Genomic DNA, 144,179 nt, shown 5'->3' with positions numbered 1-144,179 from the left:
CCATTTATTTTTCACGAACTCTTACACCAAATTCTCTATTCTCTAAAGTAAGACCCAATCACTTTTTTTTTTTAAATTTTTTTTTATTTTTTTTATGAATTCAGATATCTAAAAAAAATTTAAACTGTAAATACAACTAATTCAGAACCAACATTAACAATATTACAATAGATAAACTACAATTTATTTTTAATAACTATTTTTAAATTGATCTTTCCAAATATATCCTCTAAAATGATATCACAAAAAATACCCTTAAACTACAAATAATAATAATAATAATAATAATAATAATAATAATAATAATAATAATGATAATCAAGTGGCAAGTTGTTGATTACTTAGGCTTCTTTTGGGAGTTCACAAGGGAATGAAATAGAATGAAATGATCATAAGGGAATGTAAAGGTATTGAATGGAATGAAATATATTTAAGCAAGGGAATGGAATGAAATAAAGTAACCTTGATTGGATATTTTTAAATAAAAGAATGAAAATAAATGAAATGTAAGTAATCTTGTTTGGGATTAATAGAGAGGGAATGAAATGGAATCATTTTATGAAAATATTACTATTAGACCCTTATTTTAAGATAAAAATGTTAAATATATAGGGGTATTTTGGAAGTTTTAGTAAAAAATTCATTAAATCTAATTTCATTCCCTCCTATTCTTATCAATTTCGAGGGGAATGAAAATTTAAGGTTTTAAGGAAATAGAAAAGAATGGTTTTTCCCTCATACCCATTCTATTCATTCCCACTAAAACTCCCAGACAAGAGAAGGAAAAAATATTCTAAAATTATTCTTTTCTTTTCATTCTTTTTCATTTCATTCCATTTTCTCCTTCCAAATGAGGGCTTAATGATAAAAACAATTGTTGACTTTTAACCAATTTTTTTTGGTTGACTAACAAAACTCATAACGGAAACCAGCGTCGTTTCTATGACTTGTGAGAATTAATTTTTTATTCTTTTATTGATCTCTATCCCCCACATAAACTTTGTTTTAATTTTTTATTTAAAAAAAAAATCATTTTTTTATACATTTTTTTTCCTATATCAAGCACCTGAAACAACGTAACAAGCTCAACAATCTCCACCTTCAATCCTTCATGGTTTGTCTGTTTTTATTTTTTATTTTATTATTTTTTAATTATCATTTTAATTTATATTGATAAAAATATTATTTTCATCCCTACATTTTTGGCCAATTTCTATTTTGGTTCCTAAGTTGTCTTTTTTCCATTTTTAGTACCAAAAAAAAAAATTGTTCTCATTTTAATCCTTACCATTATCTTAATAACATAAATTGCATACGTGGCCAACGAAGTGAACTGCTAGCATGCATGAAGCTAATGTGTCCATTAGAATGATGTTTTAAAAATGCCATTTCATCATTTTAAATTTAAGAAAACCATGTCAAAAACTCTAATAAAAAAATTTTCATTCTAATTAAAATGAAATAAATTTTTTTTTTGGTTTGCTTTTTATTTTTATTTTTTCAAAAGGAACAGTCATGTTTTTCCCCAAATCAAGACATATCCTATTGGCTAGCCCACTCATGATCAAACTCAGCAAATTCTAACTCAACCAACACGGAAAGCTCCAGCAAATCAAACTTATAAACCCAGCAACCAACTAATCTCTAGCAAACCCATAAACCCAAAAATTTTCTTGGGAAACAATCATACAAAATTAAAACCTAGAAAATTCAACTTAAAAAAATTCATAAATCCCAAAGCTCCAAAGTACCAAATCAATAAAAACAACAACTAACCCAAACAAAAAATCTCAACAACAGTCAAACAATTCAGCTCATAACAACAACAACAACCAAACCCAGATCCCAAAACCACTACCACTATCGACCTCAGCCTCTCTCACGCTCTCTATCCCAGTGCTCAAAACCAAGTCAACCCTCACCCATCAAAACCATATCCCAAAATCACAACCTGAGCTTAGAGAAAGCAGAAAGAGAGAGAGAGAGTATTTAATATTATCAGTGGGTTGGAGTTTCAAATGTTTTTTATGTAGTGTTTAAAAATTGGTAAAGTTGTGTTTGGTTGCCAAAAAAAAATTAAAGAAAAGTTGAGAAAGTTACTATAAACTTTTTTTTTCTTAATCTCTAAAACTAAAAATGTTTTTTTTTTGTGGTTTTTTTTTCAATTTAAATTGATATTGAGAATTTTTTTATATTAAAAATATGATGTGACATTTTTTAAACTCCAGATAATTTTTTAACATTGTTATAATGGTCACACCACGTATGCAATTTTCATTAGTGAGATAATGGTAGGGACTAAAATGAGAATGATTTTTTAATTTTGGAGGATAAAAACAAAAAAGAAAAAAACATAGGGATCAAAAAGAAAATTGGCCGAAAATATAAGGAACAAAATGTTATTTCTGCCTCTTATGTTTTAGATCATATGTTCTGATCTTGTTCTAATTTGTAACAGTTTTTTTTTTTTTTTAAATGAAGCCGAAACTGTCCCCTCACTACAAAAACTGGACCTATAGTGGCTATAGCAGCATTTACTATAGTGGCGTTTACAAACGCCACTATTGTACTGCCACTATAGACCATTTTTTTAAAAAAGGCTATAGCAGCGTTTTAGAACGCCACGATAGGGCAAACCTATAGTGGTGTTTTACTCATCCAATAGTATACAAACGCCACTATAGCCAAAAACCACCAACAAAAAACACTTTTGATTACCAAAAATTAAGTTTTTTATTTTTTAAAATTGAATTACAATTTTAATTAAATTATGTTTACAATTTTAGTTAAATTAAAAGATAAAAAAACAAAATAAAAAACAAACTATAGTTAGCCCAACAAATTCAAAATGAAACACAAACCCACCCAAAAAAATTCAAAATCAAACACAACATGCTCACATGCAGAAATCTCAAACAAGGAATAAACCAAAATAATTATAAATTAAAAAAAAAATGCTTACCTGCAACTATACGGCCAATGGATTCAAACACAATAGCACTCCTTCAATCACAAATCCTAGAACGGTAGCACCATCTACAAATTTGAACAAAATCAACTAGCTGCAACACCATTTGCAAATCCAAAACTCACAAACATTAACACCACCACAAATAAAACAGGGGAAATAAAATCAAAATGGAGAGGAAGAGAAAAGAACAAATCCAGCTGTGAAGTGAAAGAAGAGTGAAAGAAAGAAAAAAAGAAAGAGAAAAGAAGAAACATGGAGAGGTGGAGAAAAGGGAGAAAAAGAAAGAAAAAAAAGAGAAGAAGAGAGAAATGAAGTCTGAAGGAGGCGTAGAGATAAGTGGAGATAAGGGAGTGTGGGGGTAGGTCCCTTATTTTAATTATTTGTTTAGTTCTGATTCTTTTTTAACGTTTTTTTTTAAATTATTTTTGCTGGACCTATAGTGGCGTTTGTCAAACGCCACTATAGGTCTTTTTTCCTCCTCTAGCCCTTATTAAAAAAAAAAAGTGCCTATAGTGGCATTTGACAAACGCCACTATAGGTGGGCCACACTATAGGAAGGGCCTATAGTGGCATTTGACAAATGCCACTATAGGTCTTTTTTCCTCCTCTAGTCCTTATTAAAAAAAAAAAAACAACCTAAAAAAAATTGAAATAAAAAGCGCCTATAGTGGCATTTGTCAAACACCACTATAGATTTTTTTTAAAGACCTATAGTACCGTTTATAAGACCAAGACAAATGCCATTATAGACCCTATAAGACTAGGACCTATAAAAGCATTTTAAAAATGCTGCTATAGGTCCTTGGAAGCGCTACTATAGACCCATTGTTTTAAAATGCCACTATAAGACTCCTTGAATGCCTCTATAGGCATGCCTATAGCAGCGTATATAGAAAACACCACTATAAGCCCAGTCTTTTGTAGTGCTCGTAGGAGTTCATCTCTCTCTCTAGTAGGGGTCTTTTCTCTCCGTGTGATGTTAGTTCTTCCTCCCTTATGCCCAAAAGCTTAAGGGTTTCACCTTTCTCTCTTCAAACTCATACATCTCACTCGCCCAACAAAAAACCTCTCACTATATATCTGTACCCATATCCGGTATGGAACAAGCCATAGTTGACAGTCTAAATAAACTTCAGCTTACAAAAGAAGAAGAGGAAGATATTTTCATATCAACCAATTGCACACCAGATCTGATTGAGGAATGTTCGCTTAGCTTATTTGGGAGGCTATTAGTAGATCGGCAGCAAAATCTGAGGGCACTTAAGAGTACTTTGAAAGCTGCCTGGAAGATGGGGTCTGATCTTAGAATTGTAGAGGTTGGTAATAACATACTTCAGTTTAAGTTTAGTTCGATGTGCCAGCTAGAGTGGGTTAAGAAGAGTGGCCCATGGAATTTCGACAATAACTTGCTCCTTCTATGCCAATGGAGGCGTAGGTTATCAACACCCAATATAACATTTTCTCACTCTCCGTATTGGGTGCAAAGTTGGGGTCTGCCCTTTGAGCATATGATAGAGGAGGCAGGGAAAGATAATGGAAGTTAGCTAGGGAGAGTTATTGAAGTGGATAAGAGGTCACTACAAGTAGACCAAGCAAAGTTCCTAAGAGTAAGGGTAGACCTACCCATTGAGAAGCCCCTTAGGAGGGGGGAATATATATACAAATACGGAAGGTGACAGAGTTTGGGTTGCATTTAAATATGAGCGTCTGCCCACTTTTTGCTATGATTGTGGTTAGCTTGGACATGATGGAAAGCATTGTTCTACGGGTTGTGAAAGCCAATCGCAAGACCGTCAATATGGAGAGTGGCTGAGGGCTGGGAGTGTATCTAAAGGTACAAGCGAAGAGGTCAAAGGCGGTGGACGCCGAAGCAAAGAAACATTGAGCGGTGGAAGGAGAACTATTCAGAACTGATAAGGAAGGAGTCACAAATGTGGGCCAAACTAAAAAGCCCAACAATGAAGAGTTAGAAGTAACAAGCCCATTAAAGACCAAAATAACAGAGGATAGTAAAGAGAATGGAGAACGGGAACTCAGGCATAGTAAAGGAAAGATTGGGCCTAGCAAGGGTAAGTTGAAAAATATTTCAAGGGAAATAGGGAAAGCCCATGAGATCAGTATGAAAGTAGAAGAGCTTAGTGTGGGGCGGAAGAGAACAGAGAATACGGATTCATTGGTAGAAAGTGAAGTCAAGAGCCGGTATATGGTGTACCCGGCATATATGCCGGGTCACTCACACAGTGGCGGGTCCCACACACTGTGGGGCCCGCCCCTATGTGAGACACCCGGCATATATGCCGGGTACAGCATATCATTTTCGGAAGTCAGGGTCCATAAGAGAGTCCGCGAAGGAGAAAGGAGGTACAAAGAAAAAAATGCTGAAAAAACGGCAGTGGATGTGAGGCAGCATTGCCGAGAACAATGATTGCCTTAGAGCGGAACTGTCGGGGGCTTGGGAACCTCCGGACAATTCGTGTGTTAGGTGAGTTAGTCCAACGATGGAATCCCAAAATTGTTTTTTTGATGGAAACAAAAGTAAAGAAGACGGCGATGGAGAAGGTTATGCAGAAAATTAAGTTTGTGAATGGGCTTGTTGTGCCTAGTGAAGGTAGGAGTGGAGGCTTAGCAATGTTAAATTAGATGATAGTATTTACACAATACTCTTTAAAACAAAAATTCCACTACTCTTTTTTTTTTTTTTTTTTTTTACTTTTTTAACTTTTGGAATTGTACTCTTAGCTTTTTTATTTTAAAGAAAAAGAGTTAGATCCCACTTTAATGTAGTAGTAGGTGTTAAGAATTTGGTATGTCAAGAGCCTTGTAACTCAATTGATTGACATTTTCTAAAGTTTTCAATAAATTTTCCCACAACTAATTATCAATGTATATTTATAACAAAAGAAATTGGTGCAAATTTTCAATGTGGGAGCAATTTCCAAAGTTAATAGCCTTTTATGTGAGAACCAATTCTAATTTAATACTCCTTACAAATATTAGGAAAAATAATATGCAAAATTTATTTTCTAAGTTTCACCTTGATTCATTTCAGTATTTTAACTTTATTTTCATTCAATTGAGTCTTTTAAGTTTCGAATTTGTTCAATTAAGACTTCCATCCATTTCGTGCATGTTGTTAAAGCAACTTATATATATATATATATATATATATATATATATATATATATATATATATATATATATATATAAACTGATATTCCAAAAAAATAAATAAAAGCAAGTAAAATACATTCATTGTCATATTTGTTAAATATACAGACTTTATTATTCACAATTTTCAATTCTAAAATATGATATATATAGATTTTTTTTTTATAAAAAAAATTCAATTTTTTAGGGTTTTTTTTTTAAATTTTTTTTAATGACTTATGCAAAAACTTGAGGGCCAAACTATAAATTGTTATGGTTTAAATCCTAAAACTTGTAACACGCATCACCTTAGTCATGACACATATCCGACGGGGTAGTGGAACACTATATATGGAATGACCGAATCACCCACTTATCCACTGTGTTGGCAAACAAGGATTTCTTTGCAATCAGTAATATTAACAGTGTTCCTGATCAAGAACACTATATATACGAACCCACATTATATATAACTATTTGCACAACCATATATACACAAACCCAGATTTTCCTTCTTCTCTTTTGTTTATTGCAGGGGTTGTCTTTTTGGAAAGACAGCTAGAACAATGGTGATCACGAGGGATTCTGTAAAGTTCTTGCATTGTGGGCTCAATGTTCACAACTCTAGCGGTATTGCCACTGGCAATTGTGTCAGGCTTTTTGGTGTGTGTTTACGAAACAAGGGGGGTGATCATGATGCTATGAAAAACAGCATTAGCATGGAAAATCCGTGCTACGAAAAGGTTGAGAACAATGATAGCAAAGATGATGATGATGCTAAGGATCTCGCTATTGACATTAATCAACGTAAGGATGCCTAATTCGTTGTTGTTTTATATTATTTGTTCTTCTGGGTTACCGCTTGTAAGTTTCTTTGTGTGTGTATTTGTCTATTTGGATGAGATTTGATTTAAAAAGACTTGTGCTTTGTGCATGTGTGATTTGTTTATTTTGATTTATTTTAAATTTTATTTTTAAAAGATAATGGTTTAGCAATCTATATATTTGCTTGTTCTTTACAAATTAATACTTTTAATTCCTCCTTTCAGTTTTGGTTTCTGATAGATGAAATTGGTCGAGTGGTCTTAGTTGAAGATGTGAGATTGCACGTGTTTATGGATTGAACGAGATTCAAGCTGTGTGTGAAAATGGTTGAATTTGCCAGCAGTGTGAAAGGAATAGTGTCTTGAGAATAAGAATGTATGTAGTATTACCATTCCCCCGGGCGAAAGTAGTTCTTCTCCTCGGGCTCTACTTTTCTATTTTTGACTAATGTAGCCGGAAGAGTTTGCCAGGATGGCTTGGTAAGCAAGCAAGCAGGCGCAAACTCCCAGTTTTTTCTCTTCTTTCTTTTTTTTATTTCATATTATATATATGATAAAAATTTCCTTCCTAAAGTCAGGAATGGCGAGACGGGGAACTAAAGAGATACCTTTAAGCCATATTAATTAGTCCAACTCTACTATCTCAATAGGACTAAAGCATACTTCCTTTATAGTTGGGTTTGATTTGTTAGGTTAAGATATTAGTAAAATTTATCTATTGATATATATGATTTATGATAATATATGGGAGGATTTTTAGTTTTTTTTTTGTGTTTAACTGTTTATTGTGCTAATTTTTTTCAAGAAAAATTTAGACTGAAAAGCTGATTTCTGAGACTATATATCTAGAGTGACATGAAAAATTAGCCACGACAATAGCACACGTATATATTATGGTAGATTCCCTTTATATTTCGGTGTTCTATATTATAGTTACTACTTAGTACTGTTATTATTATTAATACCGTAACTTTTTTGTGTGTCTTGATTTATAGCATACTGTGTTTTGTTTGTGTGAACATGGGATTTGTTTATTTTATTTTATTTTATCTTATACTTTTTTTTTTGTTAAAGATTAGAGTTTGGTAATCTATATATTTTCTTGTTCATTAAAATTTTTTACAACTTTAATTCATCCAAAAAAAACTACTTTAAGTTTTAGTTTCGGATGGAATTCATCACTGATTTTCCTTTATATTTGGTTTTGTTGTTGGAAGTTATCTTCCGTAAAATCTATATATTTAAATAAGATATTATAATTTTAGTTGGGGTATTTTTCTCCTTTTGTGTATATTTATGTATTTTGTTCAATATATTTTTTAATGAAATCTGATTTCCGAGAATTTATGAATCCTGACCGGCTATAATTATACGAGGATATATATATATGCCAAAAACAAGAAATCTCGTATTTTCATTTTTTAAGAAAGTCATAAAACATCGTGTCAATTTGGTGTTTGCTAAAAACTAGTTATGGTTGGACATAATTGTTATTAGTACTTTGTAAAATACTTTGCTATTTGTTTGTTTAGGGAGGCGATGAACTGAAGAAGAGCGCAAACTATTTCCTATTGGCTTGGAGAAGCTTGGAAGAGGTGATTGGAAAGGAATTTCACGCGATTTTGTGACTACTAGGTACCCAGCCCAGGTTGCTAGTAATGCTATAAAACATTATATGCGACAAGTTGCAATTGATAAGAATATAAATAGATCGAGTGTGTTCGACCTATCTCTGAATGAAGCTGTAAACTCTCTCTCTCTCACACACACATTTCATAGACGTGACTATAATCATGCACTTACAGGAACTAGCTCCAAAGGATTCCCCAGTTTCCCATACAGAGAAAAGTGGTAATGAAAAGGCATTAAAGGTAAGTACATCCATCCCAAATTATTCATATATAGTGTAAATTATTCATATATAGCGTAAAATAGTATGTTAAAATAAAATGTGGTTGTTAACATTGTTATGACTTCTACTCATATAGGCTAGTAATTCCCAAGCTTTGGCATTGGTGAATAATAATGCGAATCCACTAGAGGTAAGGTCCATATATCAACAACCATTCTTGTATCTAAATGCGGTTGAAATTTGTTAGTCTTTAATGGCTTCCTTCAATGATATAGGCTACTACAGCATATCAACATAATGGGAATCGATCCTCATATGGTACCATGCAAGGTTGTCAAAATCGAGATCCTACATAGGATCGTTAAAGGTAGGTAGGATCATAAATCGTAGAATCAGATCATGAATCGTAAGATCTTACATATTTTCAGATTTAAAGCAAAAAACACATTGATAATGACTTTGTATGTTGAATAATCATGTAAACTATAATTCATTCATAAAAAAACTAAAATTTGTATCATATGATGTAATTTGCATGTCATACATTGCTAAGTCTTTATACTAACAAAACAAATATATTTAAGTTTTGACCCTGTGTGTTTAAAAAATTCAATAAATATTTAATTAACAATTAAGTACCAAAATATTTATCAAAACATATGGAAAATATTTTCTAAGTTCTAAGTTCCAAGTTCGAAATCTAAAATAAGTTAGCAAATGAAAACTAGCTAACTACAATATGAAATTCAAAAGTAAGATGAATATTAAGGTGAAGTGAATATTTAATTATTTTCATTCTAAGGTTCTTATAACCACTGTCCTAAATTCCTAATCATCATCATCTATGTAGATATTATATATTTGTATACTAGAGTTGCAAAAGATATCAAGATACAATTTCACACTCAACTATTCAAGTTATACCACTTAGCAACAATTAAAGAGCATGCTCAAAAAATCAATCAATCAATTTACAAATACAAGCATAACTGATAAAATTATATATAAAAAAATATTTAATAATATTAGAACACAAATTAGTATATTGATCAAACAAATTTAACAACATTATAGTTTAAAAGGCAGCAAAACCAACATCAAATTCTTCATTTAGAAATGATGAAGCGTTTCTTCATTTTGATTACAAGTGAACTAGAAACTAAAAAACATTTGCTTAGGTTAACATAATTTTATAAAAATAAAATAAAAAGTCATACCATCATAACATGAAAAAATAAAAACCCTTAAAGCTTCATCAACACAAAAAAATTATCCCATAAAAAAAAACCAAAAATTTATGTTTTTGGTAGGATCGGTAAGATCCCATACGATTCTACGTATAATCTTACCATTTTTACGATCCGAGTGCGATCCTAAACGTTTTGGTGAGGTGGGATTGTAAAATCGTGCAACCCTACGATCCAGATCGCGATTTTGATAACCATGGTGCCATGTATATGTAGAGAGGGAAAATTCTCAACCTATCACAAGCTGACACATCATACTACCAAGTCCACAAAATACAACCAATTACAAAGCGCCACGTACTGCTGTTAGGTTTTGCCATCACTATTCAGAAACCAATAGAAATTCGCCAAGTGTCATTGAAATAAAGGCATGAAACTGCATCAGCACGTGTAAGCGATGACACTAACAGCCATGCACGTGTAAGCGATGACACAAGCAATCCAGCACGTGTAAGCGACGACATAAGTGGACCAATCAAGCTGTGACATGTGTCACCAATCAGACTCTGCCACGTGTCGCTCATCCACCCCTAAACTCCTATAAATAGAAGCCTTCCTAAGACATTTGGGAGGACAGAAGGAAGAAGATATCTTGAGTTCAGAAATCCAGAAGCTCTGCCGGAATCAAACCCCAAAGCGTCCAAGAATTTCAAGAACTTCAACCTCAAATACAGACAACATTCGAAGCAAAATCATCCAAACTACTCGTCCAGGTCTCAAAGGTCACTAGAATCAAGCTCAAAAGCCTCCAGAAACCTCAACAAACCACAAATCAGTGAAGTTCTAAGGATTCTAGCCTCTAAAGCCTTGAAGAACTCCACCACAAACCTTCAAAAAAGAAGAACGCACGAAGAACATGAAGAACACACGAAGAACAACAAAGAACGTGAAGAACAAAGAATTTCTAACAAGCTCATAGCCAGAGATTCATTGTAATTTTGTTTCAAAGATCTTCGATCCATTCCTCAACCAAATTGAAGGATATCTTGTGTTCGAATTAAAATCACATCACCGCAATTCCAATCAACAAATCTTTCAAGGAGATCAAATCAGAGGATCACTCTTTTGTAATTACAGAGAATTGTACCACATATTCAGCAATACAAATTCGCATTTGTGAAACTATTTTACTTGTTTGATTTATTTCGAACTTAGAAATTTAGTCGTCTACAGTATATTCTACCAATTTCTCAAATGCCGCCCCCGGTATTTGGTGCTCCAAATTATTGTAGGACTCCTTCCATGGTAAGATAAAATTTGATTTTTGCCACATTTTTTTTGTTGAATTGAAATTGATATTTTGTATGGTAGTAAAATAAAATTTTGATTTAAACTGAGTCTATTTTCACAGCATAGTTGGTGTTTTATCTATACTATTGGAGAATTGGATAATAACTACCTAAACCATAAAGCTAAAAACCTAGTTAACGACCTTCAGATGCAACTTGTCGTTACATTGTACCTTGTGAGGAATTAGACCATTGTTTGCACTTTGCTTATAACAACCGAAATTTTAAGGCCCTTGAAGTGCTTTTTTTGTTATTATTATTATTATTTTTATATAAATTATGAGGTTTTGGGGGAGGGATTAATATGAAGAATTCACAATGAAATAATGTTACTTAAAAATGGGGCTGGTGGAATCTACGTTCTTGACTAATCACCGTTCTCTAATTTTCCACAAACACAGCATGTTGAATTTTATTGTGAATAGGACAGTTATTCCTGACCTCTATCATGATTAATTTCAAACTCGGATGATTCTAATAGCCACAACATATGGCTTGTTACCAATTACATCTATTTAAGCATGGAATTTAATTTGTAACTTCTCATTCACCACTAAATGTGAATATATATAGCAACATCTCTTAGTATAAATGTAGTATGAATTTCCATATGTTTCCTAGATTTATCAAATACTGTTTTCATTTGAATATTTCTCCTTGCCAAATTGTTAAACCAACAGCTGCATGATGATCTTGCTGGTTTAACAGGTGAATTCTGCCAATCAAAATTATTTATTCTGGTTGCCTGGAACCTTGCAGAATTCGGTATTCCATCACCACAGGCATTCCTCGCACATGGTCATTCTTGATTAGGTCTTACTAGGCTTTCAATGATTGAAAAAAGCATACAATTGGACTACCTAAACCTACAACAAAGTTATCCTCTCAGACATCTGCAGCCATTAGAGTGACATGAAAATTTTGATGCGTTGAAACTTTTTTTTTTTGCATTTTAATTTATCAGTTTATGGCTATAATTCTTCTCTTTTATTTTTTTTCAAATTTTTTTCGGAGATATATGATAGAAATCTTATTTAAGAAATCAAATAAGCATAGCTGTATTGACCACATCTCTAAATACTTATTTTTTATCTATTGCTAATTATATAAGTCTACAAGGTAATATAACATACACCACCATCTTTAAGTAGTTGTCAATCTTAGTGATTGTATTCTCTAGTTCATCTCATAAACTCAATTCATATTATATTTTTATATTCTTGATGTTGAAAAATAAAATAAGTGACATCGATGGCTTTGAAGTCCTTTTCGCAAAAAATGTTCATCTAATTTTTTATTCGATGCAAGTTGGGGAACAAAAATAAATCCTATATAGTATTGCACCTGCCATTTTGACCTCAAACCAGTCAAACATTCCATACTCAAAAGAACAAATACCACTATTTTGTCTTTGTCCCATAGGTTCATTTGTCTTTTAGAACAAAACAATGTTTGTGGGTCCCACTTAAAAACCAAATTCCTTTTTTTCCTGCTGCATGTTCTTAATTTCTAAAGCTGACTGCAATTATTTTTTTCCCTATGGTGCCTTTGTCACACAATTATTTCCTTTGAATTAGGGTATCCACATAATCATAATAATAAAAAATAATATTTAAGATCCTTTATATCACACTAAAACCCTAGCCTCCTTATTGTTTTCTCTTCTATCTCAACTTTTTCACAATTTCAAACACTTTATTTTTGCCATAGACCAAAATTTTAACTTTTTAGTTCTTACCACTTAAAAGAATAGAGAAAGAAATGTTGAATTCTACATAACTTTTTAAGAGTATTCAAGGCCATGAAAGTACAACTTTGCAAGTATATTTCTATATTCTTAACACTTTTACATTGATTTATTTTAAGGAATCAAACCACATGTTTGAATTCTATGTCTTTAAATTAATCTCTTAATTCGATTGTTATTAACTATGAAGCGATTTTATTTATTTTAATTATATAACATGTGTACTTGTAAGCAATTAAGATTATGACAAAGCCTAATCACAATAATGATTTTCAAATCAAATTCTAAACAAACTTGTATTGAGGTATATTTTGCAAATCTTCCAATTGAGTAAATTAAGATAGGTATGCAAATATAAATTGAAGCTTATATTATATTTGATCTTGTATGACAATTACATTAGTATATAATTTTTATTTATTTTGTTATTTATATTGATTAGTAATATTTAGATTAATTTTACTTTCAATCTAGTCTTCAATTTTTCCCCCCCGAACTAAAATCCTGGCTCTGCCACTGGGTTGAGATATGTTAGCATGGAATGATTGCCTATAGTATATAGATGGTATCTGGGAGTAATTGAAGTGATTGTGTTTGTAGCTGAGGTCAAGTCCTCGAAAGAGAACAAAGTGGGAAAGGCTACTGCTAGAGTTGATGGAACAGTGGCAGCTCTAGGAATTTTGTTCTAGGTATACCTTAGGAAGTATAAATTACTTAATCTTATTTTTTTTTAGCCTTTAGGTAATTAGGTTTGATTCAATGTTATTAATTTTGTACGTTTTTAGACCCCTTAGCCAAGTGATTACTTAGGTAAATTATGCAGATCTAGGTTAACACAAATATATCATATTATTGTAAAGTGCTGAAAATAAAGAACACAACAATATGATAACTCAGGAAAACCAAACCGGTAAAAAACCTGGGGAGGATTTAACCTAGCTATCCTCAAGGTAAAACTGAATCCACTATGAAAGAATTGAAGTTTACACAATAGCAACTTAGACCACTAACATCCTATTGCTACCTCAAGTAGGAAACTTACTACCACGACCACGTGATAGCTTCGAGTCCACGAACTACTTCTTTCTTGAATTCCCAACAAGCACAAGCACTCCCGCTTGTATATTTTTAAGCTCTTGAATCTGCAACTGAATTGATCACCAAGCTCTTGACATTAATCTAGATCTTGATAACCCTAAGTATATGTGAAGGCAAACACCTCTAGATCTCGCAAACACCTCTAGATCTCACAAAAAAGATTCACACACACAGCACAAAGAGTATCACTAAAACGTGGCTAGGGTTTTCCCTTTTATACTTAAGGCAAAACATAAAACCCTACACGTCATATGGGCTTGGGTTGAGTTGGAAAATTCTGCAGAAAAACAATCTGCACGACTTTTGATCGGTCGAGTTTAATTCTCAATCGATCAAGCCAGGCAAATTCACACAGTAAATCCTGCAGCAACTCGATTCTAACTTTACATAAAAGACACGTACTTTGAGCACGTCTAAACAAGACTAAAATTTTTTGATCATGGTTTGCCAACATTAAAAATTAGAGTTTTAATACATTTAAACCTAAAGTCTTAGAACCCAACAAACTCCCCCTTTGGCAATCCGTGACAAAACACAAACATAACAAATTCAACCTAACTACTATCCATCAGTTGCAAGAGTAGATAGCAGCACGACTGAATCAACCTGTATATTTCTGTAACACTTAACAAACATATAAACGCATTTGTGGAAAATACAAGTAACACAAAATATAACTTCTTGATTTCACATAACACAAAATAAAGACATATATCATGAATAACCTCATAAATATAAACCAATAAACACAGTGAAACAAGAAACATATAAACAAAGTATCTCCCCCTATCATGTATAACCCAAACACAATATATCATGAGCCAAAAATGTAAATACAGAATGAAGCACCTAGATACAATCTAAAAACTCCATAGCTCCAAACAACAAAATCTCCCCCTAACAACAAAATCTCCTCTCTCTACAACCATACGTATTCCCCCTTTTTGTGACGAATTGCCAAAGGGCACTCACTCATCATCAAAAAGAGGTGGCGGTCTAATACTCTCCAAATCCGCTCGCAAAGCACGAAGCTCATCAAGTATGTCCACCAAAAGCTAACCATGAGCCGCTTAAACTGTCATGATAGTCTCCAACATACAACGAATGTCTGAATCATCCGAAGTAGAAGGCGGAGGAACATCAGCAATAGTAGCAGGATCGACAGACGCCTCAACAAAAGTATCACCTGTAGAGGAGGGAGGAGGAGGAGGTGCGACACTAGAAGACTCAACTCTAGGGCATTTAGATCTTTCTCTCATTTGAGCAGCTCTCTGCCTAAGAAAGGTGGCACCTATAGGAGCGATAATATGAATAGGCTCAGACGCAGGAAACTCCTCTAAACCAAGATGCAAAAGAATCCGGTGAATAAAAACGGGGAAGAAAAGAGCATGAGCAGTAGAACTACTCCTATAAACCTCATTCAAAGAATGAAGAAACAAATGAGGAAAACTAATAGGAGCATCAGTAACAAGGGCATACAGAACCACACATTGCTCAATAGGGATGGTGTGCAGATGAGAGATAGGCCACAAAGAATGACAAGCAATCCTAAAGAAAAGATAGTAAATCTCAGCGAGTTCAACAGTAGTGATCCGAGGATCAGAACCCCACTGGATAGAAGACCCAGTGATGTAAGACATGATGTCGTCTAGGGGAGGAGACTCATCATAAGGGTAGACAGGATGCTGGATCACAGGTACCCCAAGAGCATCAGCCACTACCAAAGGAGTAATGGTATACTCTTCACCTTGTATCCAACTCTTAACTAAAGTGTTGGAATCATAGACGTGGATAGAGAGGTTCGAGTAGAACTCTTTAATTAGGGTAGCCGGAGGTGGATGAGAAATATCCAACAATGGAAACCAACCCCTACGCTCAAAGTTACGTCTAATCTCACCATCTAGCCCGTCTAACAAAACTTTCCTCTCAGCCCAAATGTTCCTCTTAAGGTTAAGCTTCTCATAGGTCTCTTAGTGTTTCTCACTCAAGAATCTCTCACTCTCAAAGGATGAAGCAGAAGAGGAGGAGGAGGATTTCCTGTTGGCTCTAGTCTTCTTAGTCATGGTGCTAAGGTAAAGACAAGACACAAAAAAAAAAAAAACCAAAAAAAAACAAAAGAAAAAAAAACCAAGGGCAGATTGCAAGTTAGCACAAAAAATATAGAAATAACAATTCTATATGATGCATGAACAATATCAACACATGATGCATGCTCTAAAGCAGAGAGAATAAGTTCAATTTAACTTTAAAATCACAAAATTGGCTTGAGCATAGAGTTTATATCAAAAACCCCAAAATTTTTGAAAAACCACTTGTACATTTTTCAAGAAATTGACCAATTGATCATTGAACAAGATAAATAACACAATATAATGATCATATGAATCAATCCAACAAGCCAATTTCATCAAATTAAACCTAATTGAATAAAATCCCCAATTCGGGTAGTTTCAAGCCCTAGAATTTCCAATTTTTCACAAACCACCAAATTGATCAAATTAATTCATAAGAATCATGTTTATAGCATCCCACAACAAAAACCCAATGATCAATTTTAAAAGAAAAGGCTTGATTCAACAAAAAATCCAAAATTCCTTAGGTTCGAAATTTCCAAAACAATGCATGATATAATGCATGAAAAGTGAAAATAAATGAAAAAGGAAGGGCAATATGGTCTTACCGGCCTTGGGAGAGAAAAACCTTTCAAAAATATCGGAGGAAAACGGAAAAAATATTGATTGGAAACCTTGACCGATCGGATAGAGAGAGAAAAAGATTTAAGAAGTTTGAAAAGTGTTTGAACACGTGAGAAACACAGGTTTTTTAAAAATTCTCTATACGACTTTATATTGATCGAAAATCAGGTTCGATCGATCGAAAATGCTTCGATTGATCCAGCACTAATTTTGCACCGATCGTAACAGACAGAGGCTGATCAAAATTTTAATTGCAATTTCGATCGGTCAAGAAACAGGTTCGATCGATCGAAATTCTGGAAAAAACAAAATTTTGAAAATCAAAACAATTTTATGTAGAAACTCCTCAAAGCATTGAATATTATGAGTAAAATGCATGAGTATGAGATGAAATGCTTTTCAAAAACACTTGTTTTGAATCTAGTTTTCCAAAATTTAGAGTTTTCATCAATTATCCTTAAAAATCTCAAATAGCAAACATGTTTTGCATAAAACTCAAGGAATTTTCAAACTTGGTTGGCCAAACCAAGATCACACACAATAACATGTACAAAGTTTAGCAAAGGGTAACTTGTGTAGTGTGTGCAACTAGGAAAAGTTTAAGATACATGTGAGGTGATATGTAAATAGTAATTAAGCAGAATTTCTACAAAATTCATCACATAAATTAGAAAGAGACTATCACCTAAAGAGTTACATCATATAACTCTTACATCTCCTAGAATAAAAGCTTGTAATCATGTAAGTTTCTTGATTTGCCTCATAATATACACACCAATTTTATTTGATTAGAAACTTATTAAAATAGCCAAGATAATGTACACACCAATTTTAATTGATTGAGATTATTATAGTCGAATAATGTACACACCAATTTTATCATTTAAGCCGAAGCTACACCTTATGTTCTTTTTATGCATGTGCTACACTTTCTCGGGCACAAAATCTTACGATATGCACTAAGGTATTCATGATTGGCTAGTAAACAGTAGTGAGATGGTTATTTATGCCTTTCTCAATAAGTTCAAGTCCGACAATCAAAGGTATGTGACTTCAAGATCAAGATCATGTGATAAAAAACTATAAACATCTTCCCACACAACATGCACTACAAAGCTCAGACTAGTAAAGTGCAATAAATAAGCTCATCCAAGCTAAACAAGGTACATAAACATGTTATGTAAAGATAAATTGGCCAACCTTGATTTCAAATCCAAGAATAAAAATGCAAAACACATTTTGCTTCCCTTTCCTTTTTTTATTTTTTTTATAATTTTTAAAAAAAAGGAATAACAAAAAAAAAAAAAAAAACCTAGAATGAAATACATGAATGTTATGCAATGCAAATCCTAGAAAAGCAAAGAAAAAAAAAAAAAACCAAGAAAAATGGTCACAAAGAGTAGAGCCATAAAGCACAAGGACCATGTTAGAAAGACTCACTTAGATTGAGTCTTTTGCATCCAAAGCTTTTTAGATGCACCTTGAGCATTGGAGTTCTTATTCACATTAAAATGATTTCCAACTCCAGGATTGGAATAAAGGTTTAAAGCCTTTACCAACTCACCAATAAGTACCATAGGATCTTGTGCTTGAGACACATGCACTTTTGGTTTATTTGCTCGCTTAGCAACTTGAAACTTGAAACAGTTTGGATGAATGTACCCAGACTTTCCACAAAAATGACAAACCCATGCAGGTCTATCATGCAACTTGCCCTTAGAAGGATTAGATGTCTTAGGTTTAGACTCTTGAAGATCAACCCTAATTTTCCTAGGAGGTATAACTTCTACAAGTTTGACAATCTCACTCACAGGGGGCTCAGAAGAAGGAACAAAGTTTGTGGAATGTATTTCAGGAGTAGTGATGCTTTCTACAAAACCTAAGCCAGTTTTGTCTAAAGGAGACTTTTGAACAATCAGCATATGATCAAGTTTGGAACTAGTAGACCTATTAGTTTGTTCTCTAGCAACAGATAATTCATGTTCCAAATTCTTAACTTTATCAAGGAAAAGCATGTTCTCAATCTTCACATTATTCAACAGTTCATTAGCATTAAACAATTTTACAAGCAAATTTTTCTTATCAATTTCAAGAGATGCAATTTTCTTTAAGCCTAGATCAATACTCATAGCATCTTTTGCAGCAACTTTGCAAAATTTATTGTAGGCTTCTTGTAAATTTGCATCCTCAGAGAGTTTCCCATCAGAAGAGTTCTTTTCAACAACAACACTTTCATCAACTACAACAGTAGCAGTGAAGGCAATGAAGTTTCCATCCTCGTCATACCTAGAATCATCATCAAAAACTTCATCATCACTAAGGGTTACAGCCATAGCCTCACCCTTAGACTTCAAGTATGTAGGACATTCAAATTTCATATGAGCATACCCTTGACACCTAAAACATTGTTGCCCCATAGAATTATTAGAAGGTTGACCTACTTTTTCTTTAGGTTTTTCAGTGTTATTAACCTTTGTGGGATCATTCCTCCTAAAACTTCTAGGTTCAGCAGTATTCTTACCTCTTGCCCTTCTGTTGTTGTTCCTAAGAAAGTTTCTAAAATTCTTGGGAAGATAGGCAATCTCTGTAGCAGAGAGCTCATCATCAAATCCACTTACATCAACATCATCAACAGATTTAAGAGCCATTGATTTAAATTTGCAAGTCTTAGGTAGGTCCAACTCATAGGACTGAAGAGATCTTACAAGTTCATCAACAGGGATGGAGTCCACATCCTTACTTTCAGTGATGGCAGTCACTTTAGGTCTAAAATCCTCAGTCAAAGATCTAAGAATCTTCCTAACAATTTTAGGTTGATCATAGATTTCACCTAGATTATATGCAGAATTAACAATACCATTAAGCTTAGCATAAAATTCATCAAAAGATTCATCATCAAACATCCTAATGCTTTCAAATCTAGTAGTTAACTGCTGCAACTTATTAATTTTAAATGCCTTTGTGCATTCATGCACAATCTGGAGGATATTCCAAGCAGTATGAGTAACCTCAACATTAAAGATTTTCTTAAATTCCTCCATATAAACAGCATTAAAGATAGCATTCATAGCTTTACTATTAAAAGCGGCTGCTTCTTTCTGAGAAGTTTGCCACTCACTCACAGGAGTAGTGGGCTTCCCCCATCCATATTCAACGCAGTTCCAGACTCTCTCATCTATAGATTTCAGGAATACTTTCATCCTGACTTTCCAATAAGCATAATTATTACCATCAAAGTGAGAAGGAATAACAAGAGAGTGTCTGTGTTCCATGACAACCGGGGTCAAGGATCAGTTTAGAGATCAAAAGATCTACTACAAAAGAGCAACCTACTTTGATACTGCTTGTACGTTTTTAGACCCTTTAAACATAACCAGATTAACCTAGTTATTTAGCCAAGTGATTACTTAGGTAAATTATGCAGATCTAGGTTAACACAAATATATTATATCATTGTAAAGTGAGAAAAATAAAGAACACAACAATATGATAACCCAAGAAAACCAAACCGGTAAAAAACCTAAGGAGGATCTAACCTAACTATCCTTAAGGTAAAACTGAATCGACTATGAAAAAATTGAAGTTTACACAATAGTGACTTAGACCACTAACTTCCTATTGCTACCTCGAGTAAGAAACTTACTACCACAACCACGTGACAGCTCCAAGTCCACAGACTAATTCTTTCTTGAATTCTCAGCAAGTACAAGCACTCTCGCTTGTATATCTTTGAATTCTTGAATCTGCAACTAAATTGATCACCAAACTCTTGACATAAATCTAGATTTTGATAACACTAAGTGTATGTGAAGGCAAACACCTCTAGATCTTACAAAAGATTCACACACACAGCACAAAGAGCATCACTAAAACATGGCTAGGGTTTTTCCTTTTATACCTAAGGCAAAACATAAAACCCTACATGTCATATGGGCTTGGGTTGAGTTGAAAAATTCTGCAGAATAATAATCTGCACAACTTTCGATTCGTCGAGTCTAATTCTCGATCGATCGAACCAGGCAGATTTACACAGTAAATCCTGCAGCAACTCGATTCCAACTTTACATAAAAGACACATACTTTGAGTACGTCTAAACAAGACTAAAACTTTTTGATCATGGTTTTCCAACATTACAAATTAGAGTTCTAATACATTTAAACCTAAAGTCTTAGAACCCAACAAATTTCATTCCGTTCCGGCCGTAACGGCTGAAAAATGTCGTGCTAGTAAACAAACCAAAACAGTAACCTACCCTATTCCACTTTGGAAAAAATTTCGGGTCATTTTAGTCTATTTCGAGTGTTTCGGGGTGTTTCGGTAAATACCGGTTGAAATTCAAGATTCGGCCGACACGAAGTTTGTGCTTAAAAAAAAAATTTTTTTTTAAACCAAAACAAATTTACATTTTGTAAACCAAAAAACCTCAAAAGGAAAAAAAAAAGAAAAAAAAAAGAAATGAATAAAGGTACCTGTATAGCTAAAAAAAAAATCGTATTGAGAAATTTGAGACTCAAAACTTGAGAAGTGGTACTACTGCATTGGTACTGATAGAAGACATAGAAGTTACGAACAAGGAGGAAGGCAAAACGTAGATGTAAAAGTGTAGATGAAGATGTGATAAAATTTGAAAGTATGAAGTGTAAAAATCGAGGAGACAAAAGACATATGTGGTTAAGAATAAACAAGAAAAAATAATTAAAAATGAGAAGTAAGTAATATATGTCTGGTGAGGAAAAATAATATTGTAATAAAAAAAATAAAAGATTGAAAATTGTGTTGTATTGGGCAGTATGCTTAGTCGAAGGAATTAAGTCACTGCCTAGCCTGTAGTAATTTTATTATAATTTTTTTTTCTCAGATTTTATTTCAATTTATTTTTTTGAGTTGTCCTTTTTGCTTGAAAGACCCCAATATATTGTTAGGTTTCTCAAATTATGGACCAAAATTTAATTTTATTGGCATAAAAAAATTTAGGATCGTCCCAAAATTTTTTTAAAATGTAAATAAATATAAAATTTTAAATTATTATATATAATTTTTTTTTCAGGTTAGGGTGATCTTAGGACTAGCCATAAGGTGGGGCCACCACTGTGATGGAACCACATGCACAGAGACAACTCTTGCTAATCTCAAGGCCAATAGATCCTATGAGCAACAACTGAGCTATTTTTGCCTTCAAGCGTCTAAGATGCAATCTTAGGATAATCATCACGACCTCCACAGGTGGAGCTAAGGAAAAATGGATGAATAAAAGGTAGACCTCTCGTCATTGTGACAAAATGGACGAATAGAAGACAAGGGTTCAGTGAGATGAAAAAGCGAGAATAGGAAAAGTGAGCTCAAAAACATGAAGTAAGATGATCCTAGCCTCATAGTGTCTTTTATGGGCCAAAATTGGAAATTAATTCAGTTTGCCAAACAATATAATTAGTAGGTACTGTTACAAAACTATATTTTTTACTAACATCTCGACTTTAAAAGACTCGATTTAGGGCCTATAAATCGAGTCTCAAAGACTTGATTTTCATGGTTGGATCATGTCTGATGTGACATTTTTTTCCATGTAGTGACCACTTGAAAATCGAGTCTCTAAGACTCGATTTATAAGCAAATAAACCACCTAAGGGTCTAAACATAACAACTTTAAATACAGTTTTCATAGCATTATTTTTCCTTCTTTCTCTTTCTTTTCCCCTTTGTCTCTTTCACCTGAGTTTACCAAGCTAACAAACAAAGAAGAAGAAGCCACAGTCGTCACACCATCAGTTCGAGCCTCCCTTCAGATCTGCTAGTTTTTCTCCATCCTTTCGCGAAACCAATGTTGCAAATCTCTTCTTTGGCCTCCGATTTGCAAAACCCAAGAGTTCGATCTCCATTTCGGAGACACGCGCTGCCATGCGTGGTGGCCATCGACCCATGAGCCGTCACAGATTTCCCGTCTACTGGTGGTTCATGAAACCAATGCCACGGATCTCTTCTTCGGCCTTTGATGTGTAAAACCTAAGAAGCAGGCATCCATCTTTAGCCTGACACGCCTCCATGTGCGGCCTGAAGTTTTGCCGTTGACCCACACTCAATCGAAGATCGCTATTGGCTGTGTTGCTCCAATTCCAAAGAACCCATGCCTTCTTCCTACACTTTCAGAACCCAAGAACTGTGGTGGTAGTGGTTCTTGTGGGTTCTAGGGTTTTCATCACTTTGTATTTTGGGAATTAGAGACAGTCCCATATACGAAGCGAACCCATTTTGTGCTTTTGTCAAAAAGCATGGAGAGGAGGCTAGGAGAGACTTGGGAAGAAGAAAAACAAGAACTCAGCTGGGTTTCACTGGGAGAGACTTGGGAAGAAGAAGAACAAGAAGGGTTTTTTTTTTTTTTTTTTTTTTTTTTTTTTTTTTTTTTTTTTTCGTATAAGTCTATTGGTGGCTTGTAGGATAAATTGAGTTTATAATTGTCGAGATATAAATCGAGTCTCTAACCCTCGATTTCCAAGAAGACTCCACGTGAAAAAAAATGCCAACTCAGACTTGATCAGAACATAAAAATTGACCCTCAAAGACTCGATTTTCAGGCCCAAAATCGACTCTTTTAAAGTCGAGATGTTAGTAAAAAATATAGTTTTGTAACAGTGCCTACTACTTATATTTTTTGGCAAACTGAGTTAATTTCCAATTTTGGCCATCTTTTATGTTTAAAACTCTTCGAAATGATTGAGCCAAGGTTTTATAGACGGTCGGGCAGATCTTCTTGCGCGATGTTATGCAAAAATGTCTTTAGGCATCAATTAGCAAGGTTGGCAATTGGGTGAGTTGGGTCAATTTTGGGTTTAGTCATAAATGGGTTAGACACATTTACCCATTAACCCATTTATTATTCATTTAAATATAAATTAAATACTCATTTACCCCCACCAAACCCATTTAATCTAATGGGTATCCAATCTACCCATTTAACCAATTATTAAACACATATGTATACTTACAAAGAGTAAAAACATGTAAAATTACCCAAATGCCCTGCAACTTTAAATGACCAAATTACCCTTGGTCCCTCTAAAAATTTTGCTCAAATCTGAAGCATCGGATTTTTCAAATCTAAAGGATTTGATTATTTTAATATGAATTTGTGTTCTTTTTATAAGAGATAACTTACATGGCAAAGAGGAACTGGTGGTGATTTTTTGGGAGGTAGAGGGATGTGTTGAAGAGTAATTAGGGGTTTCGACGAGCGTTTGCCAATGTCAATGGTGGTGGAAATGGTCTGGTGATCGAATCAGTCAATACCTTGCTTCTCCATCCCAATCGGCTTACTCTCTTCCTAGCACTAAGGATCTCTCTCTCTCTCTCTCTCTCTCTCTCTCTCTCTCTTTGTGTGTGTGTGTGTGTTTGGCTTCTAAGAAAATGTTGGAAAACATAAGTTTTGGTTTTACTTTTTTTTTTTTTTTAATTTCTTTAAAGTTCTGATTTTAAATTTTAGATTTTAGATGGGTACAGTAGTTAACCAGTAGGTTTCCCCATTAACACTCATTTAACTTGACTATCCAATGAGTATTTACTCATTTAATCCAAATAATTAATTAGGTTGGGTCAAGACTTATCGAAATTAAGTGGGTCATGGATGGGTTAATGAGTTTGGGTAAAAATTGCCATCCTTAATTATGAGCTTGTCTTACTTTAGTTCACGCCATCTATGTAAATTAGGGGTCTACGTGGCAAACTGCCCTGTTTCATTAGTAGAATTTTTTGTCCTTTTTATCTTTCAAGTCTCTCACAGGTTGGAGTTTAAAGGGACTTAAAGGCTCCTTTCCCTTCTCAACAACTGGGCATGTTCTGGGTGGTAATCCAGTTGTTAAATTCGTCAACACCTATTTCATGATTTGTAGACTTCCTCCTTATCTTAATAGGATTAAAATGGTACTCATACCTAAGTCAATAACCTTGAAATTATTTCGCAATTTCTGACCTACCATCCTTTGCAATGCATTATACAAAGTTCTTTCGAAATTACCAGGGAACCGGTTTAAATATATTTTGGATGATATTATTCACCCTTGTCAATCATGATTTGTACCTGAAGGCAGGGCTACAGATTTGTTGGTTAGGAAATGATCCATTTGGTAAAGAATAAGTAAGGGCGATACAGGAATTTTTTCCTGTAAAAATGGACTTGATAAAGCTTAAGATAGACTTGAATGGTCCTTTTGTGAGAATTGAGACCTGAGGGGCCGCTAATTTCTCTCTCAATTTTGTATGGATGAGCTTGTTTTTACTTGATCAAGAGGAGATCAGGAGCAGGGCCGGCCCTAGACATTTTGGGGCTTAAGGCAAGAACTAAAATGGGGCATTTTTTATACTTATGTATTAATTAAATTAATATTTATTTAATATTTTTATGTTATAATATATTTCATTTAAAATCTATTTTCCTTGCCTTTTGAGATGCAAATTGACTAATTAAATTTTTGTATTCAAGCTCTTCTAACATCTCTTTTTCAATCGATAATATAGATAATCCACTTATTCTTTCTTGGGACATTGTCTGTAATACCGGGAAAAAAAAAGATTAAAAGGAAGGTTATTTAAGTAAATTTGTTTATGGGGTCAATTTTATAACTAAATATTTCTAAGGGGTTTTTTAAGAAAATAAGGTTGAAACCCTAACTATATATAGTCTAATTTAAGTCAGGGTATAGTGACAGATGTTTTGAGAGAGGAAACTACCCAAAATACTCAAATAGAGAAGGTTTGACTGCACAATTGAGGTAAGAGCCTAAGAATCTCTTTCTTGTCAAATCTAAGCTTTATTTGAAATTAGAGTATTTTTTTATGTGGGTATTTTTGACCAGTAGTGAAACTATTTAATTATTCAAAAGTTTTAATGATGCAAACGAAGAAAAGTTTGAATTTATTTTCGGTAAACTAGAAGTTGTTACTGCAGATTTTTTATGTTCAGCAACTTAATCTCATCTATGCCTTTGTTGCGTTGAGCGGAGATGGAATATGCAGAATTTTAGGCTTGGTGGGACAAGTTTCTGCACAGTCGAAATAGTACCGATTTGATAAGTTGAGGTCTGACAAGTTTAATATATAGACCGTATAGAAGAAGATGAGTCTAGGATGGATCTTCAGGATATTCTGCAATAGTGCTTGTCTTAAACTTTGCAAATTTCCATCCTATGATTGAACTTAGTTGGGTTGTTGATGCAAAAGTAAAGAATAAATATATGGTGAATATGTGGATTTTTGCGTTGAAATAATAGTGAAAAATTATGGGATATTTTTAATAGTCTCTCTTTTGGCCGAGTATCGTTATAAGTTTTTCTTGAATTATTTGATTATTGAGTATAGTGCTTGAAAATTGTTTAGGTAATATCTAAGGATTTTAGAGAAAGTGTTTGGGAGAAATTCTTTGTGGTGAGTTAGCTGAGTTAACTAACTTTATCCTAATTGGATTTTATTTTGCTTATATTAATGTATTTTTAACTACTGAAAATGGTTTATAATTGTTAGAATTTTTATTTCTATTGTAAAACTGATTTCAAGTAAAGGATTATTATAAATATATTTTAATACTGAGTATATGATTTTTATATACATGCTTGAATAAGATATATTTTTGTTAAAAACTATGTTTCATATATATGATTATGGACAATCTGATTATGAATTGATTCTGATATCCAACCAATGGGGGTTATTCATTGGTACTCTGATACCTAAACCAATGGAGGTTATCCATTGGTACTCTGATACCTAGCTAATGGGGGTTATTCATTGGTATTCTGATACCCAAACCAAGGGGGGTTATTTATTGGAACTCTGATACGCAGCTAATGGGGCTATTCATTGGTACCCTGATGCCTAGTCACGGGGATATAACGTGACCATAGTCATAAGATTGTTAAGAATATGAATTATGTTTGAATATTTAAACTATTTTGAGTCCTTAAAACTACATATTTGATTTTGGAAATGCTTGAATATTTGAATTATTTTGAGTCCTTAGAACTACATATTTGATTTTGGAAATGTTTGAGTATTTGAATTATTTTGAGTTATTAAAAACGCTTATGTATTTTTGCAACCTATTGTAAGTTATACTTTTTGATACATGGAAAATTGACTACTTTCTAAACCATATATGATATATTTGTAAGATTAAAGTATGTGATCTATTTGCAACTTATTATTTTAAGATTATGAAACTGCTTTAGTTATTTTTGAAAAATAATAGTATATCATAACTTTTGAAGACTCATATTACATCTTATTACTTTACAGATCTATTGCTTGATAGAACTTATTAGGATTTTGGTTACTTATTGAGTTGTTAGCTCACCCCTTTTTCCCCTCCAGTTTCAGATTGTGAAGAATAGCAAGTTTTGGGAACTTTGATGTTATGGTGTGAGCAGGAAAAGAAGCTTAGTGATTTTGGGATTAGATGGTCTTCTAATAGTTTTATATTTATTGGCCAATTGGCATTATGCACATGAGGTTTGAATTTTGTTCCTATTAAATTATTGGAGATCTATTCATAAAGAAATAATTTTGAGGTATTTTGGATTTATTTGATTTAATTTTTGAGAATAAATTTTAGTTGCTAAGAAAATCTTGCACACTTGTAGGGTGCTTACTTTATAAGCTTGCGGCAGTTGTCATGTGTCTATCTTTATAGTTGGGTTCGGGGCGTGACATTGTCAATCTTAGATATGATTTTATTAGTTTTAATTTTGAAAAACTTCTTTTTGCAGAAGCTACTGTAACAGGTCTTGTTAGTAAAATCCTATAAGCAATGCATCTATTTGGAAATGAATCTAATCTTTTTATATAATTTAGTATGTCAATTGAAGTATAATCTTTTATTTGTAAAATTTCTTTTAAGACCTTTAACTCTGAAAATAAATCTAAACCATCAATATCATAATAAACATCATGTTTGAGAAAAGATTCAAGTTTAAGACAGTATTTTTGTAAACTATCATCATCTAGTGATTTCAATTTTGTGAAGTTAAATAGAAAACCAAAAATATCTTCATATATGTGAAATTGTTCAAATCTGTTCTCAATTGAACTAATTGTTTTATCTACTATATAAGAAATAATCAATTCTAAAATATTTTTCAGCAGAACGTGTTGTCTCATAATGAATATTTTCATCAAATTGTTTCTTTCTATGAATTATACGTTTCTCACGAAATACAGGTTCTATTTCCATTTCCAATGCAATTTTTTTAGATGAATTAATTGCAGATGTAAATCCATTTTCTCTATATCCTTTAAAACAAGAAATGAGACTTTTTAATTGATCTATCGCAACATCAACATGCATGTCTTTTGATTGTAAGTTTTTACTAGCAGAGTTGATTGCAAATAATATGTCATACCAAATAGTCATACCCAATAAGAACTCAAAGCTTTCAATTTCATATGTTGCTAAACAATCAACTTCACTTTTTATTTTAGGATCTTCACTTGTTTGTGCTAATTAGCACAAACAAGTGAAGATCCTAAAATAAAAAGTGAATCTGATTGTAACAAAGCATCTCTTATTTGTGGAGCTTGGAATTTTATTGCTTTTACACTTTCAATGCGATTTTCCCAACGTGTTTGTAATAATAACTTAAGTGTTAAACCTGACACATTATCTTGTAAAATTTTCCATCATTTGTAGAAGAAGAAAACAATGTATATATGTGTTGTATAACTCCAAAAAATGATATAGCTTTTGGACAAGAATTGGTCATATCATATAGTACAAGGTTAAGACTATGACATCCACATGGGGTGCAAAGTGCTCCAGGATTTATATCAAGAAGTCTTTTTTGTACCCCTTGATGTTTGCCTTTCATATTAGACCCATTATTATATCCTTGTCCACATATATCATTAATATCAAGCTCAAGAATATTTATTGCATTTATAATTTCATCAAAAAGACATTTTCCGATAGTGTCATCAACTTTTACAAATTCAACAAAATGTTTTACTATTTTTATTGGACTTGTTGAAATATCAACACATCGTAATATGAGAGACTTTTGTTCTTGATGACTTGCATCTGGTGTACAATCAAGTATAATTGAAAAATATTTTGCTTCTTTGATTTTTTTATAATTTTACATTTAATGTCATTTGCTAACAGTTGTATAAATTCATTTTGTATTTTATGTCCAAGATAATGATTATGGATTCCACCATTTTGAATACGTCTAATATGTTCTTGAATAACTGGATCAAATTCTGCAATCATTTCAATTAGACTTAAAAAATTTCCATTATTTTCTTATTAAATCTTTTAATTTTTTCCTCAAAATGCCAAATTATTTTTACCAAGATTCTTTACTACAGCAATAATTCTTAATAAAACCTTTTTCCAATGATCTTTCTCTTTGTTAATTTGTTCTTGGATATTTGTATGTATTGTTTTATTTTTTCACAATCTCATTTTCAAATCTATCCAGGTGTTCATGTTAGTAATATGCTCTCTAGTTGTTTCATGGTTTCTAATTTTAGAACTAATATTTTTCCAATCTCAAGTTCCTTCATTACATAGTTGGCCAATATGTTTAGACTCAAAAAACTTGCAACAAAAACAAAATTCTTGGTCTGTATCTTTTGAACACACTAGCTATTTTCTATCATGCTTCTCCCCATTTGATAATATTCGAGTGTAATGAATAGTAGAAAAATGTCTGGTGTCATCACCTTTAGGAAAAATTATATCATTGTCTCTAATTCGACCTCTTTCTACTAATAAATCTCTTAATTTTGTGTCAATATTTTTCCAATTACCTGGATCATAAATATTTGAAGGAATATAATTCAACATGTCATTATTATTTTCATTTTCTTCTAATTGAACATCATTATGGTGAACTTGTTCATTTGTGACATTTTCATCATTATTTTCATTTTCTTCTAAATTCTTTTGAAGTTTATTATCAAGATTTGTTGTATTACGAAATTGAACATCATTCTTATCTTGCAATTGTATCATTTTATTATCTTCTAAATCTTTATGGTGAATTTCTTGCTCATTTGTGATATTTTCATCTAAATTTTGTGTTATATTTTGTTTATTACTAATAACAGATTTATCCATTGATTCTTTTTGAGACTCAATTAATTTTTCTTCTTTTTTTAAGTTTTTCATACCCAGATGCATATTTTCTAGTAGATATTTCTAATCAAACAATATATTTATAAAGACTAAAATAAAAAATAAATTTCAAATGTAGAGCAAATGAGAAATAGAACATGATTTATATAAAAAGTATTATTATAGTTTCACCAAATAATAACAAGTTTTTAGCAATCTCAACCTGCATAAATAAAGATTTATTCATTATATTACCAATAACTAATATATATATAAATACAAGATTAAAATTTTTTTAAAAAAATTAAGCACAGCCATAACAAAAGTACAAGCCTAGCCCAGCCAAGAAGATGCCTGCCAAGATGGCCACACAAGTCTTATTAATAAGACCCACCCACAAAAAACATAAAACAAATCCTATTGCACCTATAACACAAAAAAAAAAAAAAAAAGATAAAAAAAGAAGAAGAAAACCTTGAAGGCCCAAATGTGAAACGTCCAGCTATAACTTAATATATACAGCCCAGCCCCAGTCTTAACAAATCTAAACTAGAAAAAGCCAAGCCTCATAGGTTATACCTCAAAAGTCAAAACCCATTCTGCAGAATCAAAATGTAGCAGCGAAAAAAAAAGGCAATCGGCTCGATAGTCCTCACTCCTTAGAGTTTTTTGATCAGATGCGATCGGATAATTTAGATGAGATCGGAGGAAGCTTGAGCCAGGCAGCCACCAACAACAGTGGAGAGAAAGAATGAGAGAGGTGGAGAGCAAGAGTTGAGAGAAAAAAGCAGAACAAGAATAAGAAAGAGAAACGGTAAAAATTTTAGGGATATGAGGTTTTTTATTTGTTTTGATTATTGATTATTTTGTGGTTAATTTCTTAGATCGAATTTGTAGTTTATCTTTTTGAATTTTGGTTTGTCTAGAGGATAATGATGTTATTTTTGGGACAATTGATTTTATTTAGATCAAAAAAAAATTTTGTACTACCAATGTTTAACCGGGTATAACAAAAATTTTGTTTTTTGGGCAAAAGGATGTGCTGGATTTGTTTAGATTCATCTGAAACCATTTTTTTTCCTTACTACCCCTTCTTTTCTAAAATTTTGGGGCCCTCCTTTCACTTAGGGGCCTTAGGCAATTGCCTAATTGGCCTAGTGAGAGGACCGGCCTTGATCAGGATATAAGGTGAATATATAACTTTTTAATGTATCACATTTTTTAAAATGAAGTATGAGTATACTTCTATATGATAAACTAAATATGCTAAATAAGCATATGAAAATAAATTTGATCCAAATGCACATTTATAATAACAGGGTAGCTACGATTCAGCGGAAAGTGCTTAATTATATGGTTTAGTAATGAATATAAATGGAAAAGGAAGAGATAAAAAAGAAAAAGAAAAAAGTGTGCAAACAAAAATCAAGAAACCAAATAGCAAATAATAAGTTTTTCAGGAGTCACCGACCTTTTGCATCCAAACAACTAGTGCATGTGTAGAACATGATTAAGCATCATGAACTAAAACAAGAACGAATAATTAATGAAAATAATCGAGTTTGTTAACGGTAAATGCAAATTATAAAAGCAGCTACTGAATACAAATTACATATATTCTCAATAATCTACGTGCATGCACGAGAAAAAATTTCAAGGATTTTGAGAATACCATTAGATACTTTAGCTAGCTTTAATATTTGATCAAATTCTTCGGTTCTGCATGCAAGCATGATGGGGCCTTGTATCTTTGGTTCAAGCTCATCTGCTTGTGACTGCACAATCAATTCTTGAAATGCTGGTAATGATAGATACTTCACTGGAATTTCGTATCTCTTCGTCTCTTCTCCCACGTACAGACCTATGTAACCTTTTGGAGCTTTACGGGTCTTGGAGCTTTTAGTAGAGTCAATTCGATTGTACGAGTTCTTGGAATGAGTTGAGCCTTTTTTTTTTTTTTTTTTTTCATGAACATGCTGATTTTCGTACGAACAATACATAATTGTTCCTCGGAAAGAGAGAGACTAGCTATTGTTTATTCAATTTCAAAGTAGATCCTTAAAAAAAAAAAAAAATCAAAGTAGATAGAAAAGCAGATGCTAATTAAAGGAGGTAGTGAATGCTAAAGGAGATTGTGGATATTAAAAGAAATTTTCGTGAAAGAGATAGTTGACTAAGGAGGAATCTTGTAGTAGTAATATTAAAGGAGTTCCACTGTATATATATATATTACACACACTCCTAACTTTCGAGAAAAATTCATTCTCTCTCACAAACTCACCTCACTGGAACACACTACAACACAAAAAATACACGGTCTGGGTGAAAAATTTGGAGTCAACTGACTTTGTCATATTAAAAATCATAAATATATATTGATTTGTAAAACAAGTTCGCCCTCCACGGTTAATTTGACCATAACAGTTATGTCAAAATGCTTGAGATTTGAGAATTCCTTGTGGCATCAGCGCCATGGAAAAAAAAAACCAGTAGCCTAACTTATTCAAATGGGTTATTACTTATTCCTGAAAAATATGTTACAAGACTTTTTTCCCTTAATTATTTTTCTATTCTATTTTTTGGTGCGGACAAAAAATACAAACCCCCAATTATACACATGTATGAGAGGAAGAGCAAAAAGAAGATAGCCCAACCTGTGGCCTTATGGATGGAGCCTGTTAGTTATTGGGTTTGAGATTAAGCAAGCCCGAACATTTAATAATTAGGGTTTCTTTATGTATTTTGTTGTTAGCTATTTAAGTACTTTTTCTGATTATTGTAAGACAGCTTTTGACAATTATTAAAAAAAACGTGTGTTTTCTTTTACGCTGGTGCCAACTCCAATTTGCTTGGTGCTGACTCCTAGGGTTTATCTTATTGTTTTTCTGTTCTATTGGAATACTATGGTTGTCCTACGTCAGTTTTGGTATCAGAGTAGACTTCTGATCCATACAACACAACCGTAGACAACCACTTCCAAGCAAAACCATCAAAAGAGCAAGCCAACCATGATAGTACATTTCAAGTTTTTGCCCCATGAGATCTTGAACAAGCCCAAGCCAGCCCCTGCAATCCGTATCTACCCCCAAGCCCCACATGATTTTCTCACAACCAAACCAATAGAGAAGCCAGCGACGCCTCCCAAGCCGGTGACCACCATCCATGCCCGCCTCTGATCACAGAACCCACAGCCCACCAAAAAGACAAAAAAAAAGGGAACGAAGAGACCCACGCAAGACCCAGCATTCACCAGCCGCCAAAACCCATAGAACCAACACCCACCACTGCGAAACCCAACAGCCACTAGCCATCAACCGCCGCAAAACCCAACACTTCACCTTTGACCACCGCCGTTGAGGACATTGACCACCGCTGATGCCAAGGCCGAGACGAGCAAGCTCCGATCTGCACCATCGAGCACCGCTGATTGTGACGACGGTGATCCCAGGCCGCATATCCGCCATTGACTCCAGCGTCGTTTCGTGCTTGCTCTGCCGCTCCTTTTCGTTTTAGTTTTGCTGTCTTTCCTTTTTTAAGTCTGTGGTTTGGTTTCCTTTATTTGAGTTTGTCGTATGAATCTCTTTTAAAGTCTGTAATGCCTTAAACGCACAGTGTACTTTTTATTTTGCAAAAAAAAAAAAGAAAGAAAGAAAGAAAGAAAGAGTATCATTATTGTGACAGCCTATTGCTTGTTGGGCTTAAATTGTTATCCACAGGTCCAGTCAGTCCAAGTCAGATCCACTCACTTGAGGAGCCAGACCCGTGACTATCTAGTGCAATAAGTTGGCCACTGACTAGGGTACAATTCTTACTCTATTTTTTTTTTTTTTGGTGGATTCAATTTTGTCTCATTAAAAAATATTATCTTTATATTTTTTATGTGCATATCTCACCATACTCCATTGGCCTACCCATTTTGTGCTCAAGTTAGTTGTTTTATTATTTGTGTTTTCTTTCAGTACCCACTCTAAAATTCAAAAAAAATAATAATAAAAAAAGCATAACCCAATTTCTTTGAAATATCTGATTCTTATTATTAATTGCGGAGCTTATTGAAATTTGACTTTTATTTGGGTTATCTCTCAATATTGTGAACACTGTCACTATTTGACTGCAATTTATTCCTTTGATTCATTGATCTAGTCTCTACATGCACTCTTGCTTGACCTTTAATTTTACATTGAGAATTGATTACTTGAATTTTTGGTAATCTCAACTGCATTCATAAATATAGTGTTGCATGCATCTACATAGTGGTCGCATCATGTCAAACCCTGAATATCAATCCACTTCCGAGTCTAGTCCCTCTTTAGAGCAAACCATAGGAGACCTAGTAAAGTTTCCATGATTTACTGGTTAGGGTAGAGCGAATTGAAGCATCTCAAAGAGAGACCATTAACCATGAAGGAGATAACATGCTTAGGCAAAATAACCATGGTTACTTTAATAGGGCTCTAAACTTTGAATATGATCACTATAATCACAATGGCCCTAGGGATTATGATGATAGGATGTCTAAGGAAAAGATAGAAGCACCCACCTTTGATGGCTGCCTAGACCTATGGGTTTTCACTGATTGGTTACGTTAAATGGAGAAATTCTTTGACTATTACCATTGGGCTGAGAATAAGAAAGTGAGGTATGCCAGGATGAAGTTAATTGGGAGAGCCGACCTTTTCTGGGAGGACCTTGAGGAAACCCTTAGGCGTCGACGTGAGCCCCCCATTACTGATTGGATTGAGATGAAGGATGCAATCTCGAGGAATTATCTTCCTCCAACTTATAGGAGCTCCCTCCTTGAGGAATGGGATCGCCTAAAATAAGACACTACTCTTGTGGCCGAATATATAGAGAAATTCAAAGAATTCAAGAGGTGAATTTGAATAGTTGAGGAAGAGGTTGTCACACTCAATAGGTTCAAGAAAGGTTTAAATGCTAACCTACTAGGCAAGATTATCACCTGAGGAGTCACTACCTTAAGAGAAGCATATGACATTGCTAGGAATTGTGAATTAGCACCCAAATCTATCTTTTGGCGACGTTTGGAGCTCCGAAGTGTTCCTACCAACCCTCAACCTTTTGGTAGCAAATCAAGACTTGCCTTACCCCCTAAGGTCAACCCTAATAGCATCCCAATAGAAAAAGAGGACAAGGGAAAAGGTGTGATCAATGAGCCCTCAAAATTAGGCTCTCGCCTCCAATGCTTCAAATACAATGGGGTTGGACATGTTGCAGCTAGATGTCCTTCTAGGACCCTTGTCATTCAAGAGGATGATGAAAAGGTAGAAAATGTTGAGGACCTAGTGTATGATCCAAATGTTGAAGAAATCCAAGATGTTGAGGCCGGATGGGAAGGTGATCCTAGCTACCTCGCGTGCATTAGAGCCATCTTTTTCTAGGTTGATGATTCCAAGGGGTTCTTTGATGTCCCTAGAGTGAATGTTGTAAGGTGTACTTTGATAGAACAAAGAGACACTAATGATTGGCAAATGAGTGCCATCTTCCAAACTTACACTAAGTGTGGAGAAAAAACTTGCAAGGTTATTATTGATAGTGGGAGTTGCATTTATGCGGTGTCCTCTAATGTTGTTTCCCGCCTAGGCTTGAAATTGATCCCACACCCTAACCCATATAAAGTTTCTTGGGTGGATACTTCCTCCATATCCATAAAAGAAAGATGTGTTGTCCCACTTCAATTCCTCACCTACAAGGCTGAAATATGGTGTGACATAATTCCCATGGATGTAGGGCATATTAGCTTAGGTAGACCTTGGCTTTATGATTTGGATGTCACCCTTTATAGGCGATCCAATTCTTGCTCATTTATGTTTGAAGGCAAGAAGATTGTGCTCAATCCTTTAAAACCCAAGCCAATTGACATGAGCAAGAAGCCAGAAGCACCAAAGGCGAAAGGTCTGAACATCATAAGCCCAAAGGCATTTGAGATGGTAGCAGTTCAAGAATCCATTGTGCTTGTCTTAGTTGCTAGGGAACTTCATGGAGAGACCCGTGAGGAGCAATGTGAAGAAGTGAGGTCCGTGCTCTAGGAATTTAAGAATGTTTTCCCTAAGGAACTCCTCAATCATTTACTGCCCATGCGTGACATACAACACACCATAGATATTGTGCCCGGAGCGACCCTACCTAACTTGCCTCACTATAGGATGAGCCCTGTAGAACATGTTGAGTTGCAAAGGCAAGTAGAAGAACTTCTTAGGAAGGGTTTTGTTCGTGAAACCATGAGTCCTTGTGCAGTCCCTACACTCTTAACTCCTAAGAAGGATGGAAATTGGAGGATGTGTGTTGATAGTCGTGCCATCAACAAGATCATTGTGAAATATCGTTTCCCTATTTCTCGGTTGGATGACATGTTGGATATGATGGCTGGGGCAACGATCTTCTCCAAGATAGACTTGAAGAGTGGCTATCATCAAATTAGGGTTTGTCTTGGTGATGAGTGGAAAACTGCCTTTAAGATGAAAGATGGTTTATATGAGTGGATGGTCATGCCTTTTGGATTGTCCAATGCTCCTAGTACCTTTATAAGAGTGATGACTTAAGTGCTCAACCCTTTTATGGGGAAATTTCTAGTTGTGTACTTTGATGACATCCTCATCTATAGTAAGTCTAAGGAGCAACACTTAGATCACCTAACTCAAGATTGTACAACCCTTAGGAAGGAGAGTTTATATGGTAACCTCAAGAAGTGCTCTTTCTTTACCGGTAAAGTTGTCTTCCTAGGTTTCATAGTATCCTCTAAAGGAGTTTCTGCCAACCCCTAAAAGGTTCAAGCGATTGTGGATTGGCCCGAGCCTAAAAATATCCATGAAATTCGAAGCTTTCATGGGCTCGCTTCCTTTTTTCGCCGATTCATCAAATGGTTTAGTACCATTATGTCCCCCATCATTGACTGCATAAAACAAGGAGAGTTTATTTAGACAAAAGCTGCTACTAAGGCTTTCAATGAAGTGAAACAAAAGATGACTGAGGCACCTGTCATGCGTCTCCCTGATTTTAATAAGCCTTTTGAAGTGGAATGTGATGCCTCAGGTATTGGTATAGGGGGAGTACTTAGTCAAGAGTGCCACCCAATTGCTTATTTTAGTGAGAGGTTGAATGATGCTAAGCAAAAGTACTCCACATATGACAAAGAATTTTATGCCATTGTTCGAGCTCTTTGGCATTGGCGCCATTACCTATTGTATCGAGAGTTTATTATCTGATCTGATCATGAAGCTTTGCACTATCTCCATTCCCAAAAGAAGCTAAATTTTAGGCATGGTAGTTGGGTTGAATTTCTGCAACGCTATTACTTTGTGGTGAAACATAGGGCGGGAGTTGAGAATAAGGCTGTTGATGCACTAAGTCGAAGGGTGTCTTTGCTATCAGTCATGAGTGTTAAGGTTACTGGTTTTGAACGACTCAAGGATGACTATGAGTTATGCCCAAATTTTGGGGAGCTCTACACTAGCCTAAGTAATGCCTCACGGCCAATCCTAGATGATTATACCCTTCAAGATGGTTACTTGTTCAAGGCCAACAAGTTATGTATCCTTCGGTCTTCAGTGAGAGATTTCCTAGTTTGGAAGATACATACAGGAGGCCTTGCAGGTCATTTTGGCTGAGATAAAACAATTGAGGAAGTGGAACATTAATTCTATTGGCCTAGTCTTAAGAGGGGCGTTGCCAAGATAGTTGGTCAGTGTCGTCCATGTCAACTAGCTAAACATTGCAAACAAAACACTGGCCTGTACACGCCTCTACCTGTGCCAGATCGCCTGTGGCAGGATGTGAGTATGGACTTTGTGTTAGGTTTGCCCCGTATCTTTAGGAAACATGATTCTATTCTAGTTGTTGTTGATCGCTTCTCTAAGATGACTCATTTCCTACCATGTTTTAAGACCTCTGATGCTTCTAAGATTGCAAAGCTTTACTTTGATGAGATTGTCAAACTTTATGGTCTTCCCAAAACCATAGTATCTGATAGGGATGTTCGCTTCATGAGTTATTTTTGGAAGACCTTGTGGCATTTAGTAGGCACCAAATTGAAATTTTCCATGGCATTTCATCCTCAAATTGATGGTCAAACTGAGGTGGTTAATCGTAGTCTAGGCAATCTCCTTCGATGTCTAGTGGGTGAAGCCAATCGGAATTGGGATTCAATTATTCCTATAGCCCAACTTGCATATAATAGCTCTATCAATAGGTCTATAGGCGCTAGTCCTTTTGAGGTTGTGCATGGATATACACCTAGGAAGCCCTTAGATCTTTTGCCCATGTCCCCACATGATAGAATTTCTGAATCTGCTGAGACATTTGCACGACATGTTCATGATTTGCATAATGAGATTCGCAAAAAAATTTAGGTAAGTAATTCTCAATATAAAATTCATGCTGACACTCATCGGCGTCATGCAAAGTTTCAAGTAGGGGATTATGTCATGATTCGGATCCGACCTGAACAGTTTCCCTCTGGGACCGTTAAGAAATTGTAGGCTCATAGTGCCGGTCCATTCAAGGTATTGAAACGAATGGGCCCAAATGCATATGTCATTGACCTTCCTTATGATTATGGTATTAGCTCCTCCTTTAATATTGAGGATCTAGTTGCTTATAAAAGCCCTACAGCTATTCCTGATACTCCTTTTGATGAGTCTTTGCTTGATCCTATTGATGCCCCTATTCCTACCCTTTTACCCTTAAATCTGCCCTATGCACATAAAGAATCTATTGATGCTATTTTAGATAAGCAGATTGTTTCTACCAGGGATGGAGGAGTTCTCCATTTCCTAGTTTGGTGGCGAGGGCGACTAGATTCTGATTGCACATGGATTACTAGAGATGAGCTACAACGACTGGATCATGATTTGCTGGAGTACTATCAGAGCTCCTCAGATTTCCACTCGACGGGGTCAAGTTCTTCTCACCCAGGGGGAGTTGGTGTGGACAAAAGATACAAACCCCCAATTATACGCATGTATGGGAGGAAGAGCAAAAAGAAGACAGCCCAACCTGTGGCCTAATGGATGGAGCCTGTTAGTTATTGGGCTTAAGATTAAGCAAGCCCGGGCATTTAATAATTAGAGTTTCTTTATGCATTTTATTGTTAGCTATTTAAACACTTTTTCTGATTATTGTAAGATAGCTTTTGAGAATTATTAAAAAAAAAAAACGTCTGTTTTCTTTTACACTGGTGCCGACTCCAGTTTGCTTGGTGCTGACTCCAAGCAACCCTTAGGTGCTGACTCCTAGGGTTAATCTTATTGTTTTTCTGTTCTATTGGAATACTGTGGTTGTCCTACGTCAATATTGTTGCCTTAGGCCACACTCATCTACTTATCTCTACGGTCTACACAGCAGCAGAAGATATAAATGATAAGATCTAGAAATGCATCCTAATCAACATTCACTTGGTCGGTTGTTAAATTCTAATTTGTAATTATTATTCAAGAAGTTTTCAATGGTTTAGTCATTATGGAAGTTCAGAAATGTTGGCTTTGGCTTGAAAATTTAAATCATGATTTAAAGAGTAATACTTTGAATATAACACAAAAAATGGTTTATGATTAGTGCAAAATTTCTTTCATATCAACCCCTCTTTAATTAATACTACTTTTATTAATTTTTTTGTGTCATTAAAGTTATCGTAACCTTTTTTTTTTTTTATATACAAGATAGAAAAAAAAAGTATATATATGTGTGAAATTCCTTCTTGAAGACTTAAACTCCAACCATTCCTTACTTGATAGTAACTCTATCAACTATCCTATTATAATTTTATTATTATTATTATTATCGAATTTTAACCTATGATTCTGCTCCATGATCGATAATTGCTTTTTATTATCAGGCCAAGACACCAATCAATTTTTAATGTAGAATCTTATATCTTTTGTTCGATGACCAATGACTTTACAAGTTGAGTTAACTAGAGCCTACATTTTTAATTTAGTAGCCTTGCTACTTTTACTAAGCAATTGGACACCCTTATTTATAATTCGTTAGCCTCGCTTCCAATTTAAATGTTTCACATTCAAAGCTATCATGTAATTTATTTAACGAATACAAATCTTTTGTCTCATTTTTTGTATTCCATTAATCATGATATGTTATGTATTTGATTTTTTGCCATTTTAAACCTTGAATAAGCTTTTTTTTTTTTCTACTTTAAACTTTGTTTATTTTATAAGAAAACTTAAATAAATATATAGTAAGTTATGATTGATGGAGTATAAAGTAGAATATAAAATTAAATGGAACAAGTTATTTATATTTTGATTTATCCAATCGAAATCCTTTGTTGTCTGTCCTCAGCACATTTAATTTGTAAGGACTCTTTTGAGTGTTGTAGGGCTACTAATAATGGTATCTGATGGAAATATGGATGTGCGCAGCGGAAAACAAATGGATTTACTTCATTCATAAAAGTTAACATGTACTATAAAAGTTTCAGAATTTGAGAACAAGAGAGTGTACCTTGAAGCGGTGAATTTCAAAATCGAAGATCAGAAGTGCTTGAGAACACTTTCAATCTTCACTCCAATTTCACTAACGCCCAAGATGTGTGGTCTCTCAATCAGTTCCAAAGGAAGAATGTCAAGGAGTGTCTAACACTACTTACACCACTTCACAATAGTGTTCTTACAAAAATCTCTACAGAAAATCATGTATGTTTCTCCCTTTGTGTCTAACCGATTATTCAAATTGGGCTGGCCTTTTGGGCCTTTCCAATTGGGCTTAAGTGTGTGGCTTGGAGTGGGTCCAAAAGGGACCAATAAAACACTAGCTCCAATGGGTTTTGGGTTTTTCTATCAACTCTTGACAAGTCCAAAGTTACCATTAACTATATTTAATACCACTAAATAAATATAGTTGCACTCTAGGCCTTATCAATAAATTATATCCCAAGACTTTATTGTACATGCAACCCCTTCATAAAATATTCGTAGTAACACAAAGTCATGAATGTAGATTGCCACTTTGTAAATTACTACATCTTATCCTTGAGTACCCGGTTTAATCCTTTAAGTTATTCATCATATATTTATGAAATTCAATTTCATAAATATATACTCTAGTAACTATTTACTAAAGTAGTTAGGCCTAACATTCTAAATAACAAACCCATTAAACTTATCTCAAGGGAATATTTTATATCTCCATTAAAAAACTATGAATTCCATCTTGAGAATATATGTTCCATCAACATTAAATATGGTTGCCCAACATATTGAGATTTTGACCGTAACTTCTAAGTCTCACTCCTGATATATCAAAGTAAACTACACCTTATGATCAAGTCCATTATTCTCTCAGGATTAAAAGTTCATGCAAATATAAGTCGTGGGTTTATTATTCATTTGACAGTCGTTAGGAGAATAATAAATCTCACACCGGTTCAGTTCAATATGTTTTAACTCTTAAAACATATCAACTAGAAATCTCTATTTCCATGATCAAGTAAAACAATCTTAGTTGATATATTATAGTCTTAGTTGATATGTTATAGTCTTCGCAGATGAAATACCCAATTTTCATCACCGACTACGAACTATATTTTGAGTTTACAAGGAACTTGTGATTTACATCTTCTGTGACTAAATCACATAAATCACATACAATGCATCTCATGGACTTATATGATAATGTCTCAATATTCATGTTACCATTATTTTTAGATAATAACAAAACAATTTTATTAAACACAACATTAAGTCATACATAATAAAATACATAGTATTATACAATAGGATTTAAGGGCACACATCCTAACAATCTCCCACTTGCCCTAAAGACTATTATGCATTAATCTAACTCCCATCTCCTCCAAATGTGACTCGAAAGTCCTTTGGGGCAAGGTTTTGGTAAAGGGATCCGCTAGATTCTTTGCACCATCAATCTTTGCTACTACCACAGCTCCACGAGCAACAATGTCTCGAATGATGTGATACTTTCTTCTATGTGCTTTCATTTCTTGTGATTCCTTGGATCTTTGGATTGTGCAACAGCTCCACTATTGTCGCAGAACATTGTAATAGGAACTTGCTCAATTCTCACAACACCAAGATCAGAAAGAAATTTCTTGAGCCAAATAGCTTCCTTTGCTGCCTCACAAGCAGCAACATATTCGGCTTCCATGGTGGAGTCAGCAATACAAGATTGCTTAACACTCCTCCAACTTATGGCTCCACCTCTCAAGGTGTATAGCCAATGGGAATCAAATCCTCACAACAGTAAACAAGCATATAATCTCTCGTTCTCCGTAGATACTTGAGAATATACTTTACAGCTTGCCAATGTTTTGGTCCTAGATTTGATTGAGATCGGCTGACCATGCCAACTAAATAACAAATATCCGGTCTAGTACAAAGCATGACATACATGAGACTTCTTGCAGCAGAAGCATAGGGAACATGTCTCATCATATTTTCCTCCTCTTGAGTCTTAGGCCTTTGGTCATCAAATAGAGGAACTCCATGTCTAAAATGAAGTAATCCTTTCTTGGAGTTTTGCATGCTAAACCGTTCTAGAACCTTATCAATATATCCAGCTTGAGACAAGCCTAACATCCTATTCTTTTGATCTCGCCAAAGCTTGATCCCTAGAATATGGTTAGCTTCACCTAAGTCATTTATATCAAATTGGCTTGACAACCAAACTTTAACCGATGACATTACTCCTACATCATTTCCAATAAATAGAATGTCATCAACATAAAGCACTAGAAACACTACTACTTTGTCTTGATGTCTTTTGTACACACATGGTTCATTAAGATTTTGTTCAAAACCAAATGATTTGATTACCTGATCAAATCTGATGTTCCATGACTTAAATGCTTGCTTAAGTCCATAAATGGACCTTTTCAACTGGCATACCATATGCTCTTGGTTCTTTGCTATGAAACCTTCCGGTTGCAACATGTAGATTTCTTCTTCAAGATTGCCATTAAGAAATGCAGTCTTGACATCCATTTACAAAATATCATAATCATAATGAGCAGCAATGGATAAGAGAATTCTAATAGATTTAAGCATGGCTACTAGCGAAAAAGTTTCATCATAGTCAATGTCTTCTTTTTGTGTATACCCTTTCACCACTAGTCTTAGTTTAAAGGTTTCAATCTTTCCATCTATCCCTCTCTTTCTCTTGTAAACCCATTTGCAACCAACAAGTTTAATGCCGTTAGGTGCCTCTACAAGATCCCAAACTTGATTGGAATACATCGAATCTAATTCAGATTTCATAGCTTGGACCCAATGATGTGTATCTATATCATTCATTGCTTCATCATAAGTGTAAGGATCCGATTCAGCCTCTTCTGAGATAGCTTCATAAGTTTCTCCCAAACCTATGAATCTCACAGGAGGCCGAACAATTCTCCCACTACGACGAGGCACCTTGTACTAGACATCTCATAAGTAGTAGCTTGTTGTGTATCTAATACAACCACATCATCCCTAGTTTCATCCATTGGTTGTTCAACTGCAGTTTCATCTATTTTAGCCAAAACAACTTTACTCCTAAGATTAAAATTATTCACATAATCATCTTTCAAAAATTTGGCATGAGTGCTAACAAACACTTTGTTATCCTTATGATTATAGAATAAATAACTCTTAGTTTCCTTTGAATACCCTAAAAACATGCACACTTCCGTTTTAGATTCCAACTTATCAGACTTCCCTTTCAACACATGTGCTGGACATCCCCAAATGTGGAGATATTTCATACTAGGCTTGCGCCCACTCCACAATTCTTTAGGTGTGTTAGGAACAGATTTTGATGGAACCAAATTCAAAATATGCATAGCAATTTTTAGTGCATATCCCCAAAAAGAAATCGGTAAAGTTGAATAACTCATCATGGACCTAACCATTTCTAAAAGAGTCATATTCCTTCTCTTTGCTACACCATTTTGTTGAGGAGTTCCAGGTGCAGTCAATTGGGATACAATCCCATTTTGAATTAGGTAATCCTTGAAATCCCCAAGAAGGTATTCGCCACCTCGATCAGATCAAATGGCCTTTATACGTTTGCCTAATTGATTCTCAACTTCAACCCTAAACTCTTTGAACTTTTCAAAGGCTTCGGACTTCCGTCTCATTAGGTACACATAACCATATCTTGAGTAATCATCCGTGAAAATGATGAAATACTCATAACCTCCTTTTTACTTGGGTTGACATAGGACCACATACATTTGTATGAACTAATTCAAGCAACTCTTGAGCTCTTCTACCTTTTGCATTAAAAGATCATTTGGTCATTTTACCTTCCAAACAAGATTCACAAACTGGAAATTCATCAAAGTCCATGGGCTGTAAAAGTCCATCTTTGATTAGTCATTGAATCCTATTTGAATTAATATGACCCAAACATAAATGCCAAAGATATGCATCATTAGAAAGAAACTTTCTCTTTAATGATTTTACATGAGAGTTATTATCTAATTCAGAATTGTATAATTCATGCTTATCAGGAGTTAAAATATAAAGACCATCTACAATATTGCCAGAACAGATAAACATTTTATCCTTCTTTATTACAACATTGTCTTTCAGGATAATACAATACCTATGTTTACCTAAATAAGTTGCCAAAATCAAATTCCTACGAACATTAGGTACAAACAGACAGTCTTGCAACATTAAAAATCTAGAATTAAAACATAAATTAACAACACCAACAGCTACAATTGGAACTCTACTCCCATCCGCTAAGGTAAGAAACAATTCTCCTTTATTCAGCCTTCTGGTCTCCTGGAACCTCTGCAAAAAATTGCAGATATGATTAGTACAACTTGAATCCACACACCAGGAATCCATGGGATTCTGTACCAAACATATTTCAAGAAGAAAGGAAGTTTTCATACCCTTGCTCTTGACAGCCTTAAACTTTGGACAATTTCTCTTCCAATGTCCTTTCTCACCACAATGGAAACACTTTCATTTGAGCTTCTTTCCTTTGTCGGCAACTCCCAAGGCAATTTGTTTACCCTCTTGCTTAGTGAAGTCCTTCTTCTTCTTCTTCTTCTTCTTCTTCTTCTTACCCTTGCTTTTCGACTTAGGTTGAGAAGTAGAAGCTTCACCAACATTAGCTTCAACACTAGAAGTACCAAGGATGCCTTCCGCCGCCACTAACTCATTCATTAATTCAAACAATGAATAAACCTTTTTGTTCATATTATAATTCAGTCTGAATTCCTTGAATGATTCTAGTAGTGACTGGAGTATCATATCCACTTGGGATTCTCCATCAATGTCGGCACCTAAAACTTCTAATGTATTCAAATTAGAGATCATTGTAAGACAATGCTCTCTCACTGAAGTACCTTCAGCCATTTTGGTATTATAAATTTGCCTCATGGTTTCTTGCCTTGCTGAACGGCCTTGCTCACCAAACATCTCCTTCAGACTATGCATAATGTCCGAAGCTAGTTCTACATCCTGCATTTAATGCTTTAGAACATTTGAGATAGATGCTAGGATATAGCATTTGGCCATTTCATTAGATTTCTGCCAACGATCATATCGTTATTTTTCCTCAATATTAGCATCTAATGAAGGAAAGCTAGGACATAGCTGAGTAAGCACATATTTGTGCTCTTCAGCTGTTAAAACTATGTCCAAATTTCTTTTCCAGTTAACATAGTTAGATCCAGTCAATTTGTTTTGATTAAGAATAGAAACAAGGGGTTAAATGATGCCATGTTCAAATCTGAGAACAATAAACATGAATATGATAAGTAAATTGGACATTATCAATTTAGCATATAAACATATAATATGAAATCTTAATAAAACCATAAAATAATATATGCAACGACAACCCAATCCATGTCTATAATTCCTTGGTAGCAAGTTTACTATAAACATATTAATTGGTTGAGAGCTATTCTCATTATCAGTTCTATCATGATAACTCTTATCAAACACTAATAATATGTCGTATTAACTTTAGCCTCTAAGTGATAATGACATAGCTCCTTTGGGAGGTTAACATTACACTTAGTCTAGTGTACACCATTATCTAGAGTCATGTGTAGCCACATTTCACATCCTTTTATAATGTTTAAACTTGTAGTACCATGAAAACAAAACACCCTCCTTTGGGATCACGAGGCATATACGCTAAGACGAGGTGCTTGTCCACACTACTTTAAACGGGTAAATTCAATCTCGTAGTACTATGAAATAAATACCCTCCTTTGGGATCGCGAGGCATATACGCCAAGACGAGGTGTTTATCCCACATTGCTATGAACGGATAATGGAGGCCGTGAGATCCAACCCTTGTATCTCTCTCCCACTAGATGTTTTGATATAAAGGTTTTTAAATTTAAAACATGCATAAACTAATTACACATTGCCTTGCCCTTTATATATGTAAAAACACTTTGGCAAATTTCTGAAACCACAATCCTCGATCGATCGAGGATGTACCTCTATCGATCAAGAATAGTTCTGGTTGCCCAATCGATCCTCGACAGATTCTCAATTGATCGAGAAAAAGTTCTACGAAGCTCGATCGAATCTCAACAAATCCTCGATTAGTTGAGAAATCTTCTGTCAGCTTGATCCCTCCTCGACAGATTCTCGATTGATCGAGAATCAATTGCACGAAGCTCGATCGATGCTCGACAGATGCTCGATCGATCGAGCGTCGCGAATTTTGAATTTTCCAGAATTTCCAAAAAAAACAGTTTTTCAACGTTTTCATGAACAAAACAACCATAATATGATCATAATGAACATAAATTGATATCAATACTGAATTTCATTGATGTTATAGCCTTAAAGTTCAGTTTAACATACTTAAACTAAAAAATTAAATAACATCATAACATCAAAAACAATTTTTATCAAACAATAATTTCAACGACCATGCAGAAAACTATATTCTAACAAGATGAAACTATTGCCAATAATTCCAAAACTCTAAACATGTTAAACAGATATGAAATGAAGACCGCTCTGATACCATTTGATGGAAATATGGATGTGCGCAGCAGAAAATAAACGGATCTACTTCATTTATAAAAGTTAACATGTACTATAAAAGTTTCAGAATTTGAGAACAAGAGAATGTACTTTGAAGCGGTGAATTTCAAAACCGAAGATCAGAAGTGCTTGAGAACACTTTCAATCTTCACTCCAATTTCACTAATGCCCAAGATGTGTGGTCTCTCAATCAGTTCCAAAGGGAGAATGTCAAGGAGTGTCTAACACTACTTACACAACTTCACAATAGTATTCTTACAAAAATCTCTACAGAAAATCATGTATGTTTCTCCCTTTGTGTCTAACCGATTATTCTAATTGGGCTGGCCTTTTGAGCCTTTCCAATTGGGTTTAAGTGTGTAGCTTGGAGTGGGACCAAAAGGGACCAATAAGACACTAGCTCTAATGGGCCTTGGGCTTTTCTGTCAACTCTTGACAAGTCCAAAGTTACCATTAACTATATTTAATACCACTATATAAATATAGTTGCACTCTAGGCCTTATCAATAAATTATATCCCAAGACTTTATTGTACATGCAACCCCTTCATAAAATATTCGTAGTAACACATCTTATCTTTCAGTACCCGGTTTAATCCTTTAAGTTATTCATCATATATTAATGAAATCCAATTTGATAAATATATACTCTAGTAACTATTTACTAAAGTAGTTAGGCCTAACATTCTAAATAACAAACTCATTAAACTTATCTCAAAGGAATATTTTGTATCTCCGTTAAGAGACTATGAATTCCATCTTGAAAATATATGTTCCATCAACATTAAATGTGGTTGCCCAACATACTGAAGTTTTGACCGTAACTCTAGATCTCACTCCTGATATATCAAAGCAACCTACACATCATGATCAAGTCCATTATTCTCTCAGGATTAAGAGTTCATGCAAATATAAGTCGTGAGTTTATTATTCATTTGATAGTCGTTAGAAGAATAATAAATCTCACACCGGTCCAGTTCAATATGTTTTAACTCTTAAAACATATCAACTAGAAATCTCCATTTTCATGATCAAGACAAATTATCTTAGTTGATATGTTATAGTCTTCGCAAATGAAATACCCAATTTTCATCACCGACTACGAACTATATTTTGAGTTTACAAGGAACTTGTAATTTATATCTTCTGTGACTAAATCACATAAATCACATACAATGCATCTCATGGACTTATATGATAATGTCTCAATATTCATATTACCATTATTTTTAGATAATAACAAAACAATTTTATTAAACACAATATTAAGTCATACATAATAAAATATATAGCATCATACAATAGAATTTAAGGGCACACATCCTAATAGTATCATATTGAATCTTAAAAGAAAATTTTATTATATCGATCTTATAAATTAATCTATTATTTTTAAACACATGTGAGAAAAAAAAATTATAAATTATTTAATATGTGATTGATGTGATACCAATTATAATTACTATCACATTATTTTGTAAGAATTTTATAATAAAATTGAGAATGTGAAACTTCTGTTTCTCTCTTTGACTCTCTCTCTCTTAACCCAAATTGACAGCCCGGATTTGAGTGACAGAAAACCTCGGCAAAAATTAATCAAGTTGCATTCGTATGAACATGAAAAAGTCCATATAAATATTTTTAATGAAAGTCAAATTTGATGAAGGAATTGAATTAGATTGTGTTAGTATTCCAAAATTCGTGTGAGTGACGAAATTTTTTTGATGAACACATGAGTGACGAAATATGATGCTGCAATGGAATAATATCATATCATAATCTTTGTCTACTGCTTATATTGCGACTCAATAGTAAAACATATATTGCACATGTCACTTCCAAGACGCGTTGGCAAGTAGTATCCAGAGACTTTGGACAAAATCAAACTATTTGGTGATCCAAGACTTACGGTGACCCGACATTTTCCTTTTGCAAGATGTGGGAGTCGAATCAATGATTCGCCGGAGTAGAGTGGTGCCACAACCAAAACTTTCACTCCCAACTGTTGCATCTATCAATATTATTTGACATAGGATACAATCTACAAAACTATTTTTGTAATTTATTAATTTTGATTTTTTTTATTTAATTTAAGTAATTTTAGGTTTATGATATTTATTTTGTTGATTTTAGGTATTTTTAATGTTTTTTTTAAAACCAAATTAGGTTCCTTTTATGATTAAGTATTAATTAGGATTTCTTTTAAAATATAGTTTTTTTGTTTGTCAAATTTTACGAAACCTTTTAAATAGGCCTCCAAGAGTCCAAGTTAGTAACAATTAAGATTCAGTTTACTAAAATTATAGAGTTTTTTTTTTTTTTTTTTTTTTTTTTTTTCTATAGTGGATTTCGTACTCCTTTCTCCTTGTGGATTTGAGAAACTCTTGTAGATTCAAGGTTATTTTCTTGAAACAAAATCTTTTTTTGTTTCTTATCGCTTCCGCACTGCATTTTCACAATTGAATCTTGGGAATATGAATTCATTAAGTACCTAGGCAAAACAGCTACAAATGTAAATAAGTATACTTAGATTACAATAAGCTCAAAATAAGAGTTACAGATGAGGTGGGAGAAGATCCTATGAGTTTGCTAGCTTTGAACTAATCTAACCAGGAAGAATTTGCAGTGAGATAAATAGCAGTGAATATTGTCTTACTCTGGTTCAATGATTGACCAAGCTTCAAGAGATTAAATTCTTACCAAGCTAACACAAAGGCACTGCTAGAGCATCGATTGTCAGGACATCCTATGTAGTAGGCATTAGAGAATGCATTAAGCAGAGGAGGGAATGAGAGTGTAATTAACACTCAACAAGCCATATCATGTATTTATTAAATCAGTTAAATAAGTCATATAGACTTTTAAGTAAGTTATGTGACTAAAAATATATGTGGATAGTTGGAGGAACTTTACTCCAAATTAATTTGAAAGAAAACTTTGTTATTTTTTTTTTCAAGATAACTATATACCCACCCCATGACTCTCTATGTTATGTTATGGTAGGTGATAGATTAACCTGTGATTGTGAGTAAGATTACAGGAATTGTTAGGAACATCTTAAGAAACGCATGCATTCTATGTGGTTTTTTTTGGCCAAGTCAAACAACCCAACACGAGTTTGTGTGTCATGAATTTTTTGTAGGAATTATAGAAATTACTACTACAATATAATAGTCGTTAAATACATAATGAACCTATAAGGGTCTTTTTTTTTTTTTCTTTTTTTGTTTTGTATGTTGTCATATTTGAGTCAAAAGACACTTTACATATATTTAAGTCTTAGTTACAAGTGTGTTCAAGAATAACAACTTGTGCTTAAAAATTGGTATTACTCTTGCATTTGTATTTTCTTTTTATCTTATCTTATCTTTTTTTTATTTTTTTATTTTGAACCTTAAATAAGATAAATACAAAAGATTTTTTTCCCCAATAAAGTTTGAAGTAATACAAGTATAATTGTTCAATAGTCATGTTATAAAAGAAGTATACCAACCATAATATGCATAAGGAAATCTACAAATGAAAAAGAAAAAAAATCAATTATATAATTAATGTGGCTTAAATAAAATAATTATATAATTGAAATGAAAAAAGTCTTCTATACTTTACTGTAATTGTTCAACTTTTTTCATGGAAGAATTTGGTTTGAAATCCTTCATATCCACTTTGTTGTAAGAAAGAAAATATGATTGAAATATAGTTTAGTAATATCATACTCCCGCATGAACGAGACTAAAACTTTGTATTGATGAGCTTCTTTTGACTTGATCGTGGGAGAACGTATAAGTTTTTAAAGTATCATATTTCTTTTACGTCACTGTTATATGTATGATAAATAAAATATGTTAAAAAAGTTGATGAATATATATTTATCCAAACGCACAGTTATAACGTAGGGTCCCATGCTTAATTAGATGGTTTAATAATGAAAAAAAAAAAGAAAAAAAAAGAGGAAGAGAGAAAAAGAAAAAAAATGCAAACATAAATCAAGAAACAAAATAGAAAGTGTAAAGATTTAGACCTCTTAACACAGTATGATTAACTTAATATTAAGCCAAGTTGATTAACAAGTTTATTAATTAACACAAGGTCAAATCAATGTGTGTAAAACATATATAATACGGAAAATATAAAGAACACAAAGATCTGATGACCCAGGAAAACCAAACCGGTAAAAAACCTGAGAATGATTTAACCTAACTATCCTCAAGGTAAAACATATCCACTATGAAACAATTAAAGTTTATACAATAAAACTTAGACCATTAACATCCTATTGCTACCTCGAGTAGAAAACTTAATTACTACCATGACCACGTGACAGCTCTAAGTCCACGAACTACTTCTTTCTTTGATCCACTTCAACCACAAGTTCTCCTACTTGTGAATCTTGATCTTCTTGAATGTTCTTTGTGCAGCAACTGAAACGATCATCAAGCTCTTGACATCAATCACGATCTTGATAACCCTAAGTGTATATAAATGTAATCACCTCTAGATCTCATAAGAGATTCAAACACACAGCATATCAAAAGCCTTTAAAACGTAGTTAGGGTTTTTCAATTTATATGAGACATAAAACATAAAACCCTACACGTCAAACAGGCTTGGGCTGAGTTGGAAATTCTGCACAAAAAAAAAAAAAACAATCTGCATGATTCTCGATCATTCGAATCTAATTTTCGATCGATCGAGCCTTGTAAAATTTGACCAATAATTTCTACATTCACTTGATTCCAACTTTACAACAAAACATACTTTGAGCAAGCAGAATCTTAGACTCTATGTTTTGATCATGATTTGCCAACACAATACACATTGAAATTCTAATACATTAGTCCCTAAGGTATTAGAACCTAACAATCTCCCCCTTTGGCAATCTGTGACAAAACACATCATAAACATAAAATGCTCAAAGTTACAAAACAGCCCATCTAAAATTAAAATGCCCTAAACACAATTCAACCTAACTACTATCTATTAGTTGCCAATGTAGACAGCAACCACGACTGAATTAACCTGTATATTCCTGAAACACTTCAACAAACACATAAATGCATGTATGGAAAATACAAGTAAACCAAACTAAATTCTTGATTTCACAAAACATAAAATAAAAGGCATATACCATGAATAACCTCATAATATAAATCAATAACCAATGTAGCACATGTGAAACAAGAAACAATAAAAGAAATAAAGCATAAAACATAGTGTCTCCTCCTAACATATACAACTCAAATAAAAAAACATCATCACCAAAACAGATACATCATGAGCCAAAAATAAGATATACATCATGAAGCTCCTAGATACAATCTAAAAGAAAAAGCTCCTCCTATATCCAAGCTCTCCCTATCTCCATGCCATATGTACTCCCCCTTTTTGTGACGAATTGCCAAAGGGCAATCAAGACTCATCATCAAAAGGAGGTGGTGGAGAAGATCGTCGAGTACCAGCCAAAATCTGCATGCAAAGCGTGAAGCTCCATGAGCACATTCAAAAGAAGTTGACCATGCGTCACCTGAATGGTCATGACAATATCCAACATGCTCCGCAAGGATGAGTCACTCGAAGAAGAAGCAGGAGGATCAACAGTAGCTGTAGGATCTACAAACTCCTCAGTAGTAGGGTCACCAGATGGAGGTCTAGATGCACCTGTAGAAGACTCGACTCTAGGGCGCTTAGAGCTAGATTTCAACTGAGCTGCTTTTTGCCTAAGAAAGGTGGCACCTATAGGAGCTATGATATGCACAGGCTCAGATGCAAGAAAATCCTCTAAACTTAAATCTAAAAGAATCTTATGAATAAAAACAGGAAAAAAAAGACCATGAGATTTTGCACTACTCCTATGAACTTCAACAAGAGATCGAATAAAAAGAGTAGGACAACTCATAGGAGCATCGGTAACTAGGGCATACAAAAATGCACATCTCTCAATGGGAATGGTGTGAAGATGATAGATAGGCCAAATGGAATGACAAGAAATCCGGAAAAACAAATAATTGAGCTTAGTAAGCTCATGAGAAGTGACACGAGGATCGGTACCCCAACTAATGGTAGTACCGGTGATGAAAGACATGATGTCATCAAGAGGAGGGGTCTCAGTGTATGGGTTCATGGGCTGCTGTACTAAAGGTACACCAAAAGCAAAGGCCACTACTTGAAGTGTAATGACATACTCCTCACCCCTTATCCAACTTCTCACATATTGAGTGTTGAAATCATTGGAGTCGACAGAGAGGTTCGAGTAGAACTCTCTAATCAAAGCAGTCAGAGGAATATGCTCAACCTCTAAGAGTGGTAACCAGCCCCTACGCTCAAAGTTCCTACGTATCTCCAGATCTAACTCATCTAGTACGACCTTACGCTCAGCCCAGACCGACCTAAAAATGTTTAACTTCTCATAGGTTTCTTGGTTTTTCTTGGTTTTAAACCTATCACTATCAAAAATAAGGGTAGAGGGGGTGGTGGTTTTCTTTACTCTAGTCTTCCTAACCATGATGCTAAGGGAGGGACAAAAGGAAAACATAAACAAAGAAAGAGAACACAAGGGCCGACTGCATTAGAGAAGGTTAGAGCACAAAAATCTCAATAAATAACAATCCATATGATGCATGTGATGAATGCACATATGATGCATGCTCTAATGCAATAACATGGTTCAAATTTACTTCAGAAACCACCAATTGACTTGAACAAAGAATTTTATCTCAAAAACCCCAAATTTTGAAAAACCCAGTTTCAAAAATTAAATCCAATTGATCAATTAACCATTATACTAGTAAGGAAACATCATATGATGACATAATTAATCAATAACACAAGTCAATTTCATCAATTTTAGCCCAATTGAACAAAATCCCCAATTTCACCAAGTTTCAAGCCCTAGAAATTCCAATTGTTCTCAAATCATCAAAATAATCAAATTAAAGCATGGGAATCAAGTCTATAACATCTAAGAACAAAAACCCTTGAAACAAAAATGATTAAAAACAATCCTAAAATCAAAAATTCCAAAAATCCTATGTTCAAAAGTTTTAGAGAAAAATGCATGAAAAATGAGATTTTAATGAAAAAGAAAGGGTAAAAGAGACTTACAAGTACTTGAAGACAGAAACCCTTGAGAAATTTGTGGAGGAAAACAACAAAAATGGCTTAGATTGGATCGGTCGAAGAAAAGGTGTGAGGAAAAGTTTGAAAAGCTTTTGAAACAATGAAGAACACGTGAGAGAAAAAGCTTTTTAAAAAGTACCTTTTCAAATTTCGATCGGTCGAGATTTAGATTCGATCAATCGAAAAATAAATTAGATTGATCAAGTACCAATCGAGCACCAATCTAATCAAACAGATTCAACCCGAAATTTTAAACGCATTTTTGATCAATCGAAAATCTGGAAAAATCACATTTTTGAAAAACATTGCAGTTTTATGCAAAAACTCCTCAAAGCACAATATTTCATGAATGAAATGCATGAGTATGAGATAAAAAAAATTTCAAAAACATTTGAATTTAACCCAAATCATCCACAAACAAGATTTTCACACAATTTGTCCCCAAAACTCAAACATCAAACACATTTTGCATTCACATCAAGAAACATATAATCTTGGATGGCCAAAACACATTTGAAATATCTTAACCATTCAAGGAAATATCTTAAACCTATGTTGAATTTGAAAGTCTGTGTATCAATCATAGATTCATAGACTCTCAGCAATTACATAGATTTAATCTGTGTATAATCAATACACTTTGTTTCAATTCTTTCTTACATATATTCACCGGTCACAACTAGTAGCTAATCTGTGCAATGCATGAATAATTAACGGCAATTATATTATATATATTCACTTTTATTAAGTTATTGGTACAATCATTTGAAAACAAATCAAATTTAATAATTCACATAAAAGAGTTGTTGAAATATTATTTAAAGAAATCTTGGTTTTTTTTTCTTCTCTATAGGATTTTTATTTATTTATTTGTAGTTTGAGATTTTACAAGTCAGAAATTGTTTCAATTATCATATGATCATTGTATATGGTAAAAATAAACTTTGCATATAATATGCTTAGAAGTAGTAAATGAAATGAATAATATACTAACTTGTAGACATTTTGCAAGATAACATTGAATGTAAAAAAAAATTTGAACAAACATATAATAAAGAGATGGATTGTGGATTCAAGTTAGCTTTGCTGGTAAAATGCAGTAAAGTTTCTTAGTGTTAAATAATAAATTTAGGATTCGAACCACATTTACACCAAAACACAACTGGTGTCTTGACTTGATAATAAAGAACAATTATAAACTTTCTTGAAATCAAATGCCAAAAATTCATTTAAATTTCTACTGATAAATTAAATCTCAATTTTTTTACTCTAACTATTATTATTATGCTGTAGTATTGAGCTAGTGTTTAGTTAGGGTTGACTTTGTTTAATTTACATAGGGCTTAATCTAAGCTTAAGCCCAAACCAAACAATTGTCATAAGATTGGAGTTTTAGTGAGAATTCTAAAATTGTTATATGTTTAGTGTGTGCAGGAGTAGATTCTAAAGTCATAGGTATACGAGAGAATTTGGACCACCTAAAAGAAAGAGTCAAACAAAGACAAAGTGTAGTAGTGCATGGCTAATACGATAAAGAAAATAATGATTTTCATACATTGGCTAAATTTTGATGCTTAATTAATATGTGAATAGACAAGAAAATTATTAGTCTAAATTTTTATATAATTTTATTAGTTGGAGTTTTTATAAAGAACTCATTGATTAATATTTGGGCCTTTTTTTTTTTTTTTTGTAACATTCAAGATTTTTGAGTAATACTTAGGGGCCTCCTGCCACTTAGGGAGCGTTTGGTTTGTTGTAATGTGTCATTGATGTGATACACATTATAATGATGTGACATTAAAGTTTTTTATTTTTATTTTTTAACATTATCATAATCTAAAATTACAAAATATATCACATCATTTTAATCTTGTCAGTTTCCTAAACAAGGTAATGTTGTATTCTTATATTGAAATTACATTAATGTAAGATTACAATAATGTAATTCGCGATGAACCAAACGCTCCCTTAGAGGTCTTTGGAGTTGACCTAAGTTGCCAAGTGGGCTAAGTTGCCCTGTCCATGGGGGTGGAGGTGGAGTTAATGGGAAGCCTGAATGTTGCACTTTGAAGTGTTGCCAGCAACCAAGATCGACTTACAAACCTTAGTGGAAGTTTTTTCTCAATGCCAACGCGGAAAACAGCTTAAAATATTTTGCATTTACTATTGCAGCAGTTGGTTGATATGGGAAACAGTTTGGAAACAACTTATATAACTTTTAAAAGCTAAAAATTAAAATATATATATATATATAAGTTGATTTTTTTTTTTGTTAAAAGCAATTTATTAAAAATAAAATAAAGTGACTGAAAAAGAATTTTAATATTTGTGCGAAAACCATAGCTAGAGACCCATATATAAACAGTTAACTTAATGTCACTCTTTGACCAAGAAATTATTGTGGGATCTGCAAAATGTGCCTAGCTGGTTGAGCAATTATAACTTAAGCAATGAACGCTTCATCTTTGCGGGACCCACATATGACTGGCTAACAAAGAATAGGATAAAACGGCAAAAAAACTGGCTTTTGATTGAATCTCAAACGCACACTTAGCTTTGCCAACGGTTAAGAAGGTAAAGAAGCAAGGTCTTTCCTAACAGATATGGACTCTGCCATCTCCACATTTATACCAGTACCATCCAGAGGAAGGGTCAAGATTTTATCTGGGTTGCGGGTGCAGAATCTGCTGATTCAGGAACTATATATTGGCTTGTAGATTGAATAACAATGGCGCGGGGCAAAGTTATGAGGAAGCAATGAATGAATGTAACAATACACAGAGCTCTTGCTATAGTGAAGGGTGATTCCCAGTCCACCTTCTTGGGCTTTGAAGTCAAAGAAACAGAGCTCTCTTCAATGGGGGGCACCTACTAGCTACAGCATGTCCAGGAGTTTGGTGGTTTCTTATTAGTCTTTCCTTTTGTTCCTTCCAAAATCCAAATGTAACAAAAGCTGCTCAAATCCTGGTTGAGGCTTTGTTGGAAGAGACTTTATTACTTCAATTGTAAATATATGCTCTTCATATGGATGTAAACTCAGTTATAATCGATAATAATTAGTATTTTCATTTTTGTAGAGTGCAGGCCGCTGCGCTGAGGGTATTTCTCAACAAAAACGAATGGTCGAGCTTAACTTTGGTTTATGAGGGTCTTTCCCAACAAAACAAGAAAAGCCTAAGTAGTTATTTTTAAATTAACATTTCTTTTTTACCCAAAAATTTATAGTACTGAACACCTTCTAAGAATTCAAAGTATTTAGGTTCAACCCAGGGGGTTGGCTGAGTTGATTGGGTTTTCGGTCTCAAGGTGCTTGTACTGTGCTCAACTGGGTGTGCTCTTTAGTTCGAGTCCTACTACTTGCACTTTGAAAAGAATTTTTTGGGCCAGCACTTTACCCCTCTGTGGGCTTACCTAGCGCAAACAGTGATTAGTCTCTGGTTGCAAGTTTTGAGGAAACACCGTAGAAAACCAAAAAAAAAAAAGTATTTAGGTTCAATAAAAAAAACTTTTGGCCTCCAAACATAATTCTTAAACCTTTGAAAAAAAAAAAAAAAGATTTCAACAGGGTTGATATTATTTTTGGAAACTATTTTCACTTTATATTATCCAAGCATATTTTGATATTTTCATTTGTTCATCTTGCCCACGTCATATTAGATTTTGGGGCTGTATGTCATTTCTATTTTCAAACCTTCTTTAGTTTTTGCTTTTACCATGAAAGCTACATTCCTCCTCTATTTGTTTTTCCGTGATGATTAAATTTCAATTATGAAGAAATGCCCAAAACTACATATATATATATATATATATATATATATATATATATATATATATATATATATATATATATATATATGCAGAATTTGCATTGAATGGCAATGTGCTCAATTGTTTTCGTTAGATGAGATCACAATTCAAAATTGTAAGTGTACATACTTCCAATGGAAATTGAAAATTTTATCCCCATTTATCATGGGATTGATAGGTAAGATCAGGGTTCTTTGACAGAATATTCATTGCTGTATTTTTTGTTAATAGTTGATGCAAATTACAATATAGTAAGTTCGAGCCTGTGTTAAGACATAACAGTCCAATCAACAACAAAGAGATAACCACCACGTAGCATGTTATAAGCAACAGTTATAAGGGTGAGTTGAATTCAAATCCCACGCATAAAAGAAAAAAATGAAATTAATTGATGTCTTAATTTGATGATAAAAAAAAAAACAATCATTATAAATCAAATATCATAAGTTTTATATCCAATGGTATCTATTTAAAAAGAAAAAGAAAAAATAGTTTGGAGTGCTTCCATATACCCCATGTCCTCACCCCTCTAAAAAAATACATAATATAAATAAAATAAAATAATATCTATATATATATAGAAGTGCGACAAGCAAATACAAATTTGAACACATGTGGAAGATATTTTGACCACGGAATTTTATTTCCAACATCCCCATATCTTGTGTCTTTGCCATTTCTGCTTCCTTATTCCAAATAAGTTCACAAGCCAGTCAAGTTTCCTAGCGCTCATTTTGTGGCCAATAACCAGTCCAATTATAAAACCGCTTTCATATCCAATCACAACAAATGTCCAATCAATTTCAATTGAAGATCTAGAGTACTCTAGATTCTCTTTGAAGGTTAAAGGCAGTGATCCTTCACATTTTCTTGACAATGGGTTCCCACACAATCCTAAATTCTTTTCAAATGAACTATTTAGAAATGTATCAAATTGGTTTCCTCGTTGTATGGATCCTGTGAAATTGTTGTAAGATATGTCAAAAAATGCTAGTAAAGTGAGTTGCACTAGTTGTTGAGGAATCTCTCATGAGAGCTTGTTGTGAGAAAGGTCCAGTGATTTAAGTAGTGTCAAGTGTCCCAAGGGTGATAGTATATGACCAGTGAATATATTGTTGGATAAGTTCAATGCACGAAGCCCCTTAAGAGTTCTAATAGATTCTGGAATCAATTCTTCAAATCTATTGTGTGAGAAATCAATGATTGCCAAGCTTTCTATTATTTTATAATATTTTGTTGTCAAGTGCTTGTTTGTCATTATCATCGAATAGTCATAATGATCAGAAAAATGAACAAGTGATCCCATCTGAAAAACAAATATCTTTACTTGCGTGTAACCTAACTGGCCATCATCAACAATTTTCATGGCATTCCAACTTTGGAAGAATTTTGAAGGTAGACTACCAGTGATACTATTGCAAGAAATGTCAAAGATGCGCAATTTGGGGAACACGAGACTAAATTCAGGAGCCGCTATTGGACCATGAAAATAATTAGAGCGCAATATGAAAATCTTCAACTCAGGAAGGGTTGCCAACCAAAAGGGAAAACTATCATTGATCTGGTTGTTTCCAAGATCAAGATTCTCGAGCAACATACAATTGACTATTGGTTTTGGGACTTGCCCTCTCAACTTGTTGTCACCCACATCAATCATCCTTAATTTGTTCCCACTTGTCCACGTGTGTGGAATAGTGCCATGCAAGTTGTTTCCTCTTAAATTCAATATGGTGAGAGAATTGCTAAAGTTTCCCAAAACATTTTGGAATTTTTCCCTCAAGTTGACAAATCAAGAACTTCAAGAAATATTAAATTGCAAATCAATGGTGAGATCTCTCCTGTAAGTTCATTTTTTGAGATTGAATAGAAGAAGATGGGGATTGTGGAACTGGCAATGATCCTTGGAGCTTGTTCGAGCTTATGTCTAGAAATTATAAACTAGACCAAGGAAGAACAACAAGAGTTTGGCTAGAGCTGGTTAGAAAGTTGTGAGAGAGATCCAAAAAGATAAGATTTTGTGTACTTGTTTTCCAAAACTATTGGGGTATCTGGCCATGAATATTGTTGAAGGCTAAATCTAAGGAACCCAATCTATCTTGATTTTGTAAGTAGTTCAGGAACTCACTCAGATTGCATGAAGCCAACCCCAAAATCATGAACTTTTGAAGAGTAGCATTGGAATTTTTTGGGGGGGAGCAATGATAATTTGTTCAATGACACACAATGCTGTTAAATTTTTAAGCCTAAGTAGCATGTCTAGCTCCACCGTGCCACTTAAATTATTTGAAAAAAAGATGAAGATATTCAAGATTCTCAAGTTGAGAGATAGAGCTTGAAATGGTACCGCTCAACTTATTTAATGAAAAGTCCAGAGAAACTAATTTGGTTAGATTGAAAACCCAAAATGGTATGCGGCTAGTGAAATCATTAGAGCTTAAATCCAAAGCAGTGAGTTGGGTGAAATTGGCAAGAGATGGTGGAATCTCTCTTAAATTGTTTTTGGGAAGGCGCAAATGAATAATTTTGTTGAGCTGATTAAGCCATGACAAGCTCCCACTACTCATGTTATAAGAGGAAATTGATAGCTCAATTAGTTGGGAGAGATTTGAGAAGAAAGAAGGCGTCTGTTCTCTAATATGATCTCCTGAAAGGTATAGAATAGTGAGCTTAGAAAGATTACCTAGTGAAGGGGGAATCAACCCTAAGAACTTACAATCTCCAAGATCCAAAAGCTCCAAGGAATCAAGGTTTCCGATTGAGGCAGGTTTCTCACCAGGAAATCCCATATGCCCCATTGACAAATACTTAAGGAGACTGCTCAAATGCAAGTGAGGCATATAACCTTTGAGATCAAAGTTGTTCCCTAGCACAAGAAACTGTAGGTTTGGTAGCTGCAAAATCCTTATTGGAAATTGCCCAACCAACCTACAATTACGGAGGGCAAGAGCAGCCAGGGAGGATATATTTGCCAACTGATTTGGAACTGTAGAAGATAGGTCTACCACAGAGAGATCAAGTTTCTCTAGGTTGGTTAAGTTTTGTAGTAGGCTTTCTAGAGTGGGTCTTTTGAGTCCCAAACGTTGTAAAAATGAATAAGAATTATAAGACAAATCGAGGATAGACAATTTGTAGAGTAGTGAAATTTCTAATGGAATTTGACCGGGAAAGAAGAAATTAGAAAGGTTGAGATATGTCAGCATGGAAAGATTGCCTATAGTAGATGGTATCTGAGAGTAGTTGAAGAACTTGTAGCTGATCAGGTCAAGTTGCCGAAGGTGGATAAGGTGGAAAAGTCTACTACTAGAGTTGATGGAACCATAGAGGCAACTGCTGCTGAGGTTAAGGCCAATCACATGACCAGTGTCATCATCACAATCAACCCCATCCCACAAGCAACAACTGCTGTTTTCTCCTGCAAGCATCCATGACGCAACCTTAGGATAAGCAGAACGAATTAAACAGGTGGAGGAGTTGACAATAAAGCTTTCCTTGAATTGCAACAAGGCGGAGCTCTCATCAATGCGACACAATGGACGAATAGAAGATGAAGAGTAAGCGGGATGAAAAAGTGAGCTCAAGAACATGAAATATGAATGCTAGCCTCATAGTGGGCGCAAGATATTAATGCTAGCCTCATAGTGTTTGTATAAGTTATCTAGTAGTGTCTTTTATGTGTTTACAACTACTGGATTAGCAAGGAAATGAATGCGTAGATCATTTATAGACAAATGGAATGAAATATGAAATGGCATGCATACAAGATTGGGTGGACTCCACCAGCACCAGTAGCTGTACTTAGGAAGTCTCGGTGTTGGCCTCACTGTAGGTCAAGTTGTCACTCCCCGTCAATTATGGCATTTAAAGCAGCATGTATACGCACCCCTCTATGAAAAAAAAAATTACTAGTAATATACTACAACCCTGGCTTTGTTCCATGCTAGCCTCTAGCTTCATTTTTGTACAAGGAAATAAACTATTTGCTGAAAGGCAGATTTCTTTGGCTATGAAAAATCCAATAACACCAAACAGTATAAAGCTCGTGTATTTGTGAAAACTCTTTTTTTTTTTAACCTAACAAAGAATATATTTATTTTGGATCATGGGCTATGTTTATTACACATAAATTGTTTTATGCAATCTAAAAAAAAAAACAAATGAAATTGTGACTGTACTTAAAATCACTACACCCAAGTTGGAAATCTTAATTAAGTTATTTTTTGGGTAGTATAATGTTTATAAAACTATGTAAAACAGTTTGTTTACAACAAATATTACGGTCAACAAGCAACAACAAGAAACAAATACAACTCAGAAAAGACCAAGGTTCAAAAAAGAAAACAACAGTCAAGTGGGATTAGCAGTTGTTGGTTTTTAAGAGCATTCATATTTCAAAATTCTATCTCATCCTGTTTTACCATCCCAAAAAGTTACTTTATCAATTATACTAAACCATTTTACAATACTCTCAACATTCCAACTTTTATTTTACAACATAACACATTAAAATAATATTTCTACACAATAAAATAATATATCTCAAAACTCAAATAAAAACAAAAACCCAGTGAGAGAGAGAGGAATTGATAAAGTAAGTGAATAAAATATTAGTTTTTTTTTTTTTTTTTTAGAAGCCAAACTCATCGGCAATTTTATTAAATGCCTGGAAAATCAAAAGAAACAAAGCGATAAATGTCTAGAGGAAGATCCTCCATCCAGACTTAATACAGGAAAAGAAAGCCTTGCTCTCTGAGCTAAGGCATGGGCCATTGAATTACTTTGCCTCCTTACATAAGAGAAGGACTTGGTTTGTAACAAACCTGACATAAACCAAATGTCTTTTATAATGTCCAACACTAGCTAAAGAAAAAACTTCATTAACAATGACCTTGATAATAACCTCCGAATCACCTTCAAACTCAGACTGATTAAAGTCCAACTCAAGGATAAATTGGACTGCCCTCCGCGTTGCTAAGGCCTCTAGGATTTCAACTGAAGCAAGTTTTTTTATTTTTTCTGATAACACTTCCATGACCTATCCCGCTTGATTCCTAACCACCACCCCTATCCCGACCTGATCAGATTCTGAAAACATAGCCCCATCAAAATTTGTTTTCCACATCATAGCTGCTGTAGGTGGTTTCCACTTGACATCTCGTTGCCTTTCTATACTAATGCCATGACTGTAATGTTTCTGAAATTCACTCAAGAGTGAGGCAGCTGATTCCATAATCTTCCCAAGCAGCAAACATTGTTCATTGCACCTCAATTTGTTCCTCCGGCACCAAATAAACCATGCGATAGTAGCAAAGATTTCCAATGGCTTTTTCTGCCTTCCAAATAATGCAACCAGGTCTAAGAATGATGCCAACGTTGGGTAATCCTTCCTCAACCACCCAAACCTCGACTCCCAAACCATATGGATATTTCAGCAAGACCATAGAGCATGCATCATATTCTCATGCCCACTTCCACAATGTTGACAGGTTGGGTCGTCCAATACCTTTCGCCTGAGTAGATTGGACCTTGTTGGCAATGCTTCAAAACACGCACACCAGAGGAAAATTTTTATTTTGTTGGGTACATCCATCTTCCAAAGCCTCTTCCAGAAAAGCTTTTTGTTTGCCGTGTCCTAAACCAAAGCTTTGTCCATCGTCTCCCTTTCACACAGCAGCTGATAACCAGTTTTTACAGAATATGCACCATCCCTGCTTCTTGGCCAAATCAAACAATCTGGTTGGTCCGTGACACAAAGTGGTATTGCTTTTATTTTCTCTGCTTCAAAAGGTAGGAATAGGTGATCTATCCTTGCATAGTCCCATGCCTTCTTGTCCAGGTCAATCAAAGAAGAGACGCAATTCTTGAAAATCTTATCATAGTTCATCCTTACACTTATCAAGATGACAGCTCTAATTTCATTTGTCAGGAACCTAGTGATCAACGTGTGGTTGCCTCTAAGTTGAACTAGAGAGGAGGTCTAGGGAGAGAATAATGCAATAACTAAGATTGACGAAAAAAAAAAAAGAGGTTGGAACATATTATACCTTACAATTGCAAACTGACATAATCAAAAATACATAGAAATTGGTGAATTTGCCACAAATTTATTAATTACTTAAAACGAAAAAGATAAGAACCCAGATAGTGTAAAATATCTCAAAGTACACTAAATAGTAAAGAATAAATTGCTTTTTAACTTTTTTCTGACTCAAGCCTTCAGCCACCCTATTTTATACGCAAGGAGGAAAAAAAATTATAGCCTTTTAACTGATAAATCAAAATGCAAAAATCAAGCTTCAACTCATCAAAACTTTTCATGCCACTCTAATAGCTCAAAATGTTTGAGTTGATACATTATTCCTTGGGATGTCTGAGGCTGTCCTATTGTAAGCTCTTCAACATCTCTAGCAATTGATAAAAGCCTATTACCTAAATCAGATAGACTGCGACGAAAAGACAATGGTGAAGGAATGTCAGATGGATTAATAACACCAGAAGCACAAGTACAAAAAGTTTGCTGGGTTCCAAGCAACCAGCACGAATAACTTCAGCTGGCAAAATTCACCATTGGGTTTGGGATGAACAGCGCACTATCAGGCATTCCCACCTGTTAAGACAATCAAAATTATTATAAAAAGAAACTAGTTTTATGCTTTGGCTAGAAGAAAGATTCATATAAAAAAGAGAATTTAAGAGATCAAAGAAACAAAGGAAATTGATACTATGTATATCCTAGGAGATGAAGTGTTTACATTTAGTGGCGAATGAAAATAAATAAATTAAAATTCCATGCTTAAAGAAATCTACTTTGTAACAAGCCATATGTGGCTAGCTATTAGAAACATCTGAGGCTACAATCTTGATTCAAATCAAGGATATATATATATATATATATATATATATATATATATATATAAGTCTTCACCATATAATTCAACATGCTATTTGTGGAGCTTTAGAGAATTGTAATCTAATTTAATAAATTCTGCAGCGATTTATTAAAAACACAGAGACCACCATCCTATGGAGCATAAAGTAAGGTTGCAAATCTCCAATCAACTGACATTAATGAAGCACAACATAGAAGATCATACAATTATAGCACTGTTTTAAAACACTATTAAGTAAAAAGTTTCCCCCATAATCTTGCTAGCTACCACTCCCCACAATTTAAACAAGCATATTTCTAGGAAATCCCTTTCTATTAATCCCTCACCAAAAATTGCATAAAGAATTTTTATTTTTTTTAAAAGCACTACAAGATATTAAATTTGTAAATAGTGTGCAAATGATGGTCTAATTCCTCAAAGGTCATTGCATTGAAAAGTTGCTTTAAAGATCACTAACAATGAATGGTTTTTAGTGTAATAGTTGATATAGTTCTTATCTAGTTATCTAATAGTAAAGATAAAATACACACTATGTTGTGACCTAAAATTAGTTTAAATAATTTTTATTTTACTACCATATAAAATAGAATTCAACAATTAAAAAACACTACAAGAAAACTGGGCTATTGCGGCGGGCCTATTGCGGCGGGCACTAAAAACGCCGCTATAAGTCGCCTATTGCGGCGCTTTTTTGGCCCGCCGCAATAGACCAGAACTAGTATGAACTATTGCGGCGGGCTATTGGCCCGCCGCAATAGTTCTAGTATATTGCGGCGAACTACAGCGGCGGGCCAATGACCCGCCGTAATAAGTGACCTATAGCGGCTTTGAACTTAGATATAGCGGCGGGCCAATGACCCGCCGCAATAGGCCTTAAATTACCCCTAGCCCTAAATTTTCCCTCGGGTTTTTCTTTTCCCTTTTCATTTAGCGCCTTATGGTTTTTACACACACACACACACACGCTCGCTCTCTCTCTCTCTCTCTCTCTCTCTCTAAAGAAATCTCCACTCTCATCTCTACCACTACCCACACCCACTAGGCACCATCACCCACCCACCTTCCACCACCGTAAACTCCAACCCAAAATCAACTCACTACTACAAAACAAGGACCAAATCACAAAACCCATCCATCACAAATCACCAACTACAAAGCAAAAACCCAGCCACGAAATCCCCAAATCACAAAACAGCTTATAACCAAATCCAGCCATCACAAAATTTCACCCACCACCAAATCCGATCCACCATAAAATCAAAACTTTAGGGGCATTTCTGATATATATTACCCCAAAAATCACAGTTCTTTTTTTTCAGTTGGTTAAGACCAGAGAGTAAACAGCGAACTGTGAGAGCAGAGCACTGTGTAACCCACGCGCCCCTCTTGCGCTTCCAGCAACTCTACTCTCCGGCGATATCTCCGATAAGGTAACTCCCGGAAACCAAACAATTCCCCACTCAAATTCTATTTTTCAAGTTTTCTGACTCTCCGTTTGTTTTTGTTTTTTTTTTGTGTGGTGTTTATAATGTCAGGTTTCAGAGGGGTTTGAAGCGTAAGCCTATGGCTCTCATCAAGAAGCTTCGCAAGGCAGTAATTGCTTCTTAACCATTTGAATGATTTTTTTATTTGATAATGAGTGTGCTGTTTGTGAATGGTCTTGTGGGTTTTTTTTTTTATGTGGTTTTTAGTTTGTGTTGTTAGTTGATTGATGATTTGATGTGGAATGGTGAGGGGGTTTTGATACTCTCAGTTTGGAATGTGGAAATGACTACACTGTTGTGTAGTTTTGTTTGTAACTTGAAGTGGTATTCGTCTTTTTATGTATAAAAGTCTTTTTATAACAATTGTTTGCTTTTAAATTTTTTGATTGACTAGAAATTTGGAAAGCCATTTCAAGGTTCTTGTTGTGTTCATGAAGGGTTGAGAGGCTTGTCTGTGTCACTATGCAATGTTGAACTTTTTGGTCAAAAAAAAGGGGGAAAAAAGAGAGGGTAAAAATTAATGTTGTATTGTTGTTAGTCAAACCAAAGATGCCTTAGTCTTAAAAAAATAAATTTACCTTCTTTCATTAATTTCGTATTATTTAATAACCTCCCTTAAAGTTAATGAAATAAATGCTTTTAGTTTGAGCAAGGAAACATAAAAAAGATGAATTTGTGGATGTAATCCTAAGATGGTGGTCATGATGGAGAATCATTTGAGACAGTTTTGATATAAACAATGCAGGCCTGTGAATATGTCCGTACAAAATTGTGATTTTAATAATGTGGATGGAGCAAAAAGGGTGAAAGGGAGGCCAAAATGGATGGGGTAGAAGTAGAAGTTATATAGAATAATGGAAAGAGACATGGTTGTTGGAGACACAAGTTAAAACATGACCCTAAATAAGGTTAGTGACATAAAAGGTCTTTGTAGTTGATCCCAATTAGTTTGGCTTAAAGACTTAGTTAAGTTGAGTGGTTGCTTGTAAAACTAAGAGGTGTGGAAGAGATTTGTAAGTAGTTTCATTTATATTGTAATGAATTTTTGACTAAAACACTCAATAGGATTAATAGTTGACAACACTAAATTTTTTTGAGTTATTGGTCTCCGAATATAATCCCAGTTCTTTCCTTTTTCTGCTGTTGAAATTTGACTTAAATTAAACTCTGCAACAATATTGAAATCTGAAAGTGTGATATGTTTTCTTATTTAAGCATGTTTTGTTCTAATAGTTGTTTAATGAGTTAGTACTTCGCACGTCCAAGCTTATGAACATGCTTGCCTTCTTGTGGTCAATGATTTGATTAAGTTGTGTTTTTGCTTGATCAGATATATAGTTGTTGACCTCACTTGAAATTGATGAGTAGCCATATATGTGTGTGTGTATATATATATTGGCTTGTTTTGTATGTTTTTCAATTTTATGACTTGGGCTCCAGTGTGTTTGTTTAGTTTGTCTATGCAACACAACTCAAGGATTGAGAAAGGATCACCATTGAAAAGTGGAGTGTTTAATTTCTTTCATTCTTTTCCCTTTTCAAATATGTTGGAGGTGAAATGAAATTTATATTTTGAGAAGAGAATGCTTGATATGGCCAATTCACAAAAAGAGAATATCTTTCTTAATTGGAACTGCTTATCATTTGTACACCCCAACACTAGCATTGTTATTTCATAACAATCCCCATTGGTAGAAAGTTGACTCATTTATGTCATGGCGTGCTTACTTGGATCTCACACTTGGACTACGAATTTGCATGCTATCGACATCTGGATGATGGACTTCCTTGGAGCTGTCTTGAAAATCCCTCTCTCTGGTGTGTGTTTATAATCTTGAGAGATGTTTTATCTTGACTTTAATTACATACTTTTTGTCTGCATTGAGTGATGTTTTGAGGCTAATAACTAGAACATTGCCTTTTTTGTTTGTTTGTTTTTATTTATTTATTTATTTATTTATTATTAATGGCTTCAATGATGTTAGGGATATTTGGGGGTTGTTGTATATTGGTAATGCAGTTGTATTAGTGGTTCAATATTGATATTGTATAGTGTATTGAGATTGTTATATGCATGTTAGTGAGAATAAGAGGCTGGGCTGGGTGGTTGTGACAGGGTGGCAAGTCAGTTAGTTAGAAGTTAGTTAGGGAGTTGGGCTTAGCTGGTTGGGCTTAGTTGTGGGAGTACCAGCACAAATCTCTCCAATTGTTTGATGATCATTACTTGGCTCAAAAGTAGCAGGAGGGAGTTTTATCTGGGGGTAGTAAAAGTTGCAGTGACTTGTATTTTATGAATAAGGGTCACCTTGATATATTTATATAGATGTGGTTATGAGATTGTAAAGTTACACCATGGGATGGGATAAAAAGATTGGAGAAAAAATGTCCAATCTGTTTATACTTTGTCTAAAAATAATTGTTTGGCTGTCTAAGTTTTGACAGCTCAGCTCTACTTATCCGAATTATTGTTATTATTTTTTGTTTATTATTAGAAATCAATTTTGTTTGGCTGCGGAGAAAGTGTAAAAGGGTCTTTGTTGTTTTGGTATTATAAGCAGTGTAATACATTTCATTAATAATGCAAATTTAGAATAAGAAAAAAAAAAAAACTGATATCACTGATTCATGTGTGTGTGTGTAATTTGGAAGGATTTGCTATGTACAACCTAATGCTAGAGAATGAAATGAGTTTAGTTCTAGTTTTGGGTCTTCAAAATGAGCAGTAAAATGAAATTTGGGCGAATTGGTATCATAAAGCACAAGTTTTTGGCACAATTGGAAAGAGTTGTTATATGCAACAAACAAACCTTTAGGTAGCTGAGTGTTAATGTGATCATTGTCTTTAGCAAAATGGTGATTGCAGAGAGTAAACCATAGAGGAAATGATAGGTGATTGTCTTTTTTGTTTTTGTTTTGCTGAATGATCATCTATCAAAGCTTTTTTAGCGATTGTCGATTGGTCTCATGTATATACTATGTAGGATGTACTACAAAGTTATTGGCTGGCTTCTAGAAGGTCTACTCACAGCCAGCCTACACTAATAAATTCTTGACACGTCTAAGAATATAAATATATATATAGATCAGGTCACTTTTGCCGTCTGAAAGAACCAATGTGTTTGGCAAAGAACTTGACCAGACCCTTGTCCTTCCTATACCCTACAATGTAGTATTTTCCAGTTTCACCCTTTGCTCTTATTTTGTCTTTTTTTTTTTAAGAGAATCCAATAATTCTAAGACAGAAGCAAGGCCAGCAAAGCCACCCAATAAAAAAAAAAAATTATACTTTATCACTTTAAACTGTATTTTATATTATATTTTGTACTCTAAATTTTTCGAATATAATTTTTACAATGACCGCCGAAGCACTGTGACTCGCACCCATGGGAAATCGGTGAGAGAGAGAGAGGGACGAGCAAGAGAGGGCGTGTCTCGATCTGGCGGGTCGCCGCTTCGAGTGAATCGGTGGTGTAGATACTGTGTGGTTCAATCTGCTTTAGGCGAATTTCATTATAATTCTAAGTTCTCTAATTGATGATGTTATTTGTCTGTCTGTCTCTATAACTCTCTTTTGTGTTTTGTGGGAGCTATGATGTGTATGTGTTGCTGATGTTTCTGGGCTGAAATGCTTTTTGGATTTGTTTGTGTGAATTTAAGGTAATGGTCCTTGCCCATCGTGGATGTGATTTTCGTTTGTGTTTCTGTTATTCTGTGAATTGCTGTTGTATTTTGGTAATTGATGTTATTGCCTGAATATTCTATGAATTTGAGGTATTGGGTTGTTGTTGGTTTTAGTTTTAACAAACGAAAACAATATTTTCTGATTTGATTTGATTGTGTTTATTGCAAGAGTTATATTTTTTGGGTTGTGCTTGGGGCAAATGAGGTTATTTTTTATTATTTTTGGTTTTTAGATAACTGGAGTGTGAAGGCAATTAGAAGAAAGACCACCGGAACTGGAAGGATGAGGTACCTCTGCCACGTTCCTCGCAGATTCAAGAGTGGCTTCAGAGAGGGTATAATATTTTTACCCTTATTTGATTTATCTTGGTCGTAATTTTTAAACAAAATTGGTGTGTGTTATGTAGTCAAAATTGTTCTATAACTCTCTTTTGATGCTCTTCAAAATGGATGAAATCTATCTCTATGCTAACTTATCTTTGCCTAAGCACCGCCTTGATTGTCACCTAGCCAAAATACAATCTTTACTGCTATCATGGAGAATCCTGTCATCTGTATGTTTCTCCAATTGAGGTCCTGGGTAAATGTACCTAATCTTCAACACATACAATTTCTTTGATTATTTATGTGTTTGTTTAAATCTTGAAATCTGTTATATGTTTGATTAAAGAGAAATTGAAAGCTTTTTGTGTGAGAAAGAGAGGGCTTGTTGGTGTTAGGGATAGGAGCATTGACTGTGATTGACTGATTGTGGAGTGAGGAAATTTGTATTATGAGGGTTTTTTTTCTTTAACGATTGAGACCTTAGAGATGTTTGGGATAATACTTTTGACTCAACTGAGGATGTTTCTGCATTTCCACCAGATATGGCTACTTATTAAGATTAAATGGAGTGCTGGAGAAATTGATTGCATTAGGTTTTTTATGCTAAGTAGGGCCTTAGCAAAGTGGTTGGGTATGTGGCACCTAAAGCAGTTTGGTTTTAATGCTAGGTGGTGCTTAGCTGTGGGATTGTTTATCATTAAAGACTGTTTCAGTAAGATCTGAGCTTCTGCAGCTTTATGTTTTTGACAATCATTGCCAATGAGCTCTTGTTCAAATGGCACTTTCTCCATCCATAAAGAATAGAATAGGCTGGAGGGTGAGGTCGTGGCTTCATGGGTGCGTGTGTAACTAATTACTTTTACCTAGTCTGTCTACACCTGTAGTTGTAATCTTAGAGAGTATAGTTTATCTACACCTCTTGTTGTGAGGCACTGATGGAAATCAATAACTCATGACTTGAGGGTCCTTTGTTTCGTTATTTTCACAAGATTTGAATATGGAAATCTAGCAATGTGACCTAAACAGTTGATGATTGATGACTTCTGCAAATTAGTTGATTGTTGTGGTAGAGTATAGTTTGATTCACTGATTTTGGTATGGGTTTGCAGGCATTTGTCGATAGAGAAGAATCGGTGCCAACAAAGCCCAGTCCTCCATCACCGGCGCTGCCTTAGGTCTCTCCCTCTCTCTCTCTCACTCTCAATCTCACTCAAGACACTCTCACAAGGCCGACTAACAGTAAGTTTTTTAAATTGTTTGTTTTGATTTTTGTTTTAGGGATTTTGATATTTTGTCTTCCTTCCGTGTTTTTATTGTTGCTTTCTTGATTTCAATGAATCTGTGTACTTTATTGCAGTCTTGGAAATTTGTCTTTGATTCTTGATTTTGTTGTTCGCTTCTTGCTTTTAATGCAACTTGGTCATCCTGTGTTGGCAGCCCATTTTCTGTTTGGATTTTAGTCTAGCAGTTTCATTTATAGCTTACAGAACTGTAGATATGTGACCTTTTGTGGACTTTGTTTCCGTTTGCAGAACCCGCAAAAGTACCCTGAAGATGACATTCATTGCATTTTTGACTTCTCAAAATAAGAAATATGCTGGGCATTTGTTGAATATTTTTTTAAAAGTTTTAAATCAATGTGTTGTTTTCGGAAACTAAAAAAACCATTATGTTAAGATACTGTGCAAAATTTTAGAAGAAAATGTGCCTTATTATTATTATTATTATTATTTTTGATGATTTTTTTTAAAATTTAAATAAGTGGAGCTCATAATTCTTTTTTTCTAATTATTTTATCTCCTTTGTGTCCTTTGATCATGAAATAGTCTTTTCTCAATAAAATTTCTTATATATATGTATATAATCAATAAGTGGAACTCTATGGCAAGCATTTGTATTGCTTTGCTGACATGAGGGCCTTTGGCAGGATCCTTGCCAGTTAATTGTGGACATTGAATGAGCTTTGTTTTCTTTATGCTGTGTTCAAACGTTTCTCTAATCTGCAAATGTTAGGTATGATTCATCCTTATGTTTCTGCATAGTCTTGATTCATTTACGAATACGTTATATGCTCATTCCTGTTATATGATGACATTACCCGGTTCATCCGCCTCCAGTTTGAATATGGCATCTTGAAAATACATTTGGTTTTCATGTTTGACAGTGATGATATATCATTGGATGGCCTAGAGCAAGAACTGGAAGAATGCAAAAATGACGATGTAAGTAATTCCATATCATTTCCTTTGAAAATTCATTCCTTTAGATACATATTTGTTTTATCAACTCTCCTTTAAGCTGCAATTCTTTGTTTATTTTATTTCTTTTGCTTTCTCCTTGTACATTTTCATCATGTTTTATTATGTAAATTGGTTTTTGTTGCTTACCAAACAAAAAAAAGGATTCATGTGTATTTTTAGAGGTTTATGTATTAATGATTCCCCCCATCTCTTTAATAATGTTGGTAGTTGCAAACGTACTATCTGAAGGTACGAAATTAAGAGAGTATACAAAGGGGGTTGAGAACAATTTACGGAAAGTTGAATTGGACTCAATTCAGGTTTGTGCTTGCTTAACAAAATCCTCTTCTGCCAATCAATAGTTTTATTTGTAAGGGGGATTGAAATTGTGGGGTTTTTCATGTTGTACAATATTTGGTTTTTTGGGTTTTTCATGTTGTATGCTGTTCTTGAAAATTCATTGAGAATCTTTTTAGTACTATGAAACAAAAGTGTAACAATAGTAAAAGGAATTGTAACCAGTTTTGAAGGTTTTAAATTGTTATGTTTAAATTAAATTTGTTAGTTTACTTTGCTAATCTGTGAATTGTGGTGATAAGTAGAGAATTGCAACCATTTATAATATTTAAATACCATGAAATTTCAGCAAGTTGAGATGATCAGTAGAGAATCTATCATGCAGTCACATGAGAAAATTCAATAATTCAAGGCTTTATACAGTACTTAACTCAATTGAAATGATTTCTTTTTCAATTTGTGAATAATAGAAGTATTTGTTTTGCCTAATTCATAGTGTAATTTACCAAGTTTCTTTGGTCAGTTTTCTTAATCCTCTTATACTTTAAGGTCTATTTTGGAAGAGAATTATGGGTGGAAAAAGGTTATAAATAAAGGGGTTCACACATTGAAGAAGCCACAATATTGGTTTATGTTTTTAGTAAAGTATGGTATTTGGTCTTGCTACTTTTTGAAAGTACTACAATTTGACAGTGTGCATGATATTCTGTTTTTGTTCAGACTTTCAGTAGTGTTATAACCATAGAGTTCTTAAAATCCTAAGCATTCATTGTTAAATGAGTAATTTCAATTTTTCCACATCAATGCATTCAAACAATTAACACTATTTCGGCATCTATTTAAATTGTTGATGGAGAGTCAAAATTCAAACCACTCATTTAACAATGAATTTTTAGAACCTCATTTATCTTCAAAGCTTGTAGGAGCTTTTATTTTTTGCTTAAGTTCTGGAAATTCGGACTCTTTCAGCACTTGACTAATCTATAAGACCATCATAATTGCTAAAACGACTTTGGTTACCAACAGGGTTGAACTCAGACCATATGCTAAGAGATGACCAACCACCAATCAATAGTTCTTCCAAAAATTTTATGTTACTACTTCACTTGGTATGAAGTTAGAAACACAACTCATACCCAGTCTTCCAAAAAAGAAAATGTGTGTCTTGCAAACTTTTTTTTTTTTGTTGTTTTGTTTTTAAGATGCCATTGAAGTTAGAAAATGTGTGTCCCAAATTTTTTTTGTTTTTCTTTTTATTATTTTAATTTAGAGTAGGGAGTTAAAAACAAGAATTAAAAAACAAAACAGGAAGAGGGAGAGACCGTTGGATAGGTGGTTATTTTTTAGTAGTATATTTTTATAAGGAAAAACAGGAACAGAAAACAGAGATATATATATATATATATAATAAATCCAAAATAATTGCAGCATTAGTGAGTTGGAATGGAACCGTGAAAGCTGGCACGTGCAGATTAGTTGTGTTTTGGGGGTGGCTGGTAGTGGTAGTGGTGGGGGTTTAAGGAAAGAAGATGCTGCTTTGTGATTCGGATCTTCTTTTCATTTGCTGTCGCTGCCTTTTCATACTGCATCATTCAGCATCTCATCTTCTTTTTATTTTGTCAACCCTCTTCTTTGCTAATTCCACGCTTTTTCTTTCTTTCCTTTTTGTTTTGTTTTGTTTTGTTTTGAATTCAACACCACACCACAGCATAGCCTTGAATTCAAAACAACAACATCACGAAGGAAGCTTTGTCCAGTTTTTTTTTTATTTTTTTAATTTAGACAGTAGTTCAATAACTATTACAATGAGTAGATGATGGATTTAAACCTTACTTCTTTTTAACAAATGAAAATAAATCATATAGGAATTAATAATAAAACTCTTCAAGCCTAAATTCCTAACATTACGCTACAATTTTTTTTGAGTGAGAAGATACTTTTTTCAACAGGTTAAGCAACCAAGCAACACTTTTTTTTTTTAATAGTTTAATCTATTAGAAAATAATAAATTTAATCACTAAACTTTTATTTTAACTAACTAATATATATATATATATATATATATGATTACCTTTTTCAATTTAGTTTTTGAGAAGATACTTTTTTCAATAGGTTAAGCAACATAACACCAATTTTTTTAATGGTTTAATTTATTAGAAAATAATAAATGTAATCGCTTTACTTTTATTCTAACAAACATTTCATATATATATAGGTTCTATATATATATATATATATATATATATATATATATATATATATATTTTTTCAATAGAATACATCATTTCTCTGTGGGAACACAATTTAAATGATTGTATCTATATAAGAAACTATAGGTATTTAACTCTCAGTGCTTTCCTACATTTTTTGTAGCAAACCTTTATGATATGACATTTTCCTACCTCAGTTTGCAGTAACTCTCTTCTCACATTGAAAAGCATATGTTAAGATCTCCACTAAATTATATTCGATCTTTTCTTTCTTTATTATTATTTTTTTCTTGTTCAAATTAAGTTGCTGCAGTGGTCTTAACCTCTTTTTAATTACCACAATAACTTTTAATGGCTTCACTCTTTTAGTATTATTATAGATATTTTAATAGACCTTTTTTTCTATTAAGGAGTTTATCTGCCCATTATAATTAATATAGATATTTCAGACTTCGACACTTGAAATGGGAAGGCGAAAGACAAATCTACGCACGCATTCTAAGAGTTTAACATTGGAAAGAGCTTCTTCACAAGATGCGGATGAAGTGAGGGACCAAGAAACGCATGAAGCTTCTACACAAGGTATGAGCTTTTTACTTAATAGTTTACCATTTATACACAAGGTATGGGCATGTAAGTTGTGAACCCTTATATTAAATTTCATGAAACAAATGGACTTTTGCATGGTTTAATTTTTTAATTGAACTAAAGTTTTTAATTGGTCATAAGAAAAGTAATGACCATTTGTTTAATAGAATATTTAGACTCATCCTATTAGATGATTTTCACGCTTTGTTATTTGACATTGGTTGATATTGTCTCCTTCAAAATTTAGATGTGCAACCAGCTGTACGTGTCACTCGCGGGGCAAGCAAGTACTTGGATGTTTGGGATCTTCCTGATGACGAAGAAATTGAGTTGTCACTAAATAGTTTGCATCAGCCTGTTGATGATGGGGCAAGGACTTTCACTGGTTTCTTGGGTACAATTGCGCAGAAACCACACATGTGCCCGATTAGATATCTTAATTGGAAGAACATGCCAGAAGAATTTAAAGAAGAGTGTTGGCGTGTTGTAGAGGTATTAAAGAAGTTATAATACTTCTAATTATCATATTTTGTATTAAGTTTTATATAATTAATTTAGCATGAACACATTTGTAATTTGATAACTCAACTATTTGATTGTAGCATAAATACAGTGTTCCTGTTAATCCTATTGCAGATGAGGCTCTGAAGGCATTTACCTTGCAAAAAATTGGGAAGGCTTGGAGGGATTATAAGCCTAGGATGAAGAAACGACATTATATACCTCATTCAAGAAACAAAACACGAGTAAAGAACAACCCACCCAAGGGATGCATACTAGAAGATTGGGATATACTTGTCGATCATTGGTATACTGATGATGCAGTGGTATGTTTGTTTTATCTCTCTTTTCCATCATGGATCATACCAAAAGGAGAATGATTATTGAGAAATTAAAAGAATACATATTGGATTGCTTTCAGATAGGATTTGTTAATTTTATGTAGGTTTGTTGTGAAACTGGTATATATGAGAAGTTTTGTTTCATATTTCATTTTTGTTTAATTTGGTAGAAGTTTTGGAGGTGGTAAATGCTAGTTTGTATCAAGGTTCAAAAACAAAGGCAACTGTGTGGTGTTTAATATTTTGATGTCCATTAAATTGCTACAAGTGAAGCTTTAATTATCAAATTGTTACTCTTTATCATCATGTAGTTCCTCTCATTCTTTTATAGGTGTTGCCAATAGATACCAAATGATATTTCATAGATTTGACTTTAGCTAAAGGTAGCTTTAGATCCTTAAAGCATACTGTATATAACTATTAGTATTTTGTTGAATGTAGATACAGTCAGAGAAGAATAAGGACCGTCGCTCTAAACAGGATGAGTTACATACTGCTGGCTCTTGTAGCTATGCTGTGCATGCTGCAAAAAAGGTAATAAGTATTATAACCCTTTTTAAATGATTTGGATTTCTCCTAAAGTTTATGTGGAACTTTGTATCATCATTACATAAATATGTTGTTCATAATGTAGGCAAAAACGGACGGACAACCTATAGAGCGTGCAGTATTATATCAAGTACTACATACTCGTAAAGATGGAACTGCAGTTAACCCTGTAGTGAAAGCAAAAATGGTGAGTAATTTCTCCCTTGTAGATGGGGGTAACGAAATAGGAATTCAAGAAACAATATTGTATATAGAAACAATACTACCACTTGTGTAACTTTTTTGAAATCCCATGTCTCATCCTATATATATATATATATGATGGGGTCATTTTAACAATATGATTTCTAACTTTTTTTTGTTTTGTTCAAACACACATATCAGGACAAAATGAAGGAATTGTTGGAGATATCTTCGAATCAATTGCAGTCATCTGACACGAGTGGTAGTATTGCATGGTCACCAGATGATGTGTTTGCCAAAGTGATGGGTAAGGAGCGTAAAGGTCGTGTTCGTGGGGTGGGATTTGGTCCAACCCCAAGTGGTCGAAGTAGCAAGAGCGTTCTCACAGACATTGAAATACACTCAAGTCAAGCTAGGGACAATGAAGTTGCACAACTGAAGGCTTCCTTGGCTACTATGGAGGAGAAACTAGCGGGTTTTGATGAAATGAAGCAAAAACTTAGTCAATTCGAAGAAATGGAGCAAAGAATGGAGGAAAGAATGGAGGAAAGAATGGAGCAAAGAATGGAGCAAAGATTGGAGCAAAGAGTGGCTCGCATGCTTCAACAGATGTCTCCTCAATGCAATCAGGTATATGAACAAAGACTTAGTCAATGTTTTGAAGACATTTTTATTTTAGAAAGAATGAAAATGCATTTTTTTAGAAAGAATACAAAATTGAACTTAAAAGTTTAGTTGTAAGATAAATATTAAAAATTAAAAAAAAAATTAAGCAACACTTGTTGAAAATGCAATATTGACTAGTGGGATAACATTTTTTGTTAAATGTATAGACAAATATAGGCAATGATAGGATAAAGTGGACCAAAAAAAGTTAAATTTTCTGGTGTGGCTAGAGCATATGTTTTGCTTTGTTAACAAGTCACTGATCTGATCTCATCGAGTGGCTATTGTCTTCGCTGACCAAAAGGAAGGAATAGATATTTTAACTCTCTCTGAAGTGAAACTAGACAAATGTACTGTGTGTTGGCGTTGATTGATTGGTTGTTTGCACCCACATTTTTCATTAATGAGGTTTTGTAAACAACCTTGCACCACATGACAAAGTACTCTGGCTGCCTGGCCAGTGACGGAGATCGATTTTCTTTTATAGAAAGAGACAAGCAGGTCCCTTATTCGAGTCCTGTCATTGTCTTTAATCTATATATATTTTTTTCCCTTTTTATTTATTTATTTTGGGCTGAATGATGATAGTAACATTAATCTGCTATTAATAGTTAATACATTTAAAATGTATAATTACCCAATTTCTCAGTCAAATCAAATGGAGGATTATGCTCCATTTTTTGTTAAACTAGAGATGTTTGGAATTGGTGGTTATTTGTTTTCTTGTCATTCTATTCTATTTATACGTACTAATTGAGTAACCATACTTTGTATGTAGGATGTTCCTTTGGCCGAACATTCTCCAAGTCTGCCAAAATCGTCAGCCGCATCCTATCAACCAAGAAGCTTATAAGTTTTATTTTGGTGTTCGACGACTTTTTTGTGAACAAAGAACTATGGAAGAATGAGGAAGCATTTTTTGCAAGTGTTGAAGGATATTTGTTAAACACTTTGGAACTTTGATTATTGTATTAGCTTAATTTGAATGGTTGTTTTACTCAAAAGACCACATCTTTTTTTGTTAATTTTATGATGGTGGTTATGGACAATGTTATGTATTTGAGAATATATTTCTATGCAAATATTACGTTAGTTTGGAGACATTTGTGGTGTTGTTAATTAATTATATTTGTGGTATTGTGTTAGTAGAAAAACTACTATAGGTTCTTTGTAACAGGTTTCAACAATATATTTGATGCAAAACAGGTTCTTTGAAACAGGTTGTCTCTTGTAATTGATGTAAACAGTAGTTTCAAAGCCCACTGGAAAAAAAAAAAAAAAAAGAACCTATAGCGGCGGTCAAAAAGCGCCGCAATAGGTTCCCATTTTATCTATTAAATGGGAACCTATTGCGGCGCTTTTTGACCGCCGCGATATGTTTGAACCTATAGCGGCGGGCAAAAAGCGCCGCAATAGGTTCCCATTTAATAGATAAAATGGGAACCTATTGCGGCGCTTTTTGACCGCCGCTAAAGGTGAACACAATAGCGGCGGGCACGACCCGCCGCTAAAAGTCATTTGAAACAAATTCGAACGGGCCTATAGCGGCGGTTTTATGCCCGCCGCAATAGACTAAAACCGCCGCTGAAAATCGTATCTATAGCGGCGGGTTTTTGTACCGCCGCAATAGAGCTATTGCGACGCGACAAGCCTGGCGGGGAGAACCGCCGCAATAGCCCCCGCCGCAATAGGTTAAATGTACCTATAGCGGCGGTTTTTGGGGCTTTAGCGGCGGTTTTGGCCCGCCGCAATAGCCCAGTTTTCTTGTAGTGAAAGGTGGCAAAAATCAAAATTTTAATTACCATGGAAGGAATTTGACAATAACTTGGAGCACCACATACAGAGGTTGGAATTTGAGCAAGTGGTGGAATGTCCAACACCAAAGATTTAGGGCTGCTTTTGGCATCGCTTTTCTTAGTTTGTGAAATTTGACAATCCTTAGGAGCAGACGGAGAGATTTCCGTTTCATTCTGCAGAGTCAAGTCAAACACACTCGGTCTATGTTTCATCTTATTAGTTTCAGCCTGTCTTAAGAAATATTTTTGTGCATGACTAGCAATCTGGGCTAGGGTTTTGTTGGTCACAAACTTCTGTGAAATTTCTTTCCAATCATGTTTCCCAAGCTAGTTTAGACTAGCTAGAAATAATTGGTGCTCTTCCTCAGTCCATCGCTTCATTGAAACAAACAGCAAATTAAGTACATTAAAAACTGCTAATTAAAAATTTGTATGTCCAATGCTAACTTCTTTCCAGCAAACAACATATTGACATAATGTTTTTTACTTCCATAAGAAAGAAAACACAAGATTTTTTTACTTTCTATAAACTAAAACTAAAAGCAGGTTTTTGACATAATATACACCTTTTGTTTTCTGATCAATAGCAATGCTTGGCTCTCTAACAACTCGACTCTTGTTGTTCTCAACGTTGCCATTAACATTATTTTGTAAATAAACACTAAAAATTTTGATGCACGCAGCTGCATTAGTATTATTATTGGCAGTATTGCTAATAACAAAGGTGGTGCAAGTCCTAAAGTTGTGGCCAGTGAGGCCACATTGGGAGCACTTTCTTTCCCTCACCATTGTTCTCTCTAGCAATGACCAACCCAACCCCTTAACTCTCTTTCAAACTCTTATTACAATGTGTCTATTACATGGTGAGAGGGTTATATATATGGATAAGAATTTTGTATTCGTATTAGCAGTCGGATTGATAGTAGAAGAATGTTAACGGCTAGTAAATGAACCGCCTAAAATAAAAAAGAGAGGCGGTGGATCTAAAATCTGAATTCCACTTGCCTATCGGAAAGTATGGTCGGTGATGGGTTTTTGGTTTTAATTAAAACCGGTTAGCATACATATGTTTAATTCTTGATGTGAAAATGCACTTCATAATTACTAATTTTTTGTAATTATAATAAAATTGTTTATAGCATTATCAATTCGGTCATATACGGGTTCAACCAAAATTAGACCAAAAAACCAAGAACCAATTTCTACTCAAATTTTTGTCCGGTCTAATTTTTAAAACCATACTGTTGGTGTTACTTACCAAATAAAAAAAGTATTTCTTTTGCTAGAGTTTAAGTTATAACTAATTGGTCGGCCTTCAAACACTAAAAGGGTTGGTTTAGTGATATTTATGAAGTCATGGGTCTAACCAACAATGGGGCCACCTTCAAGGGATTCTTCCATGCAATTTTCCCCATTCTAATCCAACGACTTATATAGCTTAATACCTACTAATAGTTTGACTTTTTATATTTAATTTTTTTATTAATAAACGTGTCTATAGCACTTCGAGGGCTTGAATATTTCTTCGGGTATGTGGGGTCTCTCTGCCTCACACACTAGATAATTGCTCGAAAGAATCCCTTGAAGGTGGCCCCATTGTTGGTTAGACCCATGACTTCATAAATATCACTAAACCAACCCTTTTAGTGTTTGAAGGCCGACCAATTATTTATAACTTAAACTCTAGCAAAAGCAATACTTTTTTTATTTGGTAAGTAAAAATTAAGAAAATCAAATCATATAACATAAAAGCAATTAACTACAGTAAATTCGAGTTTCTAACCCTCTCCACCCGGTGGTCACTCTATCTCCCCCAAAAATGCCCAAACCCACATACCACCAAAGAGTAGACCCATCACTTCTAAATGGCAATAACACTCAATAGAAAGAAGAACAAGAAATACAATCAGTACTTCTCTTAGTGCTTGCTTGTTAATTACAAAAAATTAGTAATTATGAAGTGCATTTTCACATCAAGAATTAAACATGTTAAAATTTAAAAAAATGAGAATCTTAAAAAAATTAAGAAAATCAAATAATATAACATAAAAGCAATTAACTACAGTAAATCCGAATTTCTAACCCTCTCCACTGGTGGTCACTCTATCTCCCCTAAAAATGCCCATACCCACATACCACAAGAGAGTAGACCCATCATTTCTAAATCACGATAACACTCAATAGAAAGAAGAAGAAATACAATCAGTACTTCCTTTAGTGCTTGCTTGTTCAAAATTCCTTGTATCCTAATTCCCCTTCACTGCATTCATTTTCATTATACCAGATACTTACTTCCATATGTCTCTCTTTTTGTATGTTTAAGTGTTTAATGTTTATGTTTTGTCAGATGAGAATTGTAATAATCTCGCAAAACCCAAACTATATGTATGCTAACCGGTTTTAATTAAAACCAAAAACCCATCACCGACCATACTTTCCGAGAGGCAAGTGGAATTCAGATTTTAGACCCACCGCCTCTCTTTTTTATTTTAGGCGGTTCATTTACTAGCCGTTAACATTCTTCTACTATCAATCCGACTGCTACTAGGAATACAAAATTCATATCTATATATATAACCCTCTCACTATGTAATAGACACATTGTAATAAGAGTTTGAAAGAGAGTTGTAGTAGTTATTAAGGGGTTGGGTTGTTCATTGCTAGAGAGAACAATGGTGAGGGAAAGAAAGTGCTCCCAATGTGGCCTCACTGGCCACAACTTTAGGACTTGCACCACCTCTGTTATTAGCAATACTACCAATAATAATACTAATGCAGCTGCGTGCATCAAAATTTTTAGTGTTTATTTACAAAATAATGTTAATGGCAACGTTGAGAACAACAAGAGTCGAGTTGTTAGAGAGCCAAGCATTGCTATTGATCAGAAAACAAAAGGTGTATATTATGTCAAAAACCTGCTTTTAGTTTTAGTTTATAGAAAGTAAAAAAAATCTTGTGTTTTCTTTCTTATGGAAGTAAAAACATTATGTCAATATGTTGTTTGCTGGAAAGAAGTTAGCATTGGACATACAAATTTTTAATTAGCAGTTTTTAATGTACTTAATTAAAGAAGTGATGGACTGAGGAAGAGCACCAATTATTTCTAGCTAGTCTAAACTAGCTTGGGAAACATGATTGGAAAGAAATTTCACAGAAGTTTGTGACCAACAAAACCCTAGCCCAGATTGCTAGTCATGCACAAATATATATTTCTTGAGACAGGCTGAAACTAATAAGATGAAACATAGACCGAGTGTGTTTGACTTGACTCTACAGAATGAAACGAAAATCTCTCCATCTGCTCCTAAGGATTGTCAAATTTCACAAACTAAGAAAAGCGATGCAGAAAGCAGCCCTAAATCTTTGGCGTTGGACATTCCACCACTTGCTCAAATTCCAACCTCTGTATGTGGTGCTCCAAGTTATTGTCAGATTCCTTCCATGGTAATTAAAATTTTGATTTTTGCCACCTTTTTTAATTGTTGAATTCTATTTTATATGGTAGTAAAATAAAAATTATTTAAACTAATTTTAGGTCACAACATAGTGTGTATTTTATCTTTACTATTAGATAACTAGATAAGAACTATATCAACTATTACACTAAAAACCATTCATTGTTAGTGATCTTGAAAGCAACTTTTCAATGCAATGAACCTTTGAGGAATTAGACCATCATTGCACACTATTTACAAATTTAATATCTTGTAGTGCTTTTAAAACAAATAAAAATTCTTTATGCAATTTTTGGTGAGGGATTAATAGAAAGGGATTTCCCAGAAATATGCTTGCTTAAATTGTGGTGAGTGGTAGCTGGCAAGATGTTGGGGGAAACTTTTTACTTAATAGTGTTTTAAAACAGTGCTATAATTGTATGATCTTCTATGTTGTGCTTCATTAGGACGAATGTCAGTTGATTGGAAATTTGCAACCTTACTTTATGCTCCATAGGATGGTGGTATCTACGTTTTTAATAAATCGCTGCAGAATTTATTAAATTAAATTACAATTCTTTAAAGCTCCACAGATAGCATGTTGAATTATATGGTGAAGACTTATATATATCCTTGATTTGAATCAAGATTGTAGCCTCAGATGTTTCTAATAGCTAGCCACATATGGCTTGTTACAAAGTAGATTTCTTTAAGCATGGAATTTTTATTTATTTATTTCCATTCGCCACTAAATGTAAACACTTCATCTCCTAGGCTATACATAGTATCAATTTCCTTCTGTTTCTTTAATCTCTTAAATTCTCTTTTTTATATGAATCTTTCTTCTAGCCAAAGCATAAAACTAGTTTCTTTTTATAATGATTTTGATTGTCTTAACAGGTGGGAATGTCTGGTAGTGCACTGTTCATCCCAAACCTAATGGTGAATTTTGCCAGCCAAAGTTATTCGTGCTGGTTGCCTGGAACCCAACATACTTTTTGTCCTTGTGCTTCTGGTGTTATTGATCCATCTGACATTCCTTCACCACTGTCTTTTTGTCGCAGTCTATCTGATTTAGAAAATAGGCTTTCATCAATTGCTAGAGATGTTGAAGAGCTTACAATAGGATGCCTCAAACCTCCCAAGGAATAAATGTATCAACTCAAACATCTGGAGCTATTAGAGTGGCATGAAAAGTTTTGATGAGTTGAAGCTTGATTTTTGCATTTTGATTTATCAGTTAAAGGGCTACAAATTTTTTTCCCCTTGCGTATAAAATAGGGGGCTGAAGGCTTGAGTCAGAAAAAAGTTATAAAGCAATTTATTCTTTACTATTTAGCGTACTTTGAGATATTTTACACCATCTGAGTTCTTATCTTTTCCCTTTTAAGTAATTAATAAATCTGTGGCAAATTCACCAATTTCTATCTATTTTTTATTATGTCAATTTGCAATTATAAGGTCATTGATAATATGTTCCAACCTCTCTTTTTTTTTTTTTTCCGTCAATCTTAGTTATTGCATTATTCTCTCCCTAGTCCACCTCTCTAGTTCAACTTAGAGTCAACCACACGTTGATCACTAGGTTCCTAACAAATGAAATTAGAGCTGTCATCTTGATAAGTGTAAAGATGAACTATGATAAGATTTTCAAGAATTGAGGCTAATGTTCAACAAAGTTTTTGAGAATTTCAAGGCTTTATGCAAATGAAGAAGGATGTTAAGAACATGATTGAAGAAGAGTTACAATCTCTTGATTCAATGGAAATTAAAGAGAATATTAAGTATTAAAATATTTTTTCCAAATTTGATCAAGTTTGACCATCGTAAAACTGAGCTTGATCTAAAATTGACCAAGATCTAACCACACGATTAGGAATAATTTGAGTCCATATCAAAGAAAATAAAATTCCCTTTAAAATGACTGCTCGAGGATCCAAATTGGAGTTAAACCAAGTGAGATATCTCGAAATCGCCAAAACGCCCAGCATATAGTTAGTAATTTTTACTAACTGTTGGATGGAAATTTTTCATTGGTTGTCTTTCAATGCACACAATACATATGCGAAAAAGCTTTATAAAGGGCCACTTAAGGCTTTGCCCCATCCAAAATCTCTACCCTAGTCTGCACAACCTAACTCTCTACCTAACAGCCTAGTCTTGCTACCAGCCCACCATATATTAGGCCTTGGACACCATCTGAGAGCCCATGAGAGTAGCCCAACACTATCCTCGCATAAATTAGCAACATTTGTCAGACCGCAATTGGCTCTTACCAATGACACCCCCAACACTTGTATAGCGTAATCCAACAATGCAACACAAGCCCAATATCACATCGCCCTCACTTGTATAGTATCATACAAATACGCTCTTAATTGGTAGACAAACCAGCTTTGCCTAAAAAACGTTGCTTTCCCACTGCACAACAACCAGCCCAAGGCCCAGCATGTTAGACCACCTTATAGCCCAACTCATAACATGTCCACTATCAGGTCCATTTTTATTGCAAAAAGTCCCTTAAGGCCCTTTAGTCTTTATCAATTGGATCATTCGTGAATAACAATAAAAGTGTCCAAGTCCCAGCGTCCAAATACAAATCCTGATTTAAGGGAATCTGTCAAAAGAACCCACTGTACTATATAACCTATCCTGTTAGAAAGGCTAATAGGAAGAAATTCAGAAATCAATTTCTGGATTATTGACTTTAGGTATGAATATTAAGAACCATTTTTAATTCTATTTAGATCAACCAGTTATGAGAATTGTTAGAACAAATATAATAAGAGTCCGGTTAATGTATGCCCTAAGAGCACCCATCCATTTTTTAAAACATTTTATGAGAAATTGAAAAAGTTGTAAAACTTTTTCAATTCTTAATATAACTTTTCCTAAAAATAGTATATTATTGTGTTCCCTTTGCCGAACTTGAATGCTAAGGACGTGTTGGTGTGGAAGGAAAACAAGTCTCAAACTTTTTCTGTCAAATCGGCATATGTAGGGTGGCTTTGGATAGAGAGGTTGGCGTCTGCATTTGGAATTTTCACATTTTAGACTTTTTTTTTTCATTCCTACGCACATATTTCAACCAGGAGACATGGCGCACTGTCCACCACTATGCGTGAATAGTAACCGCACAGTGGTGCATTGTTCATGTACTTTTCAGCTTTTTTTTAATTAAAAATGAGACCCGCAATACTATTCACACATTTAAAAATTATTTTGCTACAATGTTTTCAATTTTTAATTTTCAACTGTATCCAAATGGACCCATAATTGCACAGAGGGTGCTTAACCCGACGGATGGTGATCACTCTAGGGCATCAGCATATGGGCGTTTGTGGAAGTCAGTGTGGTCCCTTAACACTCTCCCAAAGGTACGAAATTTCCTTTGGAGGGCATGCTTAAATATCTTGCCAACCCGAGACAACTTGTGCAAGAAAAAAGTGCAACTGGACCCTCTGTGCTGTATGTCATCAACAGAGCGAAACAGTGTCACATTTTGTGGGAATGTCATTTTGCCTGTAATGTGTGAGCCCTAGTTCGGGGAAAGATCCAGGGAAAGTACAATGTTTTCAATTTTTAATTTTCAACTGTATCCAAATGGACCCGTAATTGCACAGAGGGTGCTTAACCCGACGGATGGTGATCACTCTAGGGCGTCGGCAGATGGGCGTTTGTGGAAGTCAGTGTGGTCCCTTAACACTCCCCCAAAGGTACGAAATTTCCTTTCTAGGGCATGCTTAAATATCTTGCCAACCCGAGACAACTTGTGCAAGAAAAAAGTGCAACTGGACCCTCTGTGTGCTGTATGTCATCAACAGAGTGAAACAGTGTCACATTTTGTGGGAATGTCCTTTTGCCCGTAATGTGTGAGCCCTAGTCCGGGGAAAGATCCAGAAAAGCTGTGCCCATGCCTCAGACTTCTTCATCCTGGCGCGGAGTATGCTCGAGAGACTTCCTCGTAGAGAAATGGAACACTGGGCAACGATTGCTTGGGGTATATGGCACGCACGTAACAAATATTGTTTTGATGAGACACAGGCTCGCCCTGAGTCTATCCTGCGTGGGGCCACAACTCTTCTGCATGAGTACCAAAGCCTTGTTGTTAATCAACAAACACGTTAAGCTGCATGGGGCTTTTTATATTATTGTTTTTGTGCTTCTTTTACCCTGTGGCTTCAAAATAAACCCTTACAAAAGGACACACAAACACAAAGAAAAATGGCACTTGATTATTACCTTTAAGAAAATCGTCTTCAGAGGAGAAATCTTCAATGTCATCGTCAACGGCACGAGGCGACGGCGTTTTGGTGGTCGAGGTGGTGGTGGGACCAAGCCTGAGGCGCTTGAGGATCCGAGGCGGTTCAGGCCGGGATTCAGGATCCGAATCCATGACCTCAGGTCCGAAATATTCGTCATGGGGAGCCGGTGTTTGGGTCGGGTGTATGTCCGGAGCTATTTGGGGCTCCGAATCGAGACCGAGATCGAGTCCTAGGGAGAACGAGGGAGGTTCGTATCCCGCCATGAAAGAAACAGGAATAAAAGCTCAGTTTTGAATTTGGGGGAAATTTTAAGTTTGGACAGCGAATAGGGAAAATTCTTGTTAAACAAAAAAAAAAGTATATGGGGTTGAAGTGAGACACAAATGCTGAAAAAAAGGGTTAGTAGGGTTATAAAGCAAACCCAAAACGACATAGTTTTGGTAATAAGAAGAGAAAAAATAAAAAAGTTCTCACTATGGATTGAACCTAGGCCGATTGGTGGAAATGAGCGTGCCCTTGCCGCTAGGATACCTTGAACTTCTAGATAAAATTGCTTAAAATACTTTATGAACATATTTTATAAATAAATATTTCATAAATAGTAATACTTAATCTTTAATACATAAATATTTTATAAATAGTAATATTCAACATTTTCTTGATTAATTTATTTTAAAATTATAAATATTAATATTTAATATTTTCTTGATTAATAAGATTGAATATAATACTTCAAATTAATAAAATATAATTTAACAGTACAAATTAATAAAAAAAATTATATTAATTATTAAAAATATTTTTTAATAATTCAATTTAACAAAATTTAATTTAATTTAATACTTGAAACTAATTTAATATATATTTTAATTTAATACTTTGAATTAATAAAATATAATTCCTCCCTAAAATTAGTAAAATATAATGTAATAGCTAAATAAAATGTGAGAGGAGACTCTAGGACCAACAATATTAAAATATAATTTAATATTTTAATTGGGTTGGGTATATAAAATTCATTTACCCATTAAAACCCATTTAACTAATTGCTTTTAACCCAAACCCAACCCAACCCAATTATTATGGGTAAACTCCAACCCACCTAATTACCCAATTATCAAAATTACCAAAATGCCCCTAAAGTTTAAATGACCAAAGTACTCTAAAATCTTTAAAACTGACCAAAATACCCCAAAACCTCAAAATTACCAAAATAACCACGAAACTTACAAAATTACCAAAATACTCCCGAAACCCAAAAAAAAGACCAAAATATCCCAAAAACCTAAAAATTATCAAAATATCCCAAAACCCAAAAAATGACCAAAATACTCCTGAAACCTAAAAAATGACCAAAATACACCCCGATACCGAAAAATTACCAAAATAATCACAAAACCTACAAAATGACCAAAATACCCCGAAACCCAAAAAATAACCAAAATACCCCTAAAACCTAAAAATTACCAAAATACCCCCAAAACCCAAAAAATGACCAAAAAACCCCCGAAACCCAAAAAAAGACCAAAATACCCCCTGAAACCTAAAAATTACTAAATTACCCTCCAAAACCCATAAAATGGCCAAAATAACCTCCAAAAGCAAAAAATTACCAAAATACTACCAAAACCAAAAAAGTGACCAAAATACCCCCGAAACATAAAAAATGACCAAAATACCTCTGAAACCTAAAAATGACCAAAATACCCCCTAAAACCCAAAAAAAATGTCCAAAATACCCCCGAAACGTAAAAAAAAAATGGCCAAAATAACCTTGAAGCCTAAAAATTAACCAAAATAAACCAAAACCTAAAAATGACCAAAATACCCCCAAAACCTTAAAAATGGCCAAAATAACCACAAAGCTTGAAAATTGACCAAAATAACTTAGAAACCTAAAAATAATCGAAATACCCCCAAAACCTTAAAAATGGCCAAAACAACCCTGAAGCTTGAAAATTGACCAAAATAACCTAGAAACCTAAAAAATGATCGAAGTACCCTCAAAACCTAAAAATTAACCAAAATACCCCCTGAAACCTATAAAATGACCAAGGACCATTGAAACCTATATATGACCAAAATAACCCCTAAACCTTTAAATGACCAAAATATCCTCAAAACCTAAAAAATGACCAAAATATTTTAAACCTATAAAATGACGAAAATGCCCCTTAAACCTGTAAGTTGATAAAAATACACCCTTAACCAAAAAATTACCAAAATCTCCCCTTAAACTAAAAAATGACCAAAATACTCCCTAAACATAAATAAATAAATAATAATAATAATAATAATAATAATAATAATAATAATAATAATAATAATAATAAATGACCAAAATACCCCCTAAACCCCTATTTTGGTAATTTTAGAGGCTTCAAATGTATTTTGTTCATCTTATAGGATTAGTGGTATGTTGGTAATTTTAGATATTTTAAAGGGTATTTTGGTCATTTTATAAGTTTAGAGGTATTTTGGTCGTTATAGGTTTAGAGGTATTTTGGTTATTTTTTGGATTTCAGGGGTATTTTGGTCATCTTTTAGGTTTCGGGGGTATTTTAGTCATTTTTTTGGATTTTAGGGGTATTTTGGTAATTTTTTGGTTTTGGAGGTATTTTGGTCATTTTTTGGGTGTTGGGGGTATTTTGGTAATTTTTAGGTTTCGTTGGTATTTTGGTCATTTTTTGGACTTTGGGGGTATTTTGGTCATTTTTTGGGTTTTGGGGGTATTTAGGTAATTTTTAGGTTTTGGGGATATTTTGATCTTTTTTTGTTTCAGGGGGTATTTCAGTCATTTTTTATGTTTCGAGGGTATTTTAGTAATTTTTAGGTTATCCTCATTTTTTGGGTTTTGGGGGATATTTTGGTCATTTTTTGGGTTTCGGGGATATTTTGGTTATTTTGTAGATTTTGGGGGTATTTTTGTCATTTTTTAGGTTTAAAGGGTATTTTGGTAATTTTAGTGGTTTTGGGGTATTTTAAAGTTGGTTGATTTGTAGAAATGATACTTAAATCATAATTGGGTCTAACTAGGTTAATGCCCATTTAACCAAATTAATAATTGGGTGGGTTTAGGTCTCATTTAAGTAGGCAAGTTTGGGTGGACAAATGGATTTGGGTTGATTTTGCCACCCCTTGTATTATTTAAGTAATCAAGGGGTTTTCCACCTTTTTCAGGCATGGGGGGTGCTTTTGTCATTTTCTAGCTTATAGGAGGTATTTCATTCATTTCAATGTTTTGGGGGTGTTTCAATTATTTTTTTAGTTTCGAGGGTGTATCAGTCCTTTTCTATGTGCGAATGTGTTTTGGACATTTTTTTTGTCTTTCTAGGGGCATTTTGCTCATTTATCAGAGTTATAGGGGTATTTTGGTCTTATTCAAGCAACCGAGGGTATTTTGGCTAGTTTTAGACACAAGGGGTACTTTGGTCATTTTCAATGTCTTAGGGGTGCTTGGGTCATTTTTTATGTTTTGGGGGTATTTCAATCATTTATTAGGTTTCGGGAGTATATCGGTTTTTTTCTAGGTATCGGGGGTGTTTTTGCTCTTTTTCGATGTTTTGGGGGGTACTTTGGTCTTTTTCTAAGTTTAGGGGAGTATTGGTCATTTGATAATTAACAAATCCCTATAAGTAACCTATCTTAGCGCTTTTGGAGTGCTAGAAAGGTGGATCCTATTCCAGCACTTCCAAAAACGCTGGGATAGGTCTCTCTCCATATAGGAATGGAGTGATCCTATCCCAGCGCTTTATGAAGCGTTGGAATAGGTTGACCCTATTCCAGCCCTTCAAAAAGCACTAAGACAGGTCTTTCTCCATAAGGGAATAGAGTGATCCTATCTTAGCACTTTCGAAGTGCAGGAATAGGTGGACCCTATTCCAGCGCTCCAAAAAGAGTTGGGATAGGTTTCTCTCCATAAGGGAATGGAGTGATCCTATCCCAGCGCTTTTCAAAGCGCTGGAATAGGTGGATCTCTCTCATAAAGGAATGAGTGATCCTATCCTAGCACTTTTCAAAGCGCTAGAATAGGTGGACCTTATTCTAGCGCTTAAAAAAGCGCTAGGATAGGTCTCTCTCCATTACAGAATGGAATGATCCTATCCTAACGCTTTTGGAAGCGCTGGAATAGGTGGACCCTATTCCAGCACATCCAAAAGTGCCGGGATAGGTCTTTCCCATTAGGAAAATCAGTAACCCTATTCCAGCACAATAGGGATTCCTTATACCAGCGTTTTTGAAAACCACCACTATAGGCCTCCTATTGTCGATTTGTAAAGCGCCGGTTTTGAGCTGCCGTAATAGGGTTTCCTATACCAGCGGTTTCAAAAAGCGTTGGCACAGGCTTATCTATTACAGCGGTTTTTAAAAGCGCCGGGAAAAAAATGCTAGGACAGGACGATTATTTTGTAGTGCCAGGATAATATGTTTTACTAATATAAGATACTTTCTATTTCTGTTATTTAATATTTACAAATGGCTACTAAGATAACATAGTAAAAAAAAATTAGTACACAAAATCTTCCCTGGTAATACGTGAAGGGTAGGTTTTCATCCATCATGGTCCTTGTATTGTCACCAGCTCTATCGAAAGCTAAATGCTCAATCATCTGATTTGCAAACCCAATAATGATCATGGTTATGTAATTAGAAGTCCAAGAAGGACTTGATGGTAAGACGACCTTCTTAACGAGATTCACGATTAGGTGTTGGTGATAGATTTAGGCAAGGCTTTGCAAGGTTTTATGATTCCAGTAAAAAGGGTGCATCAAATTCATAGTTTTATCTTCGCCTAAGATTATGAGCTACCCTTCTGAAGTCTGAAGAAAAGCAAGCCTTTCCGCTAGCTTCTGGTAATGTCAGCTCGAGAGGCTTCCCTTTGGCATACCACGTTCCATTGCAGGTTTGTCTTCCCAGTGACAGTCAACTCATCCACCAGAACCCCCAGCATCACCTCTATATCTTGCAAGGTGGTACCCATTTCTACATGGGGTAAGTGGAACGTGTGCGTCTCCGGACGCCACCGCTCGACCAAGGCCATGATCAAGGTGTGGTCAACCTCCATATTAGGAACCTTGAATAACTTGGTCAAACCTGCTACATCTATGTATTACGTGATACGTGGGTCTAGCCCACCCTGTGGCAATACACATTTACGGTGTCAAACCTGTATAACGCCAGACACCTCCTGCACACGGACAAGCATTGAGTTAGATAGTGCAACAGGATATCATAGTCGGGTCCAGGCTGCACTCTATTTAGTACCTGCATATCTGACATGGCAGCAAATAGATTGTTAGCAATTATCTGACAAGTAAACCACAATTAATATAAAATAAAAGCATGGATATAGTAAGACATATTATGATCCCAACAAGATTGTCAACATCACTTCTTACCCCCACTTAAGATGCAACCCAAAAGCAATTAAATTCAAGCTTAAATAAATAAAAACTTGCCATAATTTTACATAAAAACATTTTTTTTTTATCTGTAATTGAAGTAAAAAAACAAACAAATGAGTAATTAATGTGCTAGAAACTTGATTAATACCTAGATGTTCAACATCTGAGCAATATTTAAATGTGATAGTTCTTTTTGGTTTATGATGTCTTTGAGAGTGATTTTAACAGGGAAAATGTCAATTACATCTATTAGGAGCTGCATATTAGGTTTCCAATTAAATTTAACCATGCAACTCAATATGTGATCTTCCCCCAAGGACATTTAAATTCAACTTTATGGCTTATGACCAATGCAGTCACATAGTAAATATAAATTGCAACAATTCAATGTTTAGGTATTCTGTTCTCAGACCTGTTCAATCAAACTTGGTCTTTTCAACAAAGTAATACTCTTTATAAGGTCATCCTTGACAACTCCCCGTTTTATGTCCTATGCAATTGCCCGTTTACAATGGACCACTAAGATCCCTACAGCTATAGGTCATTTGGTCTCAAGTTCTCAACTTAATATCTAGAAACCTATACTAATTATTCTACATTTCTACTCACTAGATATGTAAGCATACCATGACTCAATCAGCCCATTTCCCTACTTGTTAGGTCTATTTTCAACATTTTAGGAGTTAATTCTACTCAATTTCTTGCTTGGTGAGTCGTTTTCAAATTTTAGGCTCATTTCCTTGCTTGCTGGGTCTATTTTACAAATTTTAGGAGTTAGTTCTAGATCCATTTATATGAGTATGACTCTATCAAACTCCAAACTATACCCAGATCCAGTATTAGCTATACGCAATAATCAGGATTCTACATTAGACCATAAGGCTTAAGTTTCATCAAATAAAAACCAAGTACAACAAAAACCAATGAAGTATACAAGATGTATACCCTAAGTTTCTAGTACAAACTACAAATTACAAATACTATGAGAACAGAAAGCTTTGGAGGTCTAGGCGCATTCAATAACATCCAATAATACAACAACCCTATTAATTGAAATTTAAGACTCTACATGGACAACTCTTGGTCTTCAAAATATTTTTCTAATGTGTCCAAATCATTCAAAAGCCAAGGAAATCGTTCCCAATTTTGCCTCATTTAAATTTAGCAAAAAGCTTGGATTTTCTAATCACAAATCAGTCAATCTGTTGAGCAGTCTAGCACAAACCATTGGACATATAATTATGCACCTCCATATGTAACCCAAAATGTCTTTTAGATGTAAATGTAGGTTAATAGCTTTGTAGCCTCATCATATGCAAACCTTCATTAATTATTAAATTACTATAGTAATTATCCTCAAAAGGCATCTTCTTCCCTTGTAAGAGCAATGTAGGTGAGGTTGTGAGTTCATGACCCACGAGGTGCATCTGTAACTTATCAATAAAATCAAAATTACTATTAATGTAGTAATAGCTTTTAAATGCTTTTCAAGATGTAGATTGCATATAAACTATGTTCCTTCAAGTATCCAACATTTACTTAAAAAAAAAAAAGTCTGTTATGCAAATGACTTCATCACAAATCAAGTCACTAGTGCAACTTTTCCAGAATTGCAATCAATGAAATTCCTTTGACAATATCTTTTACAAACATCTGAATCAATACAGTTTGGGATGTTCAGTTCTAGGTAAGATGTCAGTCTCCTTCAATAACATCTCACATAAATTGAAATGGCTATAAAATACTCAATTACAAACATAATCTTCTCTCAGTTAACTACTTATGAATATATTTGTCTATTCCTTCAGCTATGAAGGTTCTAAGGGAAAACAAAGGATAACGTAGGATTTAAAATGGAAGACAATCAAAGAAAAATCAACACCAGATTTGTGCTATCCAATATTTGCATAAAAAAATGAGGTATTTGAGAGTTATAATTACAGTGAGCAAAAGGGGGTCTTATTAATATATTATATGATAGGGTCAATTGTTGAATTATTAAGGGGAATGACAAAACAAAGTTGCAGGCAAAGTAGGGAATGATTTGTTATTGTTTTTTATATATTTCTTTCCATGTAAAAGTAAGAACAAAAAGATTAAAAAGAAAAAAAAACCTTAATGATGTAGCCACTAGATGTGTCATATCTAGGAGACCTATTGTCAGTGGGTCCAAAATGTTTGAAGCCAACTACCAAGTACCAAAACTATAACAGATAAGTAGACCAAGATAGAGAAAAATAGATAACATAAGGTCTCCACACACAAAGTCCATAGACACCTAAGATTTTCCAAGTCCTAAAAGGTTCACAAGTGAAAACCCCATCATCACCAACAATGGTGTCTCTGCAAAACTCACCCTCAGTCCACAGAACAATGTTCCTCAACTCTTTCCCTCAGGTTCTCACTCTCTCTCTCTCTCTCGTAATCTTTGTCTCTCAATATTTGTTTTTATTTTTTTTTATCTTCTTAACATGTTTATTTGTTTATATTAATGTTATTATGGCTTAGTCACACAAGCACAGCACGTTACCTTGTTGTAGAAGAGCTGGCATTTCTTTTCTCATTAAAGCTGAACAAGCAGCTAGTTCCTCAACTGGGTCTCTTTCTCAAGGTTAATTAATTTTTTCTTGAATTTAAATGTGCATTATTATAATTTATTGCTTTGTATTTAAAAATAGACATGAAACTGTGGCTCAATGTGTTTTCTATTAGATATGCACGTGGAAATCCAGTACAAGTAATCAATTTTTGCACTTTCTTTTTCTTTAATTTAATGCTAAGAAATCCCATAACTTCATTGAATCCAACTGGAATTGTTAATGCTCTTGAGTTGTTTGAAATTTCTCTATCTTAAGGGCCCGTTTGGATAAGCTATTTACAAAGGTGCATTTTTCAAACATGTGTTTTAAAAACACCATTTTAAAAATCACAGATAAGCGTTTGGTAAAACTGTGAAAATATGCGTTTTCTATTTTTAAAATCATATTAAGCATTTGGATAGGCTATTTTAAAAATGGTTGTTTTGAGTGTAAATTCTAAAAAAGGACTTAACTATTTTGTTATTTTTCCTTTAATCAATGTTTTTTTTAATTATTATTGAAAATATGTAATTAAGCCTGACAATTACATTAATAATAATAACAATAATGATGTTGTCGTTGTTGGAATTCATGGAGAGAAATTTATATAATTTAAAATTAAAAAAGAAAAAAAAAACCGTCAAGAGGAAGATATTAAAATGATTAGGAAAATAATTATATTAAAATAATTACTAAAAAAAATAAGCAAAGTTAGTTGGTATAACTCAAGGGGATCAAACAAGTATTAAAGTAAATTTAAGATCATGAAATAAGTAGAGCTCATCAAAGTCATTGACAAAGAGTTGAAACTTGAAAGTGGAGGTCGATAATGTTGTCATTAAGTCATCCATTTTTTTTGTTAAGATGAACAAGTTTTGGCCCCAAGGAAAGGAACAGTAGTGACCTTCACTCTATGAGCCAAAGGTCCCCAACCGATTATGCTGCTCCCTTAGGGTTGTTATTAAGCCATCCATGTAGTTTCAAAAGAGTCAAGATTGTCATTAAAACATCAAAGACTTTCCTATAGTTTTCCCAAAAAATGAAGCTAACCCAATATTAGTAAAAGTGCATGTGCAAAAATAGAATGAGCACCGTAGTTGAACTCAAAACCAACCCGCCTCTCAACTAGACTATTCTATACCATGGTTGAAATATATGATTTGTGTTTTTAAATTTGAATTTTGATGTTGATCAAGAGTGACAAAATATAATTAAAACAAAACTTTAGGCACTGCCAATCACTGCTATTTTTCCTTTATTGTGTTGCATGTTTTTCCACAAAATTAAGTCTTCATAAATAACTCTAATGCCCACAAACAATTATATTAAGCCTAGTTACACAACCTCAACAAACAAGATATGAAGAACATAGATCCCAAGTCAAAATTTTGGCAAATAACACAGTTCAACACACCTCATTAAAAAGACCTCCTGCCTAAACTCTCTCTACATATCTAAATTTACATGCTTAGACTCGAGGACTTTAATAGCTACTCCCACACCAAAAAATTATATTAAAATAATACCAAATAACTCAACTGCTTGGTAAAATATTAATAAGTTGTGCAGCTGAGTTAAATAAATGGAAGCATATCAGAAGAATGAAAAATCCAGCAAACTACCAAGACTCTGTAAACAGTACTAATTACAAAGACTCAATTGGAAGTTTAGAAAAAGATCCCCTAGTAGAGAAGCCTAAGAGTTAAGAGTTAAGACATTGTAATCATTATTGATTAGCATTCTCCAATTTCCTCATCATATAGTCTGACATAGATTGTCAACACCAAACTGGCAACACATGTGATATACAAATGCAGTCACGCAAAGTAAACATGAAAGTTCAAATAGTGTATATAACACCAATGAACGTTTAGACCCCCAAAATTAAAATTACTAATACAAGCTTTTAATCAAATAATATATGTGCGAAAAATGAAATATAAGCTATAACCAAATTGGTAACACACTCTAAACCATATTTAATCACAAACACAATAGTAATTAAAAGGTAAAGAGAAAGGGAAGAAAGATGCAAAGACAAAGAACTTGGCGAAAAACCTCTCCGCCGCCCTCCAAGCAGTCAATAATTTACCAGAGAATGAAGTTGTGATACATGAATAGCAGAAGATCCTCCAAGCCTAATCTATCTAGTGCACCTAAGCCCTCCAAGCTTCTTGCTCCAATAGGGTTACGTCGAATCTTGTCTTCTCTAGCTTATCAGATCTCGCAATCGCCTATTGCATCAACCAAAATGAATTGGTCCCTTCTGAACTGCTTCCCAAGTACCAAAATACCTCATCACTGATATGAGTATGGTAAGATGAGGATTTGGCTAAATGTACCTTTCAAGGATATGTCAATGGAGAGGGTAAGAGTAGAGGAATTTGGAGAATCAAAGGATGAAGATCGTGGATGAGTCAATCTTGTTTTTCTCTAGGGTTTCTCTCTCAAAATTCTCTCTAGAAGCTCTCCACATTTCGTGAGTATAAGGGTATTTATAGTAGGGTGTATGAGGAATGTGAAACGGTAGGTTTTATCCAAACAGGGCATTCTGGCGACTCGATCTCGTGACTAGAATGAGTCGCGACCTAACTGCCTGGCAGACTAGAAGTTTTAACTTGTAGTGCTCCAACAGTTATGACCCTTCAGCTTTCAAGCATGCTCCACACATATGCCGCCTTTGGCGATTCGCCAGTCGTGAGATTTAGTCGCGAGGCTCTTCTTGAGTGCACACATTTAAGATTTCTTCACACTATCTCACACACTACCCTTACTTAATTCCCACCTAAATATAAGGTATCTAATTGCTAAATTACAAACAAATTTGGCACAGAATAAAGCCAACACATGATTGAATAAATTCAACCTTACAATCTCCTCCTTTGGCTATTTCGTGACAAAACCCTAAAACAGACTCTAGATTTAACATGTGAGTTGGGAATAGTTGTCAAAACTCACTCACACCTAACTCTAGAAACTATGAAGCTCTTGAACCATATGAACAAGTTTTTTCCTGAAAATAATAACACAAGATGATCATTGTAAGCAGAAATCTTGAAATGCATATGGAGCAAGCACAATGCGATCAAGTAGTAAAGATTAAAGCAATAAAGCATGACTTGACCAAACATGAACAATCACTATAAACAGTGATCATAATGTACATTCACATAAGGTATGAACATCCGGACATGCAAGCTAATAAGCTCAATGTAAAGTATCATTTGCATGTTCAGCACTCAATTGATACAAAAACACAAGGTCGTTGCATCAAGGATATAAAATCCAACAAGGGCACAAGAGTAAAGTACTGAAGAAAATGTATAACATTAACTAAAAGTACTAAGCTACAAAGTAAAGGTACAAATAAAATATAGTTTAAGCAGCTAAATATAATCATGAACTATGAGCAAAGCAAAAACAGAGTTAATATGACACAAAGCTCTTTCTCTCTTTCTCTCTTTCTCCCCCTATCATATCACTCCTCCTATCATGAATCATAGGAGTTGTGATGAACTAGGAACATATATTTTTGTAATCAGAAACACTTGCACAAAACACATCAGACCTTCAAGGTAAAGCAAGTAATAAAAGAACAAGTATAATGTAACAAGTAAATTGCGATCAAGTAAGTATGATGTAAAATATATGAGCAACTTGACCATACACCAAAATATTCATAAAGAAATTACTACAATGATCACATAGCAGAGCAAATGATCATTTGAACATGCATTCAGAGAAGCACAATAACATAAGGATGTATGCATGTCTAACATACAAACACGACGCAATGAGAACAACAGAGTATAGATATTAAACATAACTCAAAGCACCATAAAGCAAACAAAAAAAAACATAAAGAAACACAAACAAAACACAGTTTTCTTATTAAGACAATGTCTTCTCCCCCTTGATATATGCACCTCCCCCATGGAATAACTCCCCCCTACAAATGTGCACAAGAAATAGGATTTCTCCCCCTAAGAATGTGCAAAAGAGTCATATAAAAATGACAAAACTCTCAGGTATACTACTCTAGAGTATACTCTCCCCCTTTTTGATACGAATAGACAAAGGGGTCAAGGAGAAAAGAGGGCAAAAGATGAAGGTATGAACAAGAAGAATGATGCATGAAGGGTGCAAGATGAATGAGTAATGAAGCTCAAACAAAAGACAAAACAAAATGCTACAAAACATAAAGTAGATATGACATGCTAAGATGAAGAAACAAGGTGTAGACCAATATATGACAAGGGTAGCAAAAGTGTGTGGCTATGTGCAATGCATGATCAAAGCATGGAAAATGCACATGTGGGGCAAGGTGTGTTAAATACACAACCAATGAACCAAACATATTCCTAATGAGAAAACATGAGAAACCCCAAAGTTTAGTACTCATCTGAGTCCAAACAAGTGAGAAAATGCCTAAGAGGCATTTTATCAAACACCTAGCGTGCACACTATGAACAACAGTGTGAAACAATGCATGAACATCTTGAAATCCTCCCTTAATAGAAGTTCTTTTTGCCACAAGGGGCCAACATCCAAAACAAATCATCAAAAGAAACCAATCACATACAAAAATTTGACAAAAAATAAGTTTTCCCAACCTCTATGATGAAAATCCCAACCAAGAGCACAAAACTCTCCAAAACATAATCTAAGGATCCAAATCAGTGAAAAGAGTTTAAAATTACCTTTGAGATGTTAATGGAATGAAAAACCATTCAAATTGATTGGGTTTTGATGTAAAAATATTGACAGAGGGGTTTTAGAGAGGATGGGAGAGGTTTAAAACAGGTTTCCCACGAAAAGCTCTTTAAAAAGTTGTTTCTGGGAGTTTCGCGACTAGGCAAGTCGCAAGTGAGTCCCGAAAGCTTCTGGATGAACTTGCGATTGGGATTTTGCGACTAGGCAAGTCGCCAAAATGAGTAGCCAAAACTCGCTATTTGCAAGAGTAGCCAGAACAAGTAGCCAAAAATTCTGACGCCTATTTTTCAACACAGAACATGTTTAAGCAATGAAAAACAAAGTAAGCATGAAACATGAACGCAAAGAGTGATAAAAATCACTTCCAAATGCATATAAAATGATCAAAAATATTTTTGGTTTAATCCATATATAATTGAGCACACACATATCACATTTAGACAAGTACAATCGAATAAATGAATAAGGCATTCATTGAACATTAGGCATGTGTGTTGTATGTGTATCAAATGTGGAATAGTCCTTAGTCTAGAGTGAAGCTTCGATGATCAATTCAATCAAGTCATATACAACTAGTACTAAGTCAAGTGGTCTATCTCAATTATAGAAATGAACATATATGACTGCCCGCAAGAAAATGATTACATATCTTTGAAACTTTTCATTTGACTTCTTTACAATTCATAACATTTGATTATTTTTTATCTTTACATCTCTTTTTGAGATTGATGCCTGAAATTTTTAATATTTCAATTTGATGAATAAGCCTTTAAGTAAAAATATAAAAGAGTGGGAAGACATATAGGCACAAGTCTACGCATGTATCAAAATGAACATGACTATTGACTAATCATTCATGACAAGCTTGAAGATTGATTTACAACAATCACACATAGATGTCAAGATTTTTCCCACAAAGATAGATGTGCATACATAACAAGCTAAGCTCGTAAATGCATTACGCCATTAGTACGAATGTACTAAGTCAAACTCACATGAGATATGTGCTCAAACATATACGATCAAACTTTTTGAATTTTTCACTTTTTATATGGTTTTGGATTTTTACACACACAAAAAAAGACATAAAAGTAAGATAAAAAACAAAAACAAAAACAAAACAATGCATATAAAGAGATGCATGATGCACAAATGCATGACAATGAAGCATTTAATGCATGAAGGATCTTACAAAGATTGAAAGAATTAGATCAAGGATCAAAAGAATTAGATCAAGGATCAAAAGAGCAAAAGATCAACCATAGGAACCTTTCCTCATCCAAACACAACGATTGTTTGGAATGAGTGTCTCATGAGAAGTGAGACTAGTGTTGGAAGAATGAGAACCGGAGATGCACATAAATAAGGAGTTAAGAGTATTAAACACTTTCCTTGACAACATGCTATTTTTACTCATATCCGGTTTACCCCTTTTAGCACAACTTCCAAGAAGCTCAAGTTTCTCTTTTCTTTTGATTCTTTTAAAAGCATGAAACTTATAGCATTGAGGTCTTAGATGACCAAAGACACCACAATGGTGGCAAATAATGTGTTTAGGTCCAATAGGCTTTTTGTAAGGAATCTAACAACATGGTTTTGTTCTCTCTTCAACTTATGAAATTGAAGTCTTATATGACCAATCACACCACAATGATGACAAGTTAAAACAAACTTAGATCCATCCAAAACCTTAGGTTGGGACCTAAATAGAGGCTTTGACTTAATAGCCTTTCTTTCCACCTTTTAATTTTTTTTTTTTTTTTTTTGTGGAGGAATGTACACCGATTTGTCCTTTGAGGTAGAACACACAATAAGCATACAATCGGGTACCACAACATGATTGTAACAAATATTTTCATCATTTTTAGCAATAGGTTCAGCAATCAAACACTTGGCATGCATCTTAAGAGATTCATTTTCACATTTTAGCTCATCAACAAGTTTGTTAGATAAAACAAGTTTAGCATCCAAGTCCATATTCAAACATTCAAATTCTTTTAGCTTTTCAAGAGAATTTTCATCAAGTTTCTTATATTGCTCAACCAATTTGTTCGATTTATTGAGCTTAGCAATCAAATCATCCTTTTCACAAAATAACTTGCTCAAACTCTTTTGAAACTTCTTAGGATTTTTCTTCAAGAGTTTGATGTTAGGAATATCAACAACACCCAAAGATTCATGTAACATAGCATCACAATCATGAGGATTATCACTCATAGAGGCATTTTCACAAATACATGACATGTTACATTCATCAACATCCAAAACATGCATAGAGGCATACAAATCTATCCACGGCAAAAAAAAAAAAAAAAAAAAAAAAAAAAAAAAAAAAGGGGTCAAGGATCACACTTTGGTAATGAAACCACAACAAGTGCACCCGCTCTAATGCCAATTGAAAGTTCAAATAGTGTATATAACACCAATGAATGTTTAGACCCCTAAAATTAAAATTACCAATACAAGCTTATAATCAAACAATATATGTGCGGAAAATGAAATATAAGCTATAACCAAATTGGTAACACACTCTAAACCATATTTAATCACAAACACAATAGTAATTAAAAGGTAAAGAGAAAGGGAAGAAATATGCAAACATAAAGATAACATGGCAATGTGTTATCAAAGAGGAAACCAAATAATTTGGAGAAAAACCTCTTCGCCGCCCTCCAAGCGGTTAATAATCTACTAGAGAATGAAGTTGGGACATATGAATAGTAGAAAACCCTCTAAGCCTAATCTACTTAGTGCACCTAAGCCATCCAAGCTTCTTGCTCCAATAGGGTTACGCTGAACCTTATCTTCTCTAACTTACCGAATCCTACAATTGCCCATTGCATCAACCAAAAATGAATTAGTCCCTTCTGAACTGCTTCCTAAGCACCAAAATACCTCCTCACTGATATGATTATGGTGAGATGAAGATTTGGCTAAATGTACCTCTCAAGGATATGTCAATGGAGAGGGTGAGAATAGAGGAATTTGGAGAATCAAAGGATGAAGATTGTGGATGAGTCAATCTTGTTTTTCTCTAGGGTTTCTCTCTCAAAATTCTCTCTAGAAACTCTCCACATTTCATGGGTATAAGGGTATTTATAGCAGGGTGTATGAGGAATGTGAAACGTCAGGTTTTATCCAAATAGGGCATTCTGGCAACTCGACCTCGCGACTAGAATGAGTTGCGAGTCTGAGTCACGAGCTAACTACTTGGCCAAACTGGAAGTTTTTTCCTATAGTGCTCCAGTTGTCACGACCCTTCGTCTCCCCTGCAGGCTCCACACGTATACTGCCTTTGGCGACTCGCCAGTTGCAAGATCCAGTTGCGAGGCTCTTCTTGAGTGCACACATTTGAGATTTCTTAACACTCTCTCTCTCACACTACCCTTATCTAATTCCCACCTAAATACAAGGTATCTAATTGCTAAATTACAAGCAAATTTGGCATGGAATAAAGCCAACACATGATTGAATAAATTCAACCTTACAAAACAGAATAGCTAGAATCCCAAAGATACATGGGTTCAGTCGATTAAGAGAGAGATTTACAATAATTACTAAAAAAAATAGTAAGATCAACAATTATCTAGAGAAAAATAGGAAGATCAATCCAATGCAATTGCAAAAGACATGGACTAGACATTCAAACACAATGTATAATCAGAATTTTTCTATCAGGGAATATAAAAAATACAATAAAATAAAAAGAAGAAGAAGGCATAATAAGAAACAGCAGCCACACCAAACATCCAACCAAAATTTTATTCTAGTACCATCAACTACCTCAAATTAACCATTATGCATCAAATAAGATAACAAAATTCAATCATGAGTCAACACAATAAGCAAGCTTTCATCATACAAACCATAATACTGATCAATTGATGCATGATACTGACCGAAACATAAAATTTTTTCCAAAATAGAAATAATGAAAATACATTGGTTACAATCCACAAATGGACCGAGCAATGCTATCACGAATAACCTTCATCTCCTTATCAAATTACAATTTATATAATTGAAAAACTTCAATGCATTAATGAGAAGGAAAGGAACAAGAATCAACCTTACAAATTGCCATTAAGGTAGGGGGAAGCTTACCATTAATGAAAAAACAAGAGCGGTTATAGGCAAGAGCAAATTTTGCAGCTATGTGGGCTGCAGAATTGCAGTTTGCAGGTTCTTTTAACCTAACCAAAAGAGCAGGAATTTATAATAATAAAAAAAAAGTGCTAAAGAAACTACTTTTCTTTTGTCTTTAGGTATGACATTAGAGGTCATCTGATATAGTTTTCTGTGCTTTTTTGTAGTCCTTTTTGTGTCCTTCAGGGATTAATGATTTTTCCATGACAAATGCCATCATATAAAGGTTTGTTTCCTACTATTTAGCTGCTTTTTCATGTTAATAATCTACCTGTCTTGCAAATCGCTCTCTGCTACATGAAATTCTAATTTCTTACATGACATTCTAATTTCTTACTATAACATCGTAATTCTCTTACTCTACCCCAATAGCTATTCTTGAGGTCAGATTCCCTCTAAACAACCACAACAATTTCCACCATTAATCAAACCAATCCATCTAAGACCTTAACATGAATCTTGTCCCTCCTGCTCATATAGTCTCTATTTATACTTGCATTTTGAAAATTACTGTCAGTTTTTACTAGACACATGTATTTGAGTAACCTCAATCCTTAGGACAACTTTCATGATGCAATGTCAAGCTCTCCCTGATTTTTGGAGTGGCTACCTAATTGTACACAAATCCCTTTAGTTCTCAATTTTTAAATTATTATAATTGCTTTCTCAATTAATATCTTATTACCAAGTAGTAAGCATTTGTTTTAGATTTCCCAAGCTTCTCAACTACTTTATCATTAATGATTCACTCACTATTAAACTTGCTGACTTTTGCATCAAAAGAATCAAAACTAAAACACCAGTGGACATGGACATTACATGAACTTGGTAATGTTAACAAAAAGTTAAAACTTTTTATAGTGAGTGAATGAAATTGGTAATGTTATGAATCAAAACTAAAAGAACCAATACATACCTTTATATTTATTCATGTACATGTTCATATAAAATTTTGACTCTTTGTTAATAAGTTATGCAAAATTTTGACTCTTTTATTTCTCATATTGATTAGTAAATTTAATACTTTTAAGTAAGTTTCAACAAAATAAACAAAATCCCACATAAAACACAACCTAATATTAACCAAAATCATAAAAGATATCAAAGGAGAGCAACATCCGTACTTGTAATCAAAGGTGGCGGGAAGCAACGATGACGGGAAGCAACAACGACTGGTGGAGAGTGAGACTGATAGAGACTGGATTGGGAGAGTGAGACTGATGGAGAGTGGATAGGGAAAATGGGGAACCATGATCGCAGAGCAAAGCGAGGGAGAGTGATGGAAAAGAGCGAGGGAGAGTGAACAGGGAGAGAGTGAGTGAATAGGCATTGTGAGATGTTAGGGATTCAAATGATCGAGCAAAACTCGATTCTCTACTTACCGAGTTATGAATGTCGTACGCAAGCATTTTTTAATTGGGAAAAAGCCATGTCTACTTCGCCAGCGTGGCATAACGGTCAGAATAACTCGATCATAGGGATATCGAGTTTTTCAGTAAAACTCGACCCTTATATTATTAAGTTACGAAAAAGGGGCATTTTCCTAATTAGTTTGAGAAAGAGGGCAAAAGGCTGGTTTTTTTTGCGCAAAAAGGGCATTTGCCCATTTTGGCCTTGGATAATTGGATGATAACTACCTAAATGATTAAGATAAAAACCTTGATTAACTATCTTTAGATGCAACTTGTCCTTGCATTATTGTACCTTGTGAGGAATTAGACCATTGTTTACACTCTATTTATAACAGCCGAAATTTTAATGTCTTGAAGTGCATTTTTATTTATTTATTTTAATTATGAGGTTTCGGGTGAGGGATTAATATGAAGAATTCTCAATGAAACAAGATTACTTAATAATGGGTCCGGTGGGATCTACATTCTTGACTAATCATTGTTCACTAATTTTCCACAAACAACATGTTGAATTCTATTGTGAATAGGACAACTATTCTTGACCTCTGTCATGATTAACTTCAACCTTGGATGATTCTAATAGCCACATATGGCTTGCTACCAATTACATCTATTTAATCATGGGATTTAATTTGTAACTTCTCATTCACCACTAAATGTGAATAGCAACATCTCTTAGTATAAATGTAGTATGAATTTCCATATGTTTCCTAGATTTATCAAATACTGTTTTCATTTGAATATTTCTCCTTGCCAAATTGTTAACCCAACTGTTGCATGATGATCTTGCTGGTTTAACTGGTGAATTCTGCCAATCAAAATTATTCATCCTGGTTGCCTGGAACCTTGCAGAATTCGATATTCCATCATCACAGGCATTCCTCACACATAATTGTTCTCGATTAGGTCTTACTAGGCCTTCAATGATTGCAAAAAGTATACAATTGGACTACCTCACCCTAGAGCAAAGTTATCCTCTCAGACATCTACAGCCATTAGAGTGACATGAAAATTTTGATACGTTGAAACTTTTTTTTTTTGTATTTTAATTTATCATTTATGGCTATCATTCTTCTCTTTTATTTTTTTTTCAATTTTTTTCGGAGATATATAATAGAAATCTTATTTAAGAAATCAAATAAGCATAGCTATATTGACCACATCTCTAAATACTATTTTTTATCTATTGCTAATTATATCAATCTACAAGGTAATATAACTTACACCATCTTTAAGTAGTTGTCAATCTTAGGGCTCGTTTGGTAACGTTGTTCTAGTAACTGTAGACGACTAAATTTCTTAGTTCGAAATAAATCAAACAAGTAAAATAGTTTCACAAATGCGAATTTGTATTGATGAATATGTGGTACAATTCTCTGTGATTACAAAAGAGTGATCCTCTGATTCGATCTCCTTGAAAGATTTGTTGATTGGAATTGTGGTGATGTGATTTTAATTCGAACACAAGATATCCTTCAATTTGGCTGAGGAATGGATCAAAGAACTTTGAAACGGAATTACAATGAATCTCTGGCTATGAGCTTGTTAGAAATTCTTTGTTCTTCACGTTCTTCGTGTGTTCTTCTTTTCTGAAGGTTTATGGTGGAAGTTCTTCAGGGCTTTAGAGGCTAGAATCCTTAGAGCTTCGTTGATTTGTGGTTTGTTTAGGTTTCTGGAGGCTTTTGAGCTTGATTCTAGTGACCTTTGAGACCTAGACAAGTAGTTTGGATGATTTTGCTTCGAATGTTGTCTGTATTCGAGGTTGAAGTTCTTGGAGGCTTCGGGGTTTGATTCTGGCAGAGGTTCTGGATTTCTGAACTCAAGATATCTTTTTTTTTTTTTGTCCCCTAAATGTCTTAGGAAGGCTTCTATTTATAGGAGTTTGGGGGTGGGTGAGCGACACGTGGCAAAGTCTGATTGGTGACACATGTCACAGCCTGATTGGTCCGCTTATGTCATCGCTTACACATGTTGGATTGCTTGTGTCATCACTTACACGTGCAGGGCTGCTTGTGTCATCGCTTACGCATGCTGATGCGTTTCATGCCTCTATTTCAATGACACTTGGCAAATTTCTATTGGTTTCTGAATAGTGATAGCAAAACCTAGCAGTAGTATGTGGCGCTTTGTAATTGGTTGTATTTTGTGGACTTGGTAGTATGATGTGTCAGCTTATGATAGGTCGGGAATTTTTCTTCTCTATAAATGCCCCCTCGAGACTGATTCATGCACACAGTTTTGGAGTGTGGTGAGTGAATGAGTCTTGAAAAATGGATTTTTATACTTGACTCTTCTAGTGAAATAGTTGAAGGTGGTAGAACTTTTAATAAGATGAAGTAATTTCAAAAGAGTAGACCCACCCATATAAAAGGCTTTAATGAGACCGAGAAAGGGTCTGCGAGTATTTGAATGTACTCGCGTGACCGAGTTTTCTCAGCAAAGGTTAAGTCGAAGTAATTTCAAAAGAGTATTCCATGGTACTTGGAGTGGGTTGGTGAGGCTGAAAGTTATTCACAAGAAGTTGGATGTACTTGCAAGAGTGAATCATTTCAGTAGAGATTAAGCTGAGGTAATTTCAGAAGAGTATTTTGGATCGTTGGTGGAGATCACAGGGTTTAGAAGATGGAGAAGAGGTAAGGATGTTGGTTGGGTACAACATGCAGAGCTATGGGGCTAGCCTCCCGTTTTTAAGAACTTCTGGTGAAGTTATATCTGAAGGATATACTTCGGATCACGGAGAGAACATGTGGGAGAGTGGTTGAATGTGCATGTGTTATTGCATCACTCAGGTTAAGTTAAGGTAATTTCAGAAGGGATTCTGGGTGTGTTGATGTTGGTGGTGAAGAAGATAGAAACAAAAATGAAGTGAATGAGTGAAACATATGACACCATGGCGCTAGCCCTGTATGTTGGGGACTCTCTGGTGTAGATGTCTCTGGGAAGTACACCTTGGGATGTGGGACTGACTGCATGCTGAATGAGGTCCGACAGCAAGTCATTAAATGCGCTTGTGTAACTAGACCATGCAGACGGACATTAAGTTGAAGTAATTTCAGAAGTATATTTTTTGAAATTCTTCAAGTTAATCTTAAGTTGGAGCAATTCCAAAAAGTGTGTTTTGAGGTACTAGCAACGATGACCTTTGGGCCCCACATTGGTGGGAACATGAAATGGGGCTTTGATGACCGTTTACCGACACCAAAGATTGATTTCTGATGAGCTGGTACCTTGGAGGTCATCGTAAGTGTTGGATGTGAGACAACTTGTAGGATACCCCAACACCTTTTACTACCTTCACCTAATGCCACTTGTTGGGAAAGCACAACAAAATGGAAGGTGGAGCTGACTTGCGATCCTGGTTTTAGAAACCAGCCAAGTTGCTATTTGTTCCGAACTGCTGCTTTTGATGGGAGACCAAACAGTTGGAGAGAGACTACGGGAGCCCTGATCTTAGGAACATGTGTCTCTGCTGGACTTAGATTTCCTGGCCAACCAAGTCCAAGGAAGCATGGAACGACAATGCAGACCTTGTTAAAAGTAACTTTATGAACAAATGTGGTCGTTAAGTGGGGAAACAAAATTTGTTTGGATCCTAAAACAGTGATGATATTGTGAGAAGGGTTTCTACCAAACCATGAGGGGGTTGATTTCAAACTAATTATGAAGCGATTTTGGTTGCTAGGTGTTAAGAATGATGAGGCCATAGTAAGAAATTGTTGTGAGAAGGAGGAATTGAAAATTTGAAAGGAGCAAATTATCATTTCATGATTCAGTGTGTTTTTCTTGCTGAGTTTTTAATGAATTCAACCCTTCTATTTATAGCAGAGAGATGAAGAACAGTAGCTGGGTAGTTAAGAATGGCGGATGAGACTTTTTGGTGAGAATGGTGGATGAGAATGGTAGACACCGAATGAGAATGGTAGGTTGGAGACTGGTAGGCACGGGAATGGTAGGCCGGAGTAGTAACCCAATGCAATTTCAAGTTCGAGACATACTTGTGAGAATTCACCTGTTCTTTGAAAGGGAAGCCTTGATGAAGTTTGGAGGATAATCTTGAGGGAATCCAGACCAAATGAATAGATCTTAAATTTTGATCTTGAGAGCTTAAATTTTGGACACCGCTAGTACTTTGGAGAAGTGGGTCAAATTAGTGGTTTCTAAGTCCAAAACAAATACGCAGATTTCAAAATCAGAATCTTTGTGAAACCCTGATAGGACAAGCCTTGCTTGGACATCTTGATTCTCGATCAAAGTTTACATCAAAGCCAACAGTTGTAGAATCACACTATTTGAGCAATTTTGGATTCTCAAATGAATAAATAGACCCCAAAATTGGAAAGTACGTGAAAAATCTAGCAAGACAGGTCCTTCTCAAAAATTTTGACTTTTGGTCAAGATTTGTGCAAAAGTCAACTTTCTAGAAATTGGACCTTTGTGCAATTTCCAAGTCTCGGTTGAAGAGACAGACCCCAAAATTGGAAAGTATGTGAAAAACTGAGTGGGACAGGCCCGTTTTGCAAATTTTGACTTTTTGGTCAAAGTCAAAGGTCCAACTAGTCAAAGCATTTTTTTTTACAGGCGGTCTAGATCCGGGTCAAATTTCCAGGTCAGTCCAGGTTAAACCGGTTAGTGGAGGATAACGTCATCGGGACGCGTGTAAGTTCATGAAGATGCTGAGGGTGTGTTGACACGTGGTGCGTGTACGTGCGTGAGAGAGTGCCGGCTTGTGTAAGCGCGTAACGGAAGAAGCTGCACGTGGACCTGATGCTGGGATCTCCGAAGTATCTGGTGGCGCATGGAGGCACGTGGCAACTTTTTTGGTCCCGAAATTTTTGGGTCTTGTCAATCTAAGGCCGCTGGATCGAGTGGTAATGCCACTTTCTTGAAATGAAATCTGGATTTGTATGAATATGAAGGAGTAGGCCGCGATCCTCTAAAGCTTTTGGCGGTGCGTGAAGGCGCGTGGTAACTTTGATGAGGTTGACTTTTCTGGGTTTTGGAGGTCGAAGTCAGTTTAAGATCCTTGTGTGTTCATTTTTGTAAAATAATGTCAGGTTTTACAAATCTGAAAGAGAAGGCTGTGGGTGACCATTTGTCTTTGTATTGGCTTTTCTTGTTCTTTTGCGGCGGCGACTCTGACAAGGCGTCGCCTGTGCTTAAACTTGAGGGTCAGAAAGTAGTCGGTGAGCTACCGTATTCTGTTTGTCATCTTTCATTTCAACATTCCGTGCAGTTTTCATTGACTTTAAGTGCATTTGAGTTGCAAAGTCTGACTTTAAACATTATCCGTTTGGGTGGCAGCATTTTAATGGCTTGCCTACTATTCCTTTTTTTTCTCTGTTATCTCAAAAGTTATCTATATAAAGCCACCAAGCCATGCATGAAGTTATACAAAGCATAATCTCAGTGGGTAATGTAATACAAGTGTAGAGATTTTTATTTATTACTTAATTGTTATTATTATAATTTTTTTTCACTTTTGATTTTTTTTTTTGACAGGCTAGAGACTAAAATTGAAGCTCACTCTTTGTTGAATTTTTTTTTTTTAGACGTGCTATGAGATTTTCTTCTGAGAAGTTCTTTGTGGTTGCTTGTTTTTGTTATGCAGCAATGTCAATAATCTTTGCAAAGTAGCCACATCACGAGTCTTGGCCATTGAAGTCGCACCAGCATTTGTCCTTGTACTGAAGCTGCACTGACACTCTTCTTTTGCCATAAAGCTGCCTCAACAATTTATTTGCATGGCCATGCCGATATTTATTGTTACCATGATCGTGGTTTAACTCTTTTATTGAATGATCGTGGTTTAACTCTTTTATTGAATACGCTTGACAGATGAGCTTGATAACACTCAAGGCGTTGTTGGGCCTCGAGCCTTTTCTCATCCAGTGCCTCTAGCTCTTGTAACCTAAGCTTGGCATTTTCCTCTTTAGTTAACCCTTCTTGAACAGTGATCCGTAGTAATGGGATCTAGCGTTCTAGGGGAAGGATAACTTCCACTCCATAAACGAGAGAATATGGGGTTGCTTGAGTAGGCATTCGAAATGTTGTTCGATATGCCCATAATGCTTCTCTGATATTTTCATGCCAGTCTCGCTTGGTTTTGGATACCACTTTCTTTAACAAACTGCTAAGAGTTTTGTTAAAGGCTTCGGCTAATCCATTCGCTGGGGCATTGTACATAGAAGAACTGTATTGTTTAAATGCAAATTTCTTGCATAGCTCCGTCACCAGCCTATTCTGAAACAGTTTGCCATTATCAGTTATGATATATCGAGGGACACCATACCGATAGATTAAGTGAGTTCGAATGAAATTGACCACCGTTTCTTTCTTCACTTCCCTAAGAGGCACAGCTTCTGCCCATTTCGAGAAGTAATCAGTTGCAGCCAAGATGTACAAATGACCACCGGATGATTTCGTTAATGGTCCTATTTTGTCAAGCCCCCATGCATCAAAAGGCCAAGAAGCTACAGTTGGGTGTAGAGGTTCTGGTGGCTGATGGATGAAGTTTGCATGATATTGACAAGCTTCGCACTTCTTAGCATACTCCATGGAATCTTGCACCATCGTAGGCCAATAGTAACCCATTCGCTTGATCTTGTAGTGTAACTTAGGACCTGATTGGTGTGCACGACATATTCTGGAATAAGCCTCCTCTAAGGCTTGTTTAGCCTCTTCCTTTCCTAAGCAACGGAGAAACAAACCATCAAATGAATGGCGGAAGAGAGTTTCTTTATAGTAAATGAATCGAGCAGCCCTTCGCCGAACTTCAACCTTGTGACGTACATCATTCAGGAGTCTTCCATGTTGAAGGTACTCAATAATCGCTTGTTGCCAATCTTCCTTTTCGACAAGGCATACAGAAATGATGTTGGTTGCTCTTCTTCTTCTTCTTCTTCTTCAACCATGAGAGGTACCACCCACCTTTGGGAAATAGCAACTTTGGCTGTCTTTTCTTGGGATAATGCTAAGGCAGTAGCCAAATTAGCTAAAGCATCAGCCTGTCTATTCTCCTTCCTTGGTATATGCTCCAATGTAATTGCCTCAAAATTTGCGAGCAACTTCTTCACATATTTGCAATAAGGGACAAGGTCTTCTTTCTTGACATCATACTGCTCTAAGATTTGGTTGATAATTAATTTGGAATCCCTAAAGATCTCAAGTTGTGATATGCCGATCTCAATGGCCATTTGTAGACCAATGATCAATACTTGATATTCGCCTACATTGTTAGAGCAAAGTTCGCTTAATGAGAACGAGTATAGAAGTATTTGTAGTTGTGGAGAAACAAACACTACACCTGCCCCCACTTCTTCTTAACGTACAGCCCCATCAAAAAAAATCATCCATGGTGGCATTACTTTAATGTGAAACACGTCTTCGTCTGGGAAATCATCAGAGAACTCCCAATTAGATGGAACTGGGTGATCGGCTAAGAAATCTGCCAATACTTTTCCTTTGATAGCTTTTTGCGGAACATATGCAAGGTCGTTTTGTTGTAGCAAAACTGCCCATCGAGCTATGTGACCCAAAACTACTGGCCTGGAGAGGACATATTTAATCGGGTCTGCCTTTGTTATCAAACGAATCGTATGTGCTTGCATGTAGTGCTCCAATTTGTCTATGGCTAAGAAAAGAGCGAGGCACATCTTTTCAATAGGAGAATAATTTAATTCAGCTCCATTGAGAGTTTGACTTAGATAATAAATGGCTCTTTCTTTCCCCTTTTTATTTTCTTGTGCCATAAGAGCACCTAGAGACCTTTCTTGTGCCGCGATGTATAGCACCAAAAGCTTTCCTGGGATAAGAGCACCTAAAACTGGAGGATTAAGCAAGTATCTTTTGATGCGCACAAAAGCATTGCTACAAGCCTCATCCCATTCAAAGTGAGCATCCTTCTTCATCAATCTATTGAAAGGTTGATATCGACCTGCCAAGTTCGAGATAAATCGTCGTATGTAAGCTAGTTTTCCTTTCAAGCCTCTAAGTTCTCACAGGTTCTTGGGCTTTGGCATTTTCTGGATAGCTTCAATTTTGGATTGGTCAGCTTCAATACCGCGGTGTCTCACAATGAAACCAAGAAATTTCCCAGATGTTACGCCGAAAGCGCATTTGCGGGGGTTCATTTTAAGCTGATACTTTCTTAAGCGGTTGAACACGGATCTCAAATCTACCAAATGGTCTTCCCTCCTTTTTTTTTTTTAACCACCAGATCATTGACATAACACTCCACGTACTTATGAAGTACATTATCAAAGATCTTTTGCATGGCCGGTTGATAAGTAGCACCAGCGTTCTATAATCCAAAAGGCATTACTTTGTAACAGTAAATGCCTTTAGGGGTACGAAAAGCTGTAAACTCTTCATCCTTAGGATTCATTCGAATTTGGTTATAACCTGAAGAACCATCCATGAAAGATAAGGCTTCATGACCAGTAGTGGCGTCAACCATGACCTCAGTGATGGGTAACGAAAAATCATCCTTGGGACATGCATTGTTCAGATCACGGAAGTCAACGCACACCCGGATTTGTCCATTTTTCTTTTTGACAGGGATGATGTTAGCGATCCATTCTGGATATTTTACTTCACGAATGAAGCCCGCCTCAATTAGCTTATTGACCTCAATTTCTATTTGAGGGATAAGCTCTAGCCGAAAGCTTCTTTGAGCTTGTTTTACTGGGCGCACACCCTTCTTTACTGCCAAATGGTGTAAAACAATACTTGGATTGAGCCCAGGCATTTCTTTGTAAGTCCAAGCAAACACATCTTTATATTCTACCAAGAGTTGGAGGTATCCTTCTTCTTCTTCAGGAGTGAGAAGGGCACTGATGAAAGTTGGTCGGGGTTCTTCAGTAGTTCCTAAATTGATCTCTTTAAGTTCATCAACTGTAGCCTGTACTCCATCTTCCAAGGCTAGGGGAGCTTTATCGACTTCATCCTTGGTGGCTTCAACATCTGACAGTGTATCTTCTTCTACTGTAATATGAAACGCGGATGATACCTCTTCAATTTGCTCATGGTGGACGAGTGACTGACTTGTGTGTACAATCATTTGCCTTTTGACTTTGAGAGCTCCTTCAGTGCTGATATCTAAGATAAAGTTACGTTTCATGCGTGAAGGAATACTACTGCGGATCTCATCATTAGCTTTCTCCTCCTTTTGAACCTCAAAGTTTATTGAGTTTTGAGAGCAACTATCAATGGGCCTTTTCGTTGCCCCCAATTGATTAAAGACTGATCCACAAGCAAAAGTGTCCGGACTTTGCGTTAAACAAGCCGTATTTAACCTGTCAAACACTGTAATTTGTGACGATGAAGCCTTAATGTGATCGAATACTGAGATGCGTGATGAAGAGTGATCTTTTCTTTGATTCGAACTTTCGTCGACCTCTACTGTTATGTATTAGGAACTTGAAGCATTGCTTCTTTTATTGATCCATATTTGAGTCGATGGTTCTGGAGTATAACCTATTCCAGTCTTTGGGATAGGAATTCCATGCCCTTCAAGCCGCATTTTCCCTTGTGTTTTACTGAGGCCATGCATCTTTTCTCCGGTGGCTTCTGGAATTAGTTTCCCTAGGCCGCCTTGTTTTGAGAAATCGTAGCCTGCTTTGGCTAATAGCCTATATGCCTTTGGGTCAAACCATTCTTTCGTCCACTTACTTGGTAGAATACCATGCTCTGTCAGACTTTGTGAAGACCTCACAAATCTATTTAGTGGCTTCAAGGGCAAAGGATTTGTGGATGAAGTTAACGGCATAACATGATTTTCTTTCAATATGGCTACATCCTTCATCGTGAGCTTTGTAGGAGGTCTTCGCATGTCCATTGTAGATTGAAGGCATTCCGCGAATGGTGATTATCCGTTCTTACAGTGTGATAATGGTACATAACAGAGGAATGAAGGGTTATTGGAAGGCGTTGAACTTTCCGCACTTACTGAATTACTAGTAGATTCACTAGACTAGTTATTCCCATATCTTGGATCTTCCTTTGGGGAAGGAATATCCTTTCTAGTGATGAATTTAACATGCTTCTTTTCACCCTGCTTGCTTTTCATGGACGGGATTTCAACTGGGAAAACTTCATTAGGGATGTCATCTTCTACATAAAACTTCGCGTCAGCAAAGTGAGCTTCAGTCTCAAAAAAAGGCTTCAAGTCGGCATCATCTTTCTTTATTCTACTTTGAAGATACTTGAAACATTGGTGCAAAGTTGACGACACTATTCCGTTCCCATGGATCCATGGACGTCCAAACAACATGTTGTAGGTTGTCTTGGCATCAATGACATGGAACAAAACATTGCTTGTCAATTCTCTAATGATTAACTCCAAGTGTATCATGCCGATGGCGCGTTGTCCTCCTTGGTTAAAACCTTGTATGACCAAGCGACTGTGCTATAATTCCTCCATAGCAAGACCAAGTCGTCTCATTGTCATTTTTGGTAGTATATTAATAGCTGAACCTCCATCAATGAGAATGCGATCAATATTTTGTTCATGAGCATAACCAGAGACATAAAGTGGACGATTATGAGGCTTAGAGCCTAGCAATAGATCCTCGTCAGTGAAAGTTAAGTCTGGAGAGCATGTGCAACATTCCTGTGTTTCTTGAAGTGTATTGGTACAAGGAGTGTAAATCTTTGGCTCTTCAAGAGCTTGGGTGATCCCTTCTTTTGGTGACGTGGAGGATTGCGAGGGTTCAACTTCATCAACCTGAGATTTGAGTTGTTCTAAAGATGACAAAGTCTCATTTGAACTACCATGGTCAACACCTTTTTTTTTGTCATCAACTTTGCAACGAGAGACCGTGTGAACAGCCTCCGCTGACTTATTTTGAAAGAATTTTATGGGGAAGAATTCTTCCAATGTGACAAGACTTCGAAATTTTTGGGTTTGTGCTGAATCACCATACATTTTCGTTCTTAGTCTTTCTTTCCTTTTATCATTCTTTCTTCTTGACTGAGGCTAAATTTGGTTTTGTGCTCTTCTGGACTCTTGTGTGATCAAATGAAGAGGGAATGCTCGTCTCTTCTTCCATCTCTTGCGAGTAACCAACGTCCAACCCTCTTCCTCATCCACTGTTGACTTTTTATCATCATTTGAGTTATAATCAGATGCTTTTTGTGAGAGCTGAACTTGAATAGGTTCCAAAGAACCAAATCGGATGAACGTGGTATTTGCCCCCTGCTTAGTAGTTGGAGACATGCAACTAGGTAACCCGCAAGCAACCCTGCTTAGTAGTTGGAGACATGCAACTAGGTAATCCGCAAGCAAATGTTGCAAGGTTTGATTGAGCAACATCGCTAGCATCTAAGTCGATTTTCCTTTCCTTGGCTAGCTTCATGATGAGTTCTTTAAGAACAAAGCATTTTTGGATTGGATGGCTTATGATGCGATGATACTTACAATAGTTCAGGTCATCAAATTTTCCTATCTCTTCCAGTCGTTTGCATTCTGGCAATTCAATTAATTTCAACTTGAGCAGTTGTTCTAGCATTTCAGGCATATTGGCGTCTAGAAAAGGATACACCTTTTGTTCCCATTTCTTGAGTGATGAGCGACGCGTCTCGCGTCGTTGGCCTCCCTCAGGCTTCTTCTCATTAGCCTTCACATTTCCTGTTGAAATTTTAATTGGGGCAAGGTTGATATTCATGGAGTCTTTGACATTACTTTTCGTATTCCTGTCATTTTTCTTTATTTCCCGCCTTTATTTCCTTTCTTTAGGTACGAGAGATTTTGTATTTCCACGGCTAGAGATACTCAATTCCATGTCGTGTGCACGAGTTGCCGATTCTTCGAATGTTTGGGGCTTTATCCCTTGCAGGATGTACAGAAGTCCCCAGTGCATGCCTTGGATGCACATTTCTACCGCAGATATTTCAGACAGTCTATCCTTACAGTCTAGGCTCAAAGAACGCCACCGATTGATATAGTCAACAATGGGCTCGTCTTTCCACTGCTTAGTATTGGTAAGCTCCATCATGCTTATAGTGCGACGTGTGCTGTAGAATTGGTTAAGGAACTTCCTTTCTAGCTGTTCCCAACTATCAATTGACTTGAGTTCTAAGTTTGTATACCAATCAAAGGCATTCCCTTTTAGTGAATGAACAAAATGTTTTACAAAGAGGCCTCCTTGAGTCCCTGTGTTCTCACAAGTTTCTACAAAGTGAGCAACGTGCTGCTTAGGGTTTTCCTAGCCATCAAATTGCAAGAACTTGGGGGGTTGATACCCATTTGGCATTCTCATATTGTCAATGCGCTTTGTATAGCGCTTTGAATATATGAGAGAATTTGTAGAAGAACCTCCATATTGTGCTCGTATGGTATTCGTTATCATGTCTTGCAATTGTTGGAGAGATATCGAGGCCATTGAGGTGGAATGTCCTTGTTGAGAAGTGCCTTCACCCCCTTTTTTCTTATCATCCCTAGCATTTTCTCCTTTTAAGGTAAAGCCGGGTGGGTGCTCAAGGTCAAGGTTTGATTCACCCGAATCTTGTACCTCCAGCTTGTTCATCAGGGTTGCGATTTGGACATCCTTATCTTCAAGTGCTTTTGTGAGAAGGGTGACCCTTTGTTCCATTTCAGCTATCTTTTCTTCCATGGTAGAGGTGTTGGTCATCATCACTGGCATGACCTCTAGATATGATGGAGAAAATGATGAGACAGGATGAGTCAAAGGTATTTTATTCCTTAAGTTTCTCATCACGGGTGAAGAGTTGATAGAAAAGATCTTTGTTGGGGATGATTCATTATTGATCTCAAAATCTTTCGAGACAGATGAATCCTTAGTGATAGCTTTCCTTTTTGTAAGAAAGTCCAGAGAGATGGTGTTATGAAGCTTGCTTTCTTTGGTTGGTTGGGGTTGCAGTTGATCAAGAACTTTGGATTGACTATGAGTGATTAGGCCAACATAATCATCCGTAATGGAAGCATCCATCACTGATTTTTGAGCATTCTTGTTAGAGGCCATCGAAGCTAGTAGCCAATCGAATTTCTTTTCTTTTGAAGGAAAAATAGATGAGAGGCAGAGATGTCCCATCAGGTGTGCCAGAATTTGTAGACGACTAAATTTCTTAGTTTGAAATAAATCAAACAAGTAAAATAGTTTCACAAATGCGAATTTGTATTGATGAATATGTGGTACAATTCTCTGTGATTACAAAAGAGTGATCCTCTGATTCGATCTCCTTGAAAGATTTGTTGATTGGAATTGTGGTAATGTGATTTTAATTCGAACACAAGATATCCTTCAATTTGGCTGAGGAATGGATCGAAGATCTTTGAAACGGAATTACAATGAATCTCTGGCTATGAGCTCGTTAGAAATTCTTTGTTCTTCACGTTCTTCGTGTGTTCTTCTTTTCTGAAGGTTTATGGTGGAAGTTCTTCAGGGCTTTAGAGGCTAGAATCCTTAGAGCTTCGCTGATTTATGGTTTGTTGAGGTTTTTGAAGGCTTTTGAGCTTGATACCAGTGACCTTTGAGACCTAGACAAGTAGTTTGGATGATTTTGCTTCGAATGTTGTCTGTATTCGAGGTTGAAGTTCTTGGAGGATTAGGGGTTTGATTCCAGCAGAGGTTCTTGGAGTTTAGGGGTGGGTAAGAGACACATGGCGGAGTCTGATTGGTGACACATGTCACAGCCTGATTGGTCCGCTTTTGTCATCGCTTACACATGCTAGATTGCTTTTGTCATCGCTTACGCATGCTGATGCGTTTCATGCCTCTATTTCAGTGATACTTGACAAATTTTTATTGATTTATGAATAGTGATAGAAAAACCTAGCAGCAGTACGTGGCGCTTTGTAATTTGTTGTATTTTGTGGACTTGGTAGTATGATGTGTCAGTTTGTGATAGGTCGGGAATTTTCCCTCTCTACAATAACGTTTTTTGTATTTTTTTGAAACACATGTGGGTAAAAAAATGTATGAAAATACGTGTAATGTTGTTTAAAAACTAAAAATTGTTACTCAAAATTCCATACCAAATGGCCCCTTGGTGATTGTATTCTCTGTCTAGTTCATCTCATAAACTCAATTCATATTATACTTTTATATTCCTGATGTTGAAAAATAAAATAAGCGACATCGATGGCTTTGAAGTCCTTTTTGCAAAAATGTTCATCTAATTTTTTATTCGATGCAAGTTGGGAAGCATATTTTACTATTTTCTAATTAAACGAAGATGGAAGTTAAAGTTGCATTAAACAGAGATGGAAGTTAGAACTGCAAACCCAAACTTAGTATCTTTTATTTATTTTTGGTTTACTTCTTGATTTTCACTTTTAATACATCAATGGAGATTCGAGAACTTAAAGAGAAAGAAAGTATGGGAGCAAAAAGGGTACAAGTAGTAGTGTTTGAATGATATCAGTTTTTAATTTAAACTAGTCGCAGACCCACGCGATGCGTGGGAATAGATAATTATTTTATAATCATAGTACATATATTTTTTTTTCTAAATTTTGTTAAAGATAATTTTGTTCTCCCTAAAAATTTAAACAATTTCTAAAATCATTCCATCTATCTAACTTTACCAATATATCATTCTATTATTTTGAGTTGTGTTTAATTGATATTATTCCTTTATGAAGTGGTCCATATTATTCGAAATTATGTTATAGTGCACTATTTTTTTTTTGTGAAATTAAACTTTTTAAGTTTTGAATAAATCATTCAAATTTCTCATTCTCTTAAAGAAGATTATTATGATAATAAAAAATCATAACAAAATTACACTTAATGTTACTTAAATAATTGATAGACACATTCAAAAGCATAGCCAAGACTTTTTATTTATTTTTATATAAATTCAAATTCTTATTTACAAAATAACTAAGTAACTCAAACAAATTAAACCAAAACTATAAGAGGGAGAGAGATTAATTGTGGTGGAAAACTCAAAAATATAACACTAAAATGTATTAACCCAAAATAAAGTTATAAAAAATACTATGATTCGTCAACCTATAGTAGAGTTGCAAGAAAGAATAAAAAAATCAAGAGTGTGAGAGACAAATTTATAAAAAATGAGATAGAACAAAAAGAGTAAAAATATAATATATAGCAATAAACATCAAATTATTCAAGTCATGCTATATAATATAATAATGATATATTTTTATATACTATCTATATAATGTAATAAGATGACATCTATTAAATCAAAGAAAAAAAAATACCATCATTAAAATACAAAACTAAATCACATCAATCTAAAATAAAGTTCTAAAAAACATAAAAATTCATCAACTTAAAGTAAGCTTTGAAAACAGCTTACGTTAATAATATGAGCCTGAAATAATTCAATAACTTACAACAAAACGTTAATTATTCAATAACTAAAAATATACTTGCATTTTTTTATAGTGTAATATGAGGCTAGCCATACCATATCAGCCACATTATAGGATGTAAGAAATTAAAAATATATATAAAAAAGAAGGAAAATAATTATGAAACTTTTCAATTTACAATTATCAATAATACTTTGGAAAGGAACTCATAATCTCAACCAAAGAAAAAAAAAATGAAAACTTAGAAACTCATATGGTCTAGGAATATTTGATAACTCAAAAGGATATGCATCTCAAAATTTGACACGATCATGTTCAATTTAGGCCAACTATATAGGTTCATTACTTCAGTTAAACACATAACAATGATAACATATACAACAATTGTAATTGATAATTAACAGTGGTATACTCACGCTTCCCAAGCATTAGTGGTATACTTATTCCTTACTCCCATATCTACATCAAATTGGCTGAAATCACAAACATGAATTCTATGATGTGGCTTGATGCAAATGAGTTGCAAACAAATATTAATGATAAATACGAAAAAAAAAACTTTTGATATACTAAATTATGATCACAAAGGATTGGGAGTGGACCATGATTTCTCTTGCACAACAAATCCATAGTAGTCAAATGATACAAAATCAAGACCACCAAAAAATGAAAAAAAAAAAATGAGAGAAAGAGAGAGAGAAACAACATTTTGTGTGTAAGAAAACTATGCCCCAAATGTGAGAGAGGATTGAAAATTTATAATAAGAAGATGAGAATAAGAAGAGCCAAAAATAAAGGAAGATAAAGGGATAGAAGAAGAGAGATATTAAGTTAGTTAGTAGTGGGAAGATGAAAGGGTAAAAGGGAGGGGAAAAGGTTTAAGAGTGTGTAATAATAAGCTAAGAAAATTAGTAAAAAGAAAAAGAGTTGAGAGAGAGAGAGTTAGAAGTAAGTGGATGATGTGGCTGCTGATGTGTCTCAATAAAAGCGTAGCAACAATAAATGCTACGTTTCAGCTTTTAGATATATATAGATATAGATAAGTGTTTTAAGTTTATAAAATTTTAAAATTCCATATATAATTACACATTTCATAATCTTGAATGACAATGTGAACAAATAATAAAATAAAATAAAAATTTACCATCTAATAAGACAACCAAAACACTTGCACACATATGTTCATACATAAATTTTACACATGACCTAAAATATAGAGAAGAAGAAAGAGTACCTAAAGGAGATATTGAATCATTGATTCTTGAGAATCCGGGAATACCAAGTTCATATGCAACATATAATACCTACTACGGGTACAAATTCTAACTAAAACGAAGATGATTAGTCTTAAAAGAATATTGAGCCTAACTTATTAACAAAAAATATATACTATACAAGATGGAGAGGGTTGTGGGTGATGAACCAAGAGAGGTTCAGATTTTATTTTCTGCTCCAGTGAAACGACTTTGTTTGTGGGTTTCTTGTCTTTATGTTTTTTTTTTTTTTAAACACACACTAAAATATTATTAAAACATCAAGAACCAAGTATATCATGGATAAGAGCTTGCTGAATACAACAAGGAATCTCTTCAATCCAAATTACATCATTGACAAAGCTTTGAGCTTGTCGTGCTAGAATATGGGCTGGTTTATTACCGGTCCGTCTCACATGAGAATAACCAACAATCCCAACATCTGGACTCAAAACATGAATTCCTTCCACAATAGCTACAACCAAAGTAGGGGGCTATGAAACCCGATTGAGAGCATAAGAAACTATCAAGGAATCTCCTTCCAATACTCCATTCTTCAGCCCCAAATGTCTTGCGAACAATACACCAGCTTCATATGCCTTTGCTTCAACTTCAAGGACCCCCAATTAAGCTCTATTTTTTTTTTTTTTTGTGCATAATGCAGCCAACAATCTTCCATGTTGATCTCTAATGACTACACCTATGCCAACCAACTTCTTTGTGGGGAAAAGAGCACCATCAACATTTATTTTGCATAAACCCGAAGAAGGAGGAATCTAGCCTGAGTGTTGAACATCTTCCTGCCTGTCACTAAAGTACTGAATCAAATCAAAGGTAGTGGAATCGTGCTTCTCTACTGCAGACCAAAACTCCTAAAGATAACATGCTGCATACCAAGCCACTTCCAATCCAGATTTGGCTTCACCTCCATGACCAATCTCATTCCTATTACACCATAATGTCCAAGCAATCATAACCAATTGTGAAAATTTCACATCCCCAGCATCATTAGTGATCAGTTCATGCCATAACAGATCCTAGAAAGAAATAATATTAGCATCAAGAGGTAACTTATTTATCTTTGAAGCAGCCCAAGTTGCTTGCATTGTGGAACAACCCCAAAAAAGTTGACCATTCGTTTTTGCACTATCCAGACAGCACACACACAAAGTTTCAGTAATAACATTGCGCCTCATCAATTTGACTTTTGTTGGAAAAGTGTCGCGACAAGCACGCAAACAAAAGTGACGCACCTTATGAGGAATAGGCAAGGACCACACTTTCTTCCAAAATCTTCTTAGTAGGCTACCATCAGAAGTAGTACCATGGCATTTTGATTTGAACATGGAAACTGCCAATCTATATGCACTCCCAATTGTGAATGTTCCATTGTTAGTTACAGCCCAAATCAATTTGTCCGTTGGTAAAGTAGCACTCAAAGGAATACTTTTAATTAAGTCTGCTTCATGAGGTAGAAAAAGAGTATCAATAATTTCATTCTTCAACTTGCTAGCATTCAAATCAATTAAATCAGCAACCCTTGTATCAACACTCAGAAATAATCTAGGAGAACTGACACTATAAGTCGAAACTCGTGGCAGCCACTTATCTTGCCAAACCTTTATATTTGTTCTATTGTCAACCCTCCATCATAAACCTTCAATAACTAGGCTTTGGGCAGATATCAGAGTCCTTCAAGTATAAGAAGGATTATTTCCAATTGAGGCATGAATAAAATCACAAGTTGGAAATATTTAGCCTTAAGAACCCTATAAACAAGAGAGTTGCCGCCCATTTGAAGATGCCAAGCCTGTTTTGCAAGCAAAGCCTTATTGAACAATTTTAAATCCTTGAATCCCAATCCTCCACTACACTTAGGTTCACACATTTTCTCCCAACTAAGCCAAGCTATTTTCCTTTTCTCCTTTTTTTGTCCCCACCAAAAATTCCTAATCATCCCCACTAAATCATCACAGAGTGAGTCTGGAAGTTTGAAACAACTCATAATATAAGTCGGTACTACTTGAGCCACTGCTTTAATTAGAACCTCTTTCCCGCCTTTGAGAGTAATTTCTCTTTCCAACCCGCCAACACTTTCCCCAATTTTTCCTTGATAGCATTGAAGGTAGTTCTTTTATTTCTTCCAACCAAAGAAGGTAAACCAAGATACTTCTCATGTTGCTTGATTATTTGGGCACTAAACCGATTCTTTATCTCCTCTTGGACACCATTGAAGAACAAAGAAGTTTTTGCTCGGTTTAATTGTTGACTGGAAGCTTTCTCATACACCTTAAGCAATCATTGCAGCTCATTTCATTCCTCTAATGTCGCCTTGCAAAAAATCAGACTATCATCTGCAAAAAACAAATGAGACAATCGTGGACCTCCTCTACAAATTTTCACCCCCTCCATTTGGCCCCTTTCCACTGCTGATTGAATCAAAGTAGACAAACCTTCTTCACACAAAAGAAAGAGATAAAGTGATAAATGGTCTCCTTGCCAAATCCCCCTAGATGGAATAATATGCCCCCTTGGTACCCCATTAATTTTAACTATGTAAGTGACCGTAGAGACACATCTCACGATCAAATCCCTTATCCTATTAGCAAAACCCAACTTCTCCATAACCTTTTCAAACCAAACCCACTCTACCCTATCACAAGCTTTACTCATATCTAATTTAAGAGTCATTTCCCCTACCTTACCCCCCTTTTCTAACTGATATGGTGCATTGTTTCAAAAGCCACCAATACATTATCTATAATCAACCTTCCATGAACAAAAGCACTTTGTGTATCACTAATAATTGAAGGTAAAATCGTTTCAGCCAATTTGCAATAGCTTTTGATGCAATCTTGTACACAATGTTACATAAACTAATAGGTCTATAATCAGTTATCTTCTTTGGCTCTTTAATTTTTGGAACAAGAGATATGTGGGTGTCATTAAAATGTGGTGGAGAAATACCAAAGTTTAGAAAATCAAGTACCGTTTTGGTGACCACCATGCCACTAGTGCTCCAAAAATGTTGGAAGAAAAAAGGAGGCATCCCATCGGGCTCCGGTGCCTTCAATGGGTACATTTGTTTCAAAGCGCCTTTGACTTCACTCTCTACAAAAGGAGCCAATCATTCATTGCTTGAGTCACTTTTGGTTTCATGGCCAAGAGTAATTCAGAAAATTCCACCAAATTACTAGTAGAGAAAAGATTCCCAAAGTACCCAATTGCTATCTCGGCCATTTTATCCTCTTCAACTTGCCAAACCCCATCATCATCTAATAGCCCATTCATGAAATTCTTCCTTTGTCTAGCGGATGCCTTGGCATGAAAAAAGCTTGTGTTTTTATCACCATTTTGGAACCAATTAATCCTTGATCGTTGCCTCCATATATCATCCTCTCTATCCAACCAACAATTCAATTCAATACAAGTATGTCTCAAAGCTTCCACTATTTCCGTAGAAATGGGTTGCAATTCTAACCACTCTAATTTGGTTTGAAGCTCCATAATAGTCCTTCCCACATAACCAAATTCCGAAACATTCCAAACGGATAAATCAGCCTTACACCACTCCAAATATTCTTGGAGAACCCAATCTAAACCTACCAATTGACCACAATCCCATGCATCCTTGACAACCTTTTCATACCTTGAATCCTTCAACCGCATTGATTCAAACCTAAGCATTTTCCTAGTCCTTTTCTTTTGTCTGTGAATCAAGTGAAGGGATAATGGAGAGTGATTCGAAACCAAAGAAGACAAATGATGACGCTCTGCCATAGGATAAAGAGACCTCCACTCTAAGTTAGCCAAAGCCCTATCCAATCTCTCTCTTATTTGAACACCACTAGTGGTTTGATAGAGCCAAGTAAATTGAGACCCGATAAAACCCAAATCACACAATCCACAATAATTAATAGTGGACACAAAATCCTCCATCTGCTTTCTAGGACGAATACACCCACCCTCCTTTTCCGAAAGACCTATAATCTCATTAAAATCACTAATAACCAGCCATGGTAAAGAAGACGTACATTTCAATTGCTTCAATTTAGCCCAAGATTCATGCCTCTTAGTTGTATTTGGATGACCATAGAAACCTGTAAAGTGCCACCAACCAAGTTCTTCACCATCCACCCAAGCATCAATATGATTTTAAGAAAAAGTTTGAACATCTACCCTTGAATCTTCTTTCCACAACAAAACAAGACCACCACTGTTCCCAATGTTAGGAACGACAAAACAATTTTTTATTTTGCTTTTTTCCTTAATTAAATCCAGCCAATCTTTTTTCAATTTTGTTTCCATAAGGAAAAAAAAAAATAATGGGCTCTTCTTTATTAACCACATTTGCCAAGGCATTAACTATTCGGAGGTTTCCAAGCCTCCGACAGTTCCAACTTAAAAGACTCATTGTGCTCGGCGGGGCTGCTGAGCAACCTCCGCCGTTTGAGTAGTTGAGCTTACCTCAATTTTTTGCTTCTTCTCCTCTGCAACAGAATGATCTTCTTCACTGTTAGTTTCAGCCGCTTTCCTCTTCTCCCCCAGGTCAGAACTCCCACCCTTCATCGCAGAAGAATTTAATGTTTTATCGGCAACTCGTTTCTAGGATCTTTTAGAGTAACCAGGTAGGCAGGGAAGAGTTGTTAGGAGATGAAAGAGGCAAAGCAACATCATTAAACAATACTTCCTAAATAGGAACTACAACTGAAGGAAGCCCAGGAAAATCGGAATTCAGGTTCGAAGACTCTGGAGAGAAGTTAATCTCCTTATCTAATTCACGTAAAGTCGAATTCTCCTCATCAGCGTTCGTCCCACCCTCCAACAGCAGCATTGAGGTCCTCGCCACCGAAGAAACATTCTCCACAGCCACCATTTTCGCCCCCCCCCCCCCCCCCCCCACAGGTGGAGTCATCATATCATGGTCAATATTAATCTGAGAAGCAGACGGCGTGGTGATATGATTCAAACTGAAGTGAGGTTTAGATGTACCTTGAACAACACGAGACCCTTCAATTGGCACCAATCCCTCCATACCACGGTTCATAGTGTCATATCCTTTAACTTCAACAAATGCTTTCTTTGCCGAATTAAAGAGAGGAGCCTGAATCCATGGACCAAATTGCTAATCTTCTGATTTCAAAGTATCCTTACTACGCAGCCAAAGTGAGCAATCTTTGTCATTGTGAGATACAGACCCACACCAATAACAAAGATTAGGCAACCGCTCATACATGAAAGCAGCCCAACCTTCACAGTTAGCATCCCAAGAAATCTTTCTCCCCCTACCCAAAGGCTTTGAAACATCAACAATCACCCTTACTCTCATGAAATTTGCCCATAGCATTTCACCCAAATCTTTCGGTTTAATAACAGAACCAATAGTCTCACCAATGCTGAAAGCAGTCTCAATAGTTTGAAGGGAAAAGGTATATTATGAATTTGCACCCAAAAAGCAGTCTTTTTGAAACCCAACGATTGAATAGAAGTATAACCATCAAATCTTTCAAAGACAACAAGATGTTTGTCAAAAGCCCAAGGTTTGCCTTGAATGACTCTTTAGATCAAAAGCAAACAACAAAATATTTTCACCACCAACTGGGACATTGAAACCACCCTTTGTACGCCATAATAGTCTGAAAGTTTTTGCAACCGCCTCAACATTGAGAGTTCTCCGAGTAAAGAATTTTCCAACAAGAACAAACTCCCTCCTTTCCATGAGATCTCAAGGCAACCCGATTTTCCTCAGATTCAGACAAAGTTAATTTCCTCCACTGAGTAGATAATTCCTCCATTGAACAGTGAAAAATGACAAAGAACAATGAGAAACAGGACTAAACTAAACAAAATCCAAAACACACCAGGACTCTAAATAACTAAACTGAATACTGTACAAAACACACCAAGTCTAAATAAGAATACTAGAGAACCCACCATCCTTCATGAAAAGAAGGGAAACCACATACTACAAGGAAGGGAGTATTAACTCTTGTCTTGTCTTGTCTTTACGTTCTGATTCTTCTTCTTGGACAAAACGGTCTTGTTTTGTAAGCTAGCAGTAGTATTTTTTTTTTTTAAGTTAAACAATGTTTGTTTTGTAGGGGTGATTTAGCCAAATAAAAAAAAAAAATACATATTGGTAGCGTGTCGTTTAACAGTTTAAACTAATAAAGGATGGGGTTTTGCTAAAGGAACAAAACTTCAAGATGTATTTTACAATTTACCCTAAAATTTATATATGTACATGTGAATATAAGCTTATAAATGTATAATGTATATATATGATATTGATTGTTTACTTGTTTAAGCGCAGTCTATAAAACTCTTGTTTACAGGTTATCAAGTTTTACTTTTTATATTTTCCTCAAAAAAAGGTTTTATTTTTATAGGCTAAACACTCATTTTAGTTTCTACATTTTTACATGATTCCCACTTTAGTCCCTAACTTTTTTCCACCGATTTTAGTCCCTATTCTGGAAAACGTGTTTCGTTTTAGTCTCTGACGTTACATTAGAGACGAAAATTGCACAGCTGGCAAACGGAAAAAATTGAACATATTAAAATAATGCCCATTGTGTCCACGTGGCTTTCCACGTCAGCTCTAAATTAAAAAAATTAATTTATTAATTTTAACTAAATAAAAAAAATTAAAAGCAGAAATAAAAACCAAAAAAATTAAATTCAAGAACAACAACAAAACACCAAGAACAATAACAGGAACAACAACAGATTCAAGAACAACAACAAATTTAAAACCGAAAAATTAAATTCAAGAACAACAATAAGAACAACAACAGATTCAAATCCATATTTCAAACCCCCGCACTACCAAAACACTCCAGAATCCACCATACCCACGGCTACATCACACCCAATCAAAACAACCGTAGCCAAACCCACACCCAAACCCAGAAATTTGAATCTAAAACCTCCACAAACACATAAACAAGCACATAAACAAATTTCTAGGTTTGTTTATCATCTAAGTCTTAGCCCTCTCTCTTCCTTCTCTACCTCTTCGCTATCTTTTCTCTCTTCCTTTCGCGTATTCGTGGATGTGGGTCAGTGGGTTAAGATCGGTGATGGCGTAGTCGGTTTTGTGGTGGGTCAGTTTCGCGTGATCGGCGATGGCGTGGGTCAGTGGGTTTCATGGATGTGGGTTAGTGGGTTAAGATCGACGATGGCGTAGTCGGTTTCGTGGTGGGTCAGTTTCGCGTGATCAGCGATGGTGTGGGTTAGTGGGTTTCGTGGATGTGAGTCGGTGGGTTTCGTGGATGTGGTGGTTTCCGATGGTGAGTGCAGTGGTGGCTGGTCTGGTTCGACGGTGGTCTGGGTTTGATGGTGGGGTGCTGGCCCAACACTCTTGGTATGAAAATCAAGCTCAGATCTGTTGGGTTTTGAGGGTGGATCCAAGGCATCATAATCTAGAGGTTGAATCTGTTGTTGTTCTTGAATTTAATTTTTTGGTTTTAAATTTGTTGTTGTTGTTGTTCTTGAATCTGTTGTTGTTCTTGGTGTTTTGTTGTTGTTCTTAAATTTAATTTTTTGGTTTTTATTTCTGCTTCAAATTTTTTTATTTAGTTAAAGTTAATAAATTAATTTTTTTAATTTAGAGCTGACGTGGAAGGCCACGTGGACACAGTGGGCATTATTTTAATATTTTTAATTTTTTCCGTTTGCCAGCTGTGCAATTTCTGTCTCTGATGTAACGTTAGGGACTAAAATGAGACGCGTTTTCCAGAATAGGGACTAAAATTGGTGGAAAAAAAAGTTAGGGACCAAAGTAGGAATCGCGTAAAAATGTAGAGACTAAAATAGGTTTTTCGCCATTTTTATATTATCACTAGGCATTTAAAAGTTTTTTTTTAAAAAAAAAAATAGGCACCAGACTTATATTTATAGAAGGGAAGTTCTAAAGATATCGAATTTGGCACTAAATTATTCACATTCTTTTAGCTTTTATGTGTTTTGTGATGGACTAAATGAAGTGAAATGTGGCAGAGGAAGTGAATTTTTGCTGTGAAAAAATCACTGACCCTAATAGAACTCTTTAATCTTTATAGAATTAAGAGCATTCAGATATGAGACTCTTCCATTCTTTTTTTTTTAGAAGAGGACTCTTCAAATTTTAGTTAAGAGAAGTAATTTTTTTTAAAAAAATAACAAATGTTTACAAATGAATAGAATTTTGACACAGACCATATTGGGGAAAAAAAAAAAGAAGAGAATGGTTTTCAATTTGATAGTTGGATGCTAAATATTGTAGCTGAATTGACATTTTTTCATGCATAAAATGCTTGGAGATTTAGGAAAAAAAGGTTCGAATTGTGAAATTGACAACATGTTGTAATTATCTCTAAAAAAAAAATGATATTCAGATCAATATTTAGTTGGTGGTCAAACCGATATAGTATCTGTAAGTGCAAAATTGCACCTGGACCCAAAGAAGATTATGGGCTCAGGCCCAATGAGCCTTAAACAATAAAATTTATAGAGCGTGGGCTTGAAATCTAGGTTAGAGGTACTGAGAACTTGACAATAGTATGAGAATTACAAACACTTGTGAATAACAATTGTTAATTGCAAATAGGCCTCCTCAGACGTAAGCTGAGGACCAACTCTATATTATTTCTCTTTCTTTCTTACAGGTTACAATTCTTAATTTCTTTTCTTTTTCTTTAGAGAGAGAGAGTGAGCGAGAGATCCCTCCCTCTTTTGCATTCCTCCCCCTTAAATACCCTTTTTTTCTGATGCCTTTTGGGACACTGACTAGAAGTTTCTGCCCTACTGTTCAGGGGTCACTTCCCCATTAATGCAGCCAGGGAGGTAGGTACAGAGTCTTTAATGTGGAGGTGGCAGCCTTTGCACTTTGATATTTTCTTTAACACTGGTGCATCTAGAAGGTTCAGGGCCTCCCCCATTTAACTATTAGTCTTTCTAAAGTTGTGCCTTGACCTTCATAATGAAGTCTTGAGTTCTCTTGGATCTGTCCGAGGAGAAGCTCGGCTTCAGCTGTACCCTCAGATCCTCAGCGTATGGGCCAATTCGTAGAGTTTAATTATGGAGCAGGTCGGCCCTCCATACTACAGTCCAAAGGTCCATATGCCCATTTGGGTCCTTTTACTCCCCACAATAGCCCCTAAAAACTCTATTTTTCATCATCCGAGGAGAAAAATAGGGTTTTGATCCAACGAAAACTTTCCCCACACGTTCTGTAAATAACTACACGTGTGAAGACCGTTTCGCGTTCGAGAGGATGCTACTTGGCAATTTTACTTTCAAAAACGCGCGCATTTATTACCTTAAGTTATACTTTGTCCCCCACGTTCAACGGTGAGATGAGCATTCAACGGTGAGATGAGCATCCAACGGTCCTTGTTACTCCATGAAAATTTTGGCGGGACAAATACAATTTCGAGGCCACTTCCTACACGTCGTGATACTTCAGGAACCTGCGCCTTCATTTATTTCTCCAGAGGCTAATCCCATCAAAACATCAGCAATCACCTTTTTTTTGCAGAAATCCGTGGAAATTTGCATAACTCGAAATTTGTAACTTCTCATTTCTTTTCTCTTAACCCTTTCTCCTCGGACATTGTCCTCGGCTCCCCTTATAACCATTCTTCCTCTTAGGATTTAGCCTTTCGTTCCTTTCTGATGGGAAAGTTCAAGTGTCTAGTTGATACCGTCGCTGGGATGGAAGGTTTTAAAGCCAACCATTACATTCCCAGCGACGTAGGTTTAAGATACTGCCCGGCGGAAGCCATGGCCGATTCTAGGAAAACCGGAGAGGTCATCATCCCTATGATCGCCTTCGTAAAAGGTGGGATGACTCTCCTAATGAAACCCGTAACCAGGGAGTACCTTCGCAACCATCGGTTGTGTCCCGATCAGTGCGCTCCAAACGTTTTTAGAGTTTTAGGTAGCGTCAAGGCTCTAAATGAGCAAATGGGTCTGAACCTCACCTGGCATGATGTCGTCTTTATGTATGAACGCCACAAACTCACTGGAGTAGGCTATTACATCAAATCCCGCTCCAGCGTAGTTAGGTTGATTTCTTGTTTGCCCAAGTCCAATAAAGGCATGAAGGATGACTATCTCATCGTCTCTAGCAACTAGCATGACGGCCCCCACTGCCCAGTTGAGTGGGGAGATCCAGGTGCGACACCTTAGGACTTAACTTCCCACCCCATAACTCCCTAAATCATCTAGGAACATGCACTCGCATTTACTTAAGCGTCTAACTTTAATTCATTATATGTTCTACGCATCTGATCATGTTTGTTTATTTGGATGTTTTTCTTTGCAGATAAACAAAACGTGCGCCCCCGCCTAAGCCACTGCAACGTTGCAGATTTGAATCGAGTGCTCCGCTCCGAAGTGTTCGTTAGCGCAGACTTACAACTTAGGGCGGCTCATTTGATTCTGGGGTACGATCCCATATCCTCGGACTTCCAGGCAATAGAGAACGCCATCATTGCCGGTGACCGGCGGCGTAGGAAGATTCACGTAGCCAGACCACACTTCCTGGCTGACCACAACCTCCCTGACAGCCCTAACACCATACTGTACTTACAACCGATTGCTGTGGTCCCTCTAACTACACACTCCCAGGCAACTGTTGTCCCAGAGGAGCAAGTGTCTTCGTCGAACACGTTGGACTAGGAGATTGACAGGTTCCAACTCGAGGACGTTCCACGACCTCGCGGAAGCCCGTTCGTTGTTCTTTCCAACGAGGAAGAAGAAGCCGCCGAGGCCTCCGGGATCACGGGTCTAGTGATAGCGCGTCCAGACGACAGTTCCATTGAAGAAGAGATGGACAAGCTAAAGGACCTTATGACTGATAGAGGCGCCCGAGTGGCAAAGAAGGGAGCAAGAGGATCCCAAGCTCCCCCTGCCTTGCCACTACCCCCTCCCCTAGCCAAGCCAAAACCTCCCACTGACGATTCTAAGAAGAAAAGAAAAGTGGATGCCGAGGGGGCTGGTGGCGAGAAGCCAAAGAAGCTGAAACAGCAGCCACTACCGGCCTAGCAGCAGAAGCTGGACAAGGGCAAAGGGCGCGCCCGCTCAGTTGAAAGTGGGGAGATCAGGGATGTGGCTGAGGTGCACTGAGCACCAGCCACTTGGTCTCCTGACTTGACGCTGGACGGCGCCCCTATTCCCTGCCACTCCAGCATTAGGGCAGTCCAACAAGGCCACGCCCACCACTTAGCCGAGGTGTTGGAGCGTCCTCTTCTGCTGCCCAAGGATATGGAATCCTTGGAGAAGATGGGTCAGCCGCAGCTGTTCCTCTCATTAAAAAGGGGTTTAGCTCTGGTAAGTTCCATCTTACACTTATATTCTATATTTATTTATAAACACTTCACTGCATTTAACCTCCTAACATTTTTGCAGTCCATCCAAGAGGTTTTCGCGGTCAAGAAGTTCGTGGATGATTCTCGGAAGCGTGCTAGGATGGAGCAAGAGCTAAGGCAAGAGGCAGAAAGGTCTCTAAGCCAGGCCCTAGCAGAGAATGGAAAAATCACGTCACAGCTGGTCGACTTGAAAAGAGAAAGAGATGGTGACAAGGCCAGCTTGAAGACGATGGAAACCCAAGTGGAGGGGCAGCGTAAGCTTCTCCATCAAAAGGATGACGAGCTCGCCCAAGTCCACCAGGCACGCTCTGACTTGGAAAAGGAGCTTACGCAGGCAAAGGAGGAGGCTTGCGCCCACAAGCACGCACTAGAGGCCGCGAAGAAGGCCAGTTATTAGGAGGGGGTGACTAGAACGCAAGAAGAGCTGACAGAGGCTTTTGCGGCCTTGTGCCGAGAGTACTGTCAGCAGGTCTGGGGAGAGGCCATGAATGCAGCAGGGGTTCCTCAAGCTTCCGAGCTGAGGAAACCCGAGAACATTTGGCTTCCCCTAGACATACAGGAATTGAAGACCCTCCTGTTGCTGCCTCTCTTGCCCTTCCTCCTGTGGTGCAAGAGCTTGTTCCTGCTCCTACAGAACCTGAAGGTTCCCATAAAGAGAAGGACGAGTGCGGTGGTACCGAGAAGGAGCAGATCCAAAGCGTGGAGCCCCTCATTCCTTCAACAGACAAAGGGAAACAAGCCCTGTCCACCTTTGAGCTGGAATTGAAGAGGACTGAGGCTGGCAGCAGCTCCCTGCAAGACCCCCCCTTCCCTAGTTTAGGGCCTAGTATAGGAACTTTCTGTATTCCCCATCTTTGTATATAATTAATGAAGAACATTTTTATTCGTTCATGTTGTCTTTGTTTTACTTTATTCTTTTTGTACTTGCCATAAAAGTTTTCACTAACAAAGAATTAAAGGGAGATCAGCATAAATAAATCTAACTCCACCAAGAAAACAACTATGACTTCAAAACAGACACGTAACTTAATTTAGATATTAAACAATGTCATATTTAGACAACTCACACGGTGGTTAAACTTTTATAATCTGACACATTGCTTTCAGTAGGATGTAAGGTCCGAAGACCATTCCTTACAAAAATTTGTTTAACACTTAACGATGTAGAAATTAAGATCTGACTTAATGAACGGTGAGATAATGATTTCCATAAAACGTGTGATAAGAATTAGAACAGTGACAAGATATTAAGAACAATGACAAGGTTCGTGGTCCGAGGACTACACTTAACCAAGTTTCTGTTTGATTCTTAAGAACAGTAACTTCAAATGTTAATTTTCCCAAAGTAGGAGGTCCGAGGACCCGGCATAACTAAGGTTCTGTTTAACAAATGATAAGATATCAATTTCCACAAGGTTTGTGGTCCGAGGATTACACTTAACTAAGTTTCTGTTTGATTCTTAAGAACAGTAACTTCAAATGTTAATTTCCCCAAAGTAGGAGGTCCAAGGACCCGGCATAACTAAGGTTCTGTTTAACAAATGATAAGATATCAATTTCCACAAGGTTTGTGGTCCGAGGACTACACTTAACCAAGTTTCTGTTTGATTCTTAAGAACAGTAACTTCAAATGTTAATTTTCCCAAAGTAGGAGGTCCGAGGACCCGGCATAACTAAGGTTCTGTTTAACAAATGATAAGATATCAATTTTCACAGGGTTTGTGGTTCGAGGACTACACTTAACCAAGTTTCTGTTTGATTCTTAAGAACAGTAACTTCAAATGTTAATTTCTCCAAATTAGGAGGTCCGAGGACCCGGCATAGCTAAGGTTCTGTTTAACAAATGATAAGATATCAATTTCCACAAGGTTTGTGGTCCGAGGACTACACTTAACCAAGTTTCTGTTTGATTCTTAAGAACAGTAACTTCAAATGTTAATTTCCCCAAAGTAGGAGGTCCGAGGACCCGGCATAACTAAGGTTCTGTTTAACAAATGATAAGATATCAATTTCCACAAGGTTTGTGGTCCGAGGACTACACTTAACCAAGTTTCTGTTTGATTCTTAAGAACGGTAAATTCAAATGTTAATTTCCCCAAAGTAGGAGGTCCGAGGACCCGGCATAACTAAGGTTCTGTTTAACAAATGATAAGATATCAATTTCCACAAGGTTTGTGGTCCAAGGACTACACTTAACCAAGTTTCTGTTTGATTCTTAAGAACAGTAACTTCAAATGTTAATTTCCCCAAAGTAGGAGGTCCGAGGACCCGGCATAACTAAGGTTCTGTTTAACAAATGATAAGATATCAATTTCCACAAGGTTTGTGGTTTGAGGACTACACTTAACCAAGTTTCTGTTTGATTCTTAAGAATAGTAACTTCAGATGCCAGAGGTATTTATAACTTTGAAATGTTAAACAACAAAAGTATGTTTTATTAATAATAATACCTTCTAAGGTTATTTACATTCCACGGGCGTGGTACAATTCTTTCATCTAGGTCTGCTAGTCGATACGACCCTATGCTTGCTACTGAAACAATGCGATAGGGGCCTTCCCAGTTTGGTCCTAGCTTACCCCAAGCTGGGTTCTTAGAAGTGCCCACAACCTTTCTTAGTACAAGATCACCAAGTGTAAGTGGCCTTAGCTTCACGTGGGCATCATATCCCCGTTTTAGCTTCTGTTGGTAATAAGCCATCTGGACCATAGCTGCCTCGCGCTGTTCCTCAATTAAATCAAGACCTTTCTCCAGGAGTCCATTGTTATTCTCCGGGCTAAAAGAGCTCGTCTCGAGAGTGGGAAAACCATATTCTAAAGGTATCACTGCCTCGACTCCATAAGTCATAGAGAATGGCATTTCTCCCGTGGACCTGCGCGGTGTGGTCCGATAAGTCCACAAAACATGTGGGAGCTCTTCTACCCATCTGCCTTTCGCATCATCCAACCTTTTCTTGAGCCCACTGACTATGACCTTGTTAACGGCCTCGGCTTGCCCATTTCCCTGAGGATAAGCTGGGGTGGAGTATCTATTTATGATGCCCATATCACCACAATACTTTCTAAAAGCCTTACTGTCGAACTGAACGCCATTGTCCGAAACGAGTGTGTGTGGTATACCGAATCTAGTGACGATGTTTTTTCAGAAAAACTTCTTAGAGTCAACGTCTCTGATATTTGCTAAGGGTTCGGCTTCAACCCATTTAGTGAAATAGTCTGTTCCCACAAAAAGCCATCTTTTGTTTCCTACAGCCCTTGGAAATGGCCCCACTATGTTCAATCCCCACTGTGCAAAAGGCCAAGGACTGGAGAGAGGGTTAAGAACCCCTCCAGGTTTATGAATATTTGGGGCGAACCTCTGGCATTGATCACATTTTCTGGCGTAGTCCTGAGCCTCTCTCTGCATATTGGGCCACCAATAACCCTGAGTCAGAGCCCTATGGGCTAAGGACCTTCCCCCAGTGTGGCTTCCACAAATCCCTTCATGCAGTTCCTCCAGAAGTGCTTCCGTTGATTCAAGGTGCACTCACAACAAGTACGGTCCTGAGAAGGATCGTTTGTACAGTTTCTGGTCCTCGGACAACCAAAAACGTGGTGCCTTTCGACGTATCTTATTTGCTTCAGACTTGTCTTCAAGAAGGATGTCATTCCTAAGAAAAGATATAACCGGGTCAATCCAACTAGGTCCAGGCCTTATTAGATGGACGCGGGCCGCCTTGGTGGGGGTAAGAGTTGGCTCTAGCAAATCCTCCACAAGGATAATCTTGGGCAAACCTTGAGCCGAGGATGTTGCTAACGTAGCCAAAGAATCGGCATGGGTGTTCCCACTTCTAGAAACGTGAGCTAAGACGAAGGAGTCAAATTCTGCTTGCTGACGCTTGACCTGGGCCAAGTATTCCTGCATTCTTAGGTCCTTAGCCTCCATGGTCCCCGTGACCTGGCCGACCACTAATTGAGAGTCCGAGAACGCATGGACTTCCTTTCCACCCATCTTATGTAACATGTTCATGCCCACCAAGACTGCTTCATACTCGGCTTCATTATTAGTAGACGAGAATGACAGCCTTAGAGATTTTTCGAAGATAATTCCCTCAGGGGATATCAGAACAAGTCCGACACCAGACCCTCTCTGATTAGCTGCCCCATCCACATACATTTTCCAAGTCAAAGGCCCTGCGGCTGTGATCACACCAACTGATTTTCCATCCACGTGTGCTTCTTCTAGAGTTTCTTCTAGCAATGGTTCAGTAAGCTCTGCCACCAAGTCAGGGAGGACCTGGCCCTTCACCGAGGTGCGAGGCTTGTATTTAACGTCAAAAGCTCCTAAAATGGTTTCCCACTTTGCCACCCTACCAGAGTAGTCGGCGCTGCGTAACACTGCCTTGAGAGGCAATTGGGTCAGAACCACTACAGTGTGAGACTGAAAATAATGAAGAAGCTTGCATGTGGCGTGAACTATGGCCAGAAGCGCTTTCTCCAAGAGCAGATAGCGCACCTCGGCCTCATTCAAAGACTTACTAACATAGTAGACCGGTCTTTGCACCCCGCTTTCATTCCTTATAAGGACTAGGCTGACCGCGTGGATGGCCACTGCCAGATAAGCAAACAAGACCTCGTCCCCCTCGGGGCGAGACAAGATGGGTGGCCGAGAAAGATATTGCTTAAGTTACTGGAAAGCTAATACGCAGTCCTCGGTCCATTGAAACCCTTTCCACTTTTTCAACAATTGGAAGAAAGGACGACACCGGTCAGTCGACCGGGATATAAATCTGTTCAATGCGGCAACCATTCTGGTAAATTTCTAGATCTCTTTTGGGTTCCAAGGCGGCTAAAAATCCTGAATAGCCTTGACCTGTGCTGGGTTCACCTCTATGCCTCTGTGCGTAATCATGTATCCCAAAAACTTTCCGGACCCCACGCCAAAAGAGCACTTCGAGGCGTTAATGCGCAGCTTGTACTTTCTTAGCACCTGGAAGGTGTCGGCTAGGTCTTTGACGTGTGAAGGTATTGTTTTGCTCTTCACTACCATATCATCTACATACACCTCGATGGTCTTCCCTAATTGCTGTTCAAACATTTTGGTCATCATTCTTTGGTAGGTAGCTCCAGCGTTCTTTAACCCAAATGGCATGACCTTATAGTGGTAGTTCCCTGTTGGAGTAATGAAAACAGTCTTCTCTTGATCCTCTAATGCCAATGGAATCTGGTGGTAACCCTGGAAAGCATCCAAAAAACTCATTCGAGGATGTTCGGCAGTGGCATCCACCAGTTGATCAATACATGGCATTGGGAACGAGTCCTTGGGGCAGGCTTTGTTCAAATCTGTGAAGTCCACACATACTCTCCACGTTCCATTCTTCTTTTTAACCACAACTGTATGCGCCAACCATTCGGGGTAGAAAATTTCTTTAATAGCCCTAGCCCTCTTGAGTTTGAGCATCTCTTCCTTTACAGCCTCGGAATGTTCTTTGGAAGAACGCCGAGGTGGCTGCCTTCTCGGAACAATGGCAGGGTTGACATTCAAACGATGGAAAATGAAGCTCGGATCTACGCCTGGAGCCTCATACGGGTTCCACGCAAAAACGTCAATATTGTCCTTCAGAAATTCCAACAACTCCATTTTCTCCTCGTGTGGCAAATGTATGCCGACTTGGAAGAACCTCTCTAGATCATCGGCTATCAAAACCTTCTCTAACTCCTCACAACGAGCCTCCTCTCCTGTCATCATTCCAGATGCATCAGGAGCTGTTAACTACTATAAGTCTTTGGTGATTAAAGCAGAAGACTCGGTTTCTGTCTAGTGCAGCACTGCAGCCGATATGCATTGCCTGGCCACCGATTGGCTGCCGAGGATTTCCTCAACATATTCCCCCGAGGGGAATTTAACTTTAACATGCAAGGTAGAGGAGACAGCTCCCAGAGCGTGCAGCCAAGGCCTGGTGAGGATGGCTATGTATGGAGAATATGCCTCAACCATAATGAAATCCACCTCAACCGTTTCTGAGCCGGATTGAACGGGCAAACGAATCTGTCCCTTTGGCACAACGGCTCTCCCTTCGAAGCTTATAAGTGGCGAGTCATAAGGAGTAAAATCTTCCAGCTTCAATCTTAACCTCTTAAATAGATCAGGGTACATGATATCTGCACCACTGCCCTGATCTATCATCACCCTCCTCACATCATAGTTCCCTATCCTAAGCGTAACTACAAGAGCATCGTCATGGGGTTGGATAGTCCCTACCTTATCCTCCTCAGAAAATTCCAAGACGGGCAAATTTAGCTTCAACCTCTTCGGTCTGCAGCTCGACTCCTCGGCCTGAGGATGTGAAACTGCCATCACCCTGGTGGGACCCGAGCCGGTCCTGCCAGGTGCAGTAAAAATAACATTAATTGTTTCTAACGCCGGCCGAGATGAATTATTCCTCTGATTGTTTGAGCCAGATTGATTGCCCTGCCCGCTAGGTTGGCACAAGTGCTGCTTTAGTTTTCCTTCACTGACAAGCTGCTCCAAGTGGTTCCAAAGGGTCTGACAGTTCTCGGTAGTGTGGCCCACATCCTGGTGGTACTGGCAAAAGAGGTTCTGATTCCTCTTCGCAGGGTCTCCTGCCATCTTATCAGGCCATCTAAAGAAGGGCTCCTTACGAACTTTCTCTAGCAACTGATGTACTGGTTCTCGGAACACAGTGTTCACTACCTGAGGTGCTGCCGAGCCGGACTGCCCAACGTAATCTCTCCTCGACTTGTTACTGTGGTACCTGTCCGACCTGAAATCCTTTCTCTCCTGCGGGATAACCTTTTCCTTACCCTTTCCTTGCTGTTGGTCTTCCTCCACTCTATTGTACTCGTCAATACGGTCCATGAGGCGACGTACGCTGCGGACGGGCTTTTTAGTCAAAGACTTTCTCAGGTCGTGGTCAGTAGGAAGACCTACCTTAAAGGTATTGAGCGCTACCTCATCAAAGTCGCCATCTATTTCATTAAACATCTCCCAGTAACGGTCGGAGTATGCTTTCAATGTCTCCCCTTCCCTTATGGTCATGGATAACAGCGAGTCCAATGGCCGAGGTACTCTGCTACACGTAATGAACCGCGAAGCAAATGCTCTAGTAAGCTCCCCAAACGAACCAATAGACCCCGATTTAAGGCTGTTGAACCACCTCATAGCAACAGGTCCCAAGCCATCCTCAGGGTCTCGTTGTGAGAGTGCACTGCCATCCTCTGGTTAAAGTGACTCACGTGCTCCACCGGGTCAGTCCGGCCATTGTAGATGGTAAAGGTGGGTTGAGTAAACCTCCTGGGAAGCCTCCCCTTCTCAATCCTCCGTGAAAACGGAGATTTGGAGAGTTGGTGCAACGCCCGACTCATAGCATCGTTCCCTAACCCCCTAGAAGGAAGCTTCTTGCGTCTGCGAGCTGGTTGGTTGTCCTCCTCGCCAGAGGACATTGCACTGGGGGGTGAGTATGACCTTGAGCTGTAGCTACCTCTCCGTACCTCCTCTGAGGAAGGATTAGATGAGGACGGTGAAGACCTGCGTCTGGCACGGCGTAACTTTCTCTTCAAACGATTAATCTCCTTCTGCATGGCTTTAGCACCATCCTCATGGGTGGTGCTACCCCCACCATGAGCATGGCTAGCCCCGGGGTATTCTGTATGGACACTTCCCTCACGATCCCTTCGACGCTCAAGATGCTCGAAAAGATCCTCCGGTTGTGATCCTTGTGACTCTGCATGGTGAGAACCCAGGCCTGCCATAGTATCCCAACTCCTTCTAGACTAGATTTTCCACAGACGGCGCCAATTGTAAGTGCACAATTGCACCTGGACCCAAAGAAGATTATGGGCTCAGGCCCAATGAGCCTTAAACAATAAAATTTATAGAGTGTGGGCTTGAAATATAGGTTAGAGGTACTGAGAACTTGACAACAGTCTGAGAGTTACAAACACTTGTGAATAACAATTGTTAATTGCAAATAGGCCTCCTCGGACGTAAGCCGAGGACCAACTCTGTACTATTTCTCTTTCTTTCTTACAGGTTACAATCCTTAATTTCTTTTCTTTTTCTTTAGAGAGAGAGAGTGAGCGAGAGAGATTCCCCCCTCTTTTGCATTCCTCCCCCTTAAATACCCCTTTTTCTGATGCCTTTTGGGACACTAATTAGAAGTTTCTGCCCTACTGTTTAAGGGTCACTTCCCCATTAATGCGGCCAGGGAGGTAGGTACAGAGTCTTTAATGCGGAGATGGCAGCCTTTGCACTTTGATATTTTCTTTAACACTGGTACATCTAGAAGGTTCAGGGCCTCCCCCTTTTAAACATTAGTCTTTCTAGAGTTGTGCCTTGACCTTCATAATGAAGTCTTGAGTTCTCTTGGATCTGTCCGAGGAGAAGCTCGCCCTCGGCTGTACCCTCAGATCCTCAGCGTACGGGCCAATTCGTAGAGTTTAATTATGGAGCAGGTCGGCCCTCCATGCTACAGTCCAAAAGCCCATATACCCATTTGAGTCCTTTTACTCCCCACAGTATCATAAAATAGTTTAATTAATATTAATACTTATTTACAATTATAAATAAACATTCTAATTTTTGTAATATAATTTCTTTGTTATCTCCTATAATTAATTTGAGGGGAAAAATGATTAATTACACCCTCTTCCCTCAAGTTAATAGTTTTTCCTTCAATTTAATAAAAAAAAAAATCCCTACATGAACCAAATTACAGTAAATAAACCCTCTAAAAAATATACATTAATAAAGACCAATTATTATTATTTTTTAATCCTATCTAATTTTTTTTGAGAAAGAAAATCCTTTCTAATTAAATGTTAAAACATTTATTAAAAAAAAAAAGAAGTTGAAAAGCAAAAGGAAGTAAAAATATAAAGATGCGTTACATCCACAATATTTTCACAACAAATCATAGATGATAAGTTGTTATTGGTTCTAATTTAAATTTACAGCTTATGTTATTTTTTTGCCCACCCATAATAGCAAATAACAACTTGTCACATATAGTTTCTTGTGAAAATATTACGAATATAGTATTTTTAAATGTAACAAATTTTAATTTTTTTAATAGTAATAATGTAAAAGCAAGTGAACTTCGTCCAATACTTCAATTCCATACTGAGTGAGTGAATGGTTGAAATTTAAAGTTGTAAAACATAATTTCAATCTCAACCATTAAGCCCTTCGAAAAAAAAAAGAAAAAGAAATCTCAACCATTAAGTATAAAAAATAAATAAAAGTAAAAAAAAGGGTTGCGAGAGGATTGAGGCGAATTGCTCCTACAATTCCCTAGTGACTCAGACCAGAGCAGAAACGAGTGATGACCTCTCATCTCACTCTAGTCTGCGGCGGTGGCGGCGGCGGAGGAATGGATCCTCCGGCAAGGCGAGGTGATCTCGACTAGATGCAGGCATGCGTGTACTCAATTACCCATTCCTGAGGTATATATGGTTTTATTTTATTTTATTTTTTTTTATCACTGATTTGAATTTTTGGTTGACCCATTGAAGAGAGAAGGGTTTATTTGTTGTTATGTATTTTGATTTCTTTTTTGTGGTTTTTTTTTTTTTTTTTAATCAACCCAATTTTTGGGCGGTTTTTTTTGAACTAATTTAAAAATTTTAAGGTTTAAATCTTAAAACTTGTAATATCAGGACCATACTCAATTGTCCGTAAAGCAAGAGTGAAAACTATGTATATACTTATCACCGACTTATCCAATTAGTCGGCAAACAAATATATATATTTTTTAAAATTTTAATTTTATAAAATAATTAAGTGTTCTAGTGGTAGCAGGATTAGGACATGAACAACCTAATATATATATATGATTATTAGCCATTCAAACAGAGAGATCAAGGTTTTCTATTCTCTTGTCTCTTACACAAGAGAGAATTACTGTAGGGGCTGTGTGTTTTGTGAGACTGAACAATGGTGGGGGAATATGTGATTGTAAGAAGGTGCTCGCAGTGTGGGCTCAGCGGCCACAACTTTTCAACGTGTAGTAAGAAAAACAATAACAATACTACTACTATTGCCTCTGGCAATTACAACAATAACAATACTAGTATTTCGATTGGCAATTATAATAACAACAATGTTAGTGTTGCCACTGGCAATACTAACAATGCTGGCCGCATCAAGATTTTCGGTGTGTATTTCCAAAGCGGAGATGATCATGATTTGAAGAAGAGCGTTAGCATTGAAAATCGGAGTTCCAAAAACATTGAGAACGAAATTGAAATTGATGCTGAGAGAAAGAAGGGTATAATTTTCAAATTCACTTTCTATATACACATATATATTAGTGTTGTTCTATATGTTTAGATTTATAACATGTTGTGTTTTGTGTGTACATGGGATTTGTTTATTTTGATTTCTATCTTTTTCTACTTTTTAAAAATTAGAGTTAGACAATCTATATATTTGCTTGTTTATTACAATTTTTACAACTTTAATTCGTTATTAAAAAACAAACGTGCTTTTAAATGTTAGTTTTTGATGGAATTCATCAGTGTTTTTTCTTTTTATTTGGTTTTTTGGGGTTAATGGAGCCTCAGTAAAATCTACTAATTTATATTTCATATTATAATTTTAGATGGGGTGTTATTAATTTTGTGTGTGTGCATGCCATTTTCCAGATTGATTTTTGGAGAGTAAAACTGAGTACC

The 144,179-nt window shown here is 35.7% G+C and overlaps 2 protein-coding genes and 2 pseudogenes across 4 annotated transcripts in view; 3 read left to right on the top strand and 1 right to left on the bottom strand.

Moving 5' to 3' along the window:
• Positions 1-64,225: 64,225 nt before the first annotated feature.
• On the bottom strand, positions 64,226-80,432 carry LOC142620666 (uncharacterized; annotated as a pseudogene).
• LOC142620904 (uncharacterized) lies at positions 65,688-78,950 on the top strand. Its single transcript, XM_075794207.1, has 14 exons — positions 65,688-66,213; positions 66,319-66,376; positions 70,182-70,283; positions 71,382-71,511; positions 72,200-72,285; positions 72,437-72,498; positions 72,741-72,832; positions 75,469-75,601; positions 75,855-76,099; positions 76,210-76,434; positions 76,891-76,983; positions 77,084-77,185; positions 77,383-77,811; positions 78,626-78,950. Exons 8-14 carry the CDS (start codon positions 75,484-75,486, stop codon positions 78,698-78,700), a joined length of 1,287 nt encoding a protein of 428 aa, XP_075650322.1. The 5' UTR covers positions 65,688-66,213; positions 66,319-66,376; positions 70,182-70,283; positions 71,382-71,511; positions 72,200-72,285; positions 72,437-72,498; positions 72,741-72,832; positions 75,469-75,483; the 3' UTR covers positions 78,701-78,950.
• Positions 80,433-82,315: 1,883 nt separating the features above from the next.
• On the top strand, positions 82,316-84,270 carry LOC142620665 (uncharacterized; annotated as a pseudogene).
• A 58,453-nt stretch (positions 84,271-142,723) lies between these two features.
• LOC142620979 (uncharacterized) overlaps positions 142,724-144,179 on the top strand; it is a 3,333-nt gene continuing 1,877 nt past the window's right edge. The window contains exon 1 of one of the 3 annotated variants that reach the window (XR_012841671.1): positions 142,724-142,949. Coding sequence is in view for 2 of the 3 variants with exons in the window: in XM_075794298.1 (XP_075650413.1) it covers positions 143,440-143,773 (334 nt within the window). In the remaining variant the exon portion in view is untranslated. Of the gene's footprint in view, positions 142,950-143,132; positions 143,774-144,179 lie in introns of those variants that run through there. The other 2 variants (XM_075794298.1, XM_075794297.1) reach the window with 2 other exon arrangements.

This window comes from Castanea sativa, chromosome 12 (assembly GCF_040712315.1).
Source record: "Castanea sativa cultivar Marrone di Chiusa Pesio chromosome 12, ASM4071231v1".
Taxonomy (NCBI): domain Eukaryota; kingdom Viridiplantae; phylum Streptophyta; class Magnoliopsida; order Fagales; family Fagaceae; genus Castanea; species Castanea sativa.
This window is presented reverse-complemented; position numbering and strand designations above follow the sequence as displayed.

Bases quoted from the DNA above. Each gene is read 5' to 3' on its own strand.
- LOC142620904 (XM_075794207.1), top strand. From the start codon at position 75,484: ATGGGAAGGCGAAAGACAAATCTACGCACGCATTCTAAGAGTTTAACA. The intron at 75,602-75,854 runs GTATGAGCTTTT...TTCAAAATTTAG, and splicing joins GCATGAAGCTTCTACACAAG to ATGTGCAACCAGCTGTACGT. The intron at 76,435-76,890 runs GTATGTTTGTTT...TGTTGAATGTAG, and splicing joins GGTATACTGATGATGCAGTG to ATACAGTCAGAGAAGAATAA.